Source organism: Gossypium raimondii, chromosome 7, assembly GCF_025698545.1.
Source record: "Gossypium raimondii isolate GPD5lz chromosome 7, ASM2569854v1, whole genome shotgun sequence".
Taxonomy (NCBI): Eukaryota; Viridiplantae; Streptophyta; class Magnoliopsida; order Malvales; family Malvaceae; genus Gossypium; species Gossypium raimondii.
This window is the reverse complement of record NC_068571.1, coordinates 45,793,575-45,911,124: the sequence shown is the minus strand read 5'-3', so window position 1 is coordinate 45,911,124 and position 117,550 is coordinate 45,793,575. Positions and strand designations below refer to the sequence as shown.

At 31.3% G+C, this 117,550-nt stretch overlaps 14 protein-coding genes across 30 annotated transcripts; 8 read left to right on the top strand and 6 right to left on the bottom strand.

Annotated features, from left to right (window-relative positions):
* Positions 1–893: 893 nt before the first annotated feature.
* On the bottom strand, positions 894–1,907 carry LOC105803546 (uncharacterized). Its single transcript, XM_012635790.1, has 2 exons — positions 1,387–1,907; positions 894–1,266 (listed from the first exon to the last, which is right to left on the bottom strand). The coding sequence occupies exons 1-2, from the start codon at positions 1,905–1,907 to the stop codon at positions 894–896; spliced, it is 894 nt and encodes a 297-aa protein (XP_012491244.1).
* A 6,471-nt stretch (positions 1,908–8,378) lies between these two features.
* LOC105787862 (agamous-like MADS-box protein AGL65) lies at positions 8,379–14,384 on the top strand. Its single transcript, XM_012614450.2, has 12 exons — positions 8,379–8,594; positions 9,188–9,373; positions 10,068–10,127; positions 10,220–10,238; positions 10,335–10,399; positions 10,503–10,518; positions 10,616–10,677; positions 11,582–11,678; positions 11,967–12,014; positions 12,094–12,221; positions 12,396–12,780; positions 13,992–14,384. Exons 2-12 carry the CDS (start codon positions 9,189–9,191, stop codon positions 14,049–14,051), a joined length of 1,125 nt encoding a protein of 374 aa, XP_012469904.2. The 5' UTR covers positions 8,379–8,594; position 9,188; the 3' UTR covers positions 14,052–14,384.
* Positions 14,385–14,404: 20 nt separating this feature from the next.
* On the bottom strand, positions 14,405–15,665 carry LOC105787926 (chlorophyll a-b binding protein 4, chloroplastic). Its single transcript, XM_012614532.2, has 3 exons — positions 15,323–15,665; positions 14,817–15,232; positions 14,405–14,724 (listed from the first exon to the last, which is right to left on the bottom strand). Exons 1-3 carry the CDS (start codon positions 15,526–15,528, stop codon positions 14,588–14,590), a joined length of 759 nt encoding a protein of 252 aa, XP_012469986.1. The 5' UTR covers positions 15,529–15,665; the 3' UTR covers positions 14,405–14,587.
* Positions 15,666–16,984: 1,319 nt separating this feature from the next.
* Positions 16,985–23,453, bottom strand: LOC105787900 (uncharacterized). Of its 10 annotated transcripts, none has more exons than XM_052633585.1 (8): positions 23,101–23,453; positions 22,717–22,792; positions 22,404–22,474; positions 21,964–22,220; positions 20,008–20,229; positions 19,183–19,421; positions 18,238–18,386; positions 16,985–17,459 (listed from the first exon to the last, which is right to left on the bottom strand). In XM_052633585.1, the coding sequence occupies exons 5-8, from the start codon at positions 20,184–20,186 to the stop codon at positions 17,247–17,249; spliced, it is 780 nt and encodes a 259-aa protein (XP_052489545.1). In that variant the 5' UTR covers positions 20,187–20,229; positions 21,964–22,220; positions 22,404–22,474; positions 22,717–22,792; positions 23,101–23,453; the 3' UTR covers positions 16,985–17,246. The 10 variants fall into 10 exon arrangements, 9 of the variants coding, with proteins under 9 accessions (XP_052489545.1, XP_052489544.1, XP_052489542.1 ...); XM_052633584.1 differs by having other exon boundaries at positions 22,404–22,470; XR_008197887.1 differs by having other exon boundaries at positions 16,985–17,099; positions 17,193–17,459; positions 22,404–23,453.
* Positions 23,454–28,619: 5,166 nt separating this feature from the next.
* Positions 28,620–29,504, top strand: LOC105787940 (hypothetical protein). The gene is made up of 3 exons (XM_012614553.2): positions 28,620–28,966; positions 29,070–29,128; positions 29,214–29,504. Exons 1-3 carry the CDS (start codon positions 28,885–28,887, stop codon positions 29,334–29,336), a joined length of 264 nt encoding a protein of 87 aa, XP_012470007.1. The 5' UTR covers positions 28,620–28,884; the 3' UTR covers positions 29,337–29,504.
* A 5,941-nt stretch (positions 29,505–35,445) lies between these two features.
* On the top strand, positions 35,446–36,904 carry LOC128042607 (protein ALP1-like). The gene is made up of 3 exons (XM_052634049.1): positions 35,446–35,963; positions 36,060–36,285; positions 36,377–36,904. The coding sequence occupies exons 1-3, from the start codon at positions 35,709–35,711 to the stop codon at positions 36,829–36,831; spliced, it is 936 nt and encodes a 311-aa protein (XP_052490009.1). The 5' UTR covers positions 35,446–35,708; the 3' UTR covers positions 36,832–36,904.
* A 4,961-nt stretch (positions 36,905–41,865) lies between these two features.
* LOC105787934 (malate dehydrogenase, chloroplastic) lies at positions 41,866–44,794 on the top strand. 2 transcript variants are annotated; one of them, XM_052633704.1, is made up of 2 exons: positions 41,866–42,007; positions 43,267–44,794. In XM_052633704.1, exon 2 carries the CDS (start codon positions 43,273–43,275, stop codon positions 44,509–44,511), a length of 1,239 nt encoding a protein of 412 aa, XP_052489664.1. In that variant the 5' UTR covers positions 41,866–42,007; positions 43,267–43,272; the 3' UTR covers positions 44,512–44,794. The 2 variants fall into 2 exon arrangements, with proteins under 2 accessions (XP_052489664.1, XP_012469997.1); XM_012614543.2 differs by having other exon boundaries at positions 41,925–42,142.
* Positions 44,795–51,068: 6,274 nt separating this feature from the next.
* On the bottom strand, positions 51,069–54,317 carry LOC105787944 (glycine-rich RNA-binding protein RZ1A). 2 transcript variants are annotated; one of them, XM_012614574.2, is made up of 4 exons: positions 54,154–54,317; positions 52,805–52,923; positions 51,797–52,317; positions 51,069–51,688 (listed from the first exon to the last, which is right to left on the bottom strand). In XM_012614574.2, the coding sequence occupies exons 2-3, from the start codon at positions 52,913–52,915 to the stop codon at positions 51,811–51,813; spliced, it is 618 nt and encodes a 205-aa protein (XP_012470028.1). In that variant the 5' UTR covers positions 52,916–52,923; positions 54,154–54,317; the 3' UTR covers positions 51,069–51,688; positions 51,797–51,810. The 2 variants fall into 2 exon arrangements, with proteins under 2 accessions (XP_012470028.1, XP_012470019.1); XM_012614565.2 differs by having other exon boundaries at positions 54,101–54,257.
* Positions 54,318–72,953: 18,636 nt separating this feature from the next.
* LOC105770514 (transcription factor BEE 1) lies at positions 72,954–74,807 on the bottom strand. The gene is made up of 6 exons (XM_012591748.2): positions 74,372–74,807; positions 73,910–74,029; positions 73,761–73,826; positions 73,602–73,670; positions 73,409–73,486; positions 72,954–73,291 (listed from the first exon to the last, which is right to left on the bottom strand). Exons 1-6 carry the CDS (start codon positions 74,753–74,755, stop codon positions 73,181–73,183), a joined length of 828 nt encoding a protein of 275 aa, XP_012447202.1. The 5' UTR covers positions 74,756–74,807; the 3' UTR covers positions 72,954–73,180.
* An 8,784-nt stretch (positions 74,808–83,591) lies between these two features.
* On the top strand, positions 83,592–84,994 carry LOC105787960 (transcription factor MYB62). The gene is made up of 3 exons (XM_012614594.2): positions 83,592–83,743; positions 84,058–84,187; positions 84,254–84,994. The coding sequence occupies exons 1-3, from the start codon at positions 83,602–83,604 to the stop codon at positions 84,768–84,770; spliced, it is 789 nt and encodes a 262-aa protein (XP_012470048.1). The 5' UTR covers positions 83,592–83,601; the 3' UTR covers positions 84,771–84,994.
* A 9,086-nt stretch (positions 84,995–94,080) lies between these two features.
* LOC105787968 (40S ribosomal protein S7) lies at positions 94,081–95,851 on the top strand. The gene is made up of 6 exons (XM_012614614.2): positions 94,081–94,249; positions 94,462–94,545; positions 94,644–94,717; positions 94,804–94,927; positions 95,145–95,327; positions 95,520–95,851. The coding sequence occupies exons 2-6, from the start codon at positions 94,471–94,473 to the stop codon at positions 95,637–95,639; spliced, it is 576 nt and encodes a 191-aa protein (XP_012470068.1). The 5' UTR covers positions 94,081–94,249; positions 94,462–94,470; the 3' UTR covers positions 95,640–95,851.
* Positions 95,852–103,860: 8,009 nt separating this feature from the next.
* On the top strand, positions 103,861–105,038 carry LOC105787997 (uncharacterized). The gene is made up of 3 exons (XM_052634080.1): positions 103,861–103,945; positions 104,288–104,650; positions 104,747–105,038. Exons 2-3 carry the CDS (start codon positions 104,315–104,317, stop codon positions 104,795–104,797), a joined length of 387 nt encoding a protein of 128 aa, XP_052490040.1. The 5' UTR covers positions 103,861–103,945; positions 104,288–104,314; the 3' UTR covers positions 104,798–105,038.
* Positions 105,039–105,189: 151 nt separating this feature from the next.
* LOC105787976 (kinesin-like protein NACK1) lies at positions 105,190–111,126 on the top strand. 2 transcript variants are annotated; one of them, XM_012614629.2, is made up of 15 exons: positions 105,190–105,607; positions 106,185–106,528; positions 106,609–106,695; positions 106,799–106,899; positions 107,062–107,178; positions 107,285–107,366; positions 107,453–107,520; positions 107,600–107,659; positions 107,801–107,925; positions 108,458–108,656; positions 108,760–108,870; positions 108,968–109,060; positions 109,157–110,113; positions 110,210–110,532; positions 110,620–111,126. In XM_012614629.2, the coding sequence occupies exons 2-15, from the start codon at positions 106,291–106,293 to the stop codon at positions 110,945–110,947; spliced, it is 2,889 nt and encodes a 962-aa protein (XP_012470083.1). In that variant the 5' UTR covers positions 105,190–105,607; positions 106,185–106,290; the 3' UTR covers positions 110,948–111,126. The 2 variants fall into 2 exon arrangements, with proteins under 2 accessions (XP_012470083.1, XP_012470088.1); XM_012614634.2 differs by having other exon boundaries at positions 105,190–105,611.
* Positions 111,127–113,750: 2,624 nt separating this feature from the next.
* LOC105788003 (L-Ala-D/L-amino acid epimerase) lies at positions 113,751–117,005 on the bottom strand. 5 transcript variants are annotated; one of them, XM_012614677.2, is made up of 7 exons: positions 116,295–117,004; positions 116,110–116,220; positions 115,807–116,023; positions 115,377–115,710; positions 115,185–115,246; positions 115,016–115,088; positions 113,751–114,095 (listed from the first exon to the last, which is right to left on the bottom strand). In XM_012614677.2, coding segments are annotated over exons 1-7 (1,275 nt in total). In that variant the 5' UTR covers positions 116,772–117,004; the 3' UTR covers positions 113,751–114,094. The 5 variants fall into 5 exon arrangements, with proteins under 5 accessions (XP_012470131.1, XP_052489751.1, XP_012470124.1 ...); XM_052633791.1 differs by having other exon boundaries at positions 115,193–115,246; XM_012614670.2 differs by lacking the exon at positions 115,016–115,088 and having other exon boundaries at positions 116,295–117,005.
* Positions 117,006–117,550: the final 545 nt, after the last annotated feature.

Genomic DNA, 117,550 nt, shown 5'->3' with positions numbered 1-117,550 from the left:
CTGGTGGTACTTGTGTTCCGTGATCAGAACTGATTTTCATCAAAAATCACGTTTCGATTGATCAAAATTTTCTTAGTGTTAGGATTATAAAGCTTATAAGCTTTTGATTGATCATTAACACCAAGAAAAATACATTTCTCTCCATTGTCATCTAATTTCTTTCTCTTTTGATCTGGAACATGGGCAAATGCTACACACCTAAAGATTCTGAAATAATCAATTGTCGGTCGTCGTCCACTCCATGCTTCCTCCGGGGTCATGTTTTGAACTGCAAATGTGGGACTCCTGTTGAGAACGTGAATACACCAATTCACTGCTTAAAGCAAAAAACTCTTTGGAACACCGCTACTTGTCAATAGACTTCGCACCATATTCATTATAGTACGATTTTTCCTCTCACCAACGCCATTTTGCTAGGGTGAATAGGCTGTTGTAAGCTGTCTTTTTATGCCATGAAACTCACAAAAATCTGCAAATTCGTGTGAGTTATATTCTCCCCCACGATCAGATCGGAGAGCTTTTATTGGGCTGTGAACCTCTTTCTCAACAAGTGCTTTAAAGCTCTTAAAAGCTTCAAAAGCTTCTCCTTTCTCCTGTAAAAAGTAAACCTGACTTTTTCGACTGTAATTATCAATGGAAGAAATTATGTATCTGTTACCTCCATTAGAAGTTGGAGTTATTGGTCTACAAATGTCGGAATGAACAAGCTCTAACGCCTTCTTTGCTCTCCATGTTTTCCCTTTTGAAAATAGATTACGGTGTTGTTTGCTAACCACACATTCTTCACAAATTTGAGAGCGAGGTGTAATTTGAGGAAGACCTGTCACCATATTCTTTTGTTGTAGAGTCTTCAATCCATTGAAATTGAGATGCCCATAATGAAAATGCCACAGTCAAGCATCATCTCCTTGTTTTATTGAGAAGCATGATTGTTGAATAGTATTGAGATAGAGAGCAAACATCCTGTTTGCAGTCATCTTAGCTTGGGCAATTAATCCCAATTTATCATCTTGAATGTAACACTCTCCATTCTTTATCACAATCGCATAACCATTCTCTTGCATTTGGCCAAGACTTGGAAGATTGGTCTTCAAATCTGGAATATAAAGGACATTATAAATTATTTGAATAGACTCCTTTTTGGCTTGAATAATCACCTGTCCTTTCCCTATAACCGAGACTTTAGAGTTGTCTCCGAATTTTACTGAATCACGATATGACTCATCTAGAGTGGAGAAAGCTGCCTTATTGCCACACATATGGTTGCTGCATCCAGTATCTGAGTATCACAAATTCTGATTTGTTTCCTCCTTCACTTGCTCTTTTACTTGGCAGGCCAATAACAAAGAGGCTTCTTCTTCTTCTCTTTCTACAAAATTAAGTTACTTTCCACCATCTCTATTTAAGTTAGTTTGACATTCTGATTTATAATGACGAAACCTCTGGCATCTATAGCATTCAACCTTCGACTTGTCTACAGACTTTGACTTGAAAGGAGTTGAATTATTGTTGTCATGGCCTCTTCCTCTTCCTTGAGAATATGAAAATTGATTGTCTTCATATTTGCGATGATTATCTTCATATTTACGGTATGAGTGCCTACCGTTGCCAATGTTGTTGCCTCTGCCCCTTCCTTTGCCACGACCACTACCTTTTGAAGAGAAAGAATGATTGTTGGATGAGACTTGCAAAACTTGCTCCTCTTTATCTTGTCGATTTAATTTATGCTCATGAATCAACAATGATCCTTGCAATTCATCAATAGAAAGTTCATCAATATCATTAGATTTCTCAATTGAGCAAATAATATAATTGAATTTTGCTATCATAGAGCAAAGAATCTTCTCAATAATGGTAACATCTTTCAGTCTTTCGCCATGAATTCGCATCTTATTTGCAATGGCCATCGTTCTTGTAAAGTAATTCGTAACCGATTCTCTAGTATTCATGTGTAATGTTTCGAACTCTACACGAAGAGCTTAGAGCTGTGCTCGTTTCGCCTTCGTTGTTCCTTAATACTTCTTCTTCATGGAATCCCAAATCTGCTTAGAAGTGTCTTTGCAAAGAATGGTTTCCAAGATTGAACGATCAATGGCTTAGAACAAATAGTTCTTTACTTTGAGATCCTTCAACTTCAACACTTCTATTTCTGCCTTTTGCACATCTAACACTGTTGTGCCTTTGGCTGTTTCTGGTATGCCATCTGAAACCACTTGTCAGTATTCCTTCGATCTCAAAAAATTCTCCATCAATATGTTTCAATTATCATAGTGACCATCAAAATGAAGAATGGCCGACTGCACAAAATTTTTTAAAGCCATTGCTGTTCTCACGTTGCTGCTGCAATTTTCATTTCTCACTCACCGAAATTTGAACCAAGCTCTGATACCACTATTAAACTAAGCATATAGATAAAATGAGGAAATAAAAGTTTGAAATACTTTGATAATATGAATTATAATTCCTTTATTGAATGAATAATGAAACCTTTATATAGGCTAAATTACAACTGAAAAAATCACTAAAAAATAGAAACAAACCTGATACGTAAATCACTAGAAAATATCAACTAATATGATACTCCTAAAGTTTAGCAACAATAAGTTTTGACTGAATCAATAACTTTATTCAAACCAGTAAACTAACAAATTTAACTCTAATATGGGGATATGAACCCAAGGGGTAGTATGCTCATTAACATCAGGCTAACCCCTACCAGTTCGTCGAGGTTGACGTCGACTACCACAATTGCTTCCAATATCAGGCATCAGACCAGCTGGTTTTGGGACATCCTTATCGACAAATACCATTTGCGCTTGTGCTTTAGCTTGTTGAATTCTAATCCATCACCTGTTGGATGTGGGTGCCTTCCGGATAACTAAATACTAGTCCTTTGGATAAAAAAACCTAACCCGCTTTCCCTATACCAAATCATATACTGTGGATCCATATGGAAACAATAGTCTTTGATCAGTTGCCCAATGATGAAAAAAACATGACGCCTTTGCCACTAACGGATCCGATCTCGACGTTCTTTAGCTCAATTTGTATCTTGTCGACCTCTCCCTTGAAACTGGTTGCCGCAACACCTGATCATTATGTTTGACTCAATGATGTTGAAGCAGGTAACAGTAGTTTATGGCCAACCCAATGTTTGGGCCTAAAGCTATCCATGGGCCGGGCCGGGCCAACAAAAAATTTTTAGCCCGTTTACCAGGCCCGGGCTCGGGCCGGCCCAAAATATGGGCCTGAGCTTTTGCCCAGGCCCGACCCGAGGAAAAAATATGGGGCCCGAGCCCGGCCCGGCCCGTTTTTAAATTAAAATTATTTTTTAATGAAATTAAAACTAATTGTTATTAAAATTAATTGTTAGTAAAATTATCAAATTATTAATTATTAATTGTTGTAATAAAATCTAACATTTGATTAGTAAATTTATCAAATTATTAATTGTATTAATTGTTAATTGTATTAATTGTATTAATTGCTGTAACAAAATCTAACATTTGATTAGTAAAACAAACTTGATGTTTTATTATTAATCAAATTAATTTAACTCCAACCTTTTAAGCTAAGAGCCTAAGAGTACATTTTTCAAAATCTGACCAATTAAAAAACACACAAGCTAAAATTAATCAAATTAATCAAATTAATTTACAAAAACTAAATTCATAACTTTCACAAAGTAGAAGACTAAGAATAGAATTTAACCTTTCTTTGACCAACTTTTGTTTAACCGCTTTGTCCGAAAAAGGTAAGTTGTTGGATTAGAATTGAAATTATATGTCGATGTGGTATAGTTCTAGAATAGTCAACATTGGTTAACATTCAGCAAAAGGATGCCCAAAATGAAGTGTGTAACTTCAGAGAAAAAGTTGAAAGAAAACGCAATTAGAAATGAAGAATGTTAGATTAGATTTCCATTTTTAATTCAAACTGTTTCTAAGAAAAAAGAAGAACTGTATTAAATATCCTCCATTGACATGACTCACTACTGACTTTACCCTTTAATATTTTCATAGTATCAACCACTAAATACATCATGCATGCATAAAACAAAAATTAAGTAAACAAAACACATCACGCCTGTATGTTTTGTAACTAAAATTAAGTGAATCATCTTGAGAGGTAAAAGAGTGGGTAATCTGCAGAAAGTGGGAACTTAGCATTATCTACTCTTGATTTTAATATTATTGTTATAATGGTTGGTCAGCTAATGTTATCCCATTGCTTACTTCATAGTTCATACACGTTTGACCCTTTTATATTAACTTTGGACTAATCTTTGCCTAAAACCAAAAACAGTGGACCAATCTTGTCCTGCCTGCTAAACCGTGTGCCTTCATATATTATTTCTTCTTCTTCTCTTCTTTGTTCATATATTTATTGATTTTTTGAGCTTTCAGTCTGCATTTCAGGTAAGATTTTTGATGCCTTAATGCGTTTTATTTTACATTTGGTATTTATGTTATTGCTGTTTTGATGCATAAATTCATTAAAAGAACAGTTGTTTTTAATAAATATTTATCTGATGTTTCAACTTTGTAACATAATCGTAACCATTGATTCAGAATACCTAAGAACACAATCTCTAGAAAAAAATCAATGTCTCAGATTTTGAAAGAGTAAAAGAGTTGCGCTTAATTGAATGTGCAGGCAAAGAAGAAGGGTAATTGATAAAAAAAATAAAAGAGTAACCTGAAGAAGAATAATTAGAAGAAATGAAGTATCTTAAAGAGAATGAAAACGAGGAAAACGAAGAAGAAGAGCAAACCCGTACCTGTACCAAACTCCTCGTTCTTGTATGCTTGCTTCTACTTGGCGATTCAGGAGTAAACAAACCGACCGGAGGTGGATCGGTGGAGGTCTTGACGGTAGAGGTGGATCAGTACTGGAAGAGACTGTCGATTTTGGAAATGGGAGAAAAAGGAGGAAGGCACAGCAGACAGCACAATAGGGTTAGGGATTTTGGGTGTCTGTCGATTTTGGAAATGGGGAAAAAAGGGAGGAAGACACAGCAGCACAAAAGGAAAGTAAATCAAACTTAAAATAAAAACTATTATATTTTTAAAATAAAAAATATATATATTTAATATATTCTCGGGCCGGGCCCGAGCCAAAAAAGTTTGCCCGAGGCCCGGCCCGTTTTCCAAACGGGCTTAAATTTTTGCCCAAGCCCATATTTCGGTCCTATATTTTTACCCGAACCCTCCCATATTTCGGGCGGGCCGTCGGGCCGGGCCGTCCGACCCATGGACAGGTCTATTTGGGCCTCCTTCGCTGTGTCCCTTGGTAGCACTGCTTGAATATCCTTCGCCAAACGTCGCTTGGAACTATATTTCCTAATTGCAAGTTAACAAAAGACTAAATGATAATTACGTATTGGAACTATAATCCTTTTGACAGGTTGAGTAACTAACCCCTTCAGCTGCAGATCTATCAATATCAATCTGGGTTTGTGTTGGTTCCTAATAATTTATGGTGCGGTCCAAATTCACCCTAAATTTACAATTATTTTTAAAATTTATCAGCAACATTATAAAAATAAATCCTAAAAATTGCGTATGCATTGTATATAAATGTCTTTTTATCTTTTTGTTAACGTAAAAAAGAGCACATGAGAGGGGACGTTATAAACGACATACACATCCATGCCCATATTTGAAAGGTGTAGAAACCATTTAATTGCTTTGTTTTCTGATTAGTTCAACTATTAAGGGCTCAGCACATGAATGCTAAAACCACAAACCCCCGACTATAACTACGTACATGAGTAAGGTCTAGCAGATACATCAACTAGCAAAGACCCCTTGACTTATTTGCCATCAGTAGATTGTCAATGTTGCATAGTATTATTGAACAATATCTTCATTCCTCACACTGTTATCCAATTGATTCTTAATCAATGAATGCACCCCATGTGAATCTCACTCGATTGCCTTAAGATCTTTCTTGTCATCTGAATAATTGTTAAGTAATTTTCTTATTTTTGGTTATAGATCTAACTCGATAAACCTGATGACAACAAACCTTTCAATTGAAATGCTCATAATCAAGGTTACATCTTCCAATATGATTGCCATTTCACCACATAGGAAGTGGAAAGTCAATGTCTCTGGTCTTCACCTTTCTACCAAGGTCGTGATCAATGGTGTTCACAATTGAATGGGATGTATTTTGATGACCTTTAAAAACCTCACTATTATTAGACAGGCCCTAAGTTAAGCATCCTCTTCTTCCGACATCAGATACCCTAAGTTCCTTTAAATTCGAAGGTTCTTTTCCTTAACCTAGCACATAGACAAAGATATCTATTACTAACAATTTGAAAATTTTAATATAAATACCAAAAACCAGACCAAATTGCAATATTAATAGTTACTTACACTATATGGTTCACTTCCTCAATAAAGTCATTATATAATTTAAAATATCGATTTTGAGGTGAAAATCTAAAATTTTAGGTATATGTTATTGTCGATCAACGCTAACTTATATTTACTATATGTAGTTGTAGTTAAATGATTAAAATACATAAAACCTCTAAAGTCAATACCTAGTGTTGTCACGTATAGTATACCTTAAATTGTGAAAATTTATCACTGTCAAGCTTAGTTCCTTACATTTATTAGGGTTAGGATTTAAAATGAACTACGAAATCATGAATACATGCAAAATCAACAATTTGTTGTATTTGACTTGGTCAATTACATCAATAAAAAATATTCATTCACTCAAATAATACTTGTGAACCCAATAAAACCTTAATCATTACATAATCAAGATTTAGAATCTATTGAGGAGAAAATTTGTGATGCAAATTTTGTATGAAAATATAAAGTAATCCTAAAAAAGTATTTGGAACAATAATTTCCCTAACTTATTATAATAAATAAAAATCTTAACATAATAAATCAAGTTGTGGTTTAAATTGAAATTTACTTAGTAGACCAAATATGTGGGATTGAATGAATAATCTAATCTTTAAATCAATACAATTTTTCAAAAATAAATCAAAATCAAAATATATTTAAATATATGAGTTAGCTTAGACATAAGGATACCATGATTTAAATGGATTCCAATTAAAATTTTAATAATAAAATTAATATTTAAATTTAATTACGAAAATATATAAATAGTAAAATATGTGTTTTATATGTTTTATACTTTTTTATATTTTGAATTTAGTCCTTTATTTTTATTTTTAGGAATTTAGTAAATATTTTCAAGTTTCAAAATTTCTTTTATTAAATTTGCTAGTGTGATATTTGAAAAAATTCAATTGGTAGTCATATAACAAAAGAATGATTTTATAATGAGTAGGGTGAACAAATTTTGATTTGATTAAAAAATATATTTTTTAATTTCGGGTTAATTGAATCGAGTTATTCAATTTTTAATCAATTCGAATAAGTAATTCAGTTTTTGAGTTCGAGTTTAGTTGAATTTTACAACTCGAATAATTTGAATAACTTGAACAATAAATTGATGTAAATATCCATTGGGTCCTTGATAGTTTCGAAAATGTGCAAATTGGTTCCTCTAAAAATTACAAAAATTCAAAATAATTTTAAAAATTCAAAATATTTAAGAAATCTAAAAATATATAAAAATGCTAACTTATAATTAAAAAGACTAATCCAAAATGATAAATTTGAGGCATTAAACAAGTAAATTATCAAATCATAATACTAATTATTTTTTCTTATTTTATTTTAAAGAGTTTTCAAATATATATATATATATATATATATATATATTTTGTGTTCCTTAACTTAAAATTTTGTCATATTGTTAACAATATTTCAATATGACTAATTTAATTTTTAATTTAACTCAAGAAATTTATTCTGTTTAATTCAAATTTCATTTCACTTTAATCAATCGAAAAAAATTTCAAATTGAGTTAGGATGGTAAAATAATACTCGTCAACTCAAACACTCGATTCAACTCAGTTCAGTTGAATGCTCGTCCAAAATTTTAATGGTGTTAACAATTAAATTTATACTTTTAAACTTGACAAGTAGAGATTAAATTTCTTAAAATAAAATTAGAGAGATTAAATTATCAATATACAAAAAGTATATCAACTTAGAATATATTTTCTCCACAAATGAATAATTCAAATTGGTTGAAATAATTTGAGATAAATGTTGTTTTAAATTGGATTGGACCAATCGAAAAATCAAAAATCGATTGTAATAATAAAGTTAAATTAATTAAATCAATAATTGAATCGATTTAATTGAACTAAAAAATTAATTGAATAATTTTTTTTATATTTAAATAATTTGTTTAATTGACCCAGATAAATAGACGAACCAAAAGATTAAAAATGGATGATGTAATCGATTTGACTATGGATACCGTTTTGAGCCACCGACCGGTGAACCATTAACGCTACTAGGCCGAATGACATTAACCCATAGTACACTACACATTTTTTTGTAAATGTGTTTTGAAGATTTCACCATTGATTTGCTTGGCTTTCTCTACCGTCTACCTCTCGCTCAAGAAACGAAATAGTTTCTGGTTGGTCCCGCTCTTTTTATACACCGAAATCACAGCTTGGCCCTTCTCCTTCTTCTTTGTAAGCTTTTTCTATTTCTATTTCCTTTTCTTTTCTACTTTTTTCTTCCTTTTTTCCTTTTAACTTCACTGTAAGAATTTGTTCTCTCTCTCCCTCTCTCTTATTGATTTCATCACTCATTTTATTCCGTTTTATTCATTAATGGTTTTCTTATCTGGTTTTACTTCATGTTTGTAATTGGGTTTTGTTTTAATTAATAAATTATGTCTTGGCCTGTTCGAAGGCTTTTCCTTTTGTTTTCCATTAATTGCTTGTCTACCAATTTTCTTCTCTTTCCCTTTGTTTGTAACTCTATGGTTATTTTCTTTCTGGGTTTTTTAAAGTTTAATCACATTTTCCTTAAAAGCTTATTTGTTGTTTGATAAGACGTGGGAACATGATCATGGGTGCAATAAATGCCATTTCTTTTTTATATATTAGGTTTCACTTAAATTTTCTATTTTGAGAATTTGTAATTGAAATTCAAATTCTGTCGAAGCTCATATGGCTATATATTGCATAACTTAACTATATTTTTTTCTTGATTAACTTGAGTAGATGTAGAGAGTTGTGACCTTAGAATAAACATTTGGATTTTTCTTTTGAATTTGCAGGATGGGAAGGGTTAAACTAAAAATAAAAAGGTTAGAGAGCTATAGCAACAGACAAGTTACATATTCGAAACGCAGAACTGGAATCTTGAAGAAAGCTAAGGAATTATCAATACTATGTGACATTCACATTATCCTTCTAATGTTTTCTCCAACAGGAAAGCCTACCTTATTCCATGGAGAGCGCAGGTATCATAAGAATGAGAATGTTATTTTATTTTCTTGGAGGGTCTAATTCATACTTTCCTCAATATATTTATTCTTCATTTTGCCATAGATTATACTTTTTTATGATATTTATTCCCGTCATTGTTGTTTCTACTGCACCTCCTGTTACACCTTTTGAATCATTTAATATCATTTTTGTTTGCAAATTCTAGCTATATTAAACCTTTTGGTATCTATTGGCTTTCAGTATTGAACTAATTTTATGTCTGTATCATGTATAACAATAACGTAAGTAGAAGCTATAGTAACTCGAGAATGATTTTTACCTACTGCAGATAAAAATTCAATTTTTTTCAGGTGTCACCTCACATTTTTATTCTTAGCAACTTTGACAATTACACAGCCTAAGCTTGGTGGACTCTGATTTTAATGATGTATTGGTTGCCATTTTGATCTCTGGATTTGTGCTTTATTTGGGTTTCTTTATTTAACAGTATACAAATATGTATCAGACTCTATGTTACAGTGATTCTTTGTTTAATTAGTTACGCACAGTTTCAGGTTCATATCAATCACTTTAAAATAGTCCTGGGTATAACTGTCTAAATAATGTTATATTTATGCGTTTAGTTATGTATACAGTAGATGCCGTTAGAGGGATAACTTGTTTGAAAGGCAACAAATGGGGCTCACTTTGCTTGTTTGCTTTTACCAGCAATATTGAAAAGGTTATTGTGAAGTTTGCGCAATTAACGCCGCAAGAAAGGGCAAAGAGGTGTCGAATCTGAATTTTAATGTCTTTCAGTGAATAGTATGTTCATATTGAAATGACATTATAGCTAACTGATTTTCGTTGGTCTGCAACAGGAAGCTGGAGAGCCTCGAAGTAAGACTACTTGCAACTCATATTCTTCAATATGTTCTTCTTCCTTCCTTACCAAGTGAAGATTTTAATTTTTGGGTCTTGTGATTGAGAATATAGGCACTGAAGAAAACCTTCATGAAATTGGATCATGATCTAAACATACATGACTTTCTAGGTGCAAAGTATGTCGCCTTTTTCTCAATTTCTTCCAGATAAATATTTCTGTTTATGAGGGATCTTGAGAAGAATCTAATTTTTATTTATTTTATTTTGGTCCCCTTGCAGCAGTCAATCTATTGAGGTAAGAAGTTTTCTGACATTACATGTGTCCTTTTTTATCTTCGATTTTCAAGTTATTGTTAATTCTGTTATGTGTCTGGGGCATTGCTATTTTTCAGGAAATGACAAAAGAAGTATCAAGGTTTCGAGCTCAGCTTGCTGAAGTACATAAGAGACTGAGGTGCACCTTTGGAGCTTTTGGTTGTTAAAGTATTGATTTTTCTTTTTGGTCTTGTTGGTAAAATGCCAGCATGAGATGACGGTCACATCTTACTTCTTCTTCTTCTCATCCCATTATAGAAAATTATATTTGTATTTCATTTCTTAAGTAGCTTCTCCCTATATTTTAATTCCCCAGCCTTTGGACCTGAAATATAATGGTTAGATCCTTACAACTCATAATTTTGAACTCTAATAATAACACCAATGCAGTGCAATCATTTCAACCTCTGTCCATTATAGCATCGTTTAACAAAACTTTAGACCCTAATGAAGTTTGTCTCATAGTTGGGTGTTAGGTTAATGGTTCCTCAAGGACAGAACATACAAGATGCATCACAAACCATCATGAAAATTTCAACACAATGCTAAATTAAGATTATTAGTGACTTGCTTACAAATAGAATTAAGATAGAGCTGGTATGAACTAGATTCATATGTTTAATGTTGCTATATATTATCATTGGGGTATTATAATTGGAAAATTATAGTCCAAGGGATTTTTCTTGTTGGTTAAGGCTAGGTCACCCCAAAATGATTTCAAATTTTTTATTATCTGAAGATTTCCTGAAAATAGTTGTGCATCTGGTTCTGGAAACCTCATTCAGCCTTATGTTTTTACCTCAATTCAATTTCTGTAACTGTTGTCAAATGATAGCTGGCCTCTTATCATGTGGACGATGGTGATCAATGTGTATTTGCTTGTAACTTTATCTGCATTTGGTAAATCTTTATTTTGGCTCGGTTACCTCCATAGTTTGGACATTCACACATGCATTAACAAAAATACATATAACTAATAGCAACAATATGATTTATTTGCTTTCATGAAGTAACTCTGATAAAATATTGTGCAATGATTTCAGCTACTGGAGTAATCCAGATAAAATTGACAACATAGAGCATCTTAGGCAGATGGAAGATTCTCTAAGAGAATCCATTGAGCGTGTGCGTATACACAAGGTATGTTGTTTTGTTCTAGTAATAATGACCTCTATGCACTGCTTTTGTACGTTATCTTTCAAAGTCAATGACACATAAATAAACATGCTTAGCCTCTTGCATTGATATATAATATATAATAAAGATATTGCATATTTTTTCTTGGTGTGGAAAATAGTGTTGTTTGAAACTTCTTGATTCATTAGCCTCTTGATAGATACTGATAGAGAATGCTAATTGATTTATCAGTTCAATAAAATCTGATTCATGTCAACAATAAATGACTTATGCCTTCTACTTTCTTTGCAGGAAAATTTTGGAAAGCACCATCTTATGTCACTAGAATGCTGTAACCAGGTAGCAAAAATATTCTCTCCCCCTGTCTGTGTGTGTGTGTGTTTGGGAGAGATATCTTACGACTTATGATGGCTTACAGTTTCAGAATAGGATACCTTTGTCTGTAATGATTGGTGCAGTGCAAGAAGCCCAACCCGTTATGTGGCTTCCCAACAATGAAAATCATCATACGTTATTGCATAATGAATTGAACTTTCTACCTCATCGGTAAGAGAGATATTTCAAATACAATTCATTTTAGTCTTCAGATATTCGGTTTTATCAATATAAGTTTTTACTTTGAAATAACCTAGACTCTGGTGCCTATCTGCAGAGACATGATTGTTTTTAGCTTAACTGTTCATCATGTTTCTCATTACCATTGGTTGACTATTGCTCCAGAGATGCAGAGTGCTCTACGGATTGCTCCCTTGCTGGCTATTCTGGTTTCTTTGGCTCCGGTAAACAAACAGAGATCAGCAGTTCAGGACAAGTTGATAATGTGGTACAGGAATGTAATGCCCTTAATGAGTTAGGTAGTAATGCTTGCTTAAATTTAGAACCCGGTGAGCAATATTTCTACCAGCCATATAGTGCTTCAAATTACCAGGATGATGAGAAGTTGAAGACTGAGATGGAGGTGAACCTTCAAGGGAATCCTGTGGTTAACCAAGTTATTAGCAACTTCGAAATCCCTAGACCTATGTATAACAATGGGCATCAAGCTTGGGTATTGTCTTCTGGCCCTTGTGGCATTGCAATGTTTGATGGGAATTCTTACCATCAGGTGAGGAGTTCCTTTAGTTTTATTTTATCCTTCATATATGTTCAGGATAATTTAATATTCTATGCATGTAGTAGTGCCCTAGGTTACTTGGACTTGAGTTTGAGTGTCCGACATGGGTATGTGTCTAACACCGATATGTTTGATTTTTTTCTAAGTTTTCCCATGTATTTGGAGGATCCTTTGAGATTCATATAACCATACTTATGGTGAATATAGGTGTTGGACACGGATACTTCAAGAAAAGTAGAGTCAGAGTAACATAGGTAGCACCTGATTGAACTGTTCAATCATGTCAAAGTTTTAGATGATGAATAGCCGTTGAAAGCAACTAAATCTGTGTCCAACAATTATTTTTTGTTGGCTTTACTTCGTATGGTAAAAGATTTTGGATTGTTCAAGAAAAGTAGAGTTGGAGCAACATTGGTAGCACCTGATTAAACTGTTCAATCATGTCAAAGTTTTAGATGATGAATACCCTTTGAAAGCAATTAAATCTGTGTCCAACAATTATCTTTTATTGGCTTTACTTTGTATGGTAAAAGATTTTGGCTCGATTGTAATCTTCATACCTGCCAACAGTGTCATTGGCCCGAGATTTGACATTCTGATTATTTGCCCTTGCGACCGCTTAAACAAACACCATGAGATTAACTTGTATGTTGGAGGACCGAAATTCAGGTCCTCATCGTCTACACTGCTGTAATTGTACACTTGAGTTCAACTACCTGTAGAGATGCCAAACTTGTTTATGCAGCCTCTAGCTTCTGAAATGTGCATAAGTTACAAGCTAATGTATTGATAAGACTACAGTAATTGTGAACTAAATTTCATTGTTATGTCTAAATAACAGAGGAGATGACTAATCTATCAAAGTTTTGGTTATTGAGATTGATCCCTTTAGTGAAGAGCTGTATTGAGTCCCATTTAGGTTCTCCTGTCACATGAGTTGAATCTTGGTGTATGACATTCACATGTTGTATCTCTTTGACAAAAATTAACATATTCATGCCATGATAGTGAATATGAAACCAGTTGCTTGAGTAGATTATGCTCATATAATGCTTCTATGGCATCAAGCAACATATGCTCGATTTGTTTTGTTTACTCTCTCTAGTTTTTGTTCTCTCAAAGGCTAGTTTTAGTTTATCATGTCTTAAGGAATTGAATCTGCCTGCACAGTCATTGATTATTATGATCATCCTTTACCGCAGCAAACTAAATCTAATTTCATGAATCAGACACCTTCATCCGGCCAATGTCACGATTTATAGCTGAAGGACTGACAGACGTGCGCCGAAATCTGACTGTTTCATGGATCATGGTCATTTCTTGTGATAGAATAGGTGAAACATACAGCACATGAAGCCCTCACCCAGCCAGTTTTTGCTGCTGGACATGTTTCTTGTATATTTAGTGTAACTTTGTAACTCATACATGATTATATCTTCTGTATATCAACTCTTTTTCTTTTTTTCCTCTTTTTTAGTTGTCTAAACACAGTTTTCATGGGGTTTTTTAGAGTACTTCCCAGCCCCTCAAGATGTATATAAATTATATATAGAAAATGAAAACATGACTTCTACTGTCATTAGTTTCAATCCAAATCCATGATCCTCTGAGATGCTTATTTTGTTGTTTATAAGCAATAATGATAATATAGTTATATATATAGATGCAATCTGAAGTTCCACTGTACATTAGAAGTTCCTTGTTTTACATTGAATATGCTTTCAAAAAGCATTCACTCAAAGCTTTACAAAATATAGGAACATTGAGCTACATCTCCTCCAAACTTCAAACCCATTTATTAGTAACCTCTGATTGTGTTGATGATGGTGTTGTGCCATGGATCTGATAGATGCTGCAACAGGTTCTCAAATGGCCCCTTCCCAGTCACATTGTGTTGAACTACAAACCCCAAGAATGCCAACATTGCCAATCTCCCTGCACATTCAAACGCCACAAAATTAAGCCACATTCTTTACATGAACATCATACGTGTGTGTGTGTGTGTATGTGTGTGTGTGTATGCATACCATTGGCAAGCTCCTTTTCCTTGGCTTCAAGTGTCGGGGCAAAGTTGAGGGGGTTGAAAATGCTACCAGGGTAACCACACTCATGAGGGGGCAAGCTGTATTGCTTGAAGATAGGGTCCTGGTTCACACAACCAGGGTTCTTGATGTCTTGCCACCTTCTGATCTCCACATAGTGGAACAAAATGAACTCGATAACGAACAGGGTCGAGGACGATGCGAAGTATTCGGCTTTACCGGCATCGTACCATTGAGGAGCATTGATTATCCCAATCTTAGTGAAAACTTCCGGCAGAAGCATCCCTGCAACACCCAACATAGCCCAACGTCCATTCACAAGCTCAGCTTGTACATACCATCTTAAGTTCTCAGGGTCCTCAGCCAATCCAAGAGGATCAAAGCCATTATCACCTGGAAGACTGCAAAAATTCTTTACACCTTTAGTTCATAAAATCATATGTTACAATTCAAAAATTTCCGGATTCGGTTCAGGTTTGAAATACCAATACCTGCCATTGAGGTAAGCTGGTGAAGGAAGACCAGGTAACCACTCCCCTTTCTTTGCTTCAACTTTGAATGAGCTAGTCGATGTAGAAGCCACTGGTTTAAATGAAACGTCTCGGTTTAACTTACCGGAAGAACCAGTAAGGAACCGTGTTTTCGATGCACATGGCCGGAAAACAGCGGCAGAGGCTTGCGTCGTGACGGTGGCCATGATTTTTTTCCGGAAGTGTAATAGTAGTGTACAAGGTTAAAGTGACTGTGGTATGTTTTTAATGCATGGCTTAAATTAAGCTTTGTATTTCAATTTCATGAGGGGGATTCAAGTGGTTGTCATTAGACGGTGAATACCGATGGTTGGTTTGTTTGATGCTGTTGATCCAACGGTTGATGTGAATTTAAGGCTTATCACATTATCTAGACGCCATATCCACAAATCTCTTTCTTTATTGTTGTTGGCCGAGAAAAGATCACATGGGACCCATTTTAGTTTTGGATAGCAAGATTTTTTTCTGCCACGTGGGACCTTTTTTGTCCAATAGCTGCATGACATGTGGCTTTCAGATCACATCTTAGCAACATCATTTTTTCATGACGAAAATTCAATTGAACTTACGTATCCAGATTTTTTTTAGATATGTAATTTTGTGGATTCAAATTTTAGAATTTCTTTTTTGGCACAAAAATTTTGGAAATTTTTATAATATTTTAATTTTAGTATTTTACTTAATGTAGAAAATAGATTACAACTGGTTTGTGGATGTTTTCAATTGGATATCAATTATCCGAATTCATTTTTTTAAAAATAATCAATGTATAAAAATAATACAACGGCTAAATTGATAAAAAAGATTTTATATTGATATTAAAGTGATAATTTAGTTATAACATGGGAGCCAAATGAGTTAATCAATCTTTTCTTTTAAATGAAAGTAAACAATGAGGGTAATGGAAAATAAAGACCAAACCGATAATAAGATTGTATAAGCATTAAAGTGATAATTTAACTATGGTACAACGGTCAAAAATATTAAACCTTTTAGAACTTTTTAAATGCAAATTTAAGAAACATCATTTTGAAAACTACACTTCCTTTTGTGTTTATGGTATATAAACTCTATATTTTTTTGGTAAATCATATTCAAGATCATTAAATTATTTGAAAGTTTTCATTTGAGTTAATAAATTATTCAAAATAATTTATTTAAGTCACTAACTTTTTTTTAAAAAAGAGTCCGACTAACAAGCCCTAAACAATGGCTTGACAATCAATACAGTGAATCAATATCCATTGACAAATAAATAAACATACCTTAGGTCTAATGGCCAATGTCAACAATCGGAAAAGAAAACTATTTGAATTTTGATTTATAGATTTATGATGTTTAAATTTGTTTCATTAAAAAAATATTGAAATCTAAAAGAAAAAACAAATGAGAATTTTCTATTGATGTTTAAAATTTTTTTTTGAACTTTTAGGTTCTTAAACTAGAAGGGAGTGTCAAAGAATATTTTTAAGATTTCCTTTATATTTAAAAATAATATATTGAATACAAATATTAAAAATATACAGATAACACGATATCTTTTTGTACCATGTCATTTTCCCCACATCATCCGTAGATCATAGATATTTTTGGATCATCAACTCAAATATAGAACCAAGAAGAGGCAGAAATCGTAACAATTGATTGTGAAAGACGATTCCCTTACATGCTGTCACAGTCCAATTTATTCATTTTCAACTGGAAACAACATTTCTTTCAATGCCATTCACTGCCATGGCTGATGATGAACATAGGCGTTAATTGATAAAATTCCAGTTTCCAAGCAATGAAATATTTTGATTAAACTTATACAGCTTTCGTTCGGATTTACCTCATTAATCATGATAATCTTGAGAAAAATCATGCAGACCTGCAAACTGCTTCACTATTGCAGAGCAACAGCTGCTGCCTCCAATTCTTCATTTGTCAGGAACCTGCTTGAGGGACAGAATTCAGCTTCCGTGCAAGTTCTAATTGCTTCCAATTGGATAGGCCTTAACGAAAACTGGGTTTCAGTTGCCTCCACGGTTTTATCCATAAAAGTTGACCTCGGCATGTAATCCTTCATACGGCATATGAAGTCCAAATGGCTCCTTGCCTAAAGAGAAAACAGATGGCATGATCATTAGTATCCAAAATGGCACACTCAATGTTGTAAATATCAAACATATTTGTTTAGTGTTCGCGTTCAAATGAAATAAAAAAATCGGATAGAAGTTGAGAGATTGTGGGAATAAGATGGAAAAGGAAGTTTTTAACAACCTAATTATGAATCAATAGTGAGAAATAATAGGAGAAAACTCCATGAGGTGGATATGAACTCAACCCACTAAAAAAAAAAATCTTAAGAAGAGAGACTATATTGGCGTGAAACTAACTCATCTGATGCTCTTGTTTATCCAAAACGGTAGCAAATGCAATGTTCATATTGAAACATATGGCAAATCATTAAGCATATGGGAAATTAATACAACCAAGAGAAAGAAGACACCATATAATTTTATTAAGCTATGTTACTTGGACTCGGGTGTGAGTGTCAGATAAAGGTATTGTGTAAACAAGTACTTCTAAGTTTTCTCATATATTTGCAGGGTCATATCCTCAAACCCATGTCTAGAAATGTGTTGAACACCGGTGTCTTTTATGGGTACTTCAAGAAAAATGAGGAGTCGAGGCAACCAAGAAAATCTTGTGATAGAGAAAAAGAAAAAGTTACTTTGAAGAACCCTTTTTCAACAATACAATTATGATAGAGGCATAGAGCTAGACTAAGCCTAGGTATGAAGGAAAATCTAGTGAACTATCTTTTTCGACAAAGCTTGTATGAAATAAATGAATAAACAAGCAAACAAGAGATTGATGTATTGCTAGCTTACCGATCGATATGCAGGAGCTCGTTTAGGATGCTTTAGGTAAGACATGTTCTGGACATTGAAGTCCCATAAAAATGAAGTGTGGTGGATCCACCTATTCTTGGTAATGGATTGAGCATTTCCACCGAACTTGTGGTTACCGAATACATAATCTAAAACAAGACATCCCAAAGTTTACTGTTAAAGAATGCAAACTTCCTCATAAAATGTTTTACGATAGTGATTCCATGATCAGTCGTAAAACAAGACAAGTCATTTGTCATGAGACATATGCAGAATTGATTCCAAATTTCAGAGAAATTAGTTTGTATTTCACAACTGAAAACACCATTGTACCCTTCTAAGTAGTTGACAATTTAGCTCAGTTTTTTTAATTCCGTTCTTTCTCTTTCAAAAATGAAAATGCAGCCATTCATAGTAAGTTGGACAACAAAAGCACTTCTTTCATTTTCTAATGTAATTCAAAGGAAGAAACTGAAGTGTAAGAATTTCTACATGCAAAGAAAATACTACCAAGCCCATCAGCCAGAACATACCAAATGCAAGAGTATCAACTCAAACAGATTTAAACAACATGGAACTTCCGCAATATCCGTGCAATAAGAGTAAAAAGTTAAAAGATGGCAAAAATAAAGTTCAACACATTCCACTCATCCATTCCAAGATTAATACATGACAAGAACTGGTTCTGATCTTTGGTTTAAGTAGCATGGATATATTCTCCAGTGAAAGGCTACTCGGGTATAAATTTTCTGTGTAGAACCTTCAACCAAAATTTGGTAATCACCATTGGATGATATATAAACAAACTGAAATGGTGAAGAGCATATGTTGAATCTAGAATTTTGCTTCCAGATTACGTAGCCAAGAACAATTTATCAGAGGCATAAAAAATATAAATAGATATAAATAGAGCAATTTATCTGATAAAGCCATCATCTAATTTACCATTTTCACGAAGATGGAAATCACCAATTCCTTGAAAGACTTTGCTGTATAATGAGCTGCTCCAAGACATGATTGGTCGAGGATATGGTTGTAAGTTAGGAACTGCTTCTTTATTGCATATGAAAGTGACAAATACCGTCCCGTGGTCAACAATAACAGTACCTCCCCCAGTAAACCTTCTTATGACAGGAACCTGATCGTCTAAGACGGATTCAATTTCAAGAAGTTCAGCAGGTTTCCTATGCAGAATATTTATGTAGCCTTATGAATCACATATGTCCAATATAAGCAGACAATATCGCAGCCCAAGAGAGAGCGTGAGGTCACAAAACTTTGAGAAGCCATTTATATTTTAACAAATATATACTCTTCTTGAACCTATCAAATTAAAAGAGAAGGCTGATAGGGTAACAGCTAAAGCCAACTGCCATCCAAGTGCCATTAACTCAATTCAACTTTGAGAATAGCTAGTTGCTTACCTTTGTATTAGAATATATATATAAAGTAATAAAGGATTTACCATCCAAGTGACATAACTTATAGCTAGAAACTCGAGCTAATGCCAAATTTCTACAATCAACCAGGGTTGATGGATACTCCTAAATGAGATATACATTTCAATTGAAATCTTCATTGATGTTCAAAGCTGGAAAGCTAGCTTCCTAGTTAACATCTAACACAAGTGGAGCTAATGACTAATGGCCATTCAACAAAATACAGCTAAGTTGACTGAATATTAACATATTAAAGAGCACAAATTCAAAAAGGAAAGAAGGCAAATGAAGGTTAACAGAAAGATGAACACAAAATAATGAAATATCTTACCCTGACACACCCATTACAATGGTAGGATCATTAGTTCCATCATTGACCATGCACCAATTCTCCGATGAAGTTCGAAGTAGTTGTTCCTCTATATGAAGTTGCTGCAAAATGGGCAAACCTTTGAATCTCATAAGATTCATCAATGGAAGGCCAATGTTTTTGGTCTGAGGGATAAGCATTTTAGAATCAGAACCTGAATTCCAGGTCGGGTTTTCTTTTCCCCTGTAAGAAACAGACACAACAAAGGATGCCCGTGATTCCCTGTTTCACCCAACAGGATAAACAACGTGTTCTTTAAAGAACAAAAGTGGGAAATTTTACATGAATGAAGAAAATGGGATTAATTGTTCCTAACCAGAAATTTGGGTCAGAATTATCATCTTTGAAAATCCAAATGTGCTAATCAGTTAAAGGACAATAACAAGAACATTAGAACTGTTATAATGTGTTGAAAGTGAATTCGAAATGCTAGACGCGAAAATCAAAATTAGAGTCACCACTAATCAATTTTAGGCTACGTACGGTTAGCCACTTATGAATCTACTCGTTTTAGAATTAGATTAAGGAAAATCCTAAAAGAATGCACTCGGTCTACATTACCAGATTTAAGTTCAGGAACATGGTTATGTGTAGGGAAGAATTAGCACCCCTACAACGCCTGCCCTAAGACAGTATCACCTTATCTTATAACATTTTTGTTAGGGCTTCTAAGTTTTTATCCAAATCTTTCTAAATTAGTGACTCCATTTTAACTTAGCCATTTTTACAACGAATTTACAGAATATACATGCTAATACACATGTCATAAATCATTATTCATAAAACAAAAAATCATATATCATATACATATAAAATTACTCATGAAATTACACATAAAAATATATACAAATTTATCAGTGAAAATATACATAAAAATATCCATAAAAATACATATGACAATATACAAACAATGTTATAAAATAATAAATAAGAATAAACACAAGGTATGCATAAATGTATAAAAAATTACATAGAGATATACATAAAATAATATTAACCTCAAGACATTCATAAATAAAATATAAATTATCATGCTTATCATTCTAAAAAAATTTACTATCATCATCATATATATATCATGCATTACATAGATAAGAGTCATACATACCATATATAATTTCAATACATCATGCTTATTTCAATAAACCATACTTATTGTACATATTAATCATACAAACCACATATGTCAAAGAAAATGACATTACCAAGATAATTAAAATATGAAATCTTAGAATTAGTGACAATGTGGGAAATAGAGGGATTTAACAGGCACTTACGCAATTTCAAAATTTTAAGAGTTCAAAGAAACTGAGAGATATAAAAATGATATTTTAAAAGGCAAAGAAAAATAGAAAATAAATAATTTTAAAGTTTAATTGAATTGAAAACGCAGGAGATTAGGATCTCCATTTTAAAAAATAAAATAAAATAAAACATGGGAAAGTTCATACACAACTATAAAAATTTCTCTAAAAAACGAAAGGTTTTTTATTCTCTGTTTCCCTTTTCTGTAAAACCATGTTCCATCGCCGGAGAACCCAAAATACTTCAATTTTCAACAACGAAATCCTTATTGTGGCTGGATACTAGTGAAATTTCTCTGATTTAAAGAGTCCATATAAAAAACTGTCATCAATTCAAATCATGCAATTTCAAACTGAGCTAAATATGCTAAAGCATTAATAACACAAGATCGGACACCATATAGATCATATTTTACCTATTTGAAAATAAATCATAACTTAAATCAAGGACAAAATTATCGGTATTGAAAAATTAGCACCAAAGACCCAATTATAAGCATCCAAAACAACGAGGGACTTGGCATGCGATTATCCCAAAATAAACAAATGCACAATTCTTTTCTCTTTACCCGTAATAATAAAACAAATATATTAAACAGGAAATAGCAGTTACCTGAAGCAGGGTCGGGAGGCTACAACTGTCGGTGCAACAAGCTGCTGCTGTGATCGACAGGATGTGGTGACAAGCTGGGAAGTGGCGGAACGATGGCAGGCGAGCTAGGCAGGGCGGCCTGGAGCAGGAGCGTGAGAAGGCAGTGGCGGTCTGGAGCAGGTGCAGCGGCGGGACGATGGCCGGCTGGCTGTGGTGACGAGCTGAGAGCGGCAGCACACAAATGAGCAAGGCGGTGCAGCTGGGTGGTGGAGCAAGGGCTGAGCGGCGCAGGAGCGAGGCGGGGAAAAAGGAAGAAAAGAGAAACAAGGCGAAAATTTGAAGTTAGATGACCTTCGGTTTTGAGGTTTTTTTTGGTAAATTACATCAACAGTAACTCAACTTTAATCTTAACGACAAAAAGCCACTCAACTTTCAAAAAATATCAAATCAGTACTACTAACCATTTTTCTGTTGGCATTTAACCGACTCCTTGTTGGCATTTAACTGGCCAGTTGGACGGTTTGCTGCCTAGCTAGACAGTAGAAGAAGAGAAAAAAAAAATTACCCTAAAAATTCATTAAGAGAAATTTAAAAAACTTCCATTAACCCAAAAATTAAAACCCATAAAATCATCATTAACCCATAAATTTCTTTTCATCTCTATTCTACAATAATAATAATAACCCATTAAATCATTAACCCAAAAATTAAAATTCTTCATATTCTTGTCTCTGATTTCATCTCTTCTTCATATAGAAAAGAAAAACCCATAACCTGTAAGAGCACAAATTAACAGGGAATGATCCTCCTCTCAATCAGTGTCCAAATATCATCTTCTTCATTGATTAACCTGAAAAAAAAAAAGAAAAAGAAAACCCAAATTTTTCTCAGAAAAGCTTAGAACTTTTGGATCCAAGTACTTAAGGTTGAAATGAGATTAGTTCAAATCCGACCAAAGTTTTGTGTGGGAATTGATGAATAGAAGGCCAGAACTTGAGATAGTTATAGAACAAACTTAGAAATTGGAGCTATTTTCTTTTTTGAATAAAGAACATAAGATTAAAAAAAAAAACAAGAAATCCCCCCAAAAAATTAAAATTTCATCTCCTTCATCAATTAACATAAAAGATAAAAAAAAAAAAAAAGCTAAATCTTTACTCAAAAAAACTCATCATTCGAATATATTGTTTTTGTCAAATCTTCCATGACCATAATGAGTCGAGTTTTCATTTCTCCTTCAAGCTCTTTCTAGAATAGGTTTTATTCAGATGAAGAAAATATGCCATTTGAAAACTAATTTCTAATCAAATCGGAATCCAAATCCAGAAAACTCCAATCTCAGAAAAGAAATAATCGAAATTGGCGTGTGAAGCATATTCGATTGGAAGCTCTTCTTCACCAGGTTAAGCGACTGGAAGTTGGGAGGGGTGAATTAAACGATGAAGAAGTAAAAGTTTGGATCTCCGATGATTTTTATTGTTTCGGCATCTCCATTTCTTCTCTTCGTCTTCTTCTCATCTTCTTCTTTTACTGTTTTGTTTGGTTATTAAATTGGGTTTTCACTGTTACAAGTTAACTAGCCCAAGCTCGTTTTTGTTTTAACATTCAAGCCCAATCTTGGTCAATATTTTAAATGAACTTAAATTTTTTTGTCTAAGCTCATTTTTTGTGCCTAATAATTTAACCCAAACCCTCTCAAATTTATTCTACGACTTCATCACAATCACTTTCATCTATGTTTGCTTTAGAAGTGAAAGCCATATAGTTACTTAGTTGTTCCTCGATAAAGTCTGATTCAATGTTTGAATTTTCATCACTCCGAGTGACATAAAGAGATTTCTTCTTCATAGTGTTTGCACACTTGGCCAAATCCATGGCATTCGTGGCACTGGATTCCTTCCTTTTTGCCTTTGTTTGTTTCCTCATTGATAGTGACTCATTCAGATTTCCCTTGTTGTGAGATCTTGAACTAGTTAAACATTTGACTTCGTTTTAATTTAAATTTGTATGTCTTGTTAAATTTTTGAGTGAGCAAGATAATATGTTCTTGTAAAACTTCTATGGTAGTGCCTGACTCAGTGGGCACAACCTTTGCCACTTATAAGTTAATATTCTTCTCTCGGGTTGTTTTCCTCCTTACTTCATCAAAATTGATCTTAAAGGTTTGAAGAGATTCAATCAATTCATCAATACACATGGTATTAATGTCTTTGGCTTCCTCAATGGCAATAGTCTTGATGTTGAATCTATTAGGCAATGATCAAAGAACTTTCTTTACCAATTTAGCATTAGAATACTCATCTCCAAAAGCAAAGGCCTAATTAGACAGGTCACATAATTTGGCATAAAATTCTCCTATTGTTTCATTCTATCGCATTCTCATATTCTCAAATTTAGTAGTAAGCATTTGAAGTTTTGATCTCTTTATAGTATTTATACATTTGTATGTTGTTTGGAGAATATCTTAAGTTTCTTGCACTTTTGCATTTGGAGATACGTTTGAATTCAAACTAACACTTTCTAGCCTCTCTTCTTTAGTGGTCTATTGTGCCTCAAGTTTTGGCGGCTTAATACTTTGACTCTTCAGTAAACAGATGTTCCCATCCATTCACAACAGATCTCCAGACATGCTCATCAGTACCTTACATGAAGGCAGTCATCTTACCTTTCCAATAAGCATAATTAGCACTACCAACGTAGGGGGTGTGACACTAATGCACTTTCCATTTCTAATAAATATGAATACCAATTGTTGAGTCTAAATTAATATTTGAAGGTAGAATCGAGTAGTGCCAAAAGTAGTGGTAAGATTAGTTCCAATTGCTTCAGGCACAAGTAATGAGAAGTGAAAAAGAAAATAAACAAGACAAGAAATATTTACACAATTCAATTTTCCCACACCTACGGGAACTTGCCTTGAGAAAATATTCACTCTCTTAGCACATTGTACAAAAGTGTTTCCAAACTCTTAACGCTCACCAGTTACACTTGATTACTACAGAATAATGCACTAAAAGAATCATTGAACAATTTAAAGTGCTCTTAATCAGTACAATACCTATACAAGTTCTCAAATCTATTTCTAAGTAAAATTTGGATATCAAGGATGAGCTAACAAGTATCTCAATCAACTAAGAAAATCCCAACTCAAACATATTTGTTGCCAAAGTTTGTCAATCCAAACACAACACTTTTTCTATGTAGCTAGTGTTACTATTAGTGGACATTAGTTCAAGCACTTAAAAAAAATATATCAACAATTTCTTATTGAAATGACAATCATATCATAACCATTTCTCATTAATCAATTCAATACACAATAAGCATATACTTATATTGTATTCAAAATAAATCACATCATAAACATGTCAAACATATAACATCACAATTTCCAAATGTTGACTCATATAAATAATTATACAAATCTCATTACAAATATATCATACCAATTCAATACACATTCTTAATTTATTTATTATTGAAACATTGACTTAAAACTATAATTATCTATATCCACATCCTTCTTTTTATAACAAATTTCATCAATTCTTTAGTTTTTATCAAACGTTTCAACCTTTTTCCATCTTTGGCTACATATTCTAAGATATGGCACCATTTTATATATTTATTAAACAGGTAAGTAAAAATTCAAATGAGCACTTACAATTCTCTTGAGCTTAACAAAATTAAACCAGTTATTCCTTCAATCTAAGGCTTTGTCTTTTCCTTTGCTATTCATGAAAACATAATAAATAATATGCTCAAAATATCCAAATCATAATTGTTGAGGGCAGAAACGTTCCTGGACCGCAGCGACAATTTTCAAGAGTGGGAGATGCTGATAGGGTGAGCGAGTGAACACGAAACATTCCCAAGATGATCTGTGAGATGATGATGGTGATGTTTGAGATGATCTTAGTGAGATGGTGGTTCCCCACGGAGTAAAAGACAAACATTCGAGATGATCTTTAAGTTATCTAGGTTGTTGCTATGAATGTGTTGTCTAGGTTGTTGGATGTTGCAATTAAGAGGGGGATCTTTAAGCTTTATCGAAACGCTAAAAAATTAAGATGACTCACCTTCCTTTGGATGATGATTTACTGACTTTTTCTAAGGGTTCTTTGGATTCAGTAGTTGGGGTTAGGTGTGTTTTGGATCAGTTTTACAAGATGTCGGGCCTTCAGTTAAAATTTTCTAAGAGTGAAACCTTTGCTTTGGTATATCTAGGGAGGAGCTTGAGGGTAGTATCACAGGTTTCAAAATAAGGGAGTTGCCTGTGAGGTACTTGGGAGAAAATTGAGTATGAGGGACTGTACTCCTTTGTTAGAGAAGATATTAACAAGAATAAATAGCTAGAGTGCTAAGATGCTTAACTATGCAGGGAGAATGCAACTTATTCAGTCTGTTCTCTTTCAAGTTCAAAACTATTGGTGTAGACGATTTATTTTGCCGAAAGTTGTTCTTTAGAAAATTAATCAAATGTGTAGGAGGTACTTCGGGAAAGGTACGGACGATACTGTTGCACTAGCTAGGGTATGCTGGTTCCAGATGCACATTCCTAACCATTCATTGATTGCTTGGATGGCTCTTTTAGATAGATTACCAACCAAGCAAAGACTTGCTTCTAGAGGACTTAACATTAACAGTTCTTGTAGTTTTTGCAGAAGGGAAGTTGAAAGAGGAGATCATTTGTTCTTTGGATGTGGATATGCGAAAATGTATGGAAGGGTGTTCTCAATATCTGTCATATTCATAGAGAGGCCATGAGTTGGAGTCAGGAGATTCAGTGGGTAATTTCTCGTCTTAAGGGGCAATCTTTGCTTACTTTTTATTTTGAAATTAACATGGAATGCATTCATTTATCTGATATGGATAGAGAGGAATTGAAGGCATTTTAAAGGAGCTTGGGTTACAGAAACTGAGATTTTGAAGTCCGTCAAGGACGTTGTACGGATTAGGCTATGGAGGAAGAATATTAATACTCTTGATACTGTGAATATTCAATTGTGCAGGGACCGGGGGATCATATGTCAGTGCTACAGGGTTGAATGTTTGTAATTGATACATTGTTTGTTAGTAGCAGTCTTACTGCATCTTGGATAATAAAGAAATTTTATCTGCTTGGTGGTTCCAAGTAAAATGGCCTTCAATATCAACAAGCATTGGCAATCCTCAAACTTGGAATAAGAGAAAAGAAAAAGAAATGTTGTCATGTGGAAGACTAAGGATTTCTGAAATTTAATGTGGATGGTTCAGTGAATTATAGTTAGAAGATAGTTGGGATCGGAGGCCTGCTTTGTAATGTGAAGGGCGAGGCATTTTAAAGTCTTCTACAGCTTCCTGTTGCAAAAGAGGCTATTGAAATATTCTTGGCATCAAGATGGTTAATCTTATACTAGAGTCAGATAGTGAGAATGTGATCAATTGGGTCTCACGACAAGATTATGTTCCAAGGCAGTATAAAAATGCATATGCTGCCATTTTGGTTTAATTCCCTTCGATAAAAATTGGATACTAAAGACTATTCTTAAGGGATCTAGATGGACTTGCAAAATCTGGACAGCATAGAGCTAATCCATTAGTTTGGGTGAGTGAAGACAATGGGGATTGATTGAGCTTGAACAAGGAGTCAAATATTGAGGGATACTAGTTTGCTTTACATGTGTGTAGGCTTAATTTGGATCTTCAGTAACTTTTTAGGTGTTGGGGTACATGTTGAGTTTATGTTGGTGTCTTTGGTTAGGTCTTAGGTTTATGTTTAGTGCAAGTTCTTAGTTGATATTGATATGGTACATGGAATCTCATGACATATTATTTTTTGATAATCATATATTATTTTTTTTAAAAAATTACTCTACTTATTTTTTTATTCAAAATTTTAAATTTTATTGAACTAAATCATTTTGTTGTTGAAACTTTGAGAGTATTTCTTACCTTTTTCTTCTTCATGATATTAAGTTATTAAGCTTTAATGATTATGCTGGTTCAATTCATGGAATAAAGTTTTCATAAGTATTTTCTCCTCAAAAAGAAAAATTCTTTGCATAAATTTAATATAAAATTATTATAACACGAAAATTTAATTTTAATCTCTAATAATTCATCATACTTTAGAAATATATTAATAATTATTTTTGAATTAATATTTATATATTTATAATTAAATTTAAATAAAATAATATAATTATCACTAATTAATAATAATAATAACCTAACAAATCAACCTAAATTTAAAGAAACAACACTTTAGAAAGGCCAAATGATTAAATACTAATGATAATGTCCACCATATAGACCTTTAAATGTTGTCTGCCACAACATCATTCTTTGGTCACCTTCTACTTTTACATTGTGCTCCATCTTTTCAAAACTTTTATGGATTCAATATAATTTCCATCAATTAATTATAAATAAATGTTAAATTTTTAAATTTAATATCTTAAACCTTAAATTTTAAATTTAAAATCTTGGAGAGTTATTAATATTTATTTATAATAATTAAATTTAATATTTAATTAAGTTTAAATAAAATTATTAATAATTATCTATAATTTTTATATTTTCCACAATGTATCATATCATATTATTATTTATTAAAGGTATATAAGACTTACACAGATTTCATCTTCATATTTCACAATTCATAAAGGCTATTTCTCTCAATCATATTATCAGATTTAAACTCTTACTACAATGTGGTTTCTGAAAGGTTGATAAACGAGTGGGTTCTAAAAGCATTCATGAAACTGGAAACGAGTTGACTTTGGAATATGGTTTAATTATTACCTGCTTCCATTATCATCATCACCATCATCATAAATGTCTAGAAAAGTCTATGATGTAAAAGTATATATTACGTGTGATGCTTTTTTATATGTACACAAAGCTGAAGTTTGTTGACAAGAAAAGACTGTTATAGCTAGCTAAGAAAGCAAGTCAGCCATGGAAAGAACTCTCTTTCACCTATTCCTTGTTTTGTTAGGGTTTTCTCATATTATAAGCTTGAATGCAGTCTCGGTTACAAGTAAATCGTCTATAAATCATACCCTTTTATCTCTTCTCTTTATTATTGTTATAAATTAATCATCTTCCCCATGCCCTAATATGTTCATGTTTTTGCTTTGAAGGAATCGAAAGCTTGGTGCATGGACCTCAAGTTCATCATGTTCCAGAGAATCCTCACCCGGTATAAACAAAACCAGTTTAAAAGGCTTGAATCTTGTGAATCAAACCTTTGATGGGTTATCATCGTTTTTTTTGTTTTTTCATAGGTAATTGCAGAGAAAAGTTCAAAGGAAGGAAGGGTTTTTATGGAGTTGAATGATTATCCAGGTTCAGGAGCTAATAATCGTCACACTCCAAGGCCACAATTTGGCAGATGTGCCGATTGTTGAGTGTAGATGTATGTTTTCTCATAGTATAATCCTTTAAAAACAATGCTTTTGGTCCATAATCTCTCATTTTATTGCTTCTTAAATTTGTTTCTTTGTTTCTTGTCTGTTTTCAGAGTTGGGAAGTAAGTTTCTGGCAATAGCATGAATGTTTAGATACTTTAAAACCAATTGATAATCCTCCATATTATAGTTTTTTTGAGATGGACTATTAACTGCAAATCACCAATTAATCTGACTTTAAAAAAAATGATAATTGGTCGTTTGATTTTGGTGCTGCAAAATCTGTTCATTTCTTCTGCTTTGATTGTTCAATGTGTTGGATCAATTTCTAAACATTTTCTTTCCATTCGAACCGTCGTACACCATACTTTTGTACTTTTTGATACCAAGGATCATAATGGAAAGGAATGAAAATGAGGGATGAGGTCGGTTCATTAGTGTGAGACGGAGAGTCATGAAAGGAAGAGGAGAGAGAAAGAGGTCGAAGAATGAAAATGATGGAATTGATTCTATTTCTTCCTTTCCAAAAAGAGATTAGCTTCTCATCCATGAGCTTTGATATGTTAATACGACGGTCACATAATCCTATAACCATTGTATAAACTTAAACACGAACGAAAGAGGTGCATCAATTTTATCATCTTTATTCTTCTACCTTCTTTAATCTCCTCTCTCTTCTTGACTCTCTGGTTCAGATAGATTATCTGACTAACACTACTCATATTTAAATAAACAATTCTTGGTAAGATAATGATGTAAACAAGTGAAGTGGAGCAATGGTGGTAGCCAACCCAAATTTGTTCAACCTTTACCGTAAAAAGTGCTTGTGATTACACTTAATCTGGTAAAAGAAAAGAGCACATTGGAGTAAAATACTGAAAAATCCATCATATTTTTATTTAAATGTTGATTAGAAAGGAACTTTGTAGGTGAACCACTCACAAAACCCTAGTAAATATCCATCTCTAAGCCAGATTTTAAATGTGCTTTGTAGTGGAGCCAAGTGGAGTATGATGTGTTAAGCATTCACTTTCTTAATTACCATTTCTTTTCCTTCGTTTGTGCCATTTTTGGTACAAAAGAGGCTGATTTTCTCTTCTTTGATGCCATATGTGTTTAAATTCAATTTTATAAAAAAATTAAAAAATCCTTGTAAAAGTGGAAACCCAAAAAAATTCAAATCCGAAACAAACCCAAAGCCAAATTTAGTAATCAAAATAAAATAATTAAATATTTTTTAAAAATTATAATAGAATTATTTGTTTGTTTATTTGAAATAGTAATTTTAGAACACAAACAGAAAACCTCTATGATATTAGTATCTAATTTTTTAGTTCTTTTCCATTTTAATCGCATAATTTTATAGCTTCTAATCATGGAACATAAATTTATATTAGACCATTTAATTCCTAATTTAGATGATTTGGAACTAAAATATTTATATGTTTCTTATTCCAACTATTAATAAAATAATTAGAGAGATTATAAAACCAAAACTACATTAAGGGAAAAAAATAGGGTGTAAACTCTTATTAGTCGAGATAAATACTTTTTTAGTTAATAAAACTTAGATCTAAAATTTTACACTTCAAACATATAATTTATGTCATCAAATATGGATACATATAACATGTATTTTAGAATTTAAATAATAATGATTATTTCAAAATTTCATATTCTTTAATAATAAATTAATAAGTTATATTGAAATGTAAAATAATCCGAATGCAAAACAACCCGAACCTGTTTGGTGTGGGCCCAAGGTCCCATTATGTGGGTGCCTCATGGCTTTTGGCCCTTTAGTCGTGTGTTTTAATAGCAAAAATTCTCTCATCGCAAACATAAATATTTAATATTTATTAAAAATTTTATATTTTTTGTTAGAAAATTTGATATTGGCACGTACCAAAATTTTTATTGCTTTTGTTAAAAATTTTGGTATTAATTAAACGTTTAATATTTTAGTATACTTTTAGAGTGTACCGTAAAACTGCTCGCTCTAATATATACGAGTATTGGGATAGTATGTTTAGTCGGCTTTAAAAAAAGTTTTGGAGTGTGCCACAAATGTCAAAAAGAAAAGAGAGAAAGCTGAAAAAAGGACAGCTTTAACTGTAGTTTTGGTCAGTTCTTCCATTGAGATTTATCTGATGTTCATTTGAGTTTTTTTTTTCATTCATCAATTAATCAAATTCAATTGACTAATTAATTTAATTTAATTTTACCCGAAATTTATACGCAATATTTTTTTAGGTTTAGTTTTATACCAATAGAACCCATAAAAAGACTCCAACTCAAAAGAAGCTGAAGTTGGAAAAAGCTGATGAGATTTGAGCCTAGTAATACTCCAACCTAAAAATGATGACTTGAATTCCCTGAACTCACCCATTTTCTTAATCATTACTACTAAAAGGTGATTTGGTACCGAAAGTTGTAAACCATGAGCCAAAGTGGTAAGTACCTCTTTAACATTCACAGCATGTTTGGTTTGATGTATTGGTAATACGCGTGTAATCCATTACCTTCCTAATCGGTGAAAACCACCGATTTCTATTCCCCTCTTTTGCCCAGATTAGCTACCGATTCAGCATCACCTCCCTGATTTACCCTCCCCCGATCCCCTCTGTTTCTCTTCTGTTCCTTCATCCGATTTCCTTCCTTGTTTCTTTGCTTTTCTTTTCTGCCGATTTGCTCCCAGTCCATTACGCCTCTTTTCTGCCGATTTGCTCCCTCCGTTTCTTTTCTTTTCTTTTTCTCTCTGCCACTCTTTCGATTGCCTTCTCAACCAGTCGACCTTTTTCTTTTCTTGTTCTCTCTATCACTCTTTCGATTGCTCTCAGTTGGTGGGTCTCCAGGTTACTGCAACTGAATGGTAAAGGTTTCGAATCACTGTAATGAGTTTCAACTCTCTTTTTTCTTTTCTTTTCTTTTCTAACTCTCTTTTTCTCTCTGTAATTAGTTTCAATGGCTGCCTTGTAGTGTCTTTAGCTTTTTCCTGCATGTTAGCAGATTCGAATCACTGCCTTGTTAGTGCAGTGACTTCTTCATCGATTATTGCACTGTTAACCTAATCGGTTTCCCCTTTTCCGATTACAGGTTGTTCTTCATATATCTCTGCCCCGATCAAGTCGATCTGAGTTAGTTTCCCCGATTGCATGTTTCTATTGCTGTTTATTTTCTATTGATGTTTATTTCCCTTTGAGTCATCATATATCATTGAAGTAAAAGAGATGTTTATCTTCATCTGTTGTGCATGTATATGATTGAAATATAGATTTGTTATCTCGGTCTCTATTATCATTGATTCCGTTTATTATGTTATTCATCATTTAGCACAGGAAGATACAGTGCTGGGATTAATTTCATCGATTTTTGCTTATGTTTGATTAAATCTTGTAAATATGATAAATAATGGGAAAGAAATAGGCGATTAGACTTTAATGGCATTTTAGCATATATGGTTTTTGGTGTAGGGAGGGGTAGATATACATGCATTGCATGCATGGTCTCAAAAGTAGTGGACAAAATGGATCTAATCTTTGATCCCTTAGCTTAGATGTCAAAATTTGTTGGCTTCAGTTTAAAGTTTTATTTATATTGTATCATTTTGCATAAAATAAAAGCTAAATCTTAGCAGTTTTGGCCATTGCCATTTAGATTTATATATCTTAGCAGTTTTGGATTTATATATTTTAATGTAACAGGCCTTGTATTGTTTTAAGATGTGTGTGACCATGGTTTTCTATTCAAAGTCAGCCTGTTTGACTGGAAATATTAGATTGCTTGCTTCATATTTGAAGAATTTATAGGCGATTTCGATTTTGTTGGTTTGTTCTGGAAATTGTTTTGATAGTCTGCTGGACAATGTTATTGATTTGTATTGATTTGTTAGTGACTAGAAGATGAAACTGAAATTGTTGCATTTGTTTTGATATTGTTCTTGATTTGTTCGAAATTGTTTTGATTGTCTCTGGAAATTGTTATGATTGTCTGCTGGAAATTGTTTTGATTGTCTCTTGAAATTGAATTTGTTTATGTTAGTCAAGAGAATATGAAAACAATTTACTTGATTTGTTCTTGATTTGTTAGTCAAGAGAATATGAAAATGGATATGCTAGTGACGAAAACGAGTTACTTGCGTGACATGTTCATTATTTGTGTTCTTAGATACATGAGATACACGCGATTAAACCGTTTGGTTGATAATTCACTATTAATAATAATTGATAGTAAATTTATATAAGTGAATTAAGATAATAATAAATTTAGATCTTAAAATAAAAATTGGATTTTTCTTATTTGCTAAAATGGAGATTAAATCAAAACATGTGATTGATGATATGTTTTCATTTACACCAATTAAAATCGGTCGAATTTCGGTGCTAAAAATTTATAAACTGATTATAAACTGCTTGTGTCGAACATCGATGAGTTAATTTCGATTTAAACTTATTACTATTTGAATTCAACTCAAGTATATTACATTTATCTTCGAGAATGTTGAAGTTTTACTAAAAGAATTATAAAGGTCCTTTCTAATATGAAATATGAGTAAATTGGTTGTTTTGGTAAATTTCTTTGAACAGTTTTTAAAAAGTACAAAAGAAGAACTATATTTCCATATGAAAATAAAATATTTGAAGTCCATTAACATATACTAGTAAAGTTGTAATTTATTAGTACGTTAATGTCGGATATTTTGTTTAAGATTTTCAAATAATCGAAAGAATATTATAAATTTGAAATTAAATGGGATCATAATCCGCATTTAATTCTATATAAATAAGATGTGATTGATATAATTCAACTATGAATATTGAATGCCAGTGAATGAAAATCAACAAAATAGATAGGGCCTTTTATGTTTATAATGGATTCCATATTATACAAATTTGTCTCTTTGGTTTTCCTAATGTCACATTATCTTTAATATTTAAGTTTATATTTTATTAATCATAAATAATAATCAAAGTTATTTTGAGAGTGGAAGTTAAAATTCTAATATAATAGATAAAATGATATATTATTTATAGCTAATGGGATCTTGTAACTCGGAAAATCAAATTCAAAAAAAATTAAACATTCCTTGATAAAATATATATTTTAAAATAAGTTGTATTCTATAATATTTTTGCTAAATTATATAAATAAGCACTCGATTATTAATAAATTTTTAGTTGATTCATTTGATTTTAAATAATTACATCAATAATTAAAATAAGGACTTTAATATTTCATTAAAATAAGGACTAATCAATAATTAAAATAAGGACTTTAATATTTTATTAAAATAAGGACTAATCAATAATTAAATTAAGGACTTTAATATTTTATTAAAATAAAGACTAATCAATACTTAAAATAAGGACTTGAATATTTTATTAAAAATCAAGAAATTTAATATTTTAATAAAGAAATTTAAATTTAAAATGTTATAAAAGTTTTAAAACAAGAGAAAGAAGATTATTAAAGAAAATCCTCATTCTTATAAAAATAAATAATGTTGCTTAGAAAATATTTTCACATTTGAACCTACCATGTGAAGAAAATCTAATTAAACTTGGGTCTCCAAATTCATATTTATTGAACCATTTTTAATAATTAAAATAAGGAAAATTATATATAAATTTGTTTTCAAAGTGGTCAATAATGTGAAATCATAAAATGGAGTCGTATGTATGATTTTTCAATTAACATTATTATTAAATAAAGTACTAAAACAAACCCAAACCTTGTTGCTTAACAAAATATTTTTCTCAATCATACCACAAAATTTGTTGCTTTACAAAATAAACAAGTTTTGATACCTTAATTACTATAGTTAATATAAGGGAGGGCAAGCAGGATCTAGCTTCCTTGAATAAAATAGATTTATTGCAGTATTAAACCTTCTAATTATTTAGTAATACAATTTAATCCTTTTAGGATTTTTTTGTTAAAAAATTTGGCCAACCAAAATCTCTAACTTTGTTGCAACGATATCATTTAGTAGATAATTTTTTGCTTCGTGTGTTCTAAATTTGTATTGTTTATTTTATTTGATAATGTGTAATTGCAACTTCAATTCATTGATAGTGTGTTCTAATTTTAATATGTTGCGAAGAATGGCTCGTCTGCCTTTAATTGCACAAAGTGTGAGGCGTAAAAGAATTGGTCTTGCATTGACAATATGGTTGGAAATCTGTAGAATTGCGTTGTTCTTATTTAGAATGGGTGCCAGCCTTAGCCTACAGACTTATAGACCAAGGATTAGGTCCTATACCTTAGATTTTTATGCAAAACGGGATTATGTGAAGAGGCTTGTATATGCTAGTGACGAGACTTGTATTGAACAAGTTAGGATGAATAGAACTGCCTTTTTTAAACTGTGAGATGTTAGAATCGATAGGGGGATTGAAGTCGTCAAGGTTCATGCTTGTTGATGAGCAAGTAGCAATGTTTTTACATATCATCTCCCATCACCTGAAAAATCGAGTTATCAAGCATCACTTTAGAAGGTCCGGGAAAACTGTTAGCAGAGCATTTCATAGTGTTTTAAATGCTGTCATACGCTTACAAGATGTCTTATTTAAAAAGCCGGAGCCAATTACAGCCGATTCTTCTGACACAAGGTGGAAATGGTTTAAGGTATTAGACTGAGTTTTATATATAGCTTGTACAACATTTAGTTGACTTAGATTTAAATTAGTATTCTAACTCAAGGTTTTATATCATGTGATATAGAATTGCTTAGGTGCTCTTGATGGAACCCACATCAAGATTAGGGTGCCAACAGTTGATAAACCTAGATATCGAACCCGAAAAGGTGACATAGCAACAAATATGCTAGGTGTTTGTACACCTGAGATGCAATTTGTTTATGTTCTTCCTGGTTGGGAAGGTTCAGTTGCCGATGGACGGGTGCTTCGAGATGCCATTAGTAGAAGACATGGACTAAAAGTTCCTCATGGTAAAGTGTATAGTTAGAGGAATTTGAATTATTCATTAAGATCAAACTTTGTGTGCTGAATTAATCATTTATTAAAAAATTTATTTTATAGGTTGTTATTATCTAGTTGATGCTGGATACACAAATTGTGAGGGATTTCTTGCACCATTTAGAGGACAGCGATATCATCTGAACGAGTGGCGTCAGGGTTATCAGCCAAGTTCTCCGCAAGAGTTTTTTAATATGAAACATGTCGCAGCACGTAATGTCATTGAAAGATGCTTTGGCTTATTAAAACTTAGATGGGGAATACTTAGGAGTCCATCGTTTTATCCTGTAAGGGTGCACAATAGAATTATTATTGCATGTTGTTTGCTCCATAATTTTATTCGAACCCATATGAGTATTGATCCCATTGAAGCGGAGGTGGGAGAAGGATTACCTACTAATGTGGTGGATGACGATGAACAGAATATCACAAATATTCATCCATCGGATGCTTGGACTACTTGGAGGATGGAACTAGCCAACCAAATGTTCGATGAATGGCAAGCATCTAGAAATTAGTTAGGTTTAGGGACAAATTGAGTTACAATTAATTTGTTGATGTTATTTTATGTATCTAGTTTATGAAACTTTGGTGGTGTTTGAATAAAATTTTGTATTGTACTAAACTTTGTTGAATTATAATTTAATTATCTTTTCATTCAAAGATTTGTTATTTCATTAAATTTAGTATTGAGCTTTTGATTCATGATATTGAACTAACGATATAATATTATAAACTGTTCACCTTTTGATTCATGATATTAAAAACAGTAAATAATGTTAATTTGTTTTTTTTTTCTTAAGATAATTATCTCAGGTGTTCCACAATCACATGCTTCTTTTCAAGCTTCTCGAGGAAGCAAAAGAAAATGGATTCCAGAAGAAGATGCAGCCTTGGTTTCTTGCATGGTGGATTTGCACAATGTAGGAACATTTAATACTGATACCGGGTTCAAGGCCGGTTATTTGAACGAGCTAGAAAAAATGCTAGAAAAGACCTTACCAAGAGCAATGTTGAAGGTGAAGCCAAATATTGAATCTCGGATTAGGTGCCTAAAAAGGGAATGGTCAGTCGTCTACGACATGCTTAATGGCCAAAACAATAGCGGTTTTGGTTGGGACGAGCATAGGCACTTCGTTGTTCTTGAAGATGCGATTTAGAATCCTATGTAAAGGTAAAATGTATTTCAAGTATTTATTTTTTTTACAAAACTTATAACTAATATGATTTCCTCATTTTTTAGAGTCACAAAAAGCCTCTCGGTTCGACATCGTTCTTTCCCTTACTACAACCAGCTTACTGCCATATACGCAAGAGATCGGGCGACTGGGAAAGACGCTCAAACAGCTGCTGATGTTCTTGAAGAAATACATGCTGAGGATGAACGTACTACAGATATGAATGAAGAGAGAAACACATTCTATGACTGCGAAGCTGACGTCTCTTTAGACGACATGGATGTTTCTGGTACGGATCCGCGAGGAGATAGAGACCAAGGGGGTTCCTCATCTTCAAACAAGAGAAAGAAGAAATCTGATGCTCGTGATAATGTGTATTCTTCATTTGATGAGGCTGCCACTTTGTTGGGGGAAAAAATCCAGGCCGTTGGCGATCAAATCAGTAGGAGTATTGCCTCCGAGGTGGTAGTTCAGCAGAAGTCAGAAGAACATCAAAAGATGGAAGAGAAAGCTTCAAATTTATATTCAGCCTTATGGTCAATTGAAGGTTTAACCGACGATCAGCGGTATGATGCTTTGAGTAAAATTCCCGATCATCCAACTCAAATGATCGTTTTCTTTAGTTTACCTTCATTTGCTGATTGGAATGGGTAAGAAGATTTCTTTCTCACCATTAAATATCAATGTTCAAACTTTTGATGTTGTAAAACTATATAACATATGGATTATGATGTACAATTTCATTTTCATCTAACCTTTTCTTAATATAAGTTAATTATGTTTATGCGAATATAATTTTCAAGTTATATATTGATTTTAGTAAATTCATATAAGAACATTTTATTATTAAGAATTTTATGAAATTATATATCACTATTAAATTATATTTAATATTAATTATTTTAAATTGTATAAATTCATATAAAAAATTTATTATCAAGAATTTTATGAAATTTAATATTAATTATTAAATTATATGTAATAATTATTATTTTAAATTATACAAATTCATAAAATATAATTTATTAGTTACGATTATTTTAAATTTTATTAAATCATATATTTTAATTAAAATATATTTAATATTAATTATTTCAAATTTTCATTTATAGTATCATATATTATGATTTGAGTAAATTCATATAAGAATATTAATTATTAAGAATTTTATTAAATTATATATTTTAATTATAATATATTTAATAATAATTATGTTAATTTATATTTTACAAGATCATATATTATGATTTGAGTAAATTCATATAAGAATATTAATTATTAAGAATTTTATTAAATTATATATTTTAATTATAATATATTTAATAATAATTATGTTTAAATATGATTAAATTATTTATTATTGATATTAATAATCTTATTAAAATTTAAATAACAATAACAATAATAATTTACCAAAACAAATTTCTGCTAATTATTAAGAATTTTATTAAATTATATATTTTAATTAAAATATATTTAATAATAATTATGTTTAAATATGATTAAATTATTTATTATTGATAATAATAATCTTATTAAAACTTAAGTAACAATAACAATAATCATTTACCAAAACAAATTTATGCTAAGGGTATTCTAGTCATTTTAGTTTTTTCCATTATGCTATTACACCTCTATTCCATTCAACCAAACACAAGATTACTATTACGCCTCTATTCCATTACATTCAACCAAACAGTTGATTTGCTATTACACCTCTATTCCATTACACCTCTAATCCAATTCAGCGAACCAAACGTGCCCTCATTGTTTTTATCAATCCTACCAATAATTTTACGCCACGTGTCCATCTTCTTCTTATTTTTTGAAATCCTTGAAATAGAATCGAGGAAATCAAATTTATTTTATACTTCACAAAAATAGAAATCGTGTCGGATTTCAGATCTCGTGGCTTGGCTTTGTGAAATCCTCTAGGATTCTGGCCTTGACATCGCCTTTGCCGGTAGCCTAAGGAGACAACTTGAAGAGGACTTTGGTGTTGACTTATCTGATAGGAAATATTTCGTCAAACTTTTTAATTCTAAACTTGAAAAATATATAAATTTGATATTGCGCTATATTCAGTATTATAATAATTAAACTAGTGGTCGAACAAGTTAGATCATCGATTTCCGATTCAATTAGTTCCATCAATTTGATTACTAGACCAATAATAATTAAATAAATAATTAAATTTTTTTAAAAAGTTTAAAAAATATTAAATCGATTCAATTTGTTCAATCGTTGATTTTGTCTCGATTTTCAATTTGTACCAATTTCAAGTAGTTTTCGAGTAAATCAGTCCAACCCCTTTGTTCAAATTATTACATCGATCAATTCTCGGTCCGTCTAATCTGATCTTGTTCTAGTAACACTAATCACATCATCAAATCTAGATAGAATCTAAATTCAAAGACTAAAATAAATCTAATTGTCAAGTTCAAAAAAAAATTAAAAACATAAATACTAAAGTTAATGTAATTGTTAAATTTAAAGACCAAGAATTATATTATGTCGATGATTTAATATGTTTCCTTGGACAGTTTTGCCCAGGATGCTTCTGCTGAGAGGGTTTCAAGCTTCTGAATCATTATTTGGTGTGGATTTCATGCGATATATCATCATCACCCACGGACATATACGACATGCGAGTTAAGTTTTGAATAAATTTTCAAAAAAATTAATTCAAGTTATTATTTAATAATAAAATTTCAATAATCAAATTCAAAGGAGTAATTGGAGCAGAGAAGCAGCATAGAATTAATTAATATAATTGTTGCATGGAAATTGGCATGATTAAAAATGGTTGATAGGTTGAGGTGTTTTGATTTTTAAAGAGGAATTCCGGTGGTTTCCACTATCATGGTCTAGAATTGGAATTAAAAGATCTCCAACACCCAACCTTTCATTTGTGGATTGCAACCAACCATGAAGCTTCACGGATTAGGTTGAGAATCAATTGAGGTTTTAATTTTTTTAAATAATTATTTTTTATTATTTTTTTATGAATTTATTTATAGATCAATCACATCATGACATCATGAATGCATCATAATTTAGTATATATTAATTTACTCGTATTTATATATTTTGTACGGTTTTACTAAATAGCTTTTTGAAAATAAATTAATATAATTTTTTATACAAATTCTGATACATTAAATATTATATACAATACTTGTGTATAAATATATAATTTTAGTTTCAATTAAAATATTACAATTGATATTTATCAAAAAATTTAAACTTTGACCTACTTACTTTAAATATATTATTTAATTGAAATTTATTATAAGAACTAAATTTTTTAAGTTTTTTTCAATTTTTATGAAGAATAATTTTAAATAATAAAATAAAAGTTGAAACATTTTGTTATAAACAAATAGGTGTGACAATTTCACTCCTAACCCTTATTATTTTTCATTTGGATAAATTATATTAGTAGTCACTTAATTATTTTTTTTTTTTCGGTCATCCAATAATAAAAGTTACAAAATGGTCACTCAACTATTTTATTTTATATTTTTGGTCACCCAACTATTTTATATTTTTGGGTGTTTTCAGTTTTATGTTAGCTAGTTGGTGACTAGAAAATATAAATTGAATAGTTGAGTGGTTATTTTGTAAATTTTCATAGTTGGATGACCAAAAAGAAATTTACTAATAATTGGGTGATTAAAAAGAAAAAAAAACCATAGTTGGGTGACTATTAATGTAGTTTACCCTTTTCGTTTCTAAAATTTTGTTGGGTAAGCTACACCATTAGTCACTAAACTATGGATAAATTTTTGTTTTGGTCACTTAACTAAAAAACGGTTACAATTTAGTCATTGAATTATTCAAAAATTTTCATTTAAGTTACCGAGTTGTTACAATTGATGTTATATGGCTTTTTCTATTTGCACTGCCTGCACCAGTAAAAGGGAGCTCTTTTTTCCCTTCTCTTTTACAATTTGTCTTTTTCATTAAATAGCTTTGGACATCATGAATCAATGAACTAAGATTCAAATAGCTTTTTCCTTCGATTTTCAATACTGCCAATCAGATCAACTTGGATCTAAGTTATGTTCTTCTACTCGTCTATAGGTACTGATTCAGTGTACAATCATCGAATCATTACTTGAAGCTTGTTGGTGGAACTTAAAAAAAAACTTAACAATCTAGTGATTTAAATAAAAAATTTTAAATAATTCAACGACTTAAACAAAAAACTTTCGAATAATCTAGTGACCAAATTGTAACTTTTTTAATTAAGTAATCAAAACAAAATTTTACGAATAATTTAGTAACTAATGAAGTAGTTTACCCGGTTTTGTTTTACATGATATCTGTATCAGAGGCAAACTTTAATCTTAGCCGTAGAAAGGGTCAACTCAACCATCGGTCGCGATTTCGCTTTGAAGAAAAAGAACAAAAAAAAAAAGCATTTGTTCGGTAGATTCTTTTCAAAGAGCGCCGGTGTAGTTGGTACACTGACAGGAAGAAGAAGAAGAAGAAGAAGAAGATAAAAGAGTTGGTGGGATTTGAAATTTTTGGTGCTTTCTTCTAACTTCATTAGTGGAGTTTCATATAATAAAGGAAAAAAAGTCCACTTTTCTTATATATTACTCGTTTCCTTCAAGCTAGCTCTCTCTTTATTTAGATCTTGAAGGTTCGGTTTTTTTTTTTCATTTTTTATCTTCATACGGGGTTATTATTCATAAAATCTAAGCTATAGATTTTGTTTATTTATCTTGCTTTCTTTTCTTGTTTCTGATTCTCATTGTACTGTTTAAGATGTTCATTTTTTTCTAATTTTTCTTAGTAATTGACTAATGGTGTAGAATTGCTTAGATCTGATTCTATCATTTTCTGTATTTAATTGCTATTTTCTTTCATTTTCAGATTGGAGCTTGAGATTTCTATTCATTTATATATAAATATAGAAATGTATGCATTTTGTGTATCTCCTGCAAAATATGCTATGTTGTTGGTGAAAGTGGTTTTAATGATATATAAAATGGTCCTCAATACTGAAATTCCAGGATTCTACACCCAAGATTTAAGGATTATGGATAAGTGACATATGATCCCTTTGACATTATTTTTTATTTCAAGTTTGTGAAAATTATATTAGGAATATGCTATGTTACCTGGAGTTGGGGGTAAATGTCATGTTCATGTATGTGTATGACATGAGCATGCTTAAATTTTCTTCTAACATTTTTGGTATATTCCAAGGATCATGACTTTGTAGCCTCATTCGAGTACTTTAGGAAAATGAAGAGTTCATATAACGTACCAAATATAATGAATAGAAAGAACACGGCCACTCAACGGCATCCGAGTTTATGTAGTAAAGAAGCCTCATTTGTCATTTTGAATATATTTGTTGTTAACTAGACATGTGCTGCAAAAGCAATGGGATCATTGGTATTTTATCTACATGGTTTCGATGATCTAACTTTCCCAAGTGACAAATGGGGATCTTGTGTAAGAAGAGAATAGTCATTGCTCATTTTGATTTGAAATGAAGGGAAAAAAGAATTGATAACTTTTGTTGCATGGAAGGCCCTGCTAAAAATTTGAGCCTTTTGGTTTAAATGCATGATAGCACTATTAGACATTTTCCTTCTACTTCTCTTTAAACACTCAATGATGAATTTTATATGCATATCATGTATTGCTTTTGCATTTGTTCATTTGGATGTGAGTCGTTCAGCTTGTTGATTATAATTATATTACCTTATATCTGGTTTTAAACCATCATTTTTACATTTTTTTCCTGTTTTATAGTGTGAGATGGCGACAACATCAGCAAGAACGTTCTCAATTGGGTCGACTGTCTCCTTTGGAAGCAGGGGGAATCCACTTCCACAATCTAAACCTTTTGTTGCGAGGTTCACCTCCCCAAATTCACTTGCAAGTTTTAGTGGCCTCAAGGCAGCAACATATGTGAACTGTGAATCAGAGTCCTCATTCTTCGGCAAGGAAAGCAGCGCCGCTCTTAGAGGCTCATTTGTACCAAAAGCACAGAAAGCAAACCAGAAGTCTCAGTATGGTCTACAGCCTGTGGCATCTTACAAAGTGACAATACTTGGAGCTGCTGGAGGGATAGGTCAGCCATTAGCCCTTCTAATCAAGATGTCTCCATTAGTTTCAGCCCTGAACCTCTATGATATAGCAAATGTCAAGGGAGTTGCTGCGGACCTCAGTCACTGTAATACTCCGTCTCAAGTTCAGGATTTCACTGGTGCTTCTGAATTAGGAAATTGTTTGAAAGGTGTAAATGTAGTGGTTATTCCTGCTGGAGTTCCAAGAAAGCCTGGTATGACTCGTGATGACCTCTTCAACATCAATGCCAACATCGTGAAGACCTTGGTTGAGGCGGTTGCTGATAATTGTCCCGATGCCTTCATCCATATTATTAGCAATCCAGTTAACTCCACAGTACCAATTGCTGCCGAAGTCCTGAAGCAGAAGGGTGTTTACGATCCAAAGAAGCTTTTCGGTGTTACAACATTGGATGTTGTGAGAGCTAACACATTTGTTGCTCAGAAGAAAAACCTTAAGCTCATTGATGTGGATGTTCCAGTTGTCGGGGGACATGCTGGTATCACCATTTTACCTCTTCTGTCAAAGACGAAACCCTCTGTTAACTTTACCAATGAAGAAGTGGAACAATTAACTGTTAGGATTCAAAATGCTGGGACTGAAGTTGTGGAGGCAAAGGCTGGTGCAGGGTCTGCCACCTTATCTATGGCTTATGCAGCAGCAAGATTTGTTGAATCATCTCTTCGTGCTCTGGATGGAGATGGAGACGTCTATGAGTGCTCTTTCGTGCAGTCCGACCTAACCGATCTTCCATTTTTTGCATCTAGGATCAAGCTTGGAAGAAAAGGGATTGAAACTTTGATTCCATCTGACCTTTCCGGGTTATCCGAGTATGAAGAGAAGGCCTTGGAAGCTCTTAAGCCTGAATTAAAGGCCAGCATCGAAAAGGGAATTGCTTTCGTGCAAAAGCAACCGGTTACTGCTTAAAAACTCGGTCTTTGAAGCTCTAACTTCATTGAAACCATGGTTGAGAGAGAGAGTAGACCAAGTCTGGGTTTAACCCTGAATCAGAACTTTCAGTTTTGCAGAATGGAAGATTTTCAGTTTCGTGTTTTTTTTTCCCGAATGATGATCACAGAGAAGGGAACTTAAAAAAAGGGCAATTTGGTGTTGTAGATGAGAAGAATTGAATGGTTTCTCAATCAGAGTTTTGTAGTACTTTTGACAGTTTTAAAATTTATTTGTTGGGCTTAATACCACTTTTAACTAACCCCCTATTTTACTTTTATTTTTTTTATCGGTTTGACCCTTCTACTTTATTTTTGTTATCAATTTGTCCCAATAATCTCTGTTACCCAACCCAAATTTACCGTTAAAAAAAAATTAAATCAACCAGTACAGCGTGTCAAGAAAAAAATCACTTTAAAATGTTAAAAATCATTAAAACCCAAAAAGTATATAAACTTAAAAATTAAAAAAACACTAAAAAATTATAATCTATTTTTGGAAATTATAAAAAAATTAAGATTACAAGTATGCAGAACATCAAAAAAAATTAAAAATTTTCATAAAACTTTTAAAATTGCTTATTTTAGGCTTTTTTTAGAAATTTCAATATTAATATGAAATTTTTTGGCTATTTTACCAAAATAGTCCAAAAATATTATATTTACAAAATAACTCAAGTTTAAAACAATCACCAAAATAACCTAAAAGGAATAAAGAAATTGGGTTGTGGCACAAATGGCAGAACCCACTCGTTTTGCACCCATGATTGCCTAATAATTGTGTCGACTTAAAAATTATTTTTTGGGTTTTGACCACAATGGCCGGAACCCATGTATTTTTTAAAATTGTATAATATTGATATTCGAAAAAGAAAAAAAAAAGGAAAAGGAAAAAAAAATTTGGGGTCTTTGGCAAATGGTCGGCACCAAAGACAATTTTAAAAAATAAATTTTTTTTCGTGTCGAATCGATATCAAGATCTGAAAAAGTAAAAAAAAAATTTGGGTCTTTGGCCTATCAATGGCGGCACCAAGACAATTTTTAAAAATTTTTTTGTGTCGAATCGATATTAGTATACTAAAAAAGTAAAAAAATTTGGGTGTTGGCTCATCAATGGCGGCACCAAAGACAATTTAAAAAAATTCGTGTCGAATCGATATATCAATATCTGAAAAAATTAAAAAATTTGGGTGCTGGCCTATCAATGGCCGGCACCCAGTACAATTTAAAAAAAATTCCTTTTTTTTCGCGTCAGAATCAGATATCAATATACGAAAAAAGTAAAAAAAAAAATTTAGGTGCTGGCCTGTCAATGGCCGGCACCAAATTTATCATATATATATAGGGCATTTCATATTCCATTTTGTCTAGTTTGAATTTTTTTTTCCTCTGTTTAAAAGAAAGCAATATTTTTTGAAAATGAGTTCTCAAATACTGTTTGTTTATGTTCATTTCGATGGTGAAATGATAAATACAAATGAAGAAAGATGTGTATTTCAAAGCCGGAAAAAAATAGGAATGAGATTCAACAAATAGATTTCGTTGTCGGATTTCAAACGAAAAATTAGTACAAAGATAGCAAGCTGTTGCGGAAAGCAAATGTCGAGACTGTTTTATAGATTTCCGATTTCAACTGATCCGCTAAAGTTCTCAGAAATGGAGCTTGAAGATGATGATGATTTTGGTACAATGATAGCAATTTATTTCCCGCCTAGAATAGAAAATTCTAGTCCAGTTGAGTTGTTCGCGGAGATTTAATGAAAAAAAAAGGTGTTAGATGTAGGAAAAAAATTTGAAATTAATGAGACTGAATGAAAAAAAAGAGTGTCAGATGGATTTGTTAAAATAAATGAGATTGAATTGAATTAAATGAAATTCAGAAAAGTGAGTCAAAATAAATTGGATAGAAACAAATGAAATTTGAAAAGTGAGTCAAAGATAGATGGAATAGAAATAAATGAAATTTGAAAAGTTAGTCAGAACAATTATAGCAATTTACGGCATGCCTTAATTTCAAACATTGAAATAAATTAAATTGAATGAAAAAAAAAGTTGTCAAAAGTATTATCTTTTTTCCACTTTTGCCCTCATTTCAAAATGGTCCCCCACTATAAATAGGTCATTCCACCCACCACTCTCAACCACAGCCGACGACCGCCGCTCTTCCCAAAATTTATCAATCGTCGACGACCGCATATCACTACATGGATCCCAATCCGAATGTTCTTTTAAATGACAACAACCACATTGCAAGCATTGTGCACAAGGTAATCGAGAAATAAAATGTCTTCTTTAATTTTAAATATTCTTTTAAATTGTTTTTAAAACGATAAATATAACATTATATATTTACTATAAATGCAGGATTTGTACAGAATTGTTAGACCCCGGTTGCATGATCCCGGTTATTTTCCCGACCAAAGAGTTATATCGTATTTGAATGTCGCGGGTTTTGGGGTTGCCGCGTACATTCAAACATCTGAGCTACGGGCCGATTTAATATCGGCATTAGTTGAAAGATGGCGCCCGGAGACACATACATTCCACCTCCCATGTGGGGAGGTAAGCATTACGCTGCAAGACATAGCAGTCCAACTAGGGCTGTCAAATTCTAATAACTAATACTACACGATAAATTAAATTTACATACACAAAAAAATACAATCATTCTACAATATTAATACAAAAAAATAAATTATTACCCGATAATATAAAAATACAAACGTTTGAAAAAGTTATTACACGAAAATATGACAGTATATAATTCAACTCCATTAAAATATGACAATATATAATTCAACCCCGAAATTTTGTTGTACACTACGGAAAACTCCATACACTATCCGATCCAAAAAAACTCATTTCCTAATATACTACGAAACACTATAATTTTTATGCCTCTCTCAAAAATTTTCTCATTCCATTTACACCCAAACCACTCACTATATAGAGAGTTTAATGACGGCCATTACAAGGTGGTGTCGGCCATTAACAAAGCCAAAGACCCAAATTTTTTTACTTTTTCAGATAATCGATATCCGATTCGACACAAAATTTTTTTAAATTGTCTTGGTGCCGCCATTGATGTGCCAACACCCAAATTTTTTTATTTTTTCAGATTCGATATCGATTCGACACAAAAAAAGAATTTTTTAAATTGTCTTGGTGCTTACCATTGATAGGCCAAGACCCAAATTTTTTTTACTTTTTCAGATATCGATATCGATTTTGACACTAAAAAAATAATTTAAATTGTACTGGGTGCCGGCCATTGATAGGCCGGCACCCAAAATTTTTTTTTTACTTTTTTCGTATACTGATATCTGATTCTGACACAAAAAATAATTTTTTTTTAAATTGTACTGGGTGCCGGCTATTGACAAGCCAGCACCCAAATTTTTTTTTCCTTTTTCTTTTTTTTCCTTTTTCATATATCAGTATTATATAATTTTAAAAAAATACATGGGTTCCGGTTATTGACAGGCCAAAACCCAAAAAATTAAATTTTTTAAGTCTAACACAATTATTAGGCAATCATGGGTGCAAAATACGAGTGGGTTCCAGCCATTGACAGGCCACAACCCAATTTTACTGTTACTTTTAGGTTATTTTGGTGATTGTTTTTAAACCTGGGTTATTTTTGTAAATATAATATTTTTTGGACTACTTTGGTAAAATAGCCAATTTTTTACTAAAAACTCAAAATTTCTTTAAAATATAAAAAATTCATAAAATGCAAAAAAAACCCTAAATTTTTAAAAGGATCCATAAAATCTTTAATAAATTCATAAAAATCTAAAATTTTCTAAAACTAAAATTCTAAAGAAAGACATTTTTAACTTTTTTGAAGTTTCATATACTTATAATTGTTAATTTTATTTAGATTATGAATATTTTATTTTATTTTAATGTTTTGCATGCTTATAATTTTATTTTTATAATTTTCAAAAATAGATTATAATTTTTATGTTTTTTAGGTTTTAAGATTTTGGGGAGTTTTATGATTTTTTTATTTCTAATGATTTTTTAGTTTTTTTTATATTTTAACATTTTCAAGTGATTTTTTCCTTGACATGTGAGCGTGCCATTAATTGGTCTATTTTTTTAATAAAATTTGAGTTGAAGTAAGGGATTAATAGAACGAAAATATATGGGTCAAACTGATAATAAAAATAAAGTACAAAAGTTTGATAAAAATAATACAAATATCAAACTGATAATATAACTATAATGCAAGAATCAAAAGGAGTGTTAAGCTTATTTGTTACCATGTCTCACAAACCAACACACACACATATATATAAAACATATTTTAATAGATTTTGTTTTCATCACAAAAAAAAAAATATATATATATATATATATATATATATTATTCTCATTCTTATTTGAGATGTTTAGTTATTATTATTTGATATTCAGTAGTTCTACTATTATTTATATAATTATTAATATTGTTTTTCATTATGTTGTAAAATATTATGTCAAAAGCAGTGAAGTATTAAAGTGATGATTTTTATATGTGAAATTCTAACTCATATTCAAATGCCAATTTACTTTTATCTATTTACTTAATATTTTATTATTACTTGTTTCTATTTTCTTTTTATTTTCATTATTTTATTATCTAAATTATTTTTCAAAATAATGAATTTTTATTATAAAAATATATTTAGTAATTAAAAATTAGGCAAAATCATGTGCAATGCGATAAAAATAATAATCATCAAGGCCAAAGGCTTTAACATAATTGATAAAAGTTGAGACCCTAAACTTTAAAGGTTAGGATTCAAGTCCTACCATCCGCAATTACGTTCAGTCTCACTCTCACGATATAGTTATGTCATGTGTAAATTTTATTTTGTTCCTTTTAGATTCCACTATTGATTAAGTAAAAAGGTTAAGTATAACATATTTTCGTGTGTATTATTCCTTTTATACAGCACTTTTTAAATATTCTGGACAAATGGATTCCATAAATAAAATCACTTCAAAAATAGCCAAAGATTAATAAAAAAACCCTTATAAATATGTCAAAATATTGCTTGATTGAGATGGTAAAATGACTAAATATTTAAATAAAGGAATCAATATTATTTCAAGTTTCTAATAAATTTAGTAGATGATCTAACTTAATAGTAGCGAGTATTAATGGAAAATGCTGTAAATAATCAATCCACAAGTCATGAAAGCTAAATTCGTTCTACTACTTCAGATTGAAAACCTATCTCACAAATCCTGGAAATATCAACTACCCTATTCTACGAGTTTCTTTTTTTTTTCGCTAATTCAAATTTCTCTTCCAGGCTTTCACCAAAATTGCTTTAGATGTCAAACAAAATAATAACCAACTTGCCAGTTTCTAAAAGTTCAAATGAATTGAAGGAAATTGACCTTCTACTGTAACTTAAACAAAAACTGACAGTAAAATATATCAGTACCCGAATGTGCTCCAAACTCAAAATAATTTGAGAATTATTTTGAAAGAAAAATACTCTGATCCAAAAATATAAAAAAAATATAACCCGATATCAAAATCATTCGAAATTGATGACAACCAAAACCCACTCAATTTGCATGAACATGATACGCATCCAAGTCATTTTTCATAGGAATTGCCAAATTGCAATCCCCAGTCCCTGCTATGCCCTCTAAACGACTTCCCAGCGTTATATCATAAATCCAGATGCAGGGAAAAAAAGGATCCCTTCTAAATAAGCACACATCAGAGTTACGAGTGTACATACTCATGCATGCATACATACATAAAGAAATCTTGATTCAGTTAAAGTAGTTTTGTGGATGGTTGGATCCTAAGAAAAGCTACTGCTAAAAGCATACCTACAAGAACATGAATTCAATTTCATTCAATGAATTGATGGAACTATATCCTAGTTAATCATCTACTAGTAGTAGTCTAGTACCAAACCGGTAGGTCCTATACAAAAAGCACCGACGTAGGTATAATCAGCAAAAAGAAAAGGGAAAAAAAATGATAAACGCAACAAACAAATTGAGTATGCAAGAATGCATTAAGCAGGTAAACCGAGAAAATATCTCATCATGCAAATACCACACCCCAACAATTTAAGGACTAAGGAACCAAAGAGCAACTTCCTTTCAGGGATATTTCAGAAAGGGCTAAGAACAGAAGGTACCAATCTGCTACACACCCAGAAGCAAACTGAACCTCAAAGTCGAAGAGTTTTGACACTACGAACCGTAAAGGACTTGAAAAGCATGATCTGAGCCGAAAGAACTATATATCAACAACTTGTCTGAACTTAGCCAAAAAGATCGAGACACTAGAGCCTGGTAGAAAAACTAGGCAAGAAGGGCAATCTGAACCCAAACAGAGCAACATAGTATAGACATATGGGACCAAATAACAGCGGCTGCTGATGTATTTTAGTGGAAATGGAACTCTTTCATCAGCGCGCCATGAACATTGGGTCTGCTTAATATTCAATTAGCATGCAGAGGCCTTGCTGCGCCCAAAAGCACTCGCAATTTTAAAGTTTATTAAACCATGCCCAATTAGAAACAAAGAAACCCAATAAAGTATCCATAAAAACCAGAAACGGCCAAGCATCCTGCCAAAATGTCAACAGCATTAATACTGCGCAAACTATTAATTAAAAAACTAGCACAGAGCAAAGCAATACATAAGGAAAATAAATTACCCGCTTGACTCCTGTTTATTTACTAGATAGCAAAAACAGGGCAGACAAAATGGCATTACTTCTAACTAAAGATTCTACTCCACAAGTGAGAAAAAGCAAAACCCAAATGGTGAACCCCTCCCCGTCATTCTTCCAAATACCCATGCAAAGACCAAACCATCTTCCATAATTGGGCAATGAAAAAGTCAACGAGAAGTTGGACAGAAGTAACGGCAAGTGCTGTTGGTAATGCATGAGTCACAAAAAATGGAGCAGAGAGCATAAGACCATATTTGAAAGTGCATGTCAAGAAAGCACAAAACTCCATCGAACACAGCATTTTACGAACACATAAATAGTTGTAGGTTTGTGCCAAGTTTCACACTTCAAAGGACTGAACTATTATATTGTTCCACCCAGACAACAATGAAGAGAGCACATTCTGTAAAAAAGAAACTTCATGCTTTGCCAAAAAGCAGCAACCTAGTTCATCAGCTGCAATCAGAGTATGCTTCCATCAGTCCAATTATAATATAAATTTCAATCCAAAAGAAGACAGGAAAATAGCAAGCAAAAAAGAACATTGAAAATAAATATGCATACCACAAGCAGTCATCTTAACCAGAACGAGGACCCCCAGTTCCACGACGGTCATAGGGTCCAGATCGATCACGATTGTATCTATCACTTCCAGATCCCCCACGACTACCTGCATCCCTGCTGCGCCCACCAAATCGATCTCCATTCCGATCAGGACCGTAACGGCCACCACCTCCACCATGACGATCACCCCTACCACCATACTTGCCACCTCTAGCCCCATCACTAGGACACTCCCTAGCAAAGTGCCCAGGCTTTCCACACTTAAAACACTCCCCACCATTAGATCCACGCCCGCCATCATAGCCCCGGTTACGGTCATGGTCACGATCACGTCCGCGGTTACGGTCACCATCATAATCTCTCCCAGACCCTTGTTGAGGTTTAGCTCTATCAACTGTTATATTCCGCCCATCCAAGTCCATTCCATTCATTGCTTCAATAGCTTCTTCCATGGCCGCTTTCTCATCAAAAGAGATAAATCCAAATCCACGAGAACGTCCAGAAATCTTGTCGACAGCAACCTGAATCAAGAAAAAGTTGAGTCAATTTTGGTTGTGCAAACAAAACCATAAAAATTAATGCCATAATGTATTAAAAAAGAATAAAGTTCTATAACAGTTCATCAGTTATAATGCTTTAAATAAATAATTACATTACAATTACTAGTTTTGTTCACATATTCCTATCATCTAAGTAATTATGTCTTTCAGGTTTTGCATTGCCTTCACCCCAAATTGAAGCATAAGTGAACATCTGCAGGTAGAAGGGATAGTTTTCAAAAGCGAGAGGGGTTGCATGGTCAGAAATAGAAGGTGGCAGCATAATCGTGACAACAAAGACAGAAAAAAAGCCTATAAACTAATGAAAACTGTTCCCTGTGTAAAAGGGACATACAGAAATACAAGTTTTGACCAGGATTCAATTTGATGAAATCAGTGAACTCAAGTTTTTTCTTAAAAAAGAATAACATAAGAGATATCATGATGAGAGAGTTCCATTATTCATTACCTTAGCCTCGATAAGATTTCCAAACTTCTCAAATGCATCCTTTAGGCCCCTATCTGAGGTTGACCATGAAAGATTACCTATAAAACAACGGTACTCAACGTCTTCTGGCATCCTGTAAGCTGCATTTTTTTTTCAGCAAAGGAATATCAACACAAAATTATCAACTAGCATACGCCTGTTAAATGAATTATAGATATCTTGAAATTAACATGCCATCATCAAATCAGCATTGAGAAATGGACGAAACATGCTTAACAAATGTAATAATCGAGCAAGAAGATTTCAAAGTATGAGCAACAAAGAATAGAAAGCAACTTATGACAAATAACCCAGAAGATGTAAACACTCTCCAGACATTAAAGCAACTAATGACTTATGATGCCACCAAACATTCAAAAGAAATATTTTGTGAGAATTAAAAATGGTTAAAGGCACCAAATTTTTTGTAATAAAAAGGTAAATGACTGGCTACAGCATATAACAAAATTAATTCATCGTATTTGCTTAAACAAGTTTAGTACATATAACATTATGCACTCCATGGTTGTCACAATTTTGCTTCCACAAGTGTTGCTAAAAAGGGAAAAGAGAACAATAAAAAAACCAGATCATGTTTTATAAACAGAAAATAATCCAAATGCAACACATTCTAATGTGATTTTCTCAATACTAAATTAATGATCATGCATTAGCAGTTTACAAAATTTTAGTTTTCAATTTTAAACTATCTAGAAGCATGTGGTATTTGCTTCTGCATATAAGAAAGCACTTACTGCAACAACAAAAAACAGGCTACAGCAGGCACAAATCTCCAAACTACTTTAGTCAAAGAAATTAACATAGCAAGATACACATCTCGTTTAATAAAAAGGAAAAAAGAAGAAAATTTCCCCTTTCTTTATCGTCGATACTGTCATCCTCACAATTTGTATCATCTCAATCAAACCGTAAGTTAGTTAGCAGTATTGTTGTATACATTCAAATTCAGAATTTACCTATGTCACTCTGGCTTTTCTGCAAAACCCTAGAAACAGTCCGTATACAACCGAATATAACTCCAGAATTCACATAAAAAATCAGATAATTTAATACAGTCATAAACCGATAACCAAATAAAAAGCAACAGAATGCAATCGAAAGCATTATAAAAAAAAATCAATTATTCATATCAGAAGCCGATAAGCAATTAAGTAAAACCTAATCGATAAAGAAGAACAATTAGAAGATTGCAGAAAAGATGCAGATTTAAGGTCAAATATTAAGGATTAAAAAGAGAGATAGAGAAGATTAGCGTACCAAAGAAGAACAGGCGAAAGATAAGAAAAGTTAAAAAGATTTGTAAAGATCACCTTGTTTCGAAGGAACCCTAAAATATAAACTGCGAGGCAGAGGAAAAAATATAAAGCGATAGAGAGAATCAAAAGTGGAAGTGACAGCGCTACGCGATGTTTTTTAACGGTTTAACCTTAAAATTAGGTTTTTGCTTCTCTAAATATTTGTTTGTCATAAATGGTTTGAAATTATTTCTAATAATTTTTTTTAAGATTATATAAATATTTAAAAATAATAATTTTTACCATAAAAATATTTTCTCTCCTTAAATTTATGTATTTATATTATTAATAGAACTCCTGATCTAATTAGGAAATAACTAAACTATTCCCAATTCCTTTTAATATGGAAAATAAAAAATAGCATAAAGGGGATGAAAAACCGAAAAATTTATTCTCTTGTCTTCTTTTACTTAACCAAGGGTAGAACCCTTGTTTTGCCTACCCCTTTTCACCTGAGTTAAGGTTAAATTTAATGAGAATAATATTATATGACAAGAAATTCATTTATTTTCAAATCAAGCCATTTCTTATCTATTATTTGATTGATTAATTCTTTATATTGAATGCATACACGTGTGATAAGATTTTTAGTATAAATATAAATGTCACGGATTCAAATTATGTCATCACTTTTCTTCCTCTCCTACTATTATATAATTAAAAAAAATTAAAGTATATTTTTTATTGAGTTTTAACTCAATTGGTACAACTGTTGTTACAATAATAGATTTGTCCATGGGTCAGACCACCTAATTCAGCCCAAAAGCTTATCTAAAAAGTGAGAGGGTTTGGACAAAAATATAGGCTTGAAATATGAGTTTTGTCAAAAATAATAATGCTCGTTTAGAAAATGGGCTAGACCTCAAGTAAGGTTTTTTTGGCCCGATTGTAAAAAAAAAATGTTGTTTTGTTTTTGTTTCTGTTTTTCCTATTTTGCTGCTATTTTTCTACCATTTTCTAACTATTTTACTGTCATTTTACTATTATGTTGGTACTATTTTGTTGTTATTGTTTGAATATTATATAAATTTTATTTTATTGTTAATTTTGTTATTATTTTTGAGGCATTTGTTTGTTAATTTGCACATATCTTAATGTTATTTAAGTAGATTTTTTAATTTTCAATTTGTTGGGAAACATTTATTTTAATGTTTTTAGTGTTTTTGATGAATTATATTTTTAAAATTTTTTATATAAAAACAAAATAATTTTTTTTAATACGGGCGAACGAGGCTGAACTTAGTTTTTAATATTTTTATTTGAGTCGAGCTTGGGAAAAATTTTAGATCCATTTTTCTAGTCAGGCTCGAGCCTATCAGTCGAGCCTAGAATTTTATTAGGACCCGACTCGGCCCATGAACAACTCTATATAATAACAAGAAAGACTTGAATTCAAGTATGCTTATATCATAATCATATAAAAAGTTAAAATATAATAATTGATAAATAAATTACAAATAATAAGTAATATTAGTCTGTATGAAAAATTTTATATTTAAATTTATATTGAAAGATAAAATTTAAAATAATTAAAAATTTACGAATAATAATAATTTTGAATAGTTTAATTCTTATATTATAAATAAATATTGTTATCTTATATGTTTATTTGTATATTGGGCAAATTATTAATATTTTTACAAATTAGATATTAAAATTTTCCACAATGAAATTAAATTTGTTTGGATTAATTCTTTACTAATTTTTCTAATCTTTGTTTGGAAACATGACCTAAACTTTTATGCACAAATAAGAAAATATTTATTTAGCATACTACATTTAATTCCAACTAAACAAGTATGGATTTAGATTTTTTTTTAAGTTTCAATATAATAAACCATCAATAAAGTTTCTAGAATCAATAACAATATTATTCTTAAATAAACTGAAATATTCGTATCTAAACTTAACATTAAATCTAAAAATCAAGTTTTGAAACAACAATAAGGTTCCTAAAAACTAGAGGCTCATAAAGAGTTTAAAATAAGTCTAAGTGATGACTAATATCAAAGACCAAATGATAAGTCCCTATACATTCTGTAATGACCCAAAATTCATGGGCATCGAAAAAGTACATTATCGGGCCTTCGTCTTAATGAAATGGGTTCATAAATAATTGTTAGAAATATTTATGAGTCTAGTAGTGTGTTTAATTAGGTTTTAATTGAGTGAATTTAGCTTAATTAAGGGTAATTAGGAGAAATGACTGAATTGAATAAAGGGAGAAAGTTGAATTATAGATGAAAAGAAAATATAAAGGACCAAAATGGAAATTATGCCGTTTTTCCTAATTGAGGCGGCATTAGATTGTAAAAATCTTAGATTTTTACATGATTTAATTTTATAAATATATAAATTAATTCTAATGTATATTATTAAATTAATTATATTATAAATATTATATTAAGAAATAAATTGAATTATGATAAATGTTCGGTGATGATAAAACACGTGTAATAATTATATTTGTACAATTGTAATATATTTATTTAATTATTTTCTATTTAAGTAAATAGATTTTATTATAAACTAAGGACAATTGGATGTTGATGATAATAGATAAGTGTATAGTAATAATAATTATATGTGTAAAATAATATACATATATATTAATAAAACATGTATTACTTAATATTTAAGTATATATGTATTATATTATATTATATTATTATAATAATATAACTAAAAGAATAAACAAATTAAATGAAATAAAACAAACAAAAAAACAAAACAGAGAACGAAACAGGGAGAAAAGAAAGGAAAGAAAGGAAAACTAGAGTTTGAAGGTTTAAAGCTTTAATAGGTAAGTCAATTAAGCTCTTTTCTTTTAATTTTGATGTTTTAGAAGCTTTAGAACAAGGTTTTGTTGAATTTAAGTTGAAGTTTTGAAAGTTCTTAGGTTTTTAACATAGTTCATATTGAACAAAATAATGAATTAGGGGTTTAATTGAATAAATTTCAAGTTAGAATTGATTAAAGGATTAAATTGTAAAGTAGGCTATAAGTTTTGTGTTGTGGGGATTAAATTGAAAGAAGTTTTAAATTAGGGTTTTATTATGAACATTAGATAATTAAGTAGAATATGGAAGGAAATTGAATAGAAATAAAGTATGAATTGAGTTAGAAAAGTAAATGAGTTAATTGGGATTAAATTGGAATTAAGGTATAAATTGAAAAGAAAATCAATTAATTATTGTAAATTAGTGCTGTACTTAATAATGTAAATTATTATTATTTTCATAGCTAACAAATAACCCGAGGTATTGGCATCGAAAGGAAAAAGAAAGATATTGAGGACTAAAACGGAAGATTTACGGTTTGTATTACCATAATTCAAATTACTTTTTATTAAATGATTTATATAAATTTTTATATTTATTAAATGAGTATAAGGTAAGTATTAATATTTGAGTTGAATGGGAATTGGATTGGATGGTGAATGTGTATGTATAATTGAATTGTATTTTGATTTGAATGAGAAATTGAAATTGAATAGTGATCTCAAATTTGGTATGAAAGTGAAAATTTAATTAAGATTTGGAATACCCTATTAACTAGCCGGGCTAAGTCGGATATAGTTGGCATGCCATAGGATTTGGAAGAGTACGAGATTTATCAGCTTTGCCGATCAGGCACTTTATGTGTCGTATTTCAAGCACTTCGTGCGTCATTTTAGGCACTTATGTGTCATATACTGATAAGGTACTATGCACCGTTTTAGGTACAATGTGCCGTACTGGTGTGTTTGGGTTAGAATCCGTGTATCTGTCAAAGTCCGGGTTTGTTAATAGGGTGAATAACCGAAATGGAAAAAATTTAAATGAATTTGATTGAAAAAATTAAAATGTGAGAAAGTTGAATTGTGTATTGAAATTGAGATTGGAAATGAAAGGCACGAACTTAATGTTCATGTAGTGATTGAAATTAAGACATATGATATGTGAATGAAATTGAAGAATAGCTAAAAATATATATATATTGTTATTGTTAATTAATGAAAGTTTAAGAATGAATTGATATTTGAAAAATTTGATAGTTATATGCTTGATAATTATATTCCATTATTATTATTATTATTATTATTATTATTATTTGAATTATAGTAATACCACTGAGTATGAAATACTCAACGTACGGTTGTTTCCGTGCGCAGATCAGGTACTATGATTTTGAAGAGTTGTAATTGAGGTTGTGAGCATCCATCTCATCACATCTCCAAGTGTCAAGAGGGTATGTTTCAAAATTCTGGATAAAAAGGCATGTACTTAGGAAGATCAAGTGTATTCCAAGTAGTAGGGACAAAAATATAATTTATATATATATTTTTAATGTTTAAATATATTAGTGATTAGCCAAAATCACTTTGGCACCAAATATAATATTCCTATATCAGGTTCCTTGGATCGAACCAGGTATAGGGGTGTTACACATTCAATTAGAGCCTTCATACGATTCCCCATATATAGAAAATCTTCATTTAGGTTTGTAGTTTGGATCGAAATGAATCCCTGCATCTTGTTGCATACATGAGTAGGAGCACAACCACCAAATATTATTAGAAAGTTCAATTAAGTTTTATTCAAAACATACAAAACCAGAAAATATTATTTTCTTTTCAAACCAAGATTTGCATTTTTGGTGATCTTTCTAATAACACCACTTTTTTCTTTTTTATAGAAGTGACACTAATCTTTCATTCATTCTTTTTTCTCGCCATTTAAGAACTATAGAATGTGTTTTTCTTCTTCTTAAACTTGTTGGTTTTCACCTTAAGTCATTTGCCAACTTATTAACCTACAAGGTTGATGGAATGACTTCCTTAACTCTTTAATCTCGCTTCCTCTTGATTGAGCTTACTAACCAATTCATTAACATCCCACTTTTCTTTAATAATGTTATAGTTAATTTGAAATGACCCATAATTCGAAAGTAGTGAGTTCAAAATGAACTATACCAAGAAAAAAGTCATCCACCATCATCCTTAAGGTATTTAACCTTGTTGTAATATTAGTCATCTCAGTGATATGTTCTTGCATTCCGCTTAATGCATCAAACTTCATGGTTGTGTGTTGTGTCATTAAAGTCTCAACGAATGACTTGTTTGTAGAATGAAAATGTTCTTCTACAAACTTAAGATATTCTTTTGTACTTTTAGTTTGTGAAATATTGGTTTTAATGTTTTTAGCAATTTCCATTTGCAAATAAAAAAAGGAAGAAAGAAAGGCTCAACTTATTTGACCTCTTTCATTGCTTATGGTACAATTTCTCTTTCTCGTTATTTAAGTCAGTAATAATAGTCAATTTATCTTCTAATAATACCAAGTTGAAGATCTAAAACACTTAAATAGAGCTTGACTTGTTCACTCCATTTAGAGAAGTTTAACACATTAAATAAAACAACATATGAAGCTTACAAATGAGGAGAAATTGTTGGAAAAATAATACATAAATGCTCAAAATAATAAATTTACTTTATGAATTTAGATAAGCAAACAATTCAAAAAAATCCTAGTTCTCCTTTTGGTATATTCTACAATATATTATCATATATATAAATGTTACTTAACTTTAAAAATGCGTTTGAAAAGCCATCTGTTAATTGAATTTGGATGTAATTGCTTGTAATTACAAACTTGTAGCATGTTTGGGTAACCACTGTAATGAGTAGGTCTCACTGAATTTGGTGTAATTGTAGCAACGCAATTACACTTTTCAACTCTAAATGAGAGGGTGAGAATTTGAATAATTACACGGGTAATTGCAAATAATAACACTCAAATCCAATTACTCTATGATTTTCCAAACATGTTTATATATGATTTAAGTTTAAACATTTAATAATATTTTAATTTTAGGATTTATATTTTTAAAATATTTTAAATGCTTATAATTATTCCAAACACGCATATATGTTTATGTTTATAATATAAAAAAACTATAACTTAAACTTGTATAAAGTAATTTTTTAAAATTAAATTTGGGTGTAATTACCTGCATAATTACTCCAATTCTCACCCTCCTCATAAAATCGAAAACTGTAATTGCGGTGCTCTAATTACATCCATTTCAGTGGGACCCACAATTACAATGGCTACCGAAACATGTCATCTTCATGTAATTACAAGCAATTACCCCCAAATTCAATTATTAATTGACTTTCCAAAAATTTTTATAAAATAAACTATTTTATATAAAAATAAATGAATCTCTCCCATCACTAAAACTAAAAAATCCCTAATTCTTTTAATTTCTTCCAACACTATCACTTTTTCCTCAAATTTCTTTTATTAGAATTTTTAAAAGATAGGTGTTAATCTTTCAATACTTTCATGTTGATCTCCCAATTTGGTAACAACTCTTCTTTTCTTTTCATGCTTTATTGATTAATCTCTAGAAAATTAGGATTGTGTTTTTCTTATGATAGAGTAGGATTTTTTTATGCAAGATTTAGATTTTTTAATTTATTGAATGATTTTACGATTATTGAATTTGTATGAGATTCCTAACATCATGATTGGGTAGTAATTTTAGAGGTTGATTAATACAAATCATTGGAGAAATTAAGATTGATTAATACAAACCCTTGAAGAAATTAAGATTGATTAGAAATTTAGTGTTTTTACTTAGAAATTATTGTTGGTAGTGTGACTATTGTGAATCTTATGTTTGGAAAATTGATATATTGCATTCTCATGACAACAAAAAGCACTTAAGTGGTGTTTATTTTTGTGAAAGAAAATTATAAGTGATATATTGGCTTCATAAAACCTTTATGTTTAGACATATTTGTTTTAAATGTTTAACAGTAATGGAAAAATATTCTAAAAGAAATTCTACTTAGTTTATATGACTTTCATAAAGGTTTTAATTTTTAAAATAGTTGACCGCACAATCCAAAATTATTTGCTTTGCCCTTGGGTTACATAATAAGGTGCCTTATAATGTTTCTATATGAGTTATAAGTTGGCATGGATAATTGGATGGCTTATTCTAATGAAATAATATGTTTGAGATGAGAAGTTCCTAGTTGGCTAGAATGTGGTAACATGGTAATAAGAATAATTGAAATGGGTCTATCATGTGAGGTTATATCCAATTATAAGATGTTTCATGTAGCATTTCTTATCATTAGGTACTTTAGAAGTATTTAAGAATATTGGAGAGGGAATATCTAATGTTGAAAGTTATAAACGTGTTTTGATCTTGCTTAGAGAATGCTCTACAATTAGGTATTGATACCCATAATAGAGGTATTAATACAAGTACAAGTTAATAACCAATTGAACGTTTGAGAGTGGTCCTGAATTGATGCCTTAAGAAGTGGTATTAGTATCACTACTAAAATATCTACCCATGGAAAAAGGGTATCAATACCTACCTAACTACCCTTTTATTGAAATAGACTTTAAGGTTCAAGTTTGGACATTACAAGGTTACGACATATTTATAAGGGCTAATCCTTCCCTACACATACCTATACTCTTGAACCTAAATACGATAACATAAACTTGAGTCTGTTCTTTTAAGGTTTTCATTAGTTTACACTTAGGTAAATCATAAATTGAATAAACTCATAGGTGACTAATCACACTAGCCTAAAACTGATTAGTGACGACTCTACATAGGATATTTTGTGCATTGTTTGTCGGAGATCTTCAGCACCATCTTTCCACTCATCCTCCACGACCCTTGTTCCCTTCGTCAACCACCTTTTTTTTTCTAGCAAGTGAATTATTCGAAATAATAATAAGGCAATAGGTTTTTCCTTTGACTCCTCCCTTGAAAGAAGTTTTCTGAGTCGGTAATGACTCGTGTTCTCTTGGGTCTACAATGACTCGCTTATCTTGAGCTTGTGGTGACTCGATTGACTCTTTTTTGTTTACATTTGATCATAATAATTCAAAACCTTAAATTGAGCTCTAGGAAGAACAAGATCATCGATGGCTGTTATAACACACCAATTCGTCTTCTTTGTCCTAGTGGCTAGCACCTGACGATGTGGCTTTGATACTAATGATATGTCTAGCATCCATGGTGTAAGGCCCAAATTTTGCTCGGGGCCCAACTTAAACCAAAAAAAGAGTCCACAGTCTATTACAAAGAAATAAAACCCAAATACCCTAACCCAACAGGCCCAAACGGCCCAAGTACAAATAAAATAACACTAAGCCCGATTAACAGTAGCCCAGAGTCCAACAAATTTCAGCAAATAAAAACCCTAGGTGTGCCGTACCTAGGTCTTCTGACCCCTAGCCGCCAGCCTAACTGCACCGTCTCTGCCACCATTACAGCACGCCTCTAACACTTGCAAAAAGGAGAATAACATGCAACAACAAAGGCAAGAAAAAAACAACATGGAAACAGACAAAAAAAGAAGAAGCAAATAGTTTTCGATTTGGCTATTAAAGCCCAAATCTCACTTTTGTTTTTTTTACAAACACTAGAGAAATAAAAAGAAAAAGCAATATTTCGGAGGTGATTTTCTGCCTTTATTTTAGTTTTTTTAATATATGTTTGATTTGATTTTCACCTTTTTTATGTTTATTTTTAAATCAAATAACAAATAAGAAAAGAGGAAAAGAGGATACTCGGAATCGCCCCGCAAATCCCGTCGCCGGAGACCCTTATTGGTCACCGAAATTGGATCGAGAGAGGCGTGGGGGTCTTCTTCTTTCGGCCTTTGGGCCTAGAAGGCTCGGCCTTCAAACGATCTTTAAGTCAGGTTTAAAAAAATGATCTTCGCGTCGTTTCGACCACCACCTATGGCGGAGTCACGGCGGTGCAGACGGCGGTCCATGGCCGTACCCAGGACCGGAGAAGGGAAGGGTTTGAGAGAAAAGAAAAGGTTTTGAAGTCTTTTCTTTAAAAAAATGATGGCTGAAATGAGATTTTGAAAATTTTTTTGCTTAAATAGCCTAACAAAACGATGCCGTTTTGCAAGTGGGATTCAAGTGCCAAAACGACGTCGTTTTGACCCTGACCCACAACCCGACCCAGCAGCCCACAGGATCAGTGTGTTTTTGCGTTGAATGGGCTATTTGTGTGTGGGGTCCCTCCCTTTTGCGTCGTGGTGCAATCTGACCCTTTTGTTTATTTCATTTTGGCCCCATAAAATTTATACTTGTTTCATTGTAATCCGCGCTGAAACGTTGCGCTTTAGGACTAGGGAATATTGCCCGATCAGTCCTTCATTCCTTGCGCGCGCTCTATTTCAGTCCCTTGCAGCCCTGTTTTATGTATTTGCAGTTTAAACCCCAAATTTTAATTCCATTTCAACTTTATCCTCAGTCCATTTAATTAATTTATTTATAAAAAATGCTCTTTTATCATTATTTATTTTAATTTTTTTCACATTTATTATTTAGTTGAAACTGTTTTACATTAAACTTATTTAAATTTCTTTTATATATTATTTATTGTAAACTTATGTATGTATATCTTTCAAATTTTTATGTATGTATATATTTTTTAAAATTGTTTCATATGTTTTTATATATTATTTATTTTTAATTGTTTTTGTCGAAACCACTTTTTGTAAGTTTAAAAATGGGAATCGACTTTTAAAAATGAAAATGGGAGTCACCACCGATATTTTATTAAGGTGTGATCGGTTCACCATTAAAAATAAATTTTAGGTCTGCGAGATTTGAGAAAATAGGTCCGGGAGTCGGTTACGCACGAGGAAGGGTTAGCACCCTCGTAACGCCCAAAATTGGTGCCGAATCGATTGTTTAATGTCTTAGTGTCGAAACTTTGAAAAAATTTTAAAATACGATCCTTTGAAAAGAGAATTTGAGTAAAATGAATTGGACGATGAGATTCACTTATTTTAAAGAAATAAATCGTCACACTTAGTAAGTTAGAGTGCAACATTTTAAATCCTCAAAATTAAATTTATCTCTTGACTTTTTAAATCTATGCATTTGAGAAGGATATCCGATTTGGGTCAAATGAAAAAAAAATCAAAACCCAGTAAGTTAGGGTTCGATTTCACAAAATTCCTAAATATCGAATATTGCATTTATTTTTATTTGTTAGAAAAATTCTTGTCTCGAGAAAACAACATGTCATATCCAATATGTTAGGACACAACGTATCGAATTCTCGAGAATGAATTTTTATTTGCGTTTTGATTAAAGAATAATCTCGATCATTTAGATTCGACGAAGAAAATTGGAACCCAATACGTTAGGGCTCAATTCTTTCGAAGATTCCAAATACCGAACTTTGTTTTATCTTGAAGACTTTTGAATAAATTGGTTTTGATACTTAGACGATTTTTTATGTAACCCTTTAAACGAAAAAAGTGTGATGTATTGATAATAGATGATTCAAAATAATAATTCGTAAGTCACGATATATATTAATAAACACTAATAATAAATGAATACCAATAAACAAATACCATACGCATAGACGATAATTTCACATCACATGTAAATATCAACAAAAAGCTAATAATAATAATAATAAATACTAAGAAACAAGCGAATTAATACAATGTACAAGTTTGAAATAACTAAAAATATGAAAGAGAGGAAATTAAATATAAATTTAAAATAAATAATATATAAATGAAAATTTGAAATAAATTAAAATATGGTTAAAGATAAATACTACATAAAATAATAGTGTCCAAATAAATTTTAAAGTAAATATTATGTAAAGAATAAATCAAAGTACATTAAATAATAATATATATGTATGTATATACATAATGAAGATTAAACAATAATACATAATAAATTTTGAAACAAATGTATAATAAACCCAAAGTGGTAATACAATTTTATTTATAATATAAAATAATACTACATAAAAATACGTAATGAAATTAACTATTAATATATGATAATAATTCAAAACTTAAAGTAATAATATAAATAACAAAATAATAATACATGTACATAGATAAATAAACATATAAACTAATACAAATAATAATACTAATAATAACAATAGTAAAGATAATAAACTAAACAAAATTAGCAATAATAATGAAACAGAGGATTAAATTGGCACTAAAGCAGTAATTCGAGGGAGAAATCTGAAATAAATAAAAGGAAAGGTCCAAATTACAAAGCGCGAATAACATGGGGGACTGAAAGGGAAATATTCCCAACCCTTCAAAACGCTATGCTGCGGCATGGATTAAAATAAAACGAGAAGCAAATTAAAGGGCGGAATTTACAAAGGGAAAAGAACCGATTTGAATCCGGCACAAAAAAGAGGGGACCATTTGCGCAAATCTCCCTAATGTCGCAAAACGCGCGGATCCTTCCCCGGGTAGGGTCACACGCGCGGGTTATGTGGCCAATACGGCGCCGTTTTAAGGCTACTGAAGCAGGTCATAAATGACGCCGTTTCAACACCTTAATAAGAACCAACTTTAAAACCCTAAACAGGGTTATTCAGCCACTAAAACACAACAAAAAAAAACTTTGTCTCTCCCCTCTCCTCTTGCGCCGTTTCAAACATGAAAACCCCCCATCTAAACTCCAATTTGGGCGGAGTAGACGAGGACTCCGATTTGGGCGGAGTAGACGAGGGCTTCGTCGGCGCGCGTTTGCGAAGGTAAGAGTCTCCTTCCTCCTTTCTCCGATTAGTGAACACGAAAGTAAATAAAAGAAAAAAAAGAAATAACTGGTAAAAAAAACCCAGAAAATCACCTTTAGAAACTATCTTTTTCTATTGGTTTTCTTTCAAAAATTTTTGATGCAATATTCGTGGTCCCTTTATAGATTTTTTTAAATCGGCCTTTATAGTGCCGAAAAATCCAAAAGAAATAATCAAAATCTGAAATTTTTTTACAACTGTTATCTGTCCTTTTTTGTTTGGTGCTGCGTTGCGTTTGTTGCATTGCAGGTACGGGTACGGAGACGCGTGGCATGGCGTGGAGTGGCTCGAAGGCGTGGCTCGTGGGGCCGAGGGAAAGCCTTGGTGGCTGCGGCGCCTGTGCTAGGGCTGAATGCCTAGGGCTGCGGCGCTGAAAATTTTGGAAACGCTAGGGGTTTCTGAAAATTTTCGTTTTGGGCTTCAATGTAATTGGGCCGGGGTATCGGGTTTTAGGTGGGTTAATTTGGGGCTTAGTGGATCTGTAACTAGGTATTGGACCCGAATTGTATTGGGCTTTGTAAAACGGGACATTTTATTATTATTTAGTTTATATATCTTTTTATATCTGGGTTTTAATATCTGTATCGGGCCGGGAAAATTTGGGCCATTACAGTTTTCATTGTTATTTTAGTTTTTTATATTCTGTTTATTTGGATCGTTTATTATTTATTTTGAATTGTCTTTATAAATCATTTATTTTGAGCTATTATTTTCTTTAAATTGATTCATATATTATTTTGTTTCGTTTGCTTTGATTATTAATATTTGTATTTGATGTGTTGTGTTGTGTAATTATTACCATTATGTGTATTATTTCGTTTACTCGTATTTTCATGCTATAGTGATTCATTCGTGTAACATTTTGGTCGTAAATTATTTCTCCATGTTGTATATTATCATTCCATAAATGTAACCCTTCATTCACACATTGTTTTAAACGTTACATTAATTTTTTATCCAAATACGCAAAAAATGAAAATTTCAATATAAGGCCATGCTTTGCGTTTTGGCAATTCGAGAAAATCGTATCCTAACTTACGGGATTTTGATTTTTTTGGTTAGGCCTAAATAGCAAAGAACCCTTTTTAAATTTCAAAATGAAAGAAATTTTGTTATAAGGTAACATTTCGCGTTTTGGTGATCCGAGAAATCGTACCCTAACTTACGGGGTTTCGATTTTCTCATTAAACCTAAATGGCGAAATGTCCTTCTAAATTTCAAAATATGAAATTTCAATAAAAATTAAAGACAAGCTTATTCTCTAAAGTTTCAAATATCGCGTCCTAACTTACGGGATGTAATATTTCGTTACTTTGAGATGAGTGGGTCTTTAACTCACTTTTTAATTTACTCAAATGATTTTTAAATTTACATTAATAAAAAAGGATCGTATTTTTATAATCTTTTCAAAATTTTAACTTTCGGCATTTAAACATTAATTAATCAACTAGGTACCAATTTTGGGCGTATCGAGGGTGCTAATCATTCCCCGTGCGTAACCGACTTCCGAATCCATTTTCTGGATTTTGTAGACCAAAAATGACCGTTTTAATAAATTTAAACTTTTATTAAAATGGTTACATTATGAGGTGATCCAATCACACCTAAATAATAAAAGATTGGTGGCGACTCCCTTTCTTCGATTTCAAAATCAAAGTCGACCCGTTTTATCAAAAAATGGTTTCGACACATGGTGATGGCATTTTATCCTTGATTCAAAAAAAATTCCAATATAATTAGGCTTTTGTCAATTAGTCGATATTGCTTTCTTTGTTTGGGTTGTATTTCCAATATATAAGAACTTTATACTCCTTTATTTTTAGTGTTCACAAATCAATGAAAGATATTTAAAAGGCAACATAAATAACCTCACTATGTGCAAGTGAACTTGAAATCAAGTTAGGATCCTTATCATTTCCACTCATACCTATTGTAATCTTTCTTCTCTCTGGCATGGGCTTGTTCCATTTAAAGTCTTATCTGTGCCTTTTAAGTTAGTCTCAAAACCCATATTTTGAGGGCCTACTAATGTCATTCATTATAATCCAAATCTTTAAAGTCCAAGTTGGGTCCAAAAATGTTTAGATCAAAATCCATATTTTGAGGATTATTGGCAGCACCTCTACTTCCCCACATAGCAAAAAAAAATCGTTGTAAAATCATTCATCACGTGCAAGTTTTGTTTTCTTTCTTTTGTCTAAATATAGTCGCTGGGGCATAAGGTTACATTTCGAGAACAGACCCAACAACAATACATGATGAGTCAAAGACATGGTAACTCTCAATGTTGTTGGATTGGATGCATGGTCAAGACAGCTAGCTAGTGGCACTTCATTTCACTGCTCGTGTTTTTTAGATGAAACATATATATTTCCCTAGACTTCTCATTAAGGATAATTATCTACCACAACTTCAATCTCCATATTTGTCTATTCAATAACATGTTCTTTTTTTTGGACGCATTCAGAAACATCTCTTGTTAAAACATCTATTTCCATTTTACTTTAATTTAGCTGGAACCTAAAAGTCAGCATTTTCACACTCCAATGTTGTTAAAAAGTTCATTACCAACATTTCCTTTTTAATTAAAAATTAGGTTAAATCATGCCATTAACCCTTGTACTTTTCGAACTTTAAAATTTTAGTCCTCACCAAACAATAACTATTAAATTGGTTAAGTTTTGTTATTTCCAAAATCCGATGCGGCAAATATATTATCATATGTGTAATGAAATGTCGGTTTGTTTTTTTTACATATTACTCACTAAAAATTTAGTGAGTGGATTAGCGACCGTCATTTGCTTCAAGATTGGGTTTTTAAATTTTGAAAACATATAGGGACTTAGAATGATCCAATTGGAGAATTTGGACTAAATTTACAACTATACACATAGTAAAGGACTAGTAATTGAATTTAACCAAATGCATTTAACTGCTACTATTGGGTTAGGATTCTAATTTCAAAATTTGAAAAGTATATGCATTAAAATTGATCAAATTAAAATACAGGGACTAAATCCATAGTTTTCACAAAATACAGGGACTAATAGTAAAATTCAACCTAAAAATTATAATATATGTTTTTGTTTACAATTATAATATATGTAAAGTATAACTTTTATTTACAAATATAATTGATCCTTAACATATATTATATTATATGTTTTTGTAGGTTTAGGGTTCACATAATTTAACGTAAAGTTAGACCAAATCCTAATATGAAGATCCTCTTACATGAAACACGATATATAGTGCATCATCTTTATTGTATGATTTGGCTTTACATAATTTTTTTGAGATTGAGGAATTTTATAATTGGATTTGCAATAATTGCCTCTCTTTTTTTTCCTTTCACCAATGGTCTTTAATTCCTTTATGCCATGGGTTTATTAATGTTTTTGAAATTGGATAGGTGGGTGAATCGGATTAAATCACTATTTTTAGTTCGATTAATTTAATCTATTTAAAAAAAATTAAAACAATTAAAAAAATATAAAATTCAGTTCAACCATCAGTAAATCGGTTTTGCATCTCGATCTAACTATTGATTCAACTAATATAAGTTCACCGGTCAATTAAATTTTTACCTTTTACTGAATTGGTATCATAATTCATTCATGAATAACATTGAAATTTATAATGTTATTGTTTTATGTTCTCCCCTCCTCAAAAAACTCCCGCTAAAGTAGTTGAAAAAATGTTGATAAAGGTACTTTGGGATCAACTTTTTGGTGTTGAGCTTTAGGTTTTGAATGCTTAAAACAAAGATATAGAAGCATGCATGCAAGAAGATTCAATGCCATTTTTTCTATAGTAGTGGGAGTTAATAAGAAGCATGACTAGCTAACCACCTCCTCCACTAACTAAGTCTACTGTACTTGGATCCTTGAACTTGCCCCAAGTGGTTACCTCTTCTCATCTACCTAATATGTGACCCTAAACCTACATCAAAACCTATCCTTTTAGTTACAATGCGATTTTCCAATTTGAGGCGACTTTTTCCTTGTTCATGCATGTTAGATCCAACACATAAGGTAAAATTATTATGGATGTCCCTGTATTAGGAGTTAAATTGTATTTTGTTTTCTCTACTTAAAAAATGAGCAAATTAGTCCTTGTACATTAGATCAAAAAGCAAATTAGTCCTTTCTGTTAAAAATTGGTGTGGCTAACGAAACAACTAGACAGTGACATGCTGACGTATAGAGATCAAATTTTATCAATAGAAATGGATGAGTTTTTTAACAGAAAGATCAATTTGCTCTTTGATCTAATGTGCAAGGACTAATTTGTCTTTTTTAGTAGAGGGGACAAAATGTAATTCAATCCTAGTACAAGGACGTTTATGACACTTTCACCCACAAGCAAAAGACTTGGTCTAAAGAGGTAATAAAAGTGGCTTTAAAAGGTTAACAAGCCCTTATCAAGTATCATTCAAAGAGGTCCTAGAACCCCCACGTTGCCCATCCTCTTGGGGGCATTACATGGCCCATTTCAAGCTGTCTTCCTCTCCTTATTGCACCCTCAATTTCTTGAATGCATTGCATCTGCCCCCTCTTCTCTTTTTATTTTGCACTACAAAACAAAATATAACTACAAATAAATAACTAAAAGTTGTTTCCCCCTCCTATACATCAAACTTGTTTACTCCAATCATTCACTTAATGAATTGGCAACATCCATTAGATTTTATGTATGCTTCTATTTTGTGGGATCCATTCAGCATGTATTAGACAAATTGGCCATGGTTTTCACTGTCTTTCCAAGTACAACTTATTGCCTCTCTAATTGTAGACCTATTTGCATCAAAATCTTATTGTTTCATGGGACACACCACTAAATTGTTGGTGTGTCAAATTAGAATAATCAGTTTCTGAATATAATTTTATAGACAAGTAGGATTTTTTTTTAGAACTTGTTCTTTCAAGCTAGCTAGCTTATCCACAATGATGAACAAACCGGTCTTTATGGTATATGTTTATAGTACACATTTGTGTTTAGTTAAATTGTAGAGAAAGTCCTTGTACTATATATTTTTACGAATTTATCTCTTTACTATATTTTTTATAATTTTATGTTCTCTATTTTTCGAAATGTGTGTATTTCTAGATCTCACACTAACTTTCTGTTGTTAGTTCTGTCAAATAATTCACCTTGAGATTTTTGTATATCTAACCAAACTTTTTAATTTGTATATTTAAAAAGATAAAATAAAAGGTTAAAATATACTATTAGTCCTTGTACTTTGGCAAAATTTGATATTTGGTTCATATACTTAAAAGTTAGAAATTAAGTCCTCCCACTGTTTTGATTTAAAAATCTCAGTCCAATCATTAAAATCGTTAGTATTTTCTATCAAAATTTGTCAATTTGACATGTTGATTAAGCTACCCTCATATGCCATGTCATATGATTGATGAAAAATAAACATGTAAAGTTGATAAATTTTAATAGAAACAACCGACTATGGTAATTATTAGACTAGAACTTTTAAATTGAAAAAGTAAGATTAGGGTTTAAAATTGAATTTTTAACTTTTAAAATATAAGGACTAAATCTCAAATTCTATAAAAGTAGAAGAACTAATAGCATATTTTAACCAAAAAGAAAGGTTATAATATTTTTCCAATTGTATAGAAAATAAAAATATATATACTACTAGTAAAAATAAGCATGGTCAAATTATTTAACATAATTAACAGAAAACAAATGGTGTTAAAATTGAAAATAATGAAAGAGATTAATGTATAAAAATCATGAATGTTGTAATAGAACTCAAGTTTAAATGATTTAGTTTGATTTGGGAAGAAACATGAAGTAGTTTAATTTACAACTAAACATGTTGATGGCAAGCAACATGTAATGCTTCTTGCTTTTAAAAATGTCAAGGTTATATGTCTTTTACTCAAGCTTTTGAGATGACAATGTGGGGCTATGAAGTCAAAAGAGTCAATATTTACTTATATCCATTTAAACCATTAATATACAGGCAAAACTACAGTGTCTTAAGTTTTGGTTAATTTAATAATATGGGATGCATGAAAACTCTTGTCTCACTCTTTTTTGTTCATTTGTCTGCTTTTTCTTCACAACTGATTTTTCCTAAGTTTGTCATTAAACTATTGTCTTAAGGGCAAGTGAAGTCTATTCAGAAAGGTGCTGATGTAACAAAAGTTGTTATTCATTTTAAGCTTAGTGTCTTCAAAGTCCAAATGGATTTTTGTCTCTTCTGCTGTCATTTTTATCGTTTTATTAAAACCAAACAAAGTTATTGCAATTTGAGGTATAACTGGATTTGTTTTTGTTTAATTTGGTAATTTTTTTTATCCAAAACTGTATCAGCTTTTGTTTGTGATGACTAGAAATTGGTTATGGTTTATTTATGATTGAGTACATCAGACCATATCGATTTTTGGATGTATTGATTAAGATACTCTTTAATAATTGAAGACTTTTTATATTGCTACTTATGGGAAATGTGACTGTAATTTATCGAGGCTGATAAATCTATATATACACACATAATTGGCTTGTATTAGCTAAAAAATACTTAGAGAATTTTACCATTCTCACTTTAGGAACTATCTTTTGAGTGCAAAAATGGTAAATAAGAAAATACGTCACTTAATTTACACCTAAATTTTTATGGGGAAGCTTTAAAGGAGGTTAGAATATAGGTGTTGCATGGCGAGTTTGTAAAACTTAAATTATCGTTTGTATTTAATTGAAGTGGATTAACTCTTTAAATAAAGTCTCACAAATGTAAGAAGATTCCGAACTACGTAACTAATTTTTTATTATCTATTTCTACTTTTATCTTTACTTGTCACTTAATCCAAGTTCAACATATTATATATATATATATATATATATATATATATATGATAAGAGTCAAGTTTGGTAAATAATACACCTTTGCTTTTCAACAAATAATAAAGGGTCCAAACTACTAGGAGTATTATAAACATTAAACAAAGTGGAAAAGTAAAAGCCATCCGAGGGAGTAGGAGGTTGAAAATGATTCCCTAGCTGAACAAGTGCATTAGGTACATTTGTAACTTATTTTAATCTAGTTCTCACTTTGATCATCTTTACTGCACACGTTGAATGATGCTTTATTAAGCTTTGGATGATATTGCTCAACTAAGAAAATTAACTGGATTTAATCAATGGAAATTAAGTAGAAAGCAGAAGAGGAATTGAAGAAATGTGTACTTTTATGTTAATCTCTTGTAAATACATAATACAATTCCATTAATGCATTGTGATGGGAAATAAAGTACAAAGTATAAAATATTTTTCACTTATGGTAGGCACATCGTGAAGAAGCAGTGGGGTACATTTTTATATACTTTTAAACTTGAAAAAGTGTTGAAAACTAGAGCATCTTCATGATCATGTGTTGTAAGCCAATTAGATTTTCAAGTCAAAGAGGACCATATGTTGATGATGAGTGGAAACAAGCTACTCCTCCAATTCCAACATATCCTTCTCTCATCAATCTTTCAAGCTCCTTTGCCTCCTCTGCTTTTCCCCTCTGAAATGCCATTTTACACATTACAAACCATAAGCTTTTTGAGCTTATATGTATATGTCTATGTCTATGTCTATGTCTATGTACATGTATATGTATAATTCTGAGTTGGGAAAGCACCTGCATTCTTTCCATGGCATCTGACTCTGAGTTGAAGTCATAATATGTGCTAGCTGCCGTCAACTTCATTGAAAGAAACTACAACATTTCCAAATAGTAAATTAGGGTTAAAGCTTTACCAACATGTCCATATACAATCCATATAACCATGCATACATATATATATACATGTGTATATATGTTACAAACTCACCTCAACTTGATTCTGCAAGGACTGCACATAATTGATTATCTCATCTAGCATTAATGCCATGCCCATGGTCTGCACATATTATCAACCACCATTGAAAAATGTAAGTGAAAACTTCGTCGTTTTTGCTACTTTCAGTACTTTAAGAAAAAGCCATTTTACCTTGTAGCAGCCTGGAACAATGTCTTGCAAGCATCTTAATCTCTCATTTATTTTCCCTCTTCTGACCTGATGGTTGACAGAAATATACATCGTTTTCAATAAGTTGGCATAGCTAAATCAATCAAATAAAGATGTATGTATGTATATACCCTTTCTGCCAAACTGTGACTGTCAGTAGCTTGACCTCTTCTAGCTCTGACATGAACCACTTCTTTAGGTTTCTCCATTTCCTTCTCATTACTTTTTGCTCTTTTCCCTCTTCCTGAATTCTGCAATCATACCAAATCAAACAAAGTTGGATTTACCCTTCAAAAGCCATAAAAAAAAAATAGAAATAAAAGTACAGTGGAAGTCTCGTTATTTAGAATGATTGTATTCTGTTCTATTTATTTAAAATAATTTGTAAAGAATAAATTGATATATTTTTTTAAATTTCATCCATTTATACCGTTAAAAGACGGTCATGTTGATATGCTGAGATGGATTTTTAATAGTAAAAATATATGAAATTTTTAATAAAAATTTATTTTACTCTTTGAAATAATATATAGGTGAATCCAATTTTTATTATAAAACTTTTAAAAGAAAAAAAGTTTGAACAAAACACATACATTTCTTCTCTTGATCCCAGTTTCAGAAACCTGAGGAGATGATGATGATGAGTTCCCAGAACTACTCTCTAATATATCCAATGCTTTTCTCTTGTTGCTAATCTCCTCCACTTCAGTTTTAGCACTGAAAATGGGCTGAGCAGACACTGAACTTTGGTTGCTATTATGGATAAAACCAGACATGGTTTCTCCTTGAGATGCTTGGTTACTGAACAAGCTGTCATTAATGGAGAGAGGGAAGAAGGTCTGGAAATTGAAGGCTGAATTGTCTAATATGAAACTTTGGGGGTTTAACTCAGCAAATTGGGTAAGTGATTCCATGGTAGGATCAATATCCAAGAAAGGAAATGGTTGCCTATAACTTTGCTCTGAGAAATCAGCCATTGGAATCTTTTGGTATTTTTTTTTTCTTGATTTTGGGTGATGAAGAATGGGATGAGAGTAGTATTTATAGAGAGGGATAAATTTTTAATATCCATGTAAAAAGGAATTATATATATATATATATATATTTTAACTTCACATTATTTTTAAGAATAAAATAAGAGATGTATTTTGAGAGGACCACGTGGCAATTTAGGCTTCTGTGATTCTGCTCCCTGGTTCGGCCCCATGTTTCAGCAGATACACTCATATGTCCAATAATAGAATGGTCCCATCAATAAGTTTTTTTCTTTTGTTATGGTTATTTATATCAGGAATTTTAGATTTGAGATTGTAAGTTCAGCCGTTGATATCGCTCAATTTTTCAGTTAAATTTAAGTTTATAGCAATTTCATTTTTTGATTACATGATTATTAAGTATTTTTATTTAAAAATATCACATTAACTAATTTAACAAAAGAAATTTTAATAGTGATAACAATTGAATCTAAATTTTGAGATTTGAAAAATAGAAGGACTGAATTTCAATGTAAGAGTACATGGACTAGAAGCATATTTTAACCTTTTCTTATATGATTATATGTACCATATATTAAGCATTTGACTAGGTTAATGTCACGAATTGATCAAACATCATTTAATTCGATAATAACAAAAATACTCTTATTTTACAAAGTAAATTGTTTATTTTGAGAGTGTTTTATTATTATCATTTTATATCTTTATATACAGTTTTTAAAAAAATATACACATAATAAGATTTTAACCCTAAGCTTTTATGATTTTCAACATTTGTACTTTACCATTCAATTTGTTTCTTTTTAAAATATATATATTTATTATATAATTTTGTTTTCAAACCACCGCTGATGTGCCATAATTTAATATTTTTTATGCTTTCTAAACCTCTCAGGGTCTAACTAATTAAATTAAATGAATATTATGCAACTTCATTTTTTAACTTAAAAATTGTAAATCTGTTGAGGGGGATTAACTTCTCCAGGAGAAATCTTCAAAGTGTCATCATTGGGAATGCTAACCCGATCCCTCAACAATGGAAGGTATTGTCCCCTGGGGGAGGGCTTTGTCTCTCATCCACGGATAGTCGTGTATGGTTCATGGAAGAGGGCGCCTCAACTGTACGTAGACGTACGACCACCCAACAAGAGGCGACATGAGCGTCTCGCCTTTGGTGGGATTCAAACCCCTGACCTATGGAATATAGGTCATCTATTGGGATATATGGTACCTATGTACGATAGGTCAAGGGTTCGAATCCCACAAAAGGCGAGACACCCATGTTGCCTTTTGGTGGGTGGTTATACATCCACTTACAATCAAGGCGCCTCCTCCGTGAACTGTACACGGCTCTCTACAAATGGGCACAAAACCCTCTCCAAGGGACAATACTTTCCATTATTGAGGAACCACATCGGTGTCCCCAAGGATGACACTCTACAGACTTCTCTTGAGGAGTTGCTCCGCCTTCAACAAAAAGTAATGAATCTAACCAAAATAATATTTAAGCTTCTGGCTCATAGATGAATATCTCAAGAAATGTTGATCTTAGCTTCATCTATCTCATCTTGAAATTCTTATAGCTTTCAAAAGTGGATCGATTGTCGAACCATTCAAACTATTGATTCTCAATCCAATCAGTTTTTTCGGTGTAATTGAATAAATTATTAAAAAATAAAATTATAAACTGAAAATAGAGAAAATCATTTCAATTTATTTGATCGGCCGATTCAACCCGTTCATAAATTAACCAATCTAATCTTTTATTCTAAACTGATACCATAATCAATTTCTCATCCACTTGATTCGATTCGGTTCTATTTTGAAATTTCTCAATACTAGATAGTAAGCATCTAAAATATAAAACCTAGACTAGTGGGGTTATGCTTTTCTATTTTTAATCTAAAAGTAATTTAGCATAGGATGCATGCAATTATTAGGATGGAAGAATTTGGACTTGACCCATAATGCGACTGTTTCTTTACAATATATAATTATTACTAAAATTGATTTTGGGGGACCTTATCACCACCACCACCACACACCCCCTGACTCATAAATCACTGTTAATATTGTGGCTAAGTGCATTTAGACAAAAAAAAAAAGGGCATATCCTTAGCTTACAAACATTCATATGCATCATTTGAATCCCAACCTTAACTTCATTTATTTATATTACTTGCATGATTGATATTATATATATTGGCATGCATTAATTAATTGGATTCTTCTACGATCCATTATAAATATGTATACCATAATGACTCATTTAACTTTTTAATTTTCTTCACTTTTAACTTTTGAACTTGTATTGTCTGTCAAATCACCCTAAAATGAATTGAAAAGTTAACATTTGCAAATTTCGTTGACGTAGCATATCGTGGAATGCATATAATTGTACTTATAATGCATGTAAATTTTGAATCAATTCAATATCTACCATAATATTCTAAAATATTATGTATATATATTAATATTTATTCAACGGTTGAAAGTTTTTAATATAACATAAATAATTTTAAAAAATTAATCTATGTCAAATTTGACATGATATATATATGAATGAAATATGAAATTTAAAGAATAGATACAAAAGGTATAAAACTACTAGTTGTATAAGTGGATCCCTCCCATATTACATTAGTGTAAAATTAAAGTATTTTTAAACCCTGCCATATATTTTCTTATAATTAATATTTTAACACTTCAATAGTTAAATTTTTTGAGATATATATATATATATATATATATTTCAAATGAGCTTAATTTTTTTGCCCAAATCCATTTTTTTGGCCTAATATTTTTGTTCAAGCCCTTCCAAATTTGGGGCGAGTAGTCCTACCATGAACAAGTCTAATTCTAGGGTTCCAATTGACATGACAACCTATTTTTTTGACATGTAACATGCTTATCCTATCGACACATGGTAAAAACACAGTCTATCTATATATCCATTTTTTTAAATTAATAGAAAATAATATTTTAAAGTTATAATCTATTTTTAAATTAATAGAAGATAATCTTAAAATTATAATAACTAGATTTTACACCCCAATTTGCTTGAGATGTCAACCATTAATTATAACTAAATTTATCTTATAATTATTTTAAATAATTATCTATACTATTTATAATGCACTTTAGCAATTATGAAATTATAAAAATATCCCTTTTAAGTTATAATTAATATTATTATGATGTCATTTTTACTTTTCATAAATTTATATAATTTTTAAATATAAAAATTAAAATTACAAATCCAGATATTAAACATGTGTTCATAACATTAAAGTACAAGTTTATTACCACTCCACCTATATTCATTATTAAATAAATTTTAAAGAAAATATTTTAAAGATAAAATATTTCCTTTATGGGGTGCGACAAAATCTGATTATATTTTAATATTTATGCAAATAAATTTAGAAATATATTCAAATAAAATACAATAAATTGATAAATCAAAACCTAAAATAACTATATAATTTGTGAAACCCTTTAAATATTTCTAATGGATCCCTACAAATAAATAATTTAAATAATACAAATATAAGAAAAATAGTTAAAATACAACCCAACACAACATGAATAATTAGATAGTCCAAATATATATAATAAATTAACTCGTAATAAATTTATATAAATTTAATTAGTACACGTATTATGTGTATATAATGTATATTAAATTATTTAACAAATACGGGTATGTGATTATTATATAAATGAAAGAATTTTATATTATCAGCGTTATATTTTAATATTATTATACTAATTTATATACTACTGATAATGTTAATGAAAGACTTTCTATTTATTAATCAACATTATAAGTAAAATTTATTAATTTCAATTACTTATTTAAAATAAATTCAAAATAATGAGGAATAATTATATTAAAATGTGTGAGTTTTTATTTTATTTTATTCCACAAACAACCTTAAAAATTGTTTACTATACTTCTATAGGTATTTCTTTTATTCCACTGGTAGTGTACCAAATAACTTCCGATTTTTTACTAAAACTATTTAAATTGCCATACTATTTAATAATTAAAATGCAATTAACTTTTACCAAATTATCTAAAAAATTAAAACAACCGGTATGATAATTATGTTTTAAAATACTTTACAAAATTATTTTACCATACTATTTTAAAAATTCAAATAATTTCTTTTAAACTATAGATAAATATTGAAATTAGCCACTATACTTCATTTTATTGATATTTGCCATTGTTTTTTCTTAATATAAGTAAATTTGACACTAAATTTTTATGTTATTGAATTTTACCACTAAACTTTAAATTTAATTAATTTTTGCCACCAACTTTCTTTTTTAATTAAACTCTATCACTCAATATTAATTTTAAAAATTTGAAAACAAATTTTAATAATAAAACTTTCAATAGTTAATAATAAGTTATTTTATAAAATATCAAAAATTAATAAATTAACTTAGAATTTTTTAATTAATGAAATAAATACTTGAAAAATAATATATGTGTATGTAAAATTATATTTATTTTTATAAAATAACCGTTTATATTAATATTGACATTATATTGTTTTACTTATTGATGTTAAATATTAAGATAAAATATAAAAAATTATTAAATTCTTTTCAAGTTATTTAAAATTAAAATTGAGTAGAAACTTTCAATAAAAAAATTAAACTTTAGAGACAAAATTCAATCAAATATATGTAAAGTGACAAACTTTAATATAGAGTTAAAGCATTGTGGAAAATTTACGTTTAATTTATAAGCACAATGATAAATATCAATTAAAGCGAAATAAAATTACAATATATTTTATTAATACATACCATCAATTAGTGCATTGCACAGGTAAAAAAATTAGTGTATATATATGATAAAGCGTGCATGCTTATATAGATGTTGTCTTTAATTGACACGTAAGTAAATAATTTAAAAAGTAAAAAGTCTAAAGTAAAAGAATTATTTTTAAATCAAATAATTTATCTATTTATTAATTTTTAAAAATAAACATAACTTCCAACATTTTCAAATATTATGTTTAAAATTTTTATATGCTTATTTAACCTTTAAATTTTTAAAATATATTAAAATTTTTAATTTTAATTTTAAAATTTAAAACATATATATCAAATTTAAAATTGAAACATTTTATCTTAAAATTAAAAACTACATAACCAATTTCAAAATTAACATTTAATTTATCTAAAATACACTTTCAAATTTAAAATATTTTTGTATAACCAAAATAATAAACACATATTAATATTTTAATTATCCTAAATAATGAACATATATTAAAAATTATTTTAAATTTAAAAGCTATATATAAAAATAAAAAATAAAATATACGTAATCAATTTCGTTTGAAATTTTAAAGTAAAAGTATGGTATCATATTTAAAAATTTAAAATAAAATTTTTAATATTAATTATTTTAAAATTACTTATATCTTAAATCTTGCCTTTACAAATTCTAACTTAGAGACTTGGTACAACTTTCCTCTGAAATCTTCATTTTACCTTCAACAAAATTCCTAAGTATACCCAATTTTAAGTATCAAAATTAAGACTCCACGAAATCATTTGTCTGTTAGGCTTACAAATTGATGGACTGCCTTAAACTTGAATTTTGGGCTTAAATAGTATGGGTTAGATTTATAAGACACATTCAATAATTAGATATTTCCTCTAAAATTTTTATCAATTTTTTTATTCTGGTTACTCTTTTTAATAATACAATTTTATTGCCTTTATGATCGTTTTACCACTATACTCAACACTTATTAATAGTATTCAAGTAGTTAATTTGAATTAAAATTAGGTTGGGTTTAGAGCATAACTCAAGTTAATTTAGGGTGAGTTTGTTTCATGAAAAATGATGTTTCTTTTTGTATCTTCTTGTGTTTTTTATTTATGAAAAACAACTTGGTTAACGGAAAATAAGTCATTTTCTTGTAAAATGACTTACCCTTTGAAAAGTATAAGTCATTTTTGAAAAAGAGCTCATTTATAGATACTTTTATTTTTATATAAAATTAACTTGAATCCATTCTAATATTATTATATTAATAAGTTGTTTAATTTTGATTTTCAAAATATTTAAAATATTAATATTAAAGATTATAATTTTCAATATTAATAAAAATACATATTTAATTATTTATATTTAATAATATAATAAATTATTAATATAATTAATATGATTTACTATTTTATTAAATAATTTAATATTAAAACTTTTATTTTTATAATAAAATTTAAAATAACAATTTTGAATATTCTTCATATATTATTGAAAAATATTTATATTAATATTTTAATAATAAATATATATTACAATTATAAATATATTAATAAGAAATGTTTTATAGTATAAAGATTAAAATATATCGTAAATTCATGTACTCTTCATAAATTTGGAATTAGTCAATGTACTTCTATTTTCAAGAATTTAGTCCTCTACTTTTCATATTTCAAAATTCAGGTCAAATTATTAACCATGCAACTAAAAAATATGTTGTAATGAACTTGAATTTAACAAAATAATTTTAATAATGTCAACTCTAGACTAATCCTTGAGAACAACTAGTTAGAAGAAGAAAACTCGAAGCAAAGGAGTTTCAACTTGCTATTGTAATTCAGATGGAGATTGAGTCAACAAAGTAGATGCTAGAGAAATTCAATTCTAGCAGTGGAAAACTCAATGAAATTTTAGCTGTAGGAAGAAGGACCCCTGGAAAAATAATGAATAATAAATTATAGATTTATATTCTATATAATATGCCCAAAATTGTTGAGTGATAAATGATAAATTGATGCTCAAATTATATCTCTTGGTGAACAAGTTCATTGCTTTAGGTTTAATATTGCATATTTTCATTCATTCTGTCTGCTCACTTATATCTATTATAACTTTTCAACAAAACTCTTCATGAATCGGTTTAAATCTCTTTATTCATTTCCTCTTCTCTGTATAAAGCCAAGTTAGGAGATTTCTAAAACACATCATCAAAAACTATTAATATAAAAAATTCCTTGTAAATTCATTCTTTTTGGTGATTGAGAAAGACAAGATTGTGCTCGAATATTGATTACTGTTGTTGTGCTACTACTGTGATCGTTTATTGTTGTATCTTGGGAGATAGACGTCCAATGTTACTCAAAGTACCGAGGAGAGGTCAAATCTGTCTTAAGGAAACTATTTATGCACGCCTCAACAAAATTCTTATTCTAATTTTCAACTCTATCCGATTACAAGTATTCTGTTGTGTTACTGCTACTGCATTGTATTACATTATTATTGCATATATGATACTATATTTTTTTACACTAGGGTATGTTGAGGAAAAAGGTAAAACTATTACTGAAGGTCTTACAGCCTTGGTTAGAGCTACAAATTAAATGAAAATCATGGTGAAAGCTCGAAGAAGCCTACTGTCATCAATGTTGATAGGAAGGTATACTTCAAACCTAAAATCATTTGTCATTATTGTGGTACTCCAGGCCATGTCAGGCCAAGATGTTTTAAAATGTTGAGCGAGTAATGTCAACCCCAGTGCCCACTTGTCCAAGCACTGCACAAAGAAAGAAGCAAAATCTTGTCTAGGGGAAGTAGGATAAAAAATGCTTGCTTGTTGCTCATCATTCCTTAAAGACTATGGATAAACACGAAGAAGAAATTCAAAATGGATCCAAATTAAAGTTGATGTAATAATTATTATATTTTTATATGGATCCATTCAATTTTTAACTATTCAAAAAATTGATTTAATTATTATATTTTATATGAAAATCCATTTCAATTAAAATGGATCCAAATTTGAAATAATCCAAATCTAAAAAAAAATTTAAATTGGATAATTGTTGGAATTGGACCAAAATGGTCGGTCAGGTCAATTGAATTGAGAATCGGCTGATCGGACTAATTGGACCGAGAACCGATCGATAATACTAGTCTGGACAAAAGTTTGAACTGAATTTTGAGTGAACCACTCGGAACATGTTGAATCAGTTGAACCAATTTTTTCTTTTTTTTAATAATTTTTATTTTTTAAAAAATTTTATAAAATTTTATAAAATTTTTAAAAATTTATTTAATTAAAACCAAACCTAAAAACCAATGAAACCGAAACTGGGATATTCTGACCGGTTCCATGGTTCTGTTTTAAAAAAACATTGAACAATCCCATCCAAATATGGAACTCAATGAAACCTTTGACCTTGATCACCACCATCCTGATTCCTGCATTTCAATCGGGAGAAGATTCAGCGCCACATAATGAGGCAACAAACAAGTCATATTTATAGTCAAAATTAGCTGCTTATGCACTACTAAAGCATTGTAATTCTTTGATCTCCAATTCATATTGCTGGCGTTCTACAGTAACTGGAACCACATGGAAATGACATTTTGTGTGTGTTTGGCAACCAAGAACATATCATGCTTTTGACTTCCTTGTATAGCCTCAATATTCTCCAACACCAATTTCCCACGTCTTCCTCTATACTGCTGGCATAATACATATACTTTGACTGAGTATCTACTGACAAAAACACTGAAACCAAAAACACAAATAGGGACTGAATCAAACCCACTTCCCGAAACACCACCGACTTTCACTTCAATAAGTAAACTGGAGAAAATTTGGCCATTCCTAAAGCAGTTGAGTAAATTCAATGCATCAAATTTGTGTCTGCACGTGTACTTCTCAAAAAGTTGTTCATTGAGTGTATATATATATATATATATATGTTAAATCTTTCCCTCGGCCGTGACTTGTAGATTCAGACCCAAAAGTTCTTCAGCCAATATTATATTTTGTCATATAGTCATGTTATCCTATACAAATTCTAGTAAAGGCGATGCTGAGCAGCTTAGAAGAGGAACTTGGTCTGCTGAGGAAGACTCTCTCCTAATTCATTATATTGGTCTCCATGGCGAAGGCCACTGGAATTTGCTTGCAAAACGAGCAGGTAACTTAAACTTAGAATCATCATGAGGTGTATTGTAGTGATTGATTATCTTATCATTTAATAATAGGGTTGGGGTTTCGATTCTCACTCATGAGAATTGAGTACATTTAATTGTCAGCTGTTTAACTCTTTGAAAGCATCTGTAACCACAACGAGGGGTTAATCACTGCTTTCGATAGTGGATAACCTGATTACGACAAAAAAAAAAACTTAAACACAAAATCACCATTCACCTGTCAGATGAAAATAAAATCAACTAAGTTGAACTATATATGTGTGTGTCTTAATAACAAATTTCTGGTTTTGTGGGATAGGGTTGAGGAGAACTGGAAAGAGTTGCAGGCTGAGATGGCTAAATTATCTGAAACCAGATGTTAAGCATGGAAACCTTACTCCACAAGAAGAGTGTTTGATTCTTCAACTCCATTCCAAGTGGGGTAACAGGTAATAACTTCTTTTACCATTTCCCATTCTGCTATTTAGTTGACATTATATGATATTGATTTGTAGGTGGTCAAAGATTGCAAAATATTTACCAGGAAGAACAGACAATGAGATAAAAAACTACTGGAGAACCCGTGTTAATAAACATGCACGTCATCTAAAGATTGATGCTAATAGCACACCATTTCAACATGTTATTCGATGTTGTAATTGGATGCCAAGACTGCTTCCAGAAATGGAATCACTAAACCAAACTTCTCAGCATGATCAAGAATTATTGACAATGGAACAAGTGCCAGTACAGGAGCAGATTTCAGGATCTACGGATATCATGTCAACTATATCCCAAGTTGCAGAGTATCAAACAAGTCCTTTTAGCATCATTAGTAACAATGATGACTACGCACTTGCAAAGTATTGCTATCATGATGATAATATTGATAAAAATTGTTGCTATTACAACTTGGCATCCACATCAGCATTTGAGGATTTTCCATACCTGGTTGGCGACTGCCACAAGCCAGATTATAATTGTGTTAATGATGGTTTTGCAGATGGTCTATGGAGCATGGGGGAACAATGACAACTTAGGGACTTGAATTGAAGGGGAACCCTGCCATGTTTTTTTTATATATAATTTTTCAGCAGCTAAAAGTATCTATTTTGCATTTTGGTCCCAAACTTCTCAGCATAAAACATACTAGTCTACCTCATATTTTCATTGCTTTTCAGTAGCTTCATATTTGTTTCATTTCTCTCTAACAATCCCATTGGCTTGATAATCACATAACCGCCCTTGTTGCTTACCATCTTTGCTTAAGATCTTGGTTGTATCATGCTGTTTCATATTGTTTTTCTTAGTGAACTCACAATTTTTCTCTATTTTCTGGTTTGTCCAAGGAAAAGGTGAATCTAGATCGATGTGAGAGTAACTTCATGAGTACATGTATAGCCAATCGTTTGAGGTTTTCTTTTTTATGTATCATTGGTTAGATATATGCATTTCTTCAAAAAATAGGAATAGGAAAGAATATATATGTACTAAAACAATAACTTTAATGGAGTTAAATGACTAGTATGCATTTTGATTATAAATTTTTCCTTAGTTTTGAAGAGCTTTATTTCATAATTTTCATAATTTTGAGAACTAATATTTTTATTTATGATTTTTTTATTTTTTATTTTTAAAATTATTTATTGACATGTCATATAAAATAAAATAATGTTACATTAGTAATGAAGGGTTGTGTAACACCCCTTACCCAAGACCGTTGCCGGAGTCGAGCATGAGGCGTTACTTGACTTAACTTAAAAGTTCGGAGAATAAAATTTTACTTTTGAAATTAATTTCACTATTCACAACAAAGATGTCCCCTGCGCAGCAGATACTAAATTAATTATAACTCGAGCTACGAAACTCGAAATTTAGATCCGTAAATTTTCCCTGAAACTAGACTCATATATCTTTTTACCATAAATTTTTCAGAATTTTTGTTCAGCCAATTATTACAGTTTATTAGTTAAAGTCTCCCCTGTTTCACTGATCAACTGTCCTGACCTCTCGTCACTAAAATTTAATTATCTCATTGTACAGACTTCATATGGTGTTCTCACTTGTTTCTACAGAAAATAGGCTGAATAAGGAATCTATAAATATAAATTAAAACTCATAACTATTTTTGTACAATTTTTAATAATTTTCCAAAGTCAGAACAGGAGATTCCGAAAACCACTTTGACCTTGTCTAACTAAAATGCAAATATCTCAGAATACATAATTCCTTTGTCTACACTGTTATTTTTCTATGAAAATAGACTCAATAAGATTTAATTCTATATCTCATCCACCCTCTAATTCATTTTCTACTATCCTTGGTGATTTCTCAAAATCACGTCACTACTGCTGGTTCAAAACTGATTCACTACCAATTTTTACTTTTTCATGATTTCTATGCATAATTTATCACCTAGACATTTATAACAACAAGCACCTTCATACTTAGCCATTTTAATAACTATTCATCATCAAATATTTGCATATCATCTTTTAGTCATAATTTAAGAATATACAATCTAAATGACTAAGTCCCTATACATGCCATAGCCCTAAACCCTAAACCCTAAACCCTAAACCCTAAAACCCTAAACCCTAAACCCTAAACCCCAAACCCCTAAAACCCTAAACCCCAAAACCCTAAACCTTAAACCCTAAACCCTAATACTCACATTCATCAAAACAGTCATTGACTCAATTTTGGAAAAATTATAGTTTTGCCCCTAAACTTTTTCATATTTACACTTTTGCCCCAAAGCTCGGAAATTAAACTTCATCTCTTATTATTATGTTTTAGAACATGCTTAACATTTTTCCCTTCTATGACAACATCAAATTCTTACTCTAACACTTACTTATGAACATTAGGTATTTTTGCCGATTATGTCAATATACTCATTTTCACTTAAAATCGACTAGCAAAAGTTGTTTAACATAATTACTAGCTTCATATTCTACCATAAAACATCAAGATAAACATATTTCACCTATGATTATTTTTCCAAATATGAACCCTAGGTTAAATTATTGCTAAAATAAGCTAAATTAAGCTACCGAGATTCCAAAAACGTAAAGAACATTAAAAACGGGGCTTGGAATCACTTACTATGATCTTGAGAAAGTGAAGAAACCCTAGCTATGGTTTCCTTCAAGTTTTGGCAGCAAGCAAGGATGATGAACACAATTTTTACATCTTTTCCCCTTTTAATTCTATTTATTTACTAAATGACTAAAATGCCCTTAAAAAAATCCTATTTCACTTATCTCATGTCCATTTTTGTCCATCACTAACTAATGGTATAATTACCATATAAGGACTCCTAATTTATAGTTCCATAACAATTAAATACATTTAACGTATAAAACTCAACTTTTGCACTTTTTACAATTTAGTCCTTTTGACTAAATTGAGTGCCCAAACGTAAAAATTTTTGAACGAAATTTTCACGAAATCTTTCTGTGAAATTGTAGGCCATAAAAATATAGTAAAAATAATTTTTTTCTTATCGGTTTTGTGGTCCCGAAACCACTATTCTGACTAGGCCCTAAATCGGGATGTTACAGGTTGCGGGTCAATTTACTCCAAATAAAATAGTAGAAATAAATTAAATAAAGATATAAATAAACATTTAATGACATGATTTAAATAAGAGACAATTTTATTCATTCATATAATATTTTACCCATTTAAACAATATTTCATCCATGAGAATTCAAAGTTTAGTCTTGTTGTTGGTTAGTTTTGATTTTTTTTCATTACTTTAATCATAGAAATGAAAATTAATTTAGTAATATTTAAAAATTCAAATGTTAAAAACTCATAAAAAATTTTTCTGAATAAAAATTATTTAAAATACCTTCAACATTCAAAAATCTTTTTAGTACTCCATCCCAAGATCCTTCAAAATTCATAAAAAATAAAAATAAAAATAAAAATATTCAAAATTATCTCATCTACAACATTAAACTAAGTAGTTAACTATCTTAAGTTCTAAAAAAAAAAATTTAAACCACACTCAATTATACATGAATTTTGAAAATAAGTTTTTAAAAGTTTTTATTATGTAATAAATACATTACAATACAATTATAAATATAAATTCAAACAACTATAAAACAAAATCTAATTAATACAAAGTATAGCAGATGAAGAATCGATAAGATTTATCCTTGGCAAATACATATGTTGTGACTGAAGATCCACGCCATAATTACGTGTGGTTTAATGTTGCAAATTTAATTCAATTTAGTTTAATTATTTAGTTTAAGGAAAACCATTCCACCAGTTTATGAAATTTTTAAACTCTACAAGCGAGTTCTGAATATGACATGTGTTCTATTGAGTATAGTAAAAATTAATATATGAACAACTAATTACTTTTAGTTTAATGTTGTAAATTTAATTCAAGAACTATCTTGTTAAAACTCAATATCAATCTTTCACTATTTTTGTTTTTATTTTATAATTAAAAATAATGAATTGATTTAATTTTTATTTATTATTACATTTTTAATTTTATTTTTTTTTACCAATTTTAGTCCTACAATTAATATAAAATAAAAAATGAGTTGCAAAAAAATTTAAAAAAAGAAAAAAAAATAGTGTGTTGCTTAACATAATGGAGGGGGCACAAATTGGGCATAGGGTGGGAGTAGAAGATTTTCGTTCACTAGTACCCAAGCCTAATGTATCGATACATTGAAACTCATTAATAAAAAAACTTTCTAAAAGGGTAAAGTATTGATACCCTACCTTAAGGTATCAATATCTAACTCCATGTATTAATACTTAAACCTTAAGTATCAGTACATTGAAAATTAGTAGCCAATTTTTTAAAAGAAGGGCAACGTGTTGATACCTACCCATGAGGTTGGTACTTACCTTGGAGGTATTAATACCTAGTCAATTCCAATGGCTATTTTTATGCTAGGTATCAATAATACCTTTTTAGATACTAATATATATGCTTGCAGATTATCATTAATGAGTAGATTTAATGCTTTCAACCGTTAGAAATTTCTTCTAACAGCTTCAAACAACTACAAATCAATGAGAGTGTATAAATAGGGTCCAAAAACACTCCAATGACGATGAGAAACAATCTTATAAAGATCAAAGAGCAAAAAATCCAATCTCTCATTTGTTATTCTCATCTTTCTTTCAAAAATACTTGTTATTCATTATACAAGTGCTTAATTGTATTTGTGAGTTCTTAAACTTTGTATATTCACCTTTGAGAGGTTTCATTTGTTTCATATTCTTATTTATCTTATTTGACAGTTTAAATAAGGTTTTTGAGTAGAAAATCTTGAGGGGAATTGTGGTGCTATATTACCAAATTAAAAGATAAAGTTTGTAAAACTTATACTTTATCCTTGAAAGGTATCAATTAGTGAATAAGGAAAAATTCTTAGCTGAGGGATGCTAAGGTAGTGAAAGTAGGCAATTGAGGACGAACCACTCTAAAATCATTGTGCAAAGTTTTTGAGCTTGTTTTTTTCTTTAGTTTTTTTAACACCAATTCACCCAATTCTTAATGTATTTTGAGGATAACAATTATTATTTGTATATTTTTGTCCAAAAGTTAAAACGAGCATGTAGAGCTAGCAAACTAGGGCCAGGTCCGAAAGCCCATCCAAGCCTGAGACTAATTTGAGCCTAAGCTCATAACAATCCGATAACTAAGACAAGCTATCTTCTTGCAGGGATTTTAAGTGACCTAATAGTTCTTGCATGAATTACTTGCTCCTCATAATCCCACTAAAAATGAATATGTTAAAATTACCAACTATAGTTATCTTTTTCCCACAAAAATTCCTTTGTTATGCCACTTTCTCGTAGTTTAACGTAGGTAATCAATAGGTCATTATTTTTTGTACCATTTACTTTAACATGTTTAAATTATTGATTGTCTTTCGCATACAAAACTCTTTTCTTATGCTATTTTCTCATAGATGATCAATGAGTAATGTCTCCTTATACCATTTGCTTAACATGCAAATCATTAACAACATAATAGTAATGAATAATGAATAATATGTGTATATTATTATGAAATAAAAAAATTAGATAAAATTAAAACACCTAGGGCACTAAAGCTTCAATCACTTACTTTGGGTGGATGATAAGACCAAAATTAATGAAAAAAGTGGCAAGGTTCAGTTAACAAAATTGATTCTAGTAGTTGAGAAAGTCTAGAAATAAATGCACCTCACCACCCAAATGCATCAAGTCTAGGCTAAATTGTTCCTATACACCTCAACGGCCATGGATGGCGAGGTTAAATAATATTTAAAAAAAAATACTTTCTGAGAATTACTTTTCCAAAAACTTTATTTTGGAAAAAAAATCGTATTGATCAAACTTATTTACATGTTAATTTAGTATAATATTATATTAATAATTAAATAGCATCCACGTATTTTGAAATATTTTATTTATTATTTTTAAATATAAAAAATAAAAATAAAATGTTAATGATTAAATAGTAAGTACCTGACTTGTGTGAAAATATCGAATTTTTTTTTTATTTTGAAAAACAAACTTGGTACTATTTATTTAAGAAATCAATCCAACAAAATAAAATAATGATAATAATATGAAAATATACATTAAACAATATGATTTAATATTTTTTTTAAAAAGTACCCTCTCTCACCTTGTCTATTTGTTCTTTTTAATGGAATATTTGGCTCAATGTATCGATGTAGAGGTGCAAAATGGGGCGAGAAAGAACTTGCTAAGGATGGTCTTAGCATATCTCATCTATTCTTCGTTGATGATTTAGTTTTATTTATTGAATCTTCTGTTTGACCAGATGGAGGTTGTTAAGAGAGTGTTGAATGATTTTTGTGGCAGATCTAGACATTGGATTCGTGTACTTAAGATGCACATTTTCTTCTTCAAGAATGTGCCCCTTATCTCTAAGAGGATCTCTCAGTTGTGGTCTTGAATTTTCTCATGTTAATGATTTGGGAGTGTGTCTAAGGATTCTTTTATTACACCAACATGTCATGAAGGATACATGTCAGCATCTTGTTCAAAACATGAGACAGAAGTTGACATGTTGGAAGGCGAAAACTCTCTCTTTAGTAGACAGAATCACGCTTACCAAGGCAATCTTGGCGGCAATTCTAGTTTACTTGATGCAATCTATAGGCGAAAACATCTTTCATTTCATATAGGGATACACTGAAAAAAAAACGAATAATTCATCTTGTGAAATGGGATGATCTTTGTAAACATCCCGATCAATGCGAACTTATTTTTGAACCATTGTATGACTAAAAAAGATCTATCAAGTTTATTGGAAGTTCAATTTCGGGTTGGATTTCTTAAGCTAAGTTGCTCCGAGAAGTTAAATTAAGAGGTTTCCCATAATAATGATTATGAATTAAAATTATTAAATTAGTGAGAATTTGTAAATTGGAGATTAAGGCCTATAGACTGAATTGTAAGGTTGACAATATTAGTGAGGTTAATGTGAGAAAACTAGAAAATAGCACTTAGAAGAGGGGAGGTCTTTAATTAGTCAATCACATTTTGAATTAGTTGTTGGAGGGAATGGTTGAGTACATTTTTGCAAGAGTAGCTTTCCAAATATTTCTAAAATTCTCTCAAGTTTGATTTTCTTTCAATCAACTTTTATTTGGTAAGTTCGCTTTTCATTAAATCCTTTCATTACAAGATCTCATAAATAAGAATTTCAACATTTTTCGATTTCTTTGTTCAATATTTTCCAGCAAGGTGACATGTTTTCTAATCTTAATCTATGATTTCTAAACAATAGAAGCTGATATTTGATTTTTCTCCATTTTTTCCTATTTTTTAGCAATTTTCAAAATAGCATGACAAAGATTTGATTTAATGTTTTTCTGATGTCCTTGAGTTAGATTCTTGTTAGTTTTATGTTTAGAGTGGAATGAGAAGGCAGAAACTAAGGTCTGGTCTTAATTTTAATAGAGCTGTATTGAGATTTCATTGTTGGGTGCTTAAGTTGTTCTAGAGAGAGTGTATGTAAGAACTTGTATTGTTGGTGGATTTTGAGTATTTAAGAATTTTTAATTTTAATTTTAAAGGTTTCAAGTTTGAATGGATTTGTTTAGAGTTCTCTTGAGTTTGAGTTAGAAGTCTTAAAGTTCTCACTATATTAAATTTCATCTCATTGATAGTTATAACTGATTTTAATGCTTGATTATGTTTTTTTAACTTTATTTCATCGTTTCGATTGACTATTGTAGCAAAAGAAGTGGTTGAATCCTCCGAGGCTATGGAGAAGAAGAACATAACTAAAATGTGATGATTTTAGTTTGTGTTAACTTGACTTATTTTTATAATATAGATTCAATCAAGTAATTTAGCATCGTTTTATTGGTGATGAGTTTTTGATTATATGTATTATTGATGCATAATCTATTTTATGTCATATACGTGTTTATTGTGAGTTGAGATGATTTTACAAAAAAAAAACATGGGCTTGTTTTGTATTGGAATTAATGAGATATGATCATGATGACATATTTGTTGCTCTGATAATATGTTTCATTGTTAAACAATGTTAGAAATGGTTGAGGTATGTCATAGAATTTGTTTTGTGATGAGGAAGATTTGGGGCTTGTGTGCATTCTATTGGTGCTTGTGTGAGCTTACATTTAACACTTGTGTACATTTTTAGAGTGTTAGGAGAAGTCATGTTTTTACACGCATTAGTACATTTTTGCCCCTTGGTGTTTGTGCACATTTTGTGGAGTGTTTGGGGATAAATTCAAGTTTCCATTTTGATCTATAATTGGTTAATAGAGGCTTAATTTAATGATAATTATTATGATAATGATGTTTGTTAAATGAATTTGATGATTGCTATAATGTGTGGAAAAGAGATATGTAATATCGAGATTTCGCGATATATATTTTGAACATGTTAATTGTTTTGAATTGTGTACTTGGAATTATAAAAAAAGTAATGATGGATGTTGTAATGAACCTAGGAAATGTGTCCAATCACTGATTTATTGTTGTGGTAGCATTCGCTAATGATTAATGATTTTATATTAGGAGATTGGTTATTTAGTACCACTAAGATTTATAATGCTTAATGTGTGGATTGTTTGTTTCGCGCATAAGTCTTAGAAGTGAATTCAAGTAGTGGTTAGTCAATTGCAACATTCGAGCTCTCGAGTCTTAGCTATATCAGTTGATTTTTTGTAATTCATTTCTTTGAATTAGTTTTGGGCATGTCTCTAGGTCACTGGGGGAACTTTCATGTCTTGAATACATTTCTTTACCATTTTGATATATTTGATATATTGAGTATGTTCGGTATGTTTTTGTATATCTTGGTATTTTTTATATATTGAGTATGTTATGTTATTGTATATCTTGATATTTTTTTATATATTTGATATATTGAGCATTTCTTTAGATTTTGAAAGTGAACTTATTTGATGAGTGCATGGTTTATACTTTATATTTTGCTTGACTAATGAACTTTTGATATATTGTGTTAATGATTGTGTACTTGGATGTTTTATACTTGATTTAGTAGAGGATTAATCACAAAATTTAACCTTTCTGTACAATAAATTATTTAATTTTATATTCTACAACTGTAAAAATAAATAAATGTTATACAATAAAAATATAAAAGTATAAACTATTTCTCATTATTACTGAATAACACGTAAAATAACAAATACAAAACAAAATATAAACACCAACAACATCTAAATTAGAGTTAATTGCACCGACATCTTCAAATCATCATTCTTAAATTGTTTCTTAAACGTCAAAATATTTTAATTACATTCCCAAACTATTAATGTTATATCAATTAGATTCTTAATTTTGTTATTAAAATTGTTAATTTAATCATTAAATGATACTTCAAATCATACCTAACTAAATTTAAAATGATAACTTTAAAGAAAAATATAACATTTTGCATAATTTTCAAAAGCAAAACTAAAAATAAAGTATAACTGAAAAATAAAAATAAAAGAGAAAGAGTGAAAGACAAAGTTTCTATAAAAGTTTTGAAAACCTCAAAACTAAGTTTTTAAAACATCTATTTTACAATATTCATTTTCTTTAAAATTTGCATTTTAAATTACATCACATAAGATCGACTTGTCGGTTAATGATTAAATTAACAATGTTAGTAATGTAAAGGTCTAATTGATATAACCTTGATAGTTTAGGGATATAATTAGAATGATTTGAAGTTTAAGGATCAATTTAGAATGAACTCATAGTTTGGGGATGTTTGTTACAATTAACTCTCTAAATTACATAAATTTAAGTTCTATAATTTTTTTTGTTAAATTAAAATTTTTAAATGTTCTATTATGCCAATAAAATTAGGTTTTCAAAAATTTAACGACCCACTGTGCAGTCTCCTTACACAGCCCCGCCGTCAAACAAGCCTCTCAGCAGCCCTTTCTTCCTCTTCTCCTCCTTCTCTTCTCCCCTTCTCCGGTCCCTGAGCAGGCCAGGCCAGTAATTCAAATAAGGTAACTTTAAACTTAACTTGAAGATTGCTTTCTACTTGAGACATTAGATTTTGAGTTATCTGCTTCACTCTGCTAGATTTGATTCTCTGTTTTCGCTCCTACTGCATGTTACTCTGTCTCATCTATACGTTCCCTGATTATTCTGTCTCATCAAGTATAAACTGTTGGTTCAACAATTGTGATAGCTAATTTGTAATGACATTCTCTTGCAGATCTTGAGGATGTATACATCAATGATGAAGATCCACAAGGATAAGGATGTTGAACCAACTGAATTTGAGGAGTCGGTTGCCCAGGTTTTAAAACGCTCTTTTGTTTGTTTGTTTGTTGCACTTGGAAAGTTGATAGAAATTCTGGGTATGATTTCATTATGCCTCTTTGACCTTTGTAACAGGCATTCTTCGATTTGGAGAATACCAACCAGGACCTGAAAAGTGACCTCAAAGATCTCTACATTAATTCAGCAGTGTAAGAAAATGATTCACTGGGATTCTTAATAATGTCACATATGTATTTTTCCATTATATGATTGATATAAATCTGTTCACTTGCAGCCAAATTGATGTTTCCGGGAGCCGGAAAGCTGTTGTTATCCATGTTCCCTACAGATTAAGGAAAGCTTTTCGCAAGGTTCATGTTAAGCTTGTGAGGGAACTTGAAAAGAAGTTCAGTGGCAAGGTATGATAAAGACTAATAAGATATTCCTTCCTCCTTTCTACAATGAGGGATCGAGGTTTTGTTCCAAGTTCAATAACAATTTAGCTCAATGGTTTTACTGTGTTACATAAATTTCAGTTTGTACTTGTGGTGGTGATTTATTGATTATCAAGTGGTTTGATTGATAAGTACATGCTCTTGGTGTTAAGCTTTAATGTAGTTTATCCATATATGATAGGATGTGATTCTCATTGCCACTCGGAGGATACTGAGGCCTCCAAAGAAAGGTTCTGCTGTTCAGAGGCCGCGTAGCCGCACATTGACCGCTGTACATGAGGCAATGCTAGAAGATATCGTCTTACCTGCTGAGATTGTTGGAAAGCGTACTAGATATAGAATCGATGGATCAAAGATAATGAAGGTAGAACCTCCAATGTCATACTACTTAGTAACACTACAATTAGGTTCTAAGTGTTGATGAAAAAGCAATGTGATGTCGAAAAACTAAACATATATTAGGAGGCTTGTTATGATTGTAGTCATCTTTCCTAGTTCATACATCAATTGCTTTTTTCAAAGGGCATTTTTCATACAATCTTTGCCTTTTTGGCAGGTCTTTTTGGACCCAAAGGAAAGGAACAACACTGAGTATAAGCTCGAGACGTTTTCTGCGGTTTACCGGAAGCTTGCTGGAAAGGATGTTGTGTTTGAGTTCCCAGTTACAGAGGCATAGATAAGTATTTTGTGTGTGTGTGTGTGTGTGTTTTAAGTGTTTTGACACCTTTCTGTCCTGGAAACTGCTTTTTATGGAGGTATTTAAAATTTTGAGATTTAGGAGTTGTTAAGGAAGCAGAGAAATGATGGATGGATTTGTTTTGATTATGTGGTATTGCTTCTAATGGTGTAAGATTGAGTTTTAGAAATGTTTTGTTAATTTGGTTCTCATCAGCTTTGTTATTGAAGCGAAGGGACAAGATACATGGAAATGGAATTAACTAGAAACTATGAATCCAAAACGATTAGATTAGGTAAACAAGATTAGTCTGAGTTGAGCTTGACTTAAAATTCAGAGCTCGATACTCGGGTTGAGCTTAATCAAATATCTATTTTTAAGCTCGAGCTTGAATCAAGTTCAATGGAATTAAGTTCGATTACTAATTTTTGTACTCAAGCTCTAATTCGATCTTGAGTTGAGTTCGATATTTAAGTTTAGGGTTAATGACATATTAAGGGTAATAATATAAAAAAATATGAAAAGTTAGATAAGATTATGAGTTGTTGAAATTGAATATTATTAAGTTCGAATTTGACTCAATTGGTAGCTTGAGCTTGAATTTAGCTTGATAATTATCAAATCGAGTTCAATTTATTTTATGACGAACTGCTTGCAAGTATCATTGTATTGAACAGTCATAGGTTTTTTACGTGAAACCGACTTCATATCTTCAAATTACGTTTGTTTAAGGTAATTTTGATTCGAATCAATCTGATATGGTGCAAATTGTTATCTATTAATTAGAAGATTTTTGTTAAATTAAATTATTTATACTATATTTTAAATGATTTCATCCGTCACTCTTCTAAAAATATTAACACACCATACATTTCAAGGTAACTATAATGTAAATGTTTTTCTTATATATTTTAATATAAAATCAATAAAAATTAAAAACTCACTGAGGTTTTAATCTAATACCATAGTATCTCAATTTTTGGCTTATCGATTTTTACGTAAGCATTTAATAAATATATTTTTAGCATATAATTTTCATCTGCATAGTGAGTTGGTCATAATTGCGTAAATATTAATAAAATTATTTGTTAGAGTTGTGTGACTCAAATTCTAAAAGATTGCTTGCAAGTTAATTTAAACAAAATATATCTTCTTTTTAAAAGATTTAGTATTTATGAGTATAATATATTTAGCATTTATTAGCATAATATATTTGACATTAATTAGAATTAGGTTTTTTCAACCTATAAATAGATGTAGCCGAAACTCCTTTTATAATAATTCGAATTTGACATAGTGAATTTTCTTCTCCTTTGCCCGTGGTTTTTTTTCCTGAAAGGGTTTCCACGTAAAAATCTGTGTGTAGGGGTGAGCATTCGATCGAATCGAATTGAATCGAATCGAAAATTTTCGAGTTAATCGAGTTTTTGAATATCATTTTATCATCCTAACTTTATTTGAAGTTTTCTCAAATCGAGTCGAGTGAGATGGAATTCGAATCGAATCGAATATATTTGTTCGAGTTAAATTTTAAAAAATAATTTTGGGTCCTTGTAACCATTGTCACCCATCGTAATAAAATTTGTCCACCTTAATCAAATTTTTTATTAACTTTCATCACTTCATAATTTATTTATTAATTTTTATATCTTGGTTAGCTTCTTTGCTTGCTTAGTTGTTTCAATTATCTTGATTCTTGTCACTATGTATTTTAGAATTAAAAATATATTAAATGTAAAAATATGATTTTTAATAAAAATTATTTTAAAAATAAAATGTGAAATTGATACCAATATAAAATTTTAACACGAATATTTTATGGCATAATTAATAATTCAATTTTAATATAAATATTCAATATGACTAAACAATTCAATAATATAAATAATATAAAATGTGAAATTTAATTTAATAATATAAATAGTAGATATAAATAAAATTATTACTATTTATGTTTAGTGATTTTTTGGATAATTTTGATTTTTATTTGAGAGTAAATGGTGAGAAGTAAAAGTTTAGGGAAAAATAAAAAAGTTTTGGGGAATAAAAGTTTGAGGGAAAGTAAATAGGGGGAGTAAAATTTTGGAGGGAAAATATTAAAAAAAAATTGGAGGGGGGAGGGTTTGGGATAGATGGGAGGTGGGATGGGAAGGGAATAAAAGTTTTAGGGGAAAATAAAAGGTTTTGAGGGTTTTTGGGAGTAAAATTTTGGTGGGAAATAGATTTTGGGTAAATTGGGGGGTTGGGAGGGGAGGAGAGTAAAAGTTTTGGGAGGAAAGTGGGAAGGAGTAAAAGTTTTGAGGGAAAAGTAAAAAGGCTTGGGAGTTTGGGGTAAAAATGTAAAATATTATAGTTTGATATTCGAATTATTCGAATTATTCGAGTTATTCGAATTCAAAAACTCAACTCGATTCGAACTCGAAATTCGAAAAAAAAATTCGAGTTGATTCGAATAACTCGATTAACTCGAATAACTCGATTCGTTTAACTCGAAATTCGAATTTTTTTTCGATTTTTTCGAGTCGAATCGAGTTTTGCTCACCCCTATTTGTGTGTTCTTTATTTTTATTTTTTTTCTTTGCAATATATTGTCATTACTGACATTCTATTTTTACAAATTGGTATCCAAATTTCCGGGTTGTTCATCTTAATCACGGTAATGACATCTTTGAAGTATGAAATTTCACTGTTGGATCGCAACACCAGATTTGCGTTGTGGCAGATAAAGATGCAGACAGTTCTTGCACAGATGGACTTAGAGGAAGACCTGCTAGGGGTAGATAAGATGCCTTTGACATTGATGGAGGAAGAGAAGAAGCGCAAGGATCGAAAGGCGTTAACACAGTTACATCTACATTTGTCTAAAGAAATTTTGCAGGATGTGATGAAGGAGAAGACCGTCGCTGGATTATGGAAGAGGTTGGAACAAATATGTATGTCTAAAACTCTAACCAATAAGCTGCATATGAAGCAGCGTCTTTATGCTCATCATTTGGAGGAAGGTGCATCTGTGCATAAACACTTAACAATGTTTAAAAAAATTCTCTCAAACTTGGAGACCATGGAGGTTCAGTATGATAAGGAAGATCTAGGGTTGATTCTACTTTGTTCGTTGCCCTCGTCTTATTCAACCTTTAGAGACACGATTTTATATAGCTGCGGGTCTCTCACAGTTGATGAGGTTTATGATTCTTTGACCTCGTATGATAAGATAAAGCATCTCGTGGTTAAAATTGACTCTCAAGGAGAGTGTCTCATTGTTCGTGGAAGACAAGATCGGAATGCTAATGATGATCGTGGAAGTACACAAGAACAGAATCCTTGCAGTAAATCTAAAGGTAGATCGAAGTCTTCAAATAGAGGTAAAACTTATAACTTCTGCAAGAAGAAAGGGCATATTAAATCTGAGTGCTGTAAGCTACAGAATAAGATCAAAAGGGAAGCTGCGAATCAAAAGGGAAAACAACCAGAAAATTCTGGTAAAGCTGATGTTGTAGAAGACTACAGCGATGGTGAACTTCTAACCGCTTCTGTCAACAATTCTATAGTGAGCAAGGAGTGGATCCTTGATTCGGGCTGCACCTTCCACATGAGTCCCAATCGGGATTGGTTTACAACTTACGAAACAATGTCTGAAGGTGTTGTTTTGATAGGAAATAATGCTTCGTGTAAAACCGTAGGTGTTGGAACAATTAAAGTTAAAATGTTTGATGGAGTTGTCAGAACACTTAGTGACGTACGACCTATTCCAGAATTGAAGAGATATTTAATTTTATTGAGTACTCTTGATTCAAAAGGGTACAGATACACAGATGAAAGTGGGGTTTTAAAGATTTTCAAAGGTTCCCTCGTTGTGATGAAAGGGCAGATAAAGACTGCCAAGTTATATGTTTTGTAGGATTCTACTGTTACTGGTGATGCAACTGCCGCTTCCTCTTCCTTGTTAGATAATATATTACTAAACTTTGGCATATGCACCTAAGGCATATGAGTGAGAATGACATGATAGAGTTGAGTAAAAGAGAACTTCTTGATGGGCAAGGAATTTGCAAACTGAAGTTCTGTGAGCACTGCGTTTTTGAGAAGCAAAAGAGAGTTCGATTCACCAGAGGAATCCATAACACGAAGGGAACGTTGGAGTATATTCATTCTGATCTGTGGGGGCCATTCAGAGTGCCTTCAAGAGGTGGAGCTAATTACTTGCTAACTTATATTGATGATTTTTCCAAAAAAGTATGGGCATTCTTCCTGAAGCAGAAAAGTGATGTGTTTTTCACATTTAAGTTTTGGAAAACTATGATTGAAAAATAGATGGGAAAACAAATAAAGTATGTGATAGCCCAAAATAGGGCCTAATCGAAATAGTGGTTTCGTAACCACAAATTCGAAGTGAAATAGTTTAATTTTATAAATTTTTATTAATTATCAATTGATTGAAATATTGTGTGAAAATATGGATAGGAAATTTTAATGATTTAGTGCCTAATTGAATTTTTAGGACTAAATTGAGAAAAAAATGCAAAGTGTATCTAATTAGTGATTAAATGACTTAATTGAATTATTGCATGAAATTGGAAGTGTTTATATGGCAAATAGACCATAAATTAGTGTTATGGACACATAAGGGTAATTCTAGAAAAGATATCTAAGTAAATGGGTCAAGGGCATTTTTGTCAAAATTGAATAAAAGACAAAATAAGATGAAAATAAGTGTTCATCTTCTTCAAAATCGGAGCTTGCTGCCAAAAATTCCATGTTACCATAGTTAGGGTTCTTGATTTTTCTAAGCTCAATTGTAAGTGATTTCTTGCCCCGTTTTTAATTATTTTCGTATTTTTATGCTTATTGAGGCTTGAATTTCATGTTTCTACCATTTATTTTAAATGGAATTAAAGTTTAAAAATTGACCCATTCTTGATATAGTTGTAATTTGATAAGTGATGTTAGATAATGAATGTTTGAAGTGTTAATTACGAGTTTTACTAGATAAATTTCGATAAAAAAGTTGAAAAAGGACTAAATTGTGAAAGATAGTAAAGTGTGCATAAAGTTGTGATTTTGTGAAATTGAGGGCTGATATGAGCATGAAATATGATTTAGTGAGGTTTGAAATTTAAGAAATTTAGTGAATTTTATTTTTACGAGCTTTGGGACGAAAGTGTAATTTTGAAAAGTTATGGGAAAATGTAAATTTTTCAAAATATTGTGTATAAATTGTATTTGAATGGAATGTTGATAAAATATATTAAATTGTGTTAATATAGATCAAGAAAGAAGAAATAGTGGAAATGATTGGGGAAAAGAGAAGGTTATTGACTAATTTACGAAAATAGTCGTTTTGCATCCGAGGTAAGTTACGTGTAAATAATAGCAATATATTTTTATAAATTGTGAATTATATTTGATATGTGAATTAATATTGAATGTGGAAGGAAAATTGTTAATGAATTATTCAAGTGATAAAGTGTTTAAAATAAAGTGTTAAGTGTAAATTCCCGGTTGAACTTAGGAATAGAAGTGGATATAAGTGACATGTCACTAGAGACTAGTGTTACAGTGTTACAGTGAGTCTCGGGTGCTGGGTGATCTAGCATGTGTTACAGACACCTGACAGCTTGTATGAGCAGGCCCGTGGACATTTCCAGTGTTATTGATCAGTGGTAGCTTCGGCTACATTTCAGTGGTAGCTACGACTACATATTAGTGGTAGCTTCGGCTACATATCAGTGTGGCACTTATGTGCTAATTCTCTACATATTCGTGTATATTCCGAGTGTTCAACGGGATTAATAATGAGTTAAAGTGAACATGAAATGAAGTGTGTATGCAGGTACATTTGAAAGAATGAGCATATGTGATAAATGTTAAGTGTATAAATGTATGTGCAAGTGAATTGGTAAGATTGTGCATGTGTAAGTGATTGAAATTGCTAAGAAATGTATTGATTAGTTAAATGTTAAAAATGTTAATTATTAAATGAGTACTTATTGTTTACATGTAACTTACTAAGCTATTAGTAGCTTACACCTTTCTTCCTTTCCTTTGTTTTATAGTGTTTTGAGCTTGCTCGAATTGGGGATCGTCGGAGCCTCGTATCACACTATCAACGGACATTTCGGTATTATGTGATTTCAAAACATTTAAAGTTATGACATGTATAGAGACTTATTCATTTTGAGTATGTTCATATGATATGGCTAAAGATTAGCTATTGAAATGGTCAATAAAGAATATGTTTTGGTGTTATGTATTAAATGGTAATGAAAACAAAGAAACTATAAAAAGTAAAAAAATTGCAAAGAAGTAGTTTTTGGGACAGCAGCAGTGACGTGAATTTGAAAAATCACCAAAATAGTAGAAATGGAATTAGAGAGTGAATGATATATAGGATTAAATCTTATCAAGTCTATTTTACATGAAAGAAACGTTGTAGGCAAAGGAATTTTATATTTTGAGATATTTGAATTTTAGTAAAATAGGGTTAGAATGGTTTTAAAGTCTTCTGTTCGACTTTAGAAATTCATTAAAATTGTAAAGAAATAATTATGAGTCATAATTTATATGTATAGATTCCTTAGTGAGTCTATTTCTATAGAAACAAGCAGAAACACCATATGAAATTTGTATATTGTGATAATTGATTTTTAGTGAGTGGTGGTCAGAACCGTCAGACAGTGAAATAGGGGAGTCTTAAATGAATAAATTGTACTAATTGGCTAAACCAAAAATTCTAAAAATTTTATGGTAAGAATATATATGAGTATAGTTTTAGGGAAAATTTACGGATTTAAATTTTGAGTTTCGTAACTCGAGTTATAATTAAATTAGTGATAATCGCGCAGGTGGACAGTTTTGTCGTGAATAGTGAAATTAATTCTAAAAGTAAATTTTTATGCTCCGAACTAATAAGTTAAGTTAGATAACGCATCATGCTCGACTCCGGAAACAGTCTCGGGTAAGGGGTGTTACAAAGTACCTCCGCACAGACAATGACTTAGAGTTTTGTTTTGATGAGTTTAATAAACTGTGCAAGTCAGAAGGGATCGTGAGACACTTGACAGTTCATCATACTTCATAGCAAAACGGCGTTGCAGAATGAATGAACAGAACGATCATGGAGAATGTTCGATGTATGTTTTCAAATGCCAACTTACCAAAGTCATTTTGGGCCGAAGCAGCCTCTATTGCATGTTTTTTGATCAACTGATCTCTATCCGTTGCCATTGAGAAAAAGACTCCACAAGAGGTATGGTCTAGTAATTTATTTTAAATCCAAAAAGTCATTTTTGTAATTTTCTTACCTAGATTTATACCTGATTAATTCGTGATATCAACTTAATCAGGAGTTTAAATAATAATATAAATAACAACAACAAAAAAATCGTCAGCGTACCTTATAAAAGTTTCGGTAAACTACATCATCTATCACTGAACTATTAATAAATTTATGTCACTATACTATTAATAAGTTTACGTTTTGATCACTTAACTTCAAAAAATTACAAAATGATTACTGAATAATTCAAAAGTTTTTATTTAAGTCATCGGGATGTTATTATTTTTTTTAAGTTAGGCTAGTGAGCTCTAAGCGACAATTTTATGATTGATATAGTGGATCAATACCCATCGGCAAGTAGAAGAACGTACTTTAGATCCAAGTCGACCTGACGATCAATGTCGAATATCAAAAAATAAAGGTTCTTTGCATTTTGGTTCACATATTCGTGAGATTCAAAGCTATTTCATGAAAAATAACTAAATTATAAAATATAATGGAAAAAAAGAGCTTTTAATTGGTGCAGGAGGTGGTACGAATGAAGAAGGCCAGACAATAACGATTTTAACAATCTTGTGACTTAAATGAAAATTTTCAAATAGTCTACTAACTATTTTGTAACTTTTTGAAATTAAGTGACCAAAATATAAATTTATTAATAATTTAGTAACCTTAGTTGCAATTTACCTTATAAGTTTTTACTCCAATGACGTCAACAGAATAATTATTGTTAAGTATTAAATTTAAGGGTAAATTACACCAACAGTCACTCAACTTTTGGGTAGCTGACAAAACAGTCACTCAGGTTTCAATTCAGTTACCGAACTTTCAAAAAATAACAAAACAGTCACTACTAACCATTTTCCATTATTGACTTAACAGAAATGTCATTTTCCATCCTCCTCCCTCTTCCCCACCATCCTATCACAAGTCCCATTACTTTTTTGCAGACCTCTCCACCATTGCCCTCTCCCCCTCTTCCCCCTATTCCAATCGGGAGTCTTCTTCGAATTTGCAATCTTGCCTCCAGGTAATGCACTAATTCTGATTTTCATTTTCTATAACAGTTTTTATGAATTGAAATTGCTTAGGGAAAATGTCATTTAGACATTTTAAGAAATGAATATTAGTTGTGTTTTTGAAGTTATTTCTCGCTGAGTTTGTAAAGCTTAGGTAAAGTACTTTTTTCCCATTTTTTTAGAAGTTTATGTATGATTATAATTGCTTAGGATAAACGGTACTTCCAAATTAAAGAAATTTATTATTGTGTTCTGGACCAGTAATCTTGCTGAACTTGTTTGACATTTGGGCATGGTTTTAATTATTGGGAGTTCATTTCAAAATGTTTGGATTTTTTTTTCCTTGTAAACAGGAGATCCTCCATTCTATCAATGGAAATATGCATGTATCTCTTCAAGATAAATCAAAATTTTCTTTGTTGGGTCAGTATGGAGCTTGTGTTAACTATGGTCAAAATGGAGTAGAAGAGGATGATCTGAGAAAAACCTGCACTCACGGTGTAGATGGAGTTTGTGAATGCTATGGACAATGGAGCTGTGGATGCCTTAAATTTAATGGGTTTTTAGGCCAGTGTAGACAGGTATCTATGGAAAGTAATTACTGGATTAAGCTGGCCTATGAATCTTTTCGTCTTCAAGCCAAGGGGATTCATTGGGTTCCTAAATTGCATCATCTTCATTGGAAGAAGGAAATAGTGTCTCAATGCGATGTCCATGTACGAAATTCAGATTGCTTCTACTGTTTGGTTTATCATTTGAGTTGTATTTGTCAATGGTGATTAATCCATGGCTCTTTGTCTGAACAAGTTTAGGTTATATTATACGAAACTCCAACATACGGTGCTCACCATTTCTCATTGTGATACTGGAATTCTTCTGAGCATGGTAAAGCTTCTCCTAAGAAGCCTCAGTGGGTTGATGAGCTTCAACAAAAGCAACCTTTAAATGACATGTAAAAATAGTTCACGGGTACCTTCTTGTGGAGCTAGGACAGTTTCTATATATATATATATATATATATATATATATTCTTAATTTTAAAAATTTGAAAGCAGGATACAGTTGTTTTGGCTATCAACATGGTGGAGAGGTCTGCAAAAAAGTAGAGGGACTTGTGATAGGGGGGATGGTGGGGAAGAGGGAGGGGGATGAGAGAGGGATGGAAAATGGCATTTCTGTTACGTCAATAACGGAAAACGATAGTTCCGTTACAGACGTAACGGAAAATGGTTAGTGGGGACTGTTTTGTTATTTTTTAAAAGTTGAATGATTGAATTGAAACTTGAGTGACTGTTTTGTCATCTATCCCAAAGTTGAGTGACTGTTAGTGTAATTTACCCTAAATTTAAAAACCGTTTATTAAGATTAGAAATGAAAGAAAAGCAGGTCCGTTTCTCTCAGTTCTCACACGATAAAAAGAAGATTATCTCGCGAGAAATTAAAAAAAGAATAGTTGAGAAAATGAACTACCCGTTAGGCTCTAAATTTCAAATCTATTGGTCACTCCCCCATCTCTCTCACTTCAATGGCTTTTCATTTTTTCCATTAGACAAAGTTTTCTAAAGTTCTCTCTTCTCCAAACCTAAACTCGCTCTCTCTCTCTCTTCTTCTTCAACTTTTCTTTATGTGGTTGGAAGTCTCAAATAATCTTTTGATTAGATCCAGAAATTTGAGTAAGTATGTGATTGTGATCTTTTTTAGAAACAAATTTTCTGTTTTTTCGTTTTTTTTTGGTAAGATTTAAGTTGAATATGGAAAATAATTGAGGGAAGTGAACTTTCCTTTTATGAAATTAATTTGATATTCAGTACTGAATTAAGTTCAAAATATCAGAAAATGCTTCATTTTCTGATAATTGAAGGAAACTTTATGCTAGAAAATGTGTGATTCCTAGAGATTTAAAAAAAATTCAATTCGCTAGAGAAAATTCAAATTTTACCTTTGGGATTTAGTTGATTTTTGTTTCTAGGATTTTAATATGAATAAAAGTTAGATTTGGCTTTTCCACCTCTTTAATTTTCGTATTATTTCCTTTTTGTTTAATTTTTTCAACTGATTTATATAAACTATGAAGGCTTGATAAATTTCAGGAGTAATTTTTTTTCTTCAGCTTCTTTAACATCTAATCTTTGGAATTTGGATTAAATAGTAATTCCATAATTTCATAAATGTTCTTAAATTGTTGACCTTGTATACATAAAATATATATGTTCATAATATGCTAATTGTTTCTACTAATTCATTTCACAGTTAAAATTTCAGTCGATTTCCTTCGGCTCGGGAGGTGAGAGGGTTCTGACGGCATTACATTTTGTCTTTCTAATTTCCAAAGGCACGAAGGAATTAAGGGAAAAAAATGACAGTCAGAACTCCAGGAACCCCGGCCAGGAAGATAGACAGGACACCAGTAACAACTCCTGGAGGCCCAAAATCAAAGGAAGAGAAGATTGTAGTTACTGTAAGGTTGAGACCATTGAGTAAAAGGGAGCAACTGGCCAAAGATCAAGTAGCATGGGATTGCAAAGATGACTACACCATTGTTTCTAAGCATCCTTCTCAAGAACGCACATCTCAGCCTCCTCCTTTCATATTTGGTAACTTACCTACGAACTTGTTTAGTTGGTTCATGTTTCATGGTAACTTAGTGTTGAGATTTTTCTTTTTGTTTTCTCAGATAAAGTTTTTGGACCTTCATGCTTAAATGAAACTGTGTACGAAGGAGTGAAGACTGTTGCGTTGTCTGCTTTGGGAGGCATAAATGGTACTAAGTTGTGTTCTCTTTTCTACTATTTCATTTGGGAAGCCTGTCCATAAGCCCTTTATTCCCTTTATTAGACAATTCAATTATGTAATTTCTGGCACAGCTACTATATTTGCATATGGCCAAACCAGCAGTGGGAAGACATACACGATGAGAGGAATAACTGAGAAGGCTGTTAATGACATATACCACCATATAATGAATGTGAGATGAGTTTCCCTCGATTGAACTAATTATTCTTGATACCTGTAATTTGCTTTACATTTATACGAGTAGCTTGTTGCATTAACATAAAACATTGCATTGAGATGGTTGAGACTTGTGATTTTTCGTTGTTCATTTATTGTTTATTTGAAATTGTTGCAGACACCAGAGAGAGATTTTACCATTAAAATTTCAGGATTAGAAATTTACAATGAGAATGTTAGGGACCTGCTAAATTCAGAATCTGGCCGCAATCTCAAGCTTCTTGATGATCCAGAGGTAATGGCCTCTCTTTAGTTAATGTCTTTCAAATGAATGAAGCACTTGATTCTTTCACCATCCTCTTTCTTTTACTATAATTTTTAGTTTTAATCTCTTTCTGCAGAAAGGCACTGTGGTTGAGAAGTTGGTGGAAGAAACAGTTAGCAACGATCAGCATTTAAGACATTTAATTAGCATTTGTGAAGGTAACTAAAGAAAATCGCTTTGAGATAACAAACTTTTCCCCTTCTCTTCTAAATGCTAGGCTAATTGTTTTACTGCCATTCTGTAGCTCAAAGGCAAGTTGGTGAAACTGCCTTAAATGATACTAGCTCACGATCACACCAAATAATAAGGCTGGTATGAATGATGGTTTCTGTTGGTTCCTTAATATATACTCAATGCCCCAACTCATAAATTTGTTTGGATAAAACTACAGACAATTCAAAGTACTCTGCGTGAAAATTCTGATTGTGTGAGATCATTTGTAGCAAGCCTGGTAAGAATGATCTTATCCCTTCCCAACTTTATCCAGTAAAATTAGTAAATATTAGCTTTACAGCCACACTTGTTTTAGTATCCTAAAAGGATATATACATTCTTGTTCCTGATGGCAAACTGTTTGAATCAACACTTGCAGAACTTTGTGGATCTAGCTGGTAGTGAAAGAGCTTCACAAACTCATGCTGATGGTGCAAGGCTGAAGGAAGGTTGTCATATTAACCTTAGTTTGATGACTTTGACAACTGTAATCAGAAAACTCAGGTCAGAATATATCTTAGCATATTTTTGTTCTTCTATCATTATATTTCTTGACTTTTGTCCCTCATCTGTTCTAAAACTTTTTAAGTGTACTCTGCAATAGAGGCTTCTTATGAAGCATGTGAGAAGAACAATGAAAAAAAAGAAAGTTACATATTGTAATATTTGATTGTCATCTACAACCACCTTTTAACCCTTCTTGCATCTGACTGAACTACCTTTTTGTTTTGCCAAAATCTAAGGAAACTACATTAATGTCTCTAAATGTTACTTGTTCTATACTTAACTGTAAAATCAATACTTATGTAAAATTATCTGCAAATTGTCATCCTCTTAAGCTAATCTTATTGTCAAAATTTGTGCAGAACTACAACTTCTTAAAGATACTCTTGACTCTAGGTGCTCATTAGAACTTTTTGCTAATGTCTAGTTTATTAATGCTAATAGAGAACTTCTGTAGATTGAAGGAACAATTTCGTCTTGCAGTCATGATTGATTTGTCCCTTGTGTCAATGAAAATTTTTTCTCTTTGCAGTGTTGGAAAAAGAAGTGGTCATATACCGTATAGAGACTCGAAGCTTACTCGTATTTTGCAGCATTCACTTGGTGGAAATGCACGTACTGCCATCATTTGTACTTTGAGTCCAGCACTAAGTCATTTTGAACAATCTCGTAATACTCTCTTCTTTGCCACCCGGGCAAAGGAAGTGACAAATAATGCGCAAGTCAATATGGTACATACTTTTTCCTTCTTGCTTAATGAGATTGACATGGATTTCCAAATGCATGAACTTTTAAGTGAATTGACATGAATACATTTTTCTCTTTGCATGAAAGGTTGTTTCAGATAAACAGTTAGTCAAACATCTTCAGAAAGAAGTAGCCAGACTAGAAGCAGAGCTTCGAACCCCTGATCTATCTAGGGAGAAAGACTTAAAAATACAACAAGTAATAAGCGATTCAAGTTGGTTTCATTTGGAATTGTTTTATATTGCAAATGAAACTGAACCCAAATATAATCACATTTTCTGTTTTTGCTTTATAGATGGAAATGGAAATTGAAGAACTTAAGCGCCAAAGAGATCTTGCACAATCTGAGGTGGATGAGTTACGCAGAAAACTTCAGGATGATCAACAGGTTCCCTTCTATATCTCCTCATTCTCTTTACTTTCTCTCTTCCTTTTTGAATATTTTTAACTAACTTTTTCTTGTTTGTTTAATATAACTATTCAGACTTCAAACCCAATTGAGTTACCACGTCCATCAATGCAGAAGTGTTTGTCTTATTCTGATGTGTTGTCTCCGAAACTCGACAGGAAGGAAATAGACCATAATGATAAAACAAGGAAAACATTGCTAAGGCAGTCTATGAGGCAGTCATCAACTGCCCCTTTCACACTTATGCATGAAATTCGTAAACTTGAGCACCTTCAAGAGCAGCTTGGAGAAGAAGCAAATCGAGCTTTGGAAGTACTCCAGAAAGAGGTGGCTTATCATAGACTAGGTAATCAAGATGCAGCTGAGACAATTGCCAAGCTGCAGGCAGAAATAAGGGAGATGTGTGCTGTCAGGTCTATTAAAAAGGAGGTTGATGTTGGAACTACTATAGCTCCTAACAGAAGTGTCAGTGCTAACCTCAAGGAAGAGATAACAAAACTTCATTCACAAGGTAGCACAATAGCTAACCTTGAGGAGCAATTAGAGAATGTTCAGAAGTCAATAGACAAATTGGTAATGTCTCTTCCAAGCAGTAATCAAGAATCCAACGGTGAAGCAGCCTCCAAAACCAAGAATCAGTCTATAAAGAACAGTTTGCTTCCTTTAACTTCAAGTAATGTTGCAAACCGGCAAAATTTTATAAAATCTCCATGCTCCTCTCTATCAACCTCTCAGCAAATTATGGAGCCTGATAATGAAGAAAACAGACCTCCAGAGGATGATGACATTGTCTCTAAGGAGACACTCCCAGAGTCTGAGAAAGGAACACCTGCAAGGAGTGAACAGGTTGGAGATGTCTCTTCAAAGGAAAGCACTCCATATAGACGTCAAAGTTCAGTTAACATGAAGAAAATGCGGAAGATGTTTCAGAATGCAGCTGAAGAGAATGTAAGAAGCATAAGAGCATATGTAACTGAGCTGAAAGAGCGTGTTGCTAAACTGCAATACCAGAAGCAACTACTTGTTTGTCAGGTAAAATAATGACCTTTCTTTATGATGGGCCTTGCATTCTTTGTTATTATTCATTTATAGGGAATTCATTTAGTTTTTCTTTTACTTGTTTTTTAGGTGCTTGAGCTGGAAGCTAATGAAGCGGCTGGATACAATTTAGAGGTTGATGAGAGTGCAATTGAACCAGAGGAACCCCAAGTTCCATGGCATGTAACCTTCAAGGAACAAAGGCAACAGATCATGGAGTTATGGGACGTCTGCTATGTCTCCATCATCCATAGGACACAATTTTATTTGTTATTCAGGGGAGATCCTGCCGACCAAATATACATGGAAGTGGAGCTTAGGCGCTTAAATTGGATGCAGCACCATTTTGCAGAACTTGGAAATGCAAGCCCAGCTATAGTAGGAGATGAGCCCACAGTGTCCTTGTCATCAAGGTTCTCTCTCTCAACAACACATCTCTTGTTGCTTTCAGTTGATTGTGTTAGCTTATCCCTTCTTGGAATTTGTCTGTTTTCTTGCAGCATTAGAGCCCTGAAGCATGAAAGGGAATTCCTCGCAAAGAGGTTGACATCACGATTGAGTGTGGAGGAGAGAGATGCATTGTACATTAAATGGGATGTACCCCTGGAAGGAAAGCAAAGGAAGATGCAATTCATAAACAAGCTGTGGACAGATCCGCATGATGTCAAAAACATAGAGGAGAGTGCTCAGATAGTGGCAAAGCTTGTAGGGTTCAGTGAAGGTGGTAACATGTCAAGGGAGATGTTTGAGCTCAATTTTGCATTACCGGCTGATAAGAGCCCTTGGACTGTGGGGTGGAATCAAATTTCAAACCTTCTAAATTTATAAGACAACTCATTGTTTGGACCTACTTTCTATACCTGTAAATGAATTTTTTGGAGGCCTTTCTCCAAATGTTCTACTTTCATTTATCACGGTGTGACGAATCAAGCACACTGTTATTGAGGATTGTATGAGATTCTTTGTACACTTCGTGAGGTCAATAAAGGAATTAGATCTTCAAATCACGTCATATCTATTTACGTTTGATTTGAGATATAATTTAACAAATCAAATAAGATATCGCCGATATAATATTACATACTTTGTAGTATACCTACAGTACAATCAATTACGGACGACATTTGATTGTGTCAAAGTAGTCAACTCTCAATATTGGAGTTATGATAGACCTCAAATATAAGAATCACATATACCATTTTCATTATAAGAACTATTGTAACTATCATATAATATAACAAACAATTTCACGGTGAGTTAATCAATATACTATTATGCTAAAATGTGAGTGTGTTGGCTTAATATCTCTATCCATGACAATATCTTGTCATCAATCAACCACACATTAATTTCAATGTATTATTGTTGTCTCCGTGATAATACACGACTAAAGACAATTATTAATAATTTTTATTAAAAAATAAAGTAAATAAATATACTATTACAATAATCTCATAAATGGTCTTTGAGCATACTTCAACAACAAAAAGTAGAGACGGATTATTATGAGGGTGCAATCATTCTCAAAAACAGAAGGAAAAATGTAATACTAATACGTATAGGACTCTCAACTCAATCAAAGATTTTAAGATTTAAGTGATGGATGCTCTGATCCACCATACTCTCCTAATGTTTGAGCAAGGAATAGTGAGATGCAAGATACTCAATAAAAAGAAATTTTGAATTAATATCCTTGTTGGAAAAACAAAGATGAATTGACAACTTGAACAAACTTTTACTAGTATTTGAAGCCTTATCGAAAATGTCCATGTTGTAATGGCAAGGCAAGGAAATAAAATTATACAGTAAGAAGCAAATGACTCGCCCAAGGTGATGGCAATGCTTGTTCATCATCTTTTTATTCACTTGTTTAAATATATTTCCTTTTAGTTGTTTAAATTTTAAAAATGAGATAAAAAAAGATAAAACTATTGATCTTGATTTTACCATTAGAATTCTAAATATACTTTAAAAAAATATATTTTGTAGCTAATTTGGCAATGGGGTTTTTAAGTAATTGTTTCAGCCAGTGGCTGAAAAGGTCATTCATGTTTGATGACCCGATTGTTGAAATACAAGAACTAAGTACTTTAATTATGACTGATATTACCACCTTCAATATGGCACTTCAGCTTGAACCTTTGCTGCAGCTAAGAAGTCAGATCGTGGGAAGAAGAAAAGCACATTGTACTTCAGCCTTCAACCTTCATGCTTGGTTTGATAAGAGTATTGGAACAAATCGAGAGGGATGGTGTTGAGTGTTATGCACATTTTTAAAGTTTAGTGTTGTCTTTAATCGGAGCTTTGTCTTTTAACTTTTTTGCCGGTTGAATTCATAGAGTGAGAATGCCTCGAAATATTTGAACAAGTGAAACCATGATAAATTGAAGAGTTTGTACATTATCTAACTCGACCTCATGATGAGGAGTTTTAAGGTGGCCTCTTAGAATGAGCACTCCAATTACAAGTTATTATATATTTTTATATCTTGTTTAATTAATCAACTACACAAATTATTACAACTTTTGTAAGGTTTTGTGTATTTACAGAAAACATTATCCAATTACACAAATGTATAATGATAAATTTAATTATTAATGTTTAATCATTTTGTCACTTTAGTCTTCAACCTTCAAATTGTATTTTTATTGGATGCGAAACTAACTGATCTATTAAAATTTTAACGACATTGATATAACAACTTGTGTGACCGTCTATATGTACTTCAGTCATGAGTTAAATGCTCAATTTTTTCATGATTGTTGTTAATGCCCATATGTTTGATATTATCTCTTTATCTTGCTAGTAAAGGTATATAAAATGAAAACAATGAAAAAATAAATAAATTAAAGAGAAATTAAGTCAGACAAATTATTTTTAGCATAAAGATTTATTTGATCCTTCAACAAAAAATTATTTTATCTCTCCATCTAATTTTTTGCCTTTTTAACCCTTAAAACTTATACTATTTGTCAAATCACCCAAAATGAATTGAAAACTTAACAAGTTTGTTAACTTTACCGATTGCCACGTTAACAATTAATTAATTTTTAAAATTTAAAATTGAAAAAATAGAAATTTATTTTAAAAAATTATAAAAAACATGTTTTTTAAATTTTTTAAAAATAATTAACTTATGTCAAATTTTTTTTTCTATTTTTAGTGATTTGACAAATAATGCAAGTGCAAAAGCTAAAAGAGACGAAAAATTAAATTAAAAGTTAAAATAATTTTTTTTCATAAAATTGAAAGGCTAAATAAGTCATTATGCAAGGCGTGCCTTAACAACACTCTAGTGGTTAGGTTGAGTCGAGGACAAACTATTCACCTAAATTGGGTGACGTTGTTTGAACCGGATTATACTAACCGGTTGGACTAAGAATTAGTCGATAAACTGGTCTGATTAGAGGGGTTAGACCGGTTCCTTCGCGAACCAATACAAACTGGTTGAACTAGACTGAAAAGTCGATTGAATCGGTTGAACAAATTTTCTCTATTTTTTTAATATTTTTTAATTTTTATGAATTTTTTAATGAATTATTTAATCAAACGAGATGGAACTGGTTGAATTGAGAACTAGAAGTCTGGCTGGTTAGATCACAGGTCTGATTCTTAAAACTGAGTAGTATGATTGAATCCAAGGCAGGCGGATATGGATGTTATGTGTGATTGATTTGGCAAAGCTTCCAAAAGTTGAAGAGTTTGAGCAAAGCCAGTAGCCCTTAAGAGAGTAATAGCGCCTCCCTTACAATGGGAATTCTAAAATAGTTAAAAGTTCCATATTAAGTGGGCAATCTAACCACATGTAAATCACAATATAAAATCCTTCCCTAAAACCAAAAAGTTCCAACTTACAAGCATCTAAATTGCACACATTCGCTACTTTTACCTGGAGGAAGGGTCTGCCTTGCCACTTTAACGAACCAGTCTGATTCAGAATTCCAACATTCACCAGCCAACCAAATGTATATAACTTCTGCAAGTCAAAATGACATTGTTACTATGCATACTTTGTTTTTACTCACTAAAACATTGTCTCAGAGATCAATTATTTGTTTTCATGAAATTATATATATCTCCCTACAATAACAAAAGTAGGCCAGAACAAGCAACAAACTCAATTCTCTAGAGGTTTTTTTTGGTGAAAAAGTTCTTTCCTTGAAACCTCTTTCTCACAACTGTTTAAAACCATCTCTATTCAGAGTAGGCTTTAGCTCAGTACACACCATTGTTATTGAACAACTAAGAGGGTGTAGGTTTGAATGCACTTAAGCAAATTTTTTCCTTTGATTTAAGGGTTGGGGGGTCATGGATAGAAGTAAGTATTTTATTAGAGAAAACATCATCTTCAATAATCAACACTTATGTATATTCAAAACAGCATCTTCATGAGAGTATTTTTAGACTGAAGTTCGAACAAATATTAGTTTGCTTATTGGTATTTTAACATTGGTTCCATTATTCAACAAAGACTGCATGTGTTTTTCAAACTATTAAGGTAAGTTTATTTTCAATACCATCTCTTCTACAATATTTCCTTTTTGTTTCCTTTAATTTTTGTTTCATCAAGTTTTTTCTTTATTGCTAATTTTTTTTACATAATAATAATCAATTTGCTTTAAATAAAGAATGTAATTGAATTAAAGATAAGTTTAAAATATCTAAAATATATTTGAGTTAGAAATAGTTGACCTCCACCAAAACTCAAGTTTTTGTCTTTTATGGTTGCTAGTTTCATGATGATTGAGTCTTTAACTTCCAGTTTAATGGTCAGTAGGCTTTCAATCAACAAAAATGAGCCATCAATGACCTCTAAGCTAACGTCAGCAATAAGTTATAGCTTGCTGGGTTTCCAGCACATCCTACAACAAATTAGGAGGTAAACTAGGGGCCTACCATTCAATATTTTCCCAATGAAGGAAACTACCCTGGCCTCTAGCATTTGTGAATTTGTAAATAGCTCCATGAACTAGTCACAAGAAATAAAACATAGTCAAATATCAAATTTATTACCATAGAAACCAGACGAACCAAACACACACTGTCAGCTTCAAGAGTAGAATACCTTCATACCCTTCAAGAACCGGATCTTCAGACAAGAGAAGGGGAGTATCCAAATCAACAAATCTGCACACCATGTCTTCAAGTTAAAACTTGAAACAAATTACATTAAAATGCTAGTCACATTCATGGAAGCTGATATATAACATTGGCGAGCTATGGTTGTCATTTCTTTAACAAGGATGATGATACTCACTTGAAACATCCAAGGCCAGCAGCAAGATGACCAGCAAAGCCCATGGCCAACCTGGTTTCCACCATACCACCAATCATGAGATCCAGTCCCGATGCCCTAGCCAAATCAATAATTTCAAGAGCACCAAGGACTCCAACTTTAGCAAGCTTAATGTTAACAACATCCGCAAGCTCTCCCTTCACTATTTTCTTAACATCAGCTAAACTCCGACAGCTCTCGTCCGCTGCAACAGATACCCCATATTTGCTTTTTGCAAAATGAGTAACACGACCAAGACCTTCCCAATCATCTCTATGAACTGGCTGTTCAAAAAGAACAGGAGTCACTCCCATTTCTGTAGTGAAAAGAAAAACAATAAAGCCTTAAGATAGTTCACAATAGGTAATACACATTGTGCAGAATCTTATATTTTCTATCATACATTCTCTACCATGTAATTTTTCAAGAACTTCAATAGCCTCCTCAGGTTTATATCCCTCATTAGCATCCAAGATGAATGAACAATCAGGGTGAGCGGCACGAATTGCTTGTAAAACTTCAATGTCAGCTTTCAGGTTCTTTCCTACCTTAAGCTTCAAAGTTTTGAATCCTTGTTTGTGATACTTTGAAGCTAATGCAGCAGCTTCAGCCGGGGAAACAATAGGAATCTGCACATATAGAGGGCTGAAGCTGACAGATTGAAAATAACAATTATGTAAGAAACAGAAAAACAATGAAGGGAGAGAAACTGAACTGTTATATCAGTGATTATTGTATTTAAAGCTCCACCAAATAATCTCCACAGGGGTAGACCAATGCTCTTAGCAACTGCATCAATCAATGCCATCTCAATTCCAGCCCTAACCTTCAGATGCAAGAACAATCTAATTAACATATAAAGAACAACCAAAAACATAGAGAGGACTAAAAAAAACTTACTGAAGCAAACTGATGGCCAGGTAAAAGATCACCAATCTCCCCCAGCACTGCCTCAAGAGTCAAGAAAGAACAATTCTTGAGCATGTCACAGGCCCCCTTGGCTTTAGCCATAGCAGTAGGTTGATCCTCTGCAGTAACAAAAGGCAGAATTGGAGCCTCACCCCAACCAACACATCCATTTTTCAACTCGATCCTGATTGCCACGTTCTCCACTTTATCAAGCCTAGAAGTGGCTATGGTGAAAGGAGCAATCAAAGGAACATTTAGGGGTTTGTTCTCAGCTTTCTGAACTTCCACCGTGAAAGTTTCCAACAATTCCTTGAACCCAAAATTTGATGAAGAAGAAGTAACAGGGGCCTTCATTGAATTCTTGACATACAGATTGGAAAGGGGGAGCTGGAATTTGAGGGGTTCATGGGGTTTTGAGGAATTTAAAGGGGATTTACCGAAAAAAGAAAGGGCGAATTGAGACAACATTTCCTGGGGTTTTGTTTTGAGAGACTTGGATTGGTTTGAGGACTTCAGAAGCCACCATAACCATTGCAGATGATTACTGTTCCAAAAGGGTTTTGTTTGATCAACATGGTAAAAGTAGTTGAAATGAAATGCTTATTTTAAATTGAGCTTGTCAGTTTCCATGAGTTTGGACTTGGATGGATACATGTGTTTGGACAGTTCTCGCCGGCCACCTCCTCACTTTTCTTGTTCTAATCAAATATACATTAGCTAAAAATATTACCACCCCTGATTTTCAATTTTCATATTCACTTTGGAATTCACTCATTTAACCAACTAATTCTATTAACTAAAAACATTATTTTAATGATTTATTATGCATTTTTCGAATAAAAAAATACAAAATTCGAACCTATATTGCTTCTCTTCCTAAATTTGTTCTGCATTGTGATCATTATATGTTCTCCTTGGTACATTAATTGCCATCTATTTACAACATCATTTTCTTTCATGATTTTTTTATGATTAAAAATGAATCGAGTTTATTGGGAATATTATTGTGTTTTCATGCAGGTACATTGTCTATTCCATGTCATTGAGTCTTTTCCCGTTAGCTGAGTCTTGTTTAGTATCATTCATAATGTCTCAACGAGTCAAAACCTTTGATCCATCATCCAAAACGTTCTTGACAACCATCCTCACCTCCACCCATCCTTCATCAACCCAACCCTCTTTCCCAACCACCATCTTTTGACAATTGTTTCCCCAATCATGATGCCAAAACCCAATTTTACCTCCAC

Bases quoted from the DNA above. Each gene is read 5' to 3' on its own strand.
- LOC105787976 (XM_012614629.2), top strand. From the start codon at position 106,291: ATGACAGTCAGAACTCCAGGAACCCCGGCCAGGAAGATAGACAGGACA. The intron at 107,179-107,284 runs GTAATGGCCTCT...CTCTTTCTGCAG, and splicing joins AGCTTCTTGATGATCCAGAG to AAAGGCACTGTGGTTGAGAA. The intron at 107,367-107,452 runs GTAACTAAAGAA...GCCATTCTGTAG, and splicing joins TTTAATTAGCATTTGTGAAG to CTCAAAGGCAAGTTGGTGAA.
- LOC105787960 (XM_012614594.2), top strand. From the start codon at position 83,602: ATGTTATCCTATACAAATTCTAGTAAAGGCGATGCTGAGCAGCTTAGA. The intron at 83,744-84,057 runs GTAACTTAAACT...TTTGTGGGATAG, and splicing joins TTTGCTTGCAAAACGAGCAG to GGTTGAGGAGAACTGGAAAG. The intron at 84,188-84,253 runs GTAATAACTTCT...ATTGATTTGTAG, and splicing joins CATTCCAAGTGGGGTAACAG to GTGGTCAAAGATTGCAAAAT.
- LOC105787934 (XM_052633704.1), top strand. From the start codon at position 43,273: ATGGCGACAACATCAGCAAGAACGTTCTCAATTGGGTCGACTGTCTCC.
- LOC105788003 (XM_012614670.2), bottom strand. From the start codon at position 116,771: ATGTTGTCTCAATTCGCCCTTTCTTTTTTCGGTAAATCCCCTTTAAAT. The intron at 116,221-116,294 runs GTAAGTTTTTTT...TTGCATCTGAAG, and splicing joins CTGGCCATCAGTTTGCTTCA to GTTAGGGCTGGAATTGAGAT. The intron at 115,247-115,376 runs GTGAGTATCATC...CATGGTGTGCAG, and splicing joins GCTGGCCTTGGATGTTTCAA to ATTTGTTGATTTGGATACTC.
- LOC105787944 (XM_012614574.2), bottom strand. From the start codon at position 52,915: ATGCCAGAAGACGTTGAGTACCGTTGTTTTATAGGTAATCTTTCATGG. The intron at 52,318-52,804 runs GTAATGAATAAT...TTCTTGATTCAG, and splicing joins GAAATCTTATCGAGGCTAAG to GTTGCTGTCGACAAGATTTC.
- LOC105803546 (XM_012635790.1), bottom strand. From the start codon at position 1,907: ATGGCCATTGCAAATAAGATGCGAATTCATGGCGAAAGACTGAAAGAT. The intron at 1,267-1,386 runs GTAACTTAATTT...TACTGGATGCAG, and splicing joins TTAAATAGAGATGGTGGAAA to CAACCATATGTGTGGCAATA.
- LOC105787926 (XM_012614532.2), bottom strand. From the start codon at position 15,528: ATGGCCACCGTCACGACGCAAGCCTCTGCCGCTGTTTTCCGGCCATGT. The intron at 15,233-15,322 runs GTATTGGTATTT...GAATTTTTGCAG, and splicing joins CCAGCTTACCTCAATGGCAG to TCTTCCAGGTGATAATGGCT. The intron at 14,725-14,816 runs GTATGCATACAC...TTGAATGTGCAG, and splicing joins GGAAAAGGAGCTTGCCAATG to GGAGATTGGCAATGTTGGCA.
- LOC105787862 (XM_012614450.2), top strand. From the start codon at position 9,189: ATGGGAAGGGTTAAACTAAAAATAAAAAGGTTAGAGAGCTATAGCAAC. The intron at 9,374-10,067 runs GTATCATAAGAA...TGCTTTTACCAG, and splicing joins TTATTCCATGGAGAGCGCAG to CAATATTGAAAAGGTTATTG. The intron at 12,222-12,395 runs GTAAGAGAGATA...CTATTGCTCCAG, and splicing joins TTGAACTTTCTACCTCATCG to AGATGCAGAGTGCTCTACGG.
- LOC105770514 (XM_012591748.2), bottom strand. From the start codon at position 74,755: ATGGCTGATTTCTCAGAGCAAAGTTATAGGCAACCATTTCCTTTCTTG. The intron at 73,487-73,601 runs GTGAGTTTGTAA...GAAATGTTGTAG, and splicing joins CCTTGCAGAATCAAGTTGAG to TTTCTTTCAATGAAGTTGAC. The intron at 73,292-73,408 runs GTGCTTTCCCAA...ATGGCATTTCAG, and splicing joins ATGCCATGGAAAGAATGCAG to AGGGGAAAAGCAGAGGAGGC.
- LOC105787900 (XM_012614524.2), bottom strand. From the start codon at position 20,186: ATGCTTATCCCTCAGACCAAAAACATTGGCCTTCCATTGATGAATCTT. The intron at 18,387-19,182 runs GTAAATTAGATG...GTCTTGTTTTAG, and splicing joins TTTCCATCTTCGTGAAAATG to ATTATGTATTCGGTAACCAC. The intron at 17,460-18,237 runs GTAAGCTAGCAA...TTTTCTCTTTAG, and splicing joins GAGCTCCTGCATATCGATCG to GCAAGGAGCCATTTGGACTT.
- LOC105787940 (XM_012614553.2), top strand. From the start codon at position 28,885: ATGGAAAGAACTCTCTTTCACCTATTCCTTGTTTTGTTAGGGTTTTCT. The intron at 28,967-29,069 runs GTAAATCGTCTA...TTTGCTTTGAAG, and splicing joins GAATGCAGTCTCGGTTACAA to GAATCGAAAGCTTGGTGCAT. The intron at 29,129-29,213 runs GTATAAACAAAA...GTTTTTTCATAG, and splicing joins TTCCAGAGAATCCTCACCCG to GTAATTGCAGAGAAAAGTTC.
- LOC128042607 (XM_052634049.1), top strand. From the start codon at position 35,709: ATGTTAGAATCGATAGGGGGATTGAAGTCGTCAAGGTTCATGCTTGTT. The intron at 35,964-36,059 runs GTATTAGACTGA...CATGTGATATAG, and splicing joins CAAGGTGGAAATGGTTTAAG to AATTGCTTAGGTGCTCTTGA. The intron at 36,286-36,376 runs GTAAAGTGTATA...TTTATTTTATAG, and splicing joins TGGACTAAAAGTTCCTCATG to GTTGTTATTATCTAGTTGAT.
- LOC105787997 (XM_052634080.1), top strand. From the start codon at position 104,315: ATGCATGTATCTCTTCAAGATAAATCAAAATTTTCTTTGTTGGGTCAG. The intron at 104,651-104,746 runs GTACGAAATTCA...GAACAAGTTTAG, and splicing joins TGTCTCAATGCGATGTCCAT to GTTATATTATACGAAACTCC.
- LOC105787968 (XM_012614614.2), top strand. From the start codon at position 94,471: ATGTATACATCAATGATGAAGATCCACAAGGATAAGGATGTTGAACCA. The intron at 94,718-94,803 runs GTAAGAAAATGA...GTTCACTTGCAG, and splicing joins CTCTACATTAATTCAGCAGT to CCAAATTGATGTTTCCGGGA. The intron at 95,328-95,519 runs GTAGAACCTCCA...CCTTTTTGGCAG, and splicing joins ATGGATCAAAGATAATGAAG to GTCTTTTTGGACCCAAAGGA.